Source organism: Lampetra planeri, chromosome 36 (assembly GCF_965212315.1).
Source record: "Lampetra planeri chromosome 36, kcLamPlan1.2.h2, whole genome shotgun sequence".
Lineage (NCBI taxonomy): Eukaryota > Metazoa > Chordata > Hyperoartia > Petromyzontiformes > Petromyzontidae > Lampetra > Lampetra planeri.
In genome coordinates, this window is record NC_136142.1 from 6,015,954 (window position 1) to 6,136,250 (window position 120,297).

At 50.8% G+C, this 120,297-nt stretch overlaps 4 protein-coding genes across 4 annotated transcripts; 2 read left to right on the forward strand and 2 right to left on the reverse strand.

The window, feature by feature from the left end:
• The first annotated feature begins 2,184 nt into the window (after window positions 1-2,184).
• Window positions 2,185-31,170, forward strand: CDC42 (cell division cycle 42). The gene is made up of 6 exons (XM_078611454.1): window positions 2,185-2,366; window positions 22,371-22,527; window positions 24,611-24,683; window positions 26,913-27,022; window positions 27,748-27,945; window positions 28,406-31,170. Exons 2-6 carry the CDS (start codon window positions 22,423-22,425, stop codon window positions 28,493-28,495), a joined length of 576 nt encoding a protein of 191 aa, XP_078467580.1. The 5' UTR covers window positions 2,185-2,366; window positions 22,371-22,422; the 3' UTR covers window positions 28,496-31,170.
• Window positions 31,171-33,695: 2,525 nt separating this feature from the next.
• NIP7 (nucleolar pre-rRNA processing protein NIP7) lies at window positions 33,696-42,383 on the reverse strand. The gene is made up of 6 exons (XM_078611452.1): window positions 41,882-42,383; window positions 41,319-41,405; window positions 39,717-39,855; window positions 38,051-38,191; window positions 36,028-36,164; window positions 33,696-34,361 (listed from the first exon to the last, which is right to left on the reverse strand). Exons 1-5 carry the CDS (start codon window positions 41,935-41,937, stop codon window positions 36,045-36,047), a joined length of 543 nt encoding a protein of 180 aa, XP_078467578.1. The 5' UTR covers window positions 41,938-42,383; the 3' UTR covers window positions 33,696-34,361; window positions 36,028-36,044.
• Window positions 42,384-42,824: 441 nt separating this feature from the next.
• TMCO4 (transmembrane and coiled-coil domains 4) lies at window positions 42,825-73,913 on the forward strand. The gene is made up of 14 exons (XM_078611453.1): window positions 42,825-43,000; window positions 47,160-47,328; window positions 50,903-51,089; window positions 51,931-51,958; window positions 52,631-52,763; window positions 56,442-56,539; window positions 60,688-60,831; window positions 62,410-62,529; window positions 64,865-65,029; window positions 66,103-66,239; window positions 66,413-66,497; window positions 68,404-68,521; window positions 68,968-69,085; window positions 69,553-73,913. Exons 1-14 carry the CDS (start codon window positions 42,961-42,963, stop codon window positions 70,564-70,566), a joined length of 2,556 nt encoding a protein of 851 aa, XP_078467579.1. The 5' UTR covers window positions 42,825-42,960; the 3' UTR covers window positions 70,567-73,913.
• Window positions 73,914-115,880: 41,967 nt separating this feature from the next.
• On the reverse strand, window positions 115,881-120,093 carry SLC66A1 (solute carrier family 66 member 1). The gene is made up of 5 exons (XM_078611455.1): window positions 119,979-120,093; window positions 118,662-118,804; window positions 118,003-118,086; window positions 117,000-117,185; window positions 115,881-116,092 (listed from the first exon to the last, which is right to left on the reverse strand). Exons 1-5 carry the CDS (start codon window positions 120,034-120,036, stop codon window positions 116,015-116,017), a joined length of 549 nt encoding a protein of 182 aa, XP_078467581.1. The 5' UTR covers window positions 120,037-120,093; the 3' UTR covers window positions 115,881-116,014.
• Window positions 120,094-120,297: the final 204 nt, after the last annotated feature.

Sequence of the window (120,297 nt, forward strand, 5' to 3'; positions counted from 1 at the left end):
ACCCAGCCCCACCCCTCCCACCCCCACCCAGCCCCACCCAGCCCCACCCCTCCCACCCCTACCCAGCCCCACCCTCCCCATCCTCCCCACCCAGCCCCTCCCCACCCTCCCCACCCAGCCCCACCCCTCCCACCGCCCACCCAGCCCAACACTCCCCACCCAGCCCCTCCCCACCCAGCCCCTCCCCACCCACCACTCTCCACCCAGCCCCACCCCTCCCATTTTTGGATGCACGACGGACGGACGGACACAATAATCCCCTGTGGGCTGGTGTAACCAGGAGGTTCCTACCAGTACAAGGATGCGTGTGTGTGTGTGGGGGGGGTCACCCGCGCTGTGCATTGATTCATTCCCTCTGTAGGACGGGCTGGTACCAGCTTACGTTTGGCAGAAATATGGTTTTTGGCTTCAGGAGGGGGTTCGTGAGGTTTTGCTGTTCCTCCTCCGTTGACGGAGCGCAGACCACAGTGGTTGACTACGTGGGTCCATATTTTGGGTTGCAATGCCACAATGACACTTCAATGGCTTGCCTTTTTTGTTTCATTCATGGAAGGAGATGCGAACATTTGGCCTGTCGATGCTCTGATGGTGACACTGGCGTCGTCGAGGAATGTTAACCCCCGGAGGTACGATATGTGGGTCTCGAATGAGGTACTGTACCGTGAAAACTGTTTATAAAAGTTTCAGTGAATATTTGCATTTGTCAGTCCCCTGTTAATTCTGCTTGCAAGGGTTTTAAACTTGCCAAAATAGCTTCCGGCTCAGACTTGCCTCGTTCGTGCAGACTTCCCTTTTGCAACCATCAGCGAGGGGTGAAAACTCAACATGTCAATGACAGGGGGTGAGTCTACTCGGATGGTTGACTACGCACAATTTGAATGTTTTACCTACGTGACTATACCGAAAAAACCTAAGAATATGAATCCTTGCAGTCACGAAAGCTTCAAATCTAGAATTACGCACAACGTGATATTAATTGTATCTGACTTGGAGAGTTGAAGGACTAAGATGAACCCCAGACCGTGGTTTTGAACTTGCAACTATCAAGCTTGAGAGTTTGTTGGCTTGACGCACTGTGCCATATAGATAAATTAAGGGGCGTTTACATTCAAGTGTATCATTATGACTTCAATCTTCTTGGGTTTGGGCAGGGCATGTCGCGAGACGGGATAATGGACGAATGGTCAAGAGTGGCAGCCAATGAATATATTGGGGCTGAGAGGACATCTGCCTGGTGGTGGTGATTACATCAGCTCGTTTGCAGGTGCTCACTGGATTGTTACATTGCAGAGCCGTGATAGCTTGGGAAGACTTTCATACAGCGGTGTGGATTGACATGGGCCCATGATGGTGATTGTGACTCCACTGTCCACCCACGTGAAGCCAACAAATCATGGATGGAATTGTATAAACACATTCCTGCGGAGGGAGCTGGTAGGAACGTTGGGTTGCTCGGTCAATGGCCAGGGTCAACGGCGGCGTGGTGTATTCCGCAAATATGCCCGACTGTGAGGGCGGGCACAAGCCGGCGTGAGTAGGTTAAACGTTGAGTTTTATAAGGGCACCCACGGGGTGACCAGCCCCTCCCCACCCAGCCCCACCCCTCCCACCCCCACCCAGCCCCACCCTCCCCACCCCTCCCACCTCGCACCTGTCCTGGCACAGGCGCTGTGGTTATGTCACCGTCACTTAGTGGCGAATGGCGGGTATTGGTACTATACACTACACTATATACTACAGTACTATACACTATACTATTATACACTACACTATACACTACATATTGGGCTCCATGGAGGCCGCGTCGTTAAGCAATTCGTCGTTAACAAGGGTGCTCGTTAAGAGGGGTTCTACTATACACTACATTATACACTACACTATACACTACACTATACACTACATTATACACTGCACATTGGGCTCCATGGAGGCGCGTCGTTAAGCGATTCGTCCTTAACAGGGGTGCTCGTTAAAAGGGGTTCTACCGTAAAAATAAAAAAAATCTACGTCGAGTACAAGTTTAGTTTCAATTAAATGCAAAAATTAAACTTCCATGACGTCACGCACGCGGTGTAGGCGGTGGGGTGCGGCTACCAGACCTGCCCCCCCCTTCCGCAGCCCCTCCCCCCTTACCCCCACCTCGTGGATGACATCATCAGCGAGTGACGTCACGTCCGCCCCTGCATAGCCGCTCGCCTTGGCCAGGAAACCCCGCGCGCTGACAACGCCCTGCCCCTCCACTCGTCGGTGAGCGGCCATCCGCCATCGGGGTAACAATTTAAATCGTTTACATCAACGACAACGACCACCCCACGACGACTTGTGCGTGCCGTAGACAAAGGTGAAGACGAAGTGAAGCAGTCGAGGTGAGCGTCGGAGTTTGTGTTGTTGTTCGTACCCGTTTAATTGTTGTCGTGAAAAGCGGTCGGGGGGACGTTTTATGTGGACAGCCTGCACTAGGCCTCGGCTGTGTGGTGGTGGTGGTGTTGGGCGATTTCTATTTTTTTAGCGTCGAGTTTGTTTCGTTGAAGTGTAAAGACAACTTCACTGGGTGTTGAACGTTTAGTTTGCGTTGGGGGTGTTTAGCTTTGTGTGTGTGAGGAGATCGTTGTTGTAAGACTGCGATACGAGAGAAGAGCTGTTGAGGAGGTTTTATGCTTCAGGAATTAAGACCGGAAATGTTTCGGCGCCGGGGAGACATTTGGGTTTGGAAAGCCGCGTCGTGTTAAAACGTAAGGATATAAAAATAGGTTCTATGTATATTCAAGTTGTTTTTTAACCCACCACCCCCCACACCATAATACCTCCGTATCAACGCGTCATGAGTTTGGGTACAATATCGAATTTACGTTCAACCGCACCTCGTCGTTGACATGGGAGTTGCCCTTTCCTATAACCAACAAACCCAGCAGCGTTTGTTTTAACCAAGCTTGACCACAGCTGATGAGACACTAAACGTCGAAACCTGCCCAAAGTGTATTTGCTTGAACAAACGATGGATAATATTGGGCTGGAAAACCAATAGGCTGATAGACTAAAACACATTTTTGTTAAATGTGGAGATCCATAACGCAGATCGACCTAAATAAGCTTCATTCCCCGCATAGAGTCGGTCCGATTTAGATTCGTTTCACTGATTTTGTACCTATACAGTTGATATTTTTTGTCGATCTACTGCTGGATGAGGGCCGACCCCAACCCCATGTTGGTCACTGGGGTTGTTTGAATCGTACATAACCACAACCGGTCAATGTTGTTTGGTTGTAGGTGGAACAGGATCGGATCGAATATCAATCTCTCCACTTGTGTTTGCCGTGGGCAAGAGTCAAACTTGGGTCACCAGGTGTATATAGGACAATCGGCTTACCAGGCGTCACCGCTTTACCCCCCCAAACATGACAACCGTTTCACAAGAAGTTGAAGGCGGTGGGGGTGAATGGAAACCCGAGAGGTACAGTACTTTATGTTGATGTACTGTCCTCTACTGCCAAACACGTAGTCCCGCAGCGGCAAGAACGATCGTCGTTCATTGTCTAAGCCGTGTCCAGGCTCACAACCAGCTGAGCTTCCAAAATCTGATGAGATTAGGCCAAAAGGGAGCACCGATTTATCTTTAACCAAACCATTTTAAAATCAGATTTGAATTCGTACTTTATAAATTAGTTAATCATATTGGCTAAGTTTAGCTGATTTAAAACCGATTTTATACTTTCCCACTCGGCGTTGAATGAACACAGGTTAAGATCAACCGATTTTTCATTTGCCTAAACAAAGATTTAAACTAGAAAATCTCTCGAGATTAAACACCTGATTAGCCAGTGGCCAGAATTTTACGAAAACCAGGTTTATGAATTCCCCAATAAACGGTTTAAATTACAACCAACCTCAAGGAGGTAGTTTAAAAAAAACCGGTCAAACTTATCTCGTTAAACAGCTGTTCATTTGATTGAATACCTTGATAATTTTCAGTGAAAGAGCCAAAAATATCCAGTCTCCAGCACTGTAAAAGATGTAACCACACAGTTGCCTTAGTCCAATTGCACAGCCCGTGGCCCGTGTTGTTCAAGATGAGTTTGAAGCCTCACCAATGAGAGGTTATCACGCTCAACAGTCGTCACTTTGCCATCACTAATTTAATTATACCATCAATGTAGTTACCTCAAAAGATTGCAATATATATTTTCCCCCCCACTAATCTTTGACCTCGTTTTGGACCGGCATACACACACACAGTTTATATTACAATAATAATGACCTCTGTTTATTTTTTTAAAATCCTCACCGAGGAGGGTTCTGCATCATTAATATGTTTGAATAATTGCGGTTATTGGCATCTTAGCTGTGTGGGAGGAAACCGGAGCACTCGGGAGCGCACCCCAGGGCATGTGAAGTGATTGCGCTAATAGGTCTGCACAGATGGATTCCATCCTCTCCCTTTACTGTCATTTTCTGGGCTCACCTTGCAGCCCCAGTGGGTTTGGGAGTGTCACAATTGTGGGATCCAACCAACCCTCGCCTCCAAGGTCCGGATCATAGAGGCGTGTGCCACCACGCCCGGCTTGGCAATAATACGAGGTGTTTGCTCTTTTTGTTGGCGTCAGTTGCGTTTATTAACACTGTACCTCGAATGGCAAGCGTTTTAAAGTGTAAATACCGTCGTAGGTTAAAGCAAATAAGAGGTTTACCATTTCACAATTTTTATTGTCAAGTCCTTTGTCACTTGTAGAGTATCACGCTCTTTGTCAATTGACTGCTCGATGGTGGCCCCTCTACAGCGTGTCGTCACGGGAATTCTTTGACCACATGTCACCAAGCTGGTCATTGCGGGTTGGGTGAAAGACGAGTTTACATATCACTTTCCACTGATGAGCATTAATGGCCAATATTGACCGGATTGTCTGAATCGAGCCTAGGTCTTCTCGTACGTTGCGCAGTGCACTAACCATTGCTAAACTGCTCTACCCGTCGTGTACAACATCGCATGAACAAAAATGTGGAAAATCTAAACGCAGTCACACAGAAATTGTACGGTTTATTAGGTGTGGCAGGGCAAAGAGTAAATGTGGTATATAAAGGTTACATAAGACGTGTTTAAAGTTTTTATTACAAACCGGTTTTGTCGAGGTCTTTTCCAGTTCAGACCAAGAAGACTGTTAGAGTATAATGAGATGTTTACTGAGATAACTGGACAGAATAATGGCTTGTCAGAGGAGATGAAAGGGAAGGCAGTAGAGTCGATATCGTTTCTTTAAAAATCCTTTGTAGAGTACACTGCAACACTTCTCCCAACAACTAGAACGAAAATAATTAGCTTTTCCTCACTGAAAAGGTCACTTCGTAGTTTCACTCATTCTTGTGGAGCAGTTTGATCACATTATTGCCGTTCGTTTTCATTAAATTGCGGAGTAATGGATTCTTTGGAATGGGGGTGGTGCATTGGTTCACACTGCTTTGGACATGACTTCCTTAAGTTAGGTCCCTGGCCATATCTGTTCTACAAAGAGGAAGCATCGAAATGCTGGCGTGGTATAGTGGCATCCACGACGTTAACCAAAATGGCATCTTGATGAGCCAACGCAGAGAAGAGAGCGGAGCACATGACACAACATGAGAGCATCGCTGGGCCAGGTTTGGCCCCAGACCCAGCTCAAGTTGCCATTGTTGCAGTTTTGAAGCAGGATTTCACTGTGGCTGTGCTTCCCTTTTGGTAATAATGCTTCTGCTGAATCTGATGCGGTGGACGTTTGTGCTTGCGTTGTGTTCATGGCACCTTGTGGGTGACATTTGGTGTTTGTGAATGTCTTTATTATAGACGGTTGGCCTCGCCTTGGTAAATTGACTTTTACAGACGGACGTAGAGAATGCAGTTTCACTTATCACGCGTTGCCTTTTTATGATAATTTACATTTGTAGCGCACTTAACATGTTCTCGCAGATAATGGTTCGGAGGAGTGAGGAATCGCAGACAAGCGGGAAGGCAGCCAGGCGGTTAGCACGCGTCGTCAATTGCCCAGTCTGTGGCCCTCCATGTATTAATATTTTTTCAGCCAATTCGTTTTTATGCATCTGGGAGGAAACTGGAGCATCCATTGAAAACCCACGTTCGAAAGGGGCACTCATGGAGATTGGTCTGTATTCTGCACTACATGATTCCTGTCTAGCCAGGGTATAGCGCATCGATGCCTGCTGGGGTCGGTGTATTACATTATTTGTGTGGTCCACCACCCTTCGCCTCCACAGTGCTTGATTAGAGGCATGCGTCACCAACGCTCGACTTTCTGTTAGCAACATTGTAGTTCGTCAGAAGGAGCTTCGTTATTTTGGAGTGGGAAGTGATTGATTTAGACTTACAATTGTGGCCATGGTCGATGAGGAGCATAGTATTGGCTGTTAAGAAAATGAGTTGGGCTTTGGAAGAAGGAACGTGATGGCTGGTGGTGGTCGGTGGAGGGGGGCCGGTAAAGGAGAAAAAAACATGCCTGAGATTTTTCGATTTAAAGCTTTCGTGATTCTGCAGGGATTCATCTTCTTGGTTCTTTCGGTAAAGTCACGTAGAAGGGAAATAATAAAATAATAAAAATAAAACATTATAAAAGAATTCTCACGACGTTTCGGCCACAACGCAAGCAGCCGTCCTCAGGTGAAGAACAGGTCTGTCGGAAAGACAGCATTCAGACTGTCTTTCCGACAGACCTTCACCTGAGGACGGCTGCTTGCGTTGTGGCCGAAACGTCGTGAGAATTGTATTGTATTATGTTTTATTCTTATTATTTTATTATTTCCCTTCTACGTGACTTTACCGAAAGAACCAATAAGATGAACATGCCTGAGAGTTCATCCTTTGTGAAGATGGAGCAAGAAGTCGATTCGTGCCCAGGAGCCAGATGTATTGTTGTTTTGCAGGAATGTGAGAGTTTGCGTTGCCTTGGAGTGAGGGGGGAGCTTCATCGGGCAGTAGATTAGTCGAAGCTGATCGTGGCGATATTAACTATCGCGAATGTTCATAATCAACGTTTTTGGGTTTAGATCGCGTTATTTATAAATGTGTCGTAACCCTCCACCACCCGACACGGCCAATCATTTAAAAATGTTGTGGTTTCACGCTTCAACACACCGGTGGGCTAAAGCAGTGAACTATTTGTCTTTTGTCAACGTGACACTTTATTACTGATTGGCCGTGTGGGGTGTGGAGGGTTACGACGCATTTATAAATAACGCGATCTAAACCCAAAAACGTTGATTATGAATAATATTGGTCGCGAAAGCCTACGTGTTAAACTATCACGAATGTGTTGCATTCTATTTTTGGCGAGAATGTTATCACTTTATGATTAATGTTACGTAATTCTTTTACAAATTCAAAGTAGTTCCTCGAAGTGATTTTGCTTCATTTATGTTCAATTGTTTGTTTAATCTTGAATGTGAGTTTTTTTAAAAAGCTTTCTGTTTGTATATTTGTATTCCCATATGTTCTGCAGGTTTCCTTCCCTGTTTATTTCCTCCGGGTCTCCATATGCTCTAGTCTGACCTAAAAGGAGATTTAATAAAAAAAATTTGGATGAAAGGAACTTTTTTTTATCAGTGTATATTACCTACTTGACATGTGGTGCAGAAACATGGACATTGACAAATATAAAAAATGGAATAAAACCTGAAAAGTAAACGGAGACATGGAGAGTTGTACACTTGGAATTGCACTCAGACACACATAAGGAGGAACGTGCAAGTTTATAGCTATCACATCATCTGTTAAGAAAGAAGTACGTGGGTTGTGCAGAGCACTTCGCGAATAAGGTGGTCGAGACCAGTGATGGAGTGCTAGCCAAAGGAGCGAACGCGTCCAAAGGGACATCCACCGCAGAGATGGAGGGATGAGATCTCCACCCCATGTGTAGCTGCGTTGATCGTTGCATCACAGGATCTTGAGGATTGGAAATGGCTGGGTGAGGCTTTCTTCATCCTGAATGTTGAATCATCATTGGTAGATGGACAACGATTGGAAACATAGATAATCAGACAAATGTCTCCTTCACATTTCTGTGCGTCCAAATAAATTATGCTCTCTCAGAGGGTCACAGGGCCCTCTGGAAGAGCATAATTTTACTCGCATCAATTCAAATGCAAGCACTTTTGGCAGGTCACTCGAACCCGTGAAATACAGTGCAATGCGAATCCAAAAACAACATTTTACACACGATTCAGTGCAATGTATCATGAGCTCAAACAACCTCGTATTTCGATTTAAAGCTTTCGTGACTGCAGGGATTCATCTTCTTGGTTCTTTCGGTAAAGTCACGTAGAATGGGAATAATAAAATAATAAAAATAAAACATAATAAAATAATTCTCACGACGTTTCGGCCACAACGCAAGCAGCCGTCCTCAGGTGAAGAACAGGTCTGTCGAGAAGACAATCTGAATGACAGACCTGTTCTTCACCTGAGGACGGCTGCTTGCGTTGTGGCCAAAACGTCGTGAGAATTATTTTATTATGTTTTATTTTTATTTATTATTTCCATTCTACGTGACTTTACCGAAAGAACCAAGAAGAAACATCGTCTTTGTCATTGTTACATTCCTAGTGCAAAGGCACAGCTTTGTGCAGCAGTCGGCAGCCACCTTCCTTTTTGTTATGCGAGTCGTGTCTTGGTTTGTTCTATTTTTAACATGGACCTGTCGTGATGTTCTGATGAATGTGTTAGAAAAAGTTCATTTCTTGTTATTGTTTCAATCCAGTAGTGAAGAGGCGTTTTTTATGGATTACTCAGCTTATTTTGTAACGGGTATAAGGGTGGAGGGGTGGCAAAGTTGTTTTCGCACTGCGCAATTAGTCCGCCATCAACCTTAAATGTATGTTCATGGCTACCTTCACTGGCGAGTAATAGCCGAAATGATCCTGGGTCGTCATCCCTCGCGTAATCCTGCGTTGACCAGTATGGTCAAGAAACTGCAATGACTGACATGGCGTGGGTGAGTGTCCAGCAGTGGATTGGAAAGGGCTGTAATTGTATTTTTTTAACGAGGGCTCTGAAGTGGATAAGACGTGGCACGTTACGTTGGCCACAGACCCTCAGTTGAGCTTCCTGTCAAAGGAAGTGCGGTTGTTCCCTTGCTCTCACCATGAAACCAGCAGGAAGCCCTCACCCATCTCACTTCCACTTCCTAAGGAAGCGATGTTGCATGCACCGTGTGACGGTGTCAAAGAGAGGCATTGGGCAGCCTACCATGGCTGGGCAGGAGGCCAAAAAGGACGTTGAACAATCTCTTCCATTTGTTTTTTAGTTGTACTTGGTGTTCTGCTGGAGCTCTCTTGAGTTCCTGAACAAGTATAACCCGTAAAAACAAAAGTTTTTCACTATAAATCCTTTATATGCGTGGCGGCTAGAGTCCTCTCGTCCTCTGGCTTGAGATGGCTGCCACCTATGGGTCAGATGATTGCATGGCAGCATTAAGCAATTGGTAATTAAATATAATATTTTTGTCCTATAAAGTGTAAAATTTAGGAATTTTTTTTTCACGAACATTAATTGTCACGCACAACGAGTCTGTGTGGAAAATGCCAGCTCGATTGGATCACGGGAAGTGGGTTAAAAAACGACCGAAAGATTTGCACGGTCCAAAGCAAGCAAGCGAACTTAATATAAAGGATTTAAAAAGCTCCTGGCAGCGTGAAGCATAACGTCGGGCATTGAGCTGAACAACATGCGGCAGAACCCGTAATGCACCCGTGAGATATGCAGCACAACTGAGCCTCTGTCCTCGCTGAATACATCTTCGGCACTTCCTGCGTCTGTGTGGCAGCGTAATTGATTCTAAGCCATGTTGACCGAGTATCAATAATGTTTGCAGACAATGACCAGTAATGTAAAGATGGACTGGGTAATGTGCCAGCTATCAATGCACGCAACCCTTTGCCGTGCTGTTTACAAGATCGTATGTAAGTGCGGAAACTGTGTTCGCTTTTGAAAAGACTGGTGTTTTATAAAACATTGTTGAGAAGTCGTATGAAGGACTATGGTGAGTTCCATTAGACGTTGTTACATCCGTTCTTTAGCTGGTGAAGATGCATATTTTAATACTTTGTAACCGTCATCCTCTTTGACATCAGTCCTCTTATCTATGGGGGCTAAGAAACTCTGCAATGTTGTTCCATCAATGGACTTGCAGATACAATTATTCAGAAACACAACTTGAATTGTACCTACTACAAAGACTGCTGACCATGCATCTGCACTCTGGCGTTGCTCTCTATTGTATACCTTGCCAAAACTAAAAGTGTAGCATTTATATGATGCACCTTGCCAAAAAAAACCGAAATGCACGTCACTGCTTAAGCCTTGATGACGGCCACCGATGATGAAACCAAGTATAAGTGTTTGAAGTTGATGATCAGTCTAGTTATTAATTACCACACACAATTTGGGTTTTCGCTTGATTTTGAGAGTTCCACCTGTGACCATTAAATATTTAAAATTGTCAATCGTGCGACGAACACTTTTTTATAGCAGGGCACATGGGAAAGTGCAAGCACCTATTGTGCGGATAAAACGTCGCTTGAAGGGATCTTGCGAGCAGTTTTGTAAAATCTCTATGGGCTGTGCTCTGACATCTGTGCGTGAGCTCGTGACTCAGAATAACATTGGGAGGAGATACAATTAAAGTCAGATTACATTCCATGTTTTAATCCAATCATTTGGAGGTCACAGCTCTGCTTCCCGCAGGTCGATATCGATCGACAAGACAGCAGTGATTCCACAACTTCTTAGAATCAGGGAGAGTTGCATTTCACCATAGACCCATTAAGCACTGTGCTTACCGCACTGCTGAGCAATAACCACATTAAGCATAAGGCTTCTTCAGTACCGACGTTTTGTTACCCAAACTTGGAGAACTGCTGACCGTATCTCTCTTGGACTTTGCTTCAGCAGGGACACTAAACTTTAGACCTCAATGAGAAGCAATTACTGTGAGGGAAACTCACCTTTAGGCCCCAGTTTGCAGTAAGCATATTAGGTTTCTTTCATCCATTGATGAAAATAGTGTTTTGTGTCCATGCTTGGTGGTTTCCTTAACGAGTTTTCTGTTTGATTAGTTCATGGAAACCCTGCAGCCAGTAGAAACTCTACACTACCTACAGTTGCAATCAAAAATGATTGTAAATTCTGGAATCAAATTTTGCCCCCCCCCCAGCTTAAAATTTTAATCATTAATTGGTAAGGTGAATTTTCACATTGTCTTTTGTTAAACCTTGGTACCAGAATTAGCCAAAGCTGCATTGCGATCACATCTTCTAACTGACAAACCTCCTACTTACAAACTTGTATCATTCACAAGTACATGGCAAATACACTCGTGATACGATACGACTTGAATTGACACGGCATTGAAATGTGACCGCATCTAAAGATACTGTACGGTAACAGTGGGGGGGGGGGGGGTATTTGCTTTGTAACAAGCAGTCAATTGTAAGGAAAGGAAAAACTTAAACTCTTGAGTCCAGACCTAGGCAGGGAGTCGATAGCTCTGATATCAAGGGAAGGGAGTTCCAGACTAGGGGCAGCATCGGAGAATGGGCTACCTCCTCCTGAGCTAAGGATGACTGGGGGTTTTAACAAAAGGCCTTGGTTTCTGGTGCGGAGAGTTTGTGTAGAGAAGTAGAGCAATATGATGGTGCAGAGGTAGACGGCCGAATCCCTGGTGGATCATGAAGATGTTGAGTGTGATCCTTAATTTTATTTGGAATTGGATTAGGATCCAGTGGAGGGATTGGGGTGATGTGGTCTCCGTTAAAGGTGAGAATTCTGGAATGTTGGTTCTTCTGACAAACCTGCCCTTCATTCTGATGTTTCATGATCACAGGCAAGCCCAGTCCCATGGTACAGGTTCATCTATAATCTGATGATCTTACCTGCGATATCATAACAGTTGAGCATTTCCCATTCCTAGCTCTTCTCTGTTATAGTTGTATGACAGTATACATCTCGTTTTACAATCTGTGCCAACTGCAAACATATACCATGGAGTAAAAAAAAAAGCACCTTAGTCTTTGAATGTCAACAATGTTTGGTATGCTTACAGTGGATGAGCAAAATAGGATGATTCGTATAAGCAGGGAGTAGAGTAAACCCGCTTCAGAATTGGACCGGTGGCTTATCACTATAAGCAGGTTGAGGTAAATGGAATGGATGTGTACATTTACAACCCTTTTTATCTATCCATTGTTAGATTAGGGCCTACCAGCACCGTGTGGGTTCTGAGGGATATCTGACCACGCCTCCCCCACTGCTCCATCCGGGGTTGGTGAAGGTGGGGAGCATAGTACAGTGTCACAATGGATTTTGTTGCACTGACCTCTTATACGCACAGCGCAGGCCCTGCAGCATGCGCAGGAGTGATTGCCCATCTGAGCACCGCCTATGCACCCACCCCGCTGTAGCTTCCGCCATTCGACTTGTCGGACGCTTTTAATTTGATTTGGTCCTAGATGGAGGAAATGTAACATGCTTTCAAAAAGAGGAACAGCAGGAGATCTCTGTTTATTGAGCAGAATTGGCATGAAGCGTCATGCGAAGAATATGGGGTCATAGCCAGGTATGGGATAGCAACAGCACAAAGCATTTCGAGAAGGAGGAAGTCGTTGAGGTATGGCAAAGCTGGTTTGGTCAGCTATTGAGCGGGAGCGATGCAACCATTTGGAGAAAAGTATTTGTCGCATAAAAGGCAGACATTCTTAGAATGTGGAGGAAGACGCAGCCCGAGCAGAGGACGATTCCGCTGAAGAATGAGGCAGCAGGAGTGCCGTGTCACTGTAGAGATGTTGAGAGAGGGAGTGATGTGGCTTTACCGAAAGACCCAGAGAATAATAATATAACAATCATTTACTTATTTATCCGCGAGAGCCGCACTTGAATTGTGACCTTTTTAGGAGATTCTTGCGTTGGGATTTTATTTTAAGATGTTTTCGGCTAATTCGTGAGGAGTGTTTATTCTACAAGTGGGAGGAAACTCCCCCCATACACGCGCGAGGGAGCAACACTCCATACAGATGGAGAAATAATGTGATTAGTCTCACTTGCTGTACTGCCTTCTCCTGCCAAATCAGGGTATGGCACCTCAACGCCTCCCTGGAAGGGAGTTTCACGACATTGGTGCCGTTCGCCAACTCACACCTCCACGGTGCTGGATTTCAGGTGCTCTGTAGGCACCACCACCCAGCTCTTTACAAGATGACGCTTCGTAAAGTAGGGGGATGAGTTGTTATTGGTGTTTTACCATTTCATAAGCAGTGGGGTCTGGGGGAGGGGGGGGGGCAGCAAGATCAGTGGTTAGCGCAATGTGCTATGAATCCTATGATCCGTGATTCCTGGCTGTTATCAGTTGTGAGTTTTATCTAAACCTGCTCCCCCTTCACCAAACCGACATTGACCAGTGTGGTAAAGTCTGGTCAAACAACTCCCCATCACATAGGGATGTACACGTACGTAAAATACACTCCCCATAAGATTGTAGAAAAAGAGTGTATAATCTCGGGTGATCATTTAATAGAGAATTTCAAGGAAGGAATTTAACGACATTTTTCAAATATTTGTTACCGCCGTGTTGTAAGCAAGTGTCATATTACATTTACAAGGGGGAGAGGGAGGAAACCAAACATAACTGTCGGGTGTAAAGTACATGCGTCTTGCAACCGAGGAGATGTAGACGTTGGATATATTCTGCTACCCCCTATAAAAAAAAGAATACAACGGCCCTTTTTACCGTGCGCGTGTATGGGGTGAGGGGGGGGAGCGTGAAAAAAAAAGTATTTTCGGCCGGAAATTTGAGAGCCGGCCCAGACGGATTACAATCTGTGTACAGTGCTCGGTTTGAACACCGCGACACAGCCATGTGTGTACGTGCGCGCGCCGTACGAGTGCGCGCTCATGGGTGACGCTCCACTTGGGGGCGGTTGCAAGCGCACAAGGGGTTCTTATCGGCACCTTTTACGATTTGGCGGTAGGTGTGAGGGTGGGGTGTGGAGCAGCGCTGGGTTTTCCCTGCCTGGTGGATGAAGTCGACTTTGGATTGGGGTGGGTGCGAGCCGCCCTGGGCATGGTGGAGAAGTGTAGGTTGTGTTTAGGAGGATTATCGTGTGATAGTTGCGTGTCAATTCAACACCCCTCCCCTCTCTCCTTGCTGGGCTTCCACGATTCGGATACGCGATTCTATTAAAGAGTAGTTTAAAATTTGTATGTTTTTACTGTCACATTGGTGGTGTTTCGACTCAACCTCAAATGAGTACCTTGTGCGGTGTGTAAACATCGGCACTAGGGAGACAAAGGCGGCCGGGCGTGGTGTTGCCCACCCACCCCCTCGTGTGCCGTGCCGGCCTTGATAGGTGCTCGCTAACAGCACTTGCCCCAACAGTCTGTTAAGGCTATATGGGGGATCTTTGTTTCTATCTTTGTCTTTTACCGTATTCGTTTCGCGTAATAATTTTCATGAAGCTGTTGTCTCACTCGATTCTGTGCATCGTTTGTGGTGTAATTAACGTAATAATTTATGTTAATTTGCTATTGGATTTCATAGTTAAGTGCTATTTAAATTGTATAAACAAAGAAATACTGTTCGCTGAGTTCTACAAGCATGAAATTTGATTCGTGGCAGAACAGGGCAATTAACAAATTCTAAGGCAGTTATTATTAGTCTAATTTAACTTGGCAAACTGGTTATTACACCCTATTTGGTTGAACTTTGACTTCAAACTCTTTTTCCCAATTATAATTGTTTGCTTGGATATGCTGGATGTCACGAGCTGTGTTTATATTATAGTGGCATTGACATAATTGGGTAATGATTTAGCATCCCATGCATGCCTTGGCAGTCTTTAGGTCAATACAAAAGCACAGAATACGAGCATACATGAATGTACATCACAGAAGCCTGTAATCGTGAACTGTGGAAGTGACTTCTGGGTGTTGCAGGTGTCAGAGCTGGAAATGTTGAGACTTGACCAGCGAGTCGACAGCACGAGTGGCTTGTGGAAGGGTGTTCAAGGCTATGGGGGGGGGGGGGGGGGGTAACGTTGGAGAACGAACGACTTGCCACAGAGCATAGGTTGACTGGGGGCTCCGATAGTAAAGTGGCATATTACAGGTATGCCCGCGTATTACTGGTGTAGGGTTGTTACGGGAGGGCTGTAGGTGCATGGGATCCAACGGGGAATAAACACAGTGGGCGGAGCTCCGGGAGTACACGGGGGTGGGGTGCCCGCAGCGACGTCCGCATCAGGCAGCCTGGGGGGTTGTGATCCTGACGGGGGGTATAAAGGGGGAGGACAGAGAGAGCTCGTGGCTCAGTCTGGGAACGAAGGAGGAAGAAGGAAGATCTTCTAGTTAGAAGCCCTGGACTCCCCTCGACGCCGCCCTTGTAAGGGCTGCGGAGGATCGAGCCAGAGGCGTGGTTCCGTGAACCAGGGTCAGTACCCTGGGACTCCGGAGACCGTAGCCCGACTCACCAGTGTCGGGCCAGTTAGCCTCCCCTAGCCCGTTAGTGGAGGACTTGGGAGTAGGTCAGGACTAGCTAGGGTGTATCCCCAGTTATCCGGGTGAGGGGGCCGCTACCCCCTCTAGTGCTGTCCTGTACCGACAAAGCTTGAATAAACATACGTGTGCCTCAACCTGGGTGTCCAGCGTAATTACCGGTACTTCATCTGGTGTCAGAAGAATTACGGACATGGAAACACGCCAGACAGCTCGAGCCAGAGTACCGGAGGAGGACACTGCTGAAGTCATTGAGCCCGAGACGGCTCACCAAGACATGGCGCAGCCGGGGGCCGACGCGTTCCTACCGGGGCATCGGCATGAGGAGGGGCCGCAGCCAGACGCGCTACGGCTGGCTCACGAGAGACTGGCGGAGCTACTGTACGCCGCTGCCGCCACGCTGGAAAACATCACGCGGCTGGGGGCTGGTGGTCCACCACGGGGCGAGGGGAGTCGTCGACCTGAGCGCCTTCCCGCCATTTCTGAAGACTCCAACTTTGAATTTCCCGCCATCGTTACGGCAGCTGCAGAGGGCGTGGCCGGGCTCAACCTTGGGTCCGACACCGCTCTCGCTGGGACAGCTGCATCATCACCAGCGGAGGGAGCGTCATCACATCGGCGACAGGCGATTCCATCTGCCATTCGCGCCGACGCACAGCCGAGTCCCGGGAATAAGAGCCTGCAGACTTCCAAGGCGATCGCTGCGCTGCAACAACGGCTGCCTCCGCTGAAAGAATTTGTTGGTGCAGAGGGCGACTGGGGCGGCTTCCAGCGACGCTTCATCGCCCACCAAGAAATGGCAAGGTGGTCCGACGATGAAGCCCTCTGCGCGCTGCCGGCGCTCCTCGACGCAGACGCGCTCGCCGCCCTCACATCGGCGCCGAAAGAGAAGCGGTCTACTCTGCCGAAGGCGCTACAACTGCTGGCCGGGGTCTATGGACCTTCAGCAGAATGCAGAGAGCAGTTCTACGAGCGCAAGCGGGGTGAAAAGGAGTCGCCCCTGGCATACAGGACGAGCCTCCTAGCGCTGGCTAAGACGGCTTTTCCCCGTATGGACGATGACGGCGTGGACGCGATGGTCACGGAGAAAATACTCCTCCTGGCAGACGACCTGGACATCGCTGTCGTCGCACAGGAGGACGCTGAGATGACCTCTCTTCAGGCGGCGCGCCTCCTTCACGCCAACCTTCTGTCCCTGCGGCGGAAAGCCAGCAGGGCATCGGCAGGGCGTGCGGTGGCTGCAGCCACCCTTCCGACGGAGGAGCTCTTCGCCGTCGACCATCGACGGCAACAGGCGCAAGAAGTACGGTCGGCCCGGGACGGGTCAAGCCGTTTCAACCGCCCATCGTCTCCACCGGGGCTCCCGCGGTGTTTCAACTGCGGCGTCCGGGGCCACGTCGCCTCGGGGTGCCGCTCTCCGCGACAGCGCGGGACGACGCCTCGACGGGACGCCGGCCCTCCTCTTCCCAAGCTCCAGCAACATGATCCGGCGAGTCGCGGCACCACACATGCTTGGCCAAAGCACCCACCCGTTGCACACTCTCGCACCACAACAAACGGGGGGCCGATGTCGCGTTGCAAGGGGCCAACGCGGATCACTGCGGGGACTCAAATCGAGCCCAAACAGTGGTCCGTGTTGGCCCATCGCGTGGTAGCCGCGTCGTCAGGGTCGTCGGCCGTGGTCGGACACATTGACGGGGTAGAAGTACGCATCTTGGTCGATACGGGGGCATCGGCGACAATCATTTCGGAATTAATTTACAATATTCTGCCCGTACAAAGCCGCCCTTTAATGCCGGTTAACGTCCCATTCTATGCCGCTAACGGGGGCTCTCTCGGCATCATGGGACAGATTCGAGCGCAAATTTCTATTGGGGACATCAAATTGTCGGGGCCGATTTTCGTTTCCTCCTCGCTGGCGGTTCCGTGCCTGCTGGGGACGGATTTCTTAGGCAAAATGCCCATTCGTATTTTGATCGACCAAGGATGCATTGAGCTTCCGTCGGGGCGGCGCATGGCGTTCCTGCCATCCCCTGCGGCGGCTCCGACGGCGTTCGCGACGGTACCGGCGTTCGTTGTTAAGACTGTTCGTGTGCCGCCGGGAGCTCAAATGCTAGTGCCTCTGAAACTTCGTAAGCCCTTCGCTAAGGGCATAGGGGATCAGGGTGTTTTGCTGGGACCGTCTAGGGCCGGGGTTAATGGACCTCATTTGATTCCGGCCCAGACCGTTGTAAGAGGGGACGGGGACCCTTTCATCGCGGTCCTCAATGTGGGATCGCAGACGGTGGTGGTTCCTCAAGGGACGGTGCTCGCGCATGCGACGCCGATGCCCTGCGAGGTACCTGTCGCGAACCACGTTGGCTCTGCTTCCCGGATGCTCCCACATTCGGACAGCGATGAAGGGTGGCTCGACGCGCTTTGTGCGGAATCGACGGACCTGACAAATTCAGAGCGCCAACAGCTTAGAAGGCTACTGAGGGAATTTTCCGACGTTTTCAGTCGTGATAAATATGATTTGGGTTGCACTCACCTGCTGCGTCACCATATTGACACGGGTGACAGCGCGCCAATTCGCCAAAATCCGTTTCGGTTAAGTCCCGCCGAAAAGGACCATGTCAAATCGGCTGTTGATGACATGTTAGCCGCCGACATCATTTCTCCCTCCACCAGCCCGTGGGGAGCGCCGATCGTCCTGGTTAAAAAGCAGGACGGCTCGTTGCGGTTTTGCGTGGATTTTCGGCGCCTTAATAAAATTTCGGTTGCCGACGCATACCCGCTCCCACGGATGGACGAATCGCTGGACGCTTTGGCGGGAGCGCGATTCTTCTCCACACTAGATTTACTTTCGGGATTCTGGCAGCTTCCTCTGGACGATGATTCTAAGCCTAAAACTGCTTTCCGTACACCGCACGGCCTGTTCCAATTCAACCGGTTGCCGATGGGCTTACACTCAGCGCCGGCAACTTTCCAGCGATTGATGGAATTGGTTTTGGCTGGATTGCAATGGGAATCGTGCCTGATTTATTTGGATGACGTTATTGTCTTTGGTAAAACTTTTGATGAACATCTCCAGAGGTTGCGGGCGGTTTTCCTAAAGATGCGGGCTGCTAATTTGAAATTTAAGCCCCAGAAATGCCATTTGTTACGCGAGTCGGTGCGTTATTTGGGGCACATCGTAGGGCGCTCGGGTATTGCTACCGATCCCGCCAAAACGCAGTGTGTCAGCTCCTGGCCGACTCCCACCTCGGTGGGAGAGGTCAGGAGTTTTATTGGCTTCGCATCATATTACCGACGCTTCGTCGCTAATTTTGCAACGATTGCCAAACCCCTACACGCGTTAACATCTAAAGGGGTTCGGTTCCACTGGGGTCAGGATGAGGAAGCTGCTTTCTGCTCCCTTCGGGACGCGCTGGTGAAGGCTCCTCCCTTGATTTACCCAGATTTTTCGAGGCCGTTTTTGCTCGACACCGACGCGAGCAACACGGGTATTGGAGGCGTGCTTTCCCAGGTGGTTGACGGCGTGGAACGGGTGGTCGCGTACGGCAGTCGGGTGTTGTCTCCAACGGAGCAAAGATATTGTGTCACCCGTAGGGAACTGTTGGCAATTGTCTATTTCATCCAACAGTATCGCCCATATCTGTACGGTCGGCATTTCACCGTCCGCACAGATCATGCGGCACTGCAGTACGCCCTGAAGGTTCAACAGCCATCGGGACAATTGTCCCGATGGCTGGAGGTCCTCCAGGATTTCAGTTTTGAAACCACTTATCGTAAGGGCGTTCGCCACACCAACGCTGACGCTCTGTCACGGATGCCAACCGCCTCCGAATGCGCATGCCTCCTGGGGTCGGGGCGTTGCAAGCCAGTAGGGGACATGATGGTTCCGGTCCTGGCGGCGGCCGCCGACGATGAAACGGTAGTCCCCATTGATATCGCCGAACAGGGGAGAGATTCCCTGCTTGGATTGCCCGTTGATGAATGGGGGCGCCTCCAGTTGGAGGATGCCTCCCTCCTCGCGTTGCGTCGTCGCGCCGGGGAGAGGGGGCGTTTGACGGGTCATGCCGACGCATGGGAAACCCATGCGGGCTTGCTTATGCATTGGGACGGGAAATCCCAGCGTCACCGGCTGGTGGTCCCTTCTGGCCTACGGGGTAAGGTGGTGTGGGCTGCTCATGAGCGCCTCCTCCACCTAGGTACCCAGAAAACACTCGCCTTGCTCCAGCTGAATTATTTTTGGCCGGGCATGACTAGGGATGTCGCTGATCTGTTGGCGGCATGCCCTCAGTGTGCGCAGCGCAAACCACCAGCACGGGAGTCGAACCCGCCCTTGCAGTCCATCCAGGTCTCCAGAATAAATGAACTGGTCGCACTGGACATTCTGGGGCCATTCCCCGCCACCCCCAGGGGAAATAAATATTTGCTTACTGGGGTCGAATATTTTACGCGCTGGCCTATGGCCTGGCCCCTGGCGAATCAGTCGGCAGCAGCCATCGTCGACGCCTTTGTCCAAGGTTATGTCATGGACAAAGGTGCCCCGGAGCGGTTGTTGACCGACCAGGGTAGAAATTTTTCCGGGAAACTCCTAAAACAAGTCTGTGATCTCCTAGGAACGGAAAAAATTCGAACCTCTCCTTATCACCCGCAAACGGACGGGATGGTCGAGCGTCTGCATCGCACCATCTCGTCTATGTTGTCGCAGCAAGTCTCGGACTCACAGACTGATTGGGACTTACAAATTCAAGGGGTTCTAGCGGCATACAGATTGGCTCCCCATGCTGCGACGGGATTTTCACCATTCTTTCTTATGTATGGCCGCGAACCCGACCCACCTGTTCCGGCACAGCTGCAGATCCCCGCGCCGCTGGGTAAAATTAAATTGGATGAACACGTTAAATTTAACCTGGACAAACTGACTGAGGCGCGGGATGCTGCGAGGCTAAATTCTGACAGGCGTCAAAAGGCGAACGAGCGCCTCAGGCTGGCTCGCGCGCACGTGCTGCAGTGGAAGCCGGGGGACAGGGCATGGCTGCACTGTCCCCAGGTACCGCTCGCGACCTCCTCTAAACTCGTGCGCCCGTGGCGGGGCCCCGTCGAGGTTGTCGAGGTTTTGAGGCCTCAGTGCGTTCGAATCAAATGGGGCAGGCGCCGGTGGTTTGTACACCCCTCTAGGCTAAAACCGTTTGTTGCGGTGCGAGGGCCCACTCCACACGCGCGGGGCCAAGCATGTGGGGGGTCGACCGACTCGGAGGGTCCGTCGCTGCTCTCGCCTGATGTGTTGCCGGCTGTCCCACCCACAGGTGCACCGGGAATGACGGGCTCATGCCCTACAACCCACACGGGTGATGCCGACGGTCGCGCCACTACAATCGCGACCTCATCTCGAAAGGGACAGCCGCCACCGGATGGTCCGCCGTCCGGGGTTGCCCCGTGTGACGGGCCTGCGGCAAGGACGCGCGCTAAGATGCGCAGACTCTTATAATATACAGAAAGAAGAAATTTTTTTTTTATTTCACGTGTCATGGTTACTGTATGCTGCGTCGGTGGTGCGCTCCTGCCACATTGTGTGTGTTGTGTTGTGTGTGTGGGCGGGGTGTGTGTGTTGTGGGTGCGTTGTGTGTCGTGGGTGTGCTGTGTGTGCTGGGGGAGTTCCTGGCTAGTTGTATATACGCGCTTTTACGGATTTCGTATTTATACGGGGGGGGGGGTGCGTCGGACATTCCCTTCGGGGGTGTGCTTGTTCTTCTTGTTGTTCTTGTTGTTGTTGTTCAATTTGCATTTTGTTGAAAAAAATGAGGCACACACGGGGTTGAGGGGTAAATGTTCCTTTATTGGAATTGTTGCAGCCGGGACGGCTGCGAGCTGTAATGGGGGGAGTGATGTAGGGTTGTTACGGGAGGGCTGTAGGTGCATGGGATCCAACGGGGAATAAACACAGTGGGCGGAGCTCCGGGAGTACACGGGGGTGGGGTGCCCGCAGCGACGTCCGCATCAGGCAGCCTGGGGGGTTGTGATCCTGACGGGGGGTATAAAGGGGGAGGACAGAGAGAGCTCGTGGCTCAGTCTGGGAACGAAGGAGGAAGAAGGAAGATCTTCTAGTTAGAAGCCCTGGACTCCCCTTGTAAGGGCTGCGGAGGATCGAGCCAGAGGCGTGGTTCCGTGAACCAGGGTCAGTACCCTGGGACTCCGGAGACCGTAGCCCGACTCACCAGTGTCGGGCCAGTTAGCCTCCCCTAGCCCGTTAGTGGAGGACTTGGGAGTAGGTCAGGACTAGCTAGGGTGTATCCCCAGTTATCCGGGTGAGGGGGCCGCTACCCCCTCTAGTGCTGTCCTGTACCGACAAAGCTTGAATAAACATACGTGTGCCTCAACCTGGGTGTCCAGCGTAATTACCGGTACTTCATCGGTAGGAAACTCCTGGTTACACCAGCCCACAGGGGATTATTGTGTCTGTCCGTCGTGCATCCAAAAATGGGAGGGGTGGGGCTAGGTGGGGAGGGGCTGGGTGGGGAGGTTTGGGCTGGGTGGGGAGGGGCTGGTCACCCCATGGTGCCCTTATAAAACTCAACGTTTAACCTACTCACGCCGGCTTGTGCCCACCCTCACAGTCGACCATATTTGCGGAATACACCACGCCGCCGTTGACCCTGGCCCTTGACCGAGCAACCCAACGTTCCTACCAGCTCCCTCCGCAGGAATGTGTTTACAGTGATGCCATCACCTGGATGCTCATTCATCATTGGTGGAGACTCGTGCAGCCCGTGTTTATTATTTGGCTTCTGTTGCTCGAGTTATTTACGTGCAAGAAAAGCATTGTTTTTAATGGGCTGTGTGTTGCTCTGTTGTTTTGTAGGCGCGTGCACAAGAAGTTCCGGCCGACGTCTCTGTGTTTGTAGCAAGCGAAGATGCAGACGATAAAGTGCGTGGTGGTGGGTGATGGAGCTGTGGGTAAAACCTGCCTGCTCATCTCCTACACCACCAATAAGTTCCCTTCGGAGTACGTGCCAACGGTGAGTGTGCAATGACTTGGCGACCGCTTATCCCCAGCGTCTGGAGTCCATTGTAGAGGTGGCCGAATATCTGTCGGCAGCAGGGAGTTGATTAGAAATACACATGGGTGGTAATAGAGCACATTTAATGCGTAGAAAACATGATTCTGTGGATCTGGATTGGGGTAAGGGTGATGGGAAGAGCAGATAAAACAGGGGCACTGATGAGGCATTTAAATTTTTTTTGTGATGTGCACACTTGTTAATTCGTCAGACTTCAGTGACGTCACTGGAGTAGAAGATGGAGGTTTGCCTCGGGTGTCGTATGTAAGTTGAGAGTGCGCTCATCATTGACGATCCAAGCCCTTTTGAGAGAGCCTGTGGTTCAAGGGAAGTCTTCTCCTGCAACGCGGTCGTAGTCTCATTCCTGAAGAACACCGCATTATGGAAAAATCGCGTTTTAATAAATTCTAATGCAGGGTAAAGCGCAGTCCGTGATATCACGTGAGATGCGCACGCAGGCCACACAGACTGAGGCGCGTGGGTATCATTTAGAAGCATCCAGAAGCATACCGCCTTGTGTAGCGCTACGCCTAGGTAGCCATACAACCGCTTATTGCTACTCGCGCGACATAGTTCTGTTCACTCGATTGCGTTGTATCCAATTCACATTATAAAAATGTGTTACCTCATATATTCATGGCATTCTATCCAATTAGCGTTTTGAAAACATATGTTATAGGAGAACATCCTGTATACACGATTATTTCCTTGGTCACATCTTCCCATCATCAGGTGTCGGTCTATTACAACGGTGATTAGTGATAATGGTTTTTACAATTTGCGGGTAAAAATGAAACATTTAACTTGGGCCCAACATGTTTCTTTTTAGTTATGAAGTCCTGGAATATTTTAATGTTTATTCTGCTAATGGCGGTGCACTTTAGTAATTCCCCAAATAAATGTACCCGGTAGTGGAAACACCACCGTGTTGACTCGCTGCAAACTCCTGCGGAAAGTCCAGTACCAAACACGATCGCATCCGTTCTTCTCCGTATAATAATGCACTTGGTTCTATAAGAATGCATGCACACCAGTGGCATGCTTGGCAAAAATATTTAAGAAGGCAAATAAGCAAACCAATTCTAGGCACGTAACATCGGCAGATGTAAAAATTACCTGGATTATTAGCTTGCCTTAGAATGTCTGCTATGTAAAACATGTATAGACGATTGATTTTAACGGAGAAACGAGAGGATAAATGTGTGGCCTAGGAAATAAATGTGGACGTGAAAGGCGCTTGGAATTTCGTGAAAGAGTCGGGTAAAATAACTTGTCTATTTTCATGAGACGATATTGTGGGGTGTAATCGGTAAGAGAAGGTTGCGATGGGTAAGACACTTACACAGGATGGAGGAGGAGGGGGGAGGGCACGGTACTGAGACGGGCATTGGGGTGGCACCCCAGAGGGGAAGACCTACAAGGCGACGGTGGTGATGACAATGTAACAGAGGACCTTGAAGTTTGGCTGTCGACCTTATAGCAACGCGAGGATAAAAAAAAAAAAGGAATTAAGAAATGGCACGGGGTTAATGGTGTCAAAAATATCAGTCCTGCTGACCTCTTTACCACGATTGGCTTGTGCACCCTTAGGGATCAGTCCTCAAGGTTGGGCTACTTGTCAGATTATCATTCATAGAGGGCACGGCTGGGTACGTACGGTGCGAAAAAAGTTCAACGTACAACATACCTTCGTACATGCTCTGAAATGTGAGCAGCAAGTAGGCGTGCCACCGAGTAAGCCGGTATGCATGTTAGCGTATGTGGAGGTGTTTTATCCTTTCATCTCCACAGTTTTTAGCTGTACACACTTAGCACCAGGTACCACTTATTTAAAGCCAAGTCCTAGGATATCATTCGCCTATGATACGATGTCAGCTGTGGCCGGGAATCAAACGAAGGGAGGCAAAGTCAGCCGGGCATGGTGCTGACCATACAAACTCGTCGTGTGCCGTGCCGGCCTGAATCTGAATCGGTGCTTGCTGATGACGCTTGGCGCAACAGTCTTGAGGCAACATGAGGCTCGTTTGTTTTTGTTTTGTAGGTGTTTGATAATTATGCGGTGACGGTGATGATCGGTGGAGAGCCTTACACACTGGGCCTTTTCGACACGGCGGGTAAGAATGTGGCAGTTGTAACATCTTGATGTTCTGTTTTTATCCCTATTAAACTATTTAGTTTTTTTTACATTGATACCGGTAAAACTTGTGCTGAAAGGCACGAGCTTTTGTTTTAAGTAGGGGTGTAACGATTCGGCAACAAATCAATTCTGATGCAAATATTACTTGCGTCGAATCTGTGGAGAATCATTGAATGGAGTTTACAGAACTCTACAAAGGAGTAAAAAGGATTGGAGAGAAAATAATGTGGTAAAAAGAAGACAAAATAATTGAAGTGTGACTCTGACCCATGACAATTCATAGAATTGCTGGGGAAGGGGGTGGCACTGTTGTTACATTGCTAGTTTTATGAGAAAGTAAAGTTGAGAGAGAGAATTGTCTCTATCCCACATCTTTAAACTGTCCGACACGAACGTCCACATTGGTCGAACTGCCCACGGTTGACATAAACTCGCATTAACACGTCGGCTTTCGCGACCATTATCAACCATAATAGAGGTTTTTTTGGGTTAGATCACGTAAATATAAACGTGTCGTTAAACCCGCCACCACCCGACAGCCAATTAGTAAGGTTTGTCATGTAAACAGAACGTGGCCAATTTGTCACTAGTACAGCACACCAAGGTGTGTTGGAGAGCAAATCCACAACATTTACAATCCGATTACGATGTTTCACCAATAATTATAACTAGCTTCATCAGGCAACAGCCAGATTCGGCTGTCGCCAGATGTGTGATATGTGTAGGGGGCAGTGCAGGCACGTTCCTAGCTGGTTCTCTGTGTAGCGTTTGAGTGTTGTCCACTTGAATTTTTTCCATGGGGATCCCCCAGCCGTTTCCAGTTTCATGCCACTCAGGAAATGTTCCCTGAAATGTAATTTGCTGTTTTGAAAGTAGATTTTAACACTGAACAAGATTCTTCTGCATTTAAGGGTTTTGGAGTATTTGGCTGCCATAAATTTAGACAAGCCACTGTCGTTGAGCTATCAATTGTGGCGAAGTTACTTCTGATAAAGCTCTATAGCTTGGTGGGCCTTACCTGGTAAAATATACATAGTTTATAGTTTAGTTCTATAACATTGATTCTTATGCTCACGATATATGCATGGAATTGTGCGTGCGGGAATCGGTTAGTAACGGTTTATGCAAATGATGCTCAAATAAATTAAGTTAAATGTGTATATGAAACTCAATCTGATGGGGAAAAGAGAAACGATGCAAATTCAATCGTAAGAGACGAAGAATAATCTATGCCCAGATTAAAGCGCAACACCAAAACATAACTTATTAAATCTCTGGAAGGATGGCTTGTTTTCATTGTCTGTACAAAATCGACTTTTTTTAGAAGGCAACAAGTGAAAATAGAGTACATTTAAAAAGTAACCCATGAACTTGTCAAATGGTAAATTCATATCGTAGAATTTTTAAAGATGTGACTTCTTCAAAATTGAATGAAAATATCTAGTAACCTCTGCGGTTGCCAACATTAGCAGCTTTGGAAACAGTGACGTTTGCCAGCGAAGCGATCCATCTGCGTGATAAGTCATGTGACAGATTACATCGCATTCCAGCTCGGTTGTCTCCAGTTCTGTCAAATGCTCTGCCAATAACGCAATAATCTAGTGCAGCATCAACACAAGCTTTTGCAAGGAATGAATCCCCCGAATTTGTAAATATGCAGCACAAATGAAATGGCCTGCCATTTTTAAAAAAATCTCAACAATGAGTATTATTGATATCGTCCATCTGACACGCTCATAATCCTGTGAAACAGAGCCTCATAGCTCATCAGATTCCTCCAGCATAAATAAAGATTTGGATTCTGGTTTCTCTGATGTACAGTTCTCCGATGTTGTCGGGTCGTACCGCGTGTTGTTGTATGTGCATTGAACTTGTTTCGCACCATACTTGGCTAACCGTGCTAATGGAAGGTGCGTAGCCAACCGTGCTAATTGTTCGGCACAACGTCCGACGTTCTGCTCCACGTGCTGGGCGTTTCTTCAGGAACTTCGCTAAATACGTCGCCAAACGTTGCAGTGCTTTGCGAAGTATGCTTAAGTGCCGCTGCAATCAATGATGACTCGTTACCGTATCGTGGTGACAGTCTCTTGATGGTGCCGGGGGTCACAGAAAGCAGTCTTAGTCTTTTGATAACAACGACGATGATGATGCCATTGCAATCCACGTGTGCTTACGCGAAGAGGTGATTGCCTGGGTGTGTGTGCAGGTCAGGAGGATTACGATCGGCTGCGCCCCCTCAGTTACCCGCAGACGGACGTCTTCCTTGTTTGCTTCTCCGTCGTGTCTCCATCCTCCTTTGAGAACGTCAAGGAGAAGGTGAGGCCATCCTCGGTAACGTGGCCCGTGGCTTTACGGCCACTGGGTGTTTGTGGTGTTGGGTTGAGACCGAGGTGGCCACGTATTGGGTCACGGACTGTGACCCCCCCCCCCCCCCTGTATCGTCACTGCTAGCCGGGTATCCTTGCTGCTTGAACATTTGTGCTACATTATTCAGTGGTGAGTAATAGTCAAACAAACCCCCATGACTGGCATGGCATGGGAAAGGCCTTCATCCAGCAGTACTTGACAGTGGGCTGTATATTATTATTATTATGCAGTCACAACCCTTATCCACAATTGACATAAATTACGGGTGAATTACGAAGAAAATGGGCAATAATGCCGCAATAAAACTTCTCAAATGCCACCGACAACACGAATGTCGCTGGTTTGAAAACGCTGGTCTAAATCGCTTGTCCTTTTGGTTGAAAAGCGGTTAGATTACAAATAAAATAGGCAGAATGCTGCCATAGAACGTATCAAATGCTGCGTACAGCACTAATTCCACTGGTGTGAAAACGCTGGTCCAAATCGCTTGTCCTTTGGTTGAAAAGCAGATAGATTACAAAGAAAATAGGCAGAATGCTGCCATAGAACGTATCAAATTGCTGCGTACAGCGCTAATTCCACTGGTGTGAAAACGCTGGTCCAAATCGCTTGCCGTTCTTTTTGGTTGAAAAGTGCCGTTTCAAAGCTGTGCCCCTTCGCTGCCCATTCCACAGTGGGTGCCCGAGATCACGCACCACTGCCCCAAGACGCCATTCCTGCTGGTGGGCACGCAGATCGACCTTCGCGACGACCCCAGCACCATCGACAAGCTGGCCAAGAACAAGCAGAAGCCCATCACGTGCGAGGCGGCCGAGAAGCTGGCGCGCGACCTCAAGGCCGTCAAATACGTCGAGTGCTCCGCGCTCACCCAGGTGCCGCCCCCCCCTCCCGCCATCTGTCACGCTCGCACACAGCTGCGGCAGATCACGGGGGCTGCCTTAGCCAATCGAACGCCACATCATCCGTAGCACGCGCGGTCCGTTTGCAGTGTATTCGCTTGCAGTGCATCCGATTGTTTAATACGAGGGACACTTAGAAAAGTCATCCGCACAAGCGGAAAGGAACGACGGAGCTTGGCATGTGTACAGGCTGTGGCAAGTCATGACGATGCTTTTGTTTGTTTCAATGCTTCCCCTGGGGGAGCACATACGTGGGAGGTCTACCGAGCACCAAGCCCCATTAGTAGTCGTCAGGACACGGTGGATTTTAATTCCGAACCATTGCTGGGGCTGTGCAGGGGGGCGGTGGTTTCATGGCGTTGGCTCGTGCTAAGTATCCCCTTTTCCTCTTCCCTTGCGTGTGACCCCCCCTCCCCCCCATTACCGCCAACAGAAAGGACTGAAGAATGTATTTGATGAAGCCATCTTGGCAGCGCTGGAACCGCCCGAGCCGAAGAAGAGGAGAAAGTGCCTTCTGCTCTAAGAGCTGCTAGGGCAGCAGCAGCAGCAGCGGCAGCAGTAGTGATGATGGTTATAATTAAATTCGAATAATCATATACCAGTGGTGCTGCCACCTAGACCATAGCCCATCCTATGGGCCTGGATGTCTCTCTGCAACCCACAAAACCTTTTACTCCCCCCCCTGTACCCCCACCCCTCCCTTAACCCGACAAACCTCGTCATCGTCAAAATCCTTCCCATCTTTTGAGCTCCTTTTCCTCCTCATCCTTTAAACTCAATTTCCCCCCACCGGCCCGGCTCTCCCCCCCCCCCCCGCCTACCTTTCCCACCCACCGTGTTTTTTTTGTCTGTCCAGCACAAGCAGTTTAACGCGGTATGTTATTTTGTACTACTCCTCCACCACCTCCTTCCCGTGGAGGCATTTAAAGTGTGTGTCGTAACAAAATAAGCGCCAACACACGAGTGTAATTGTATGAACGATGATTATGTAACTCCAACCCCCTTTGTTGTTTTAAAAAATGTTTTTTTTTTGTCCGTCTAACAACCTATTTTTTGTTTCTTGAAAAATAATTTGAAACGATACTGAACGCATCCCGACAATATTAAACCTGTGGATATTTGACAAGCGTGTGTACTGGCGCCTGTCGCAAATCGTACAAAAGGAATGAGACTCGCACGATTCAGCCATTTACAAATGACTCGGCGATAAACCCCATGGAAATATTCCTCGTCATGCATATGCACATATGTAAATTGCCCCAATGTTTACATACGTATGTATAGCAATGAACGGAATTGGAGACGTTTAGCCGCAATGTCAAGCGGCAATTACAAGCATCGTGGCATTCCTCCCCAAACGCGTTTTGTAGCAAACGTCAATTGTCGCGCAAAATGTGAGACGCTGCTTGTGGCGGTGAGAGTGGTGTTCAGCGGGGGGGAGGGGGGGGGTCCAGCCTCTGCTATAAGTGTACCAAGTTGTAGCGTGCGTCGTCACAAACGCGTCACCGCGTCCTGCAACCCCGCGGAGGTGGGGCAGGGTGATGGGTTGCCGTTGCAGCTCACGGGAGACGCGTTTTAAACCCGCTTGCCAGCCTGAGATCGCTGTTGGAATGTTTTTAACGGAGCAAGGAAAGCGCGCGTTTAAGTTGGTTAGAGAAATTAAATGCATATTAAAAACAAAAAAAACCTGTAAAAGTTTAGCGTGTAGGTGAAAGTTTTTTTTTAAGTGAAAATTGATACGAAGTCAAAAATAAATAACAGAACATGGTAATTTCTATTTGTAGTGAGTAGTGTGACTACATCCTGTACATAGGTAATAAGCCAGGGCTTTATTTCTTGCTGAATAATTTGTGGGTCGCTGGTAGACTGGGGAGTAGGTGGCACGTGACAAGTCCGTACAGCCATAGCCAGAAATGTACTGGATGTGGTGTGCCGGGTGCGGAAATATTTTCTGGGTTGACCCAGACAATCCCGGCAATAATGAAGCCCTGGGTAGAGCAGTTTGGCCATGCTGGGTGACCATACATAGCACATTCTTAAGGGGGTGTTCACCCGTAGGTAGTTTTGAACCGAGAATTGTCGACCGGCGCCGTACAATTTAAATATTCCCTGACCCAAGTGTCACTCGTTGGGAGTGATGCTATAAAAGAAAAAAAGCAAAGGTGACAGACTGAAGCGTCCGGCAGGGTAGTGTTTGGGTGAGCAGCGTGTGTGTGTGCGCGCGCAACGCTTTGCAGCTTGAAGTTCCTCAACCACTGAGCTGCTCCTCCTAAGCCTTGAGAATGGGTGCCTGTACGATGGTTTAATCTCGCTCGGAAGTTGCTCTGGCTTTTTAACTTTTCCACTGCTAACTTTCTTTTTCATAACAAACGTGCAAAAGAATATACAGGGTCAGTGGAGCCCATTTGAGAGCAAAGCGGTTTGCGTACAAAACCACAGCTTTCATGCAACAAATTATTCAAATATAAATATCACGTAAAAAAAGTAAAATGATAAAACATTAAAAAATTCTAAGTGAAAAATATAACGAATGAGAGTGGGTATCGTAATCGATATGAGCTAACGTTTAAATTTGCCTTGTGGCTACTGTAACTTCTAAATAAAGAACCAACATTAGCGACACTTAACAGCAGATTTATTTCCTAGCCTACGAACATGATTAATAGCGCAGCGATGCGTTTTTTGGGTTGTACCGCATGCTGTTGGGTATGATGTTCAACGTTTCGCTCCATTATTCTGGAAGCTTGGGCAACGTGATTCTCAGTTCCTGAAGAAGCACCCAACGTGGTGCGAAACGTCGCATCACTCAACAATACGTGGACGGTAAAACCCAAAAACGGAGCCATACAACTGCAACCACGCATCAATTGTGTGTATCGTTTATCTTCTCAGTACATTAATGATAGACGAGTTATTTTAATTCTTCTGCAATGTTTAATGTTGACCCCGGTGTGTTTTTTTTCGTCAAGGCCATTTGGAACACGACGCGATCATTTAAACGGAGCGCGCGGATTGGGTCTCGTGCAACGACGGCGCTCGACCATTGTAACCCTGAAGTTGACCTAGCAAGCAAAACAAATATTATAATTTAAAACGTCGACGTCTTGCGCATTTAGTCACTCCTAACAATATACACCCCCCCCCTCCCCAAAACGTGGACGACTCCTTTTCGCATTAAACGGCGCGACGTCACTTGAAGCCTATATTGTGGAATGTTATTTACCAGTTTAATATCGTGTTATACTGGTAGGAACCTCCTGGTTACACCAGCCCACAGGGTATTGTCCATCTGTCCGTCGTGCATCCAAAAATGGGAGGGGTGGGGCTGGGTGGGGAGGGGAGGGGCTGGTGTGGGGAGGGTGGGGAGGGGCTGGTCACCCCGTGGTGCCCTTATAAAACTCAACGTTTAACCTACTCACGCCGGCTTGTGCCTGCCCTCAGTCGGGCATATTTGCGGAATCCACCACGCCGCCGTTGACCCTGGCCATTGACCGAGCAACCCGACGTTCCTACCAGCTCCCTACGCAGGAATGTGTTACCAGTTATTCCCCCAGCATGGCCTCATCGAGTTTTGAGACGTTCTTGCCGGGGTGCTGCATTGTGGGGGATATTTGGTAAATTCTCAATGAGCTTGGTTTCATAGACGAGGTAACTGGGAGAAGCTAAATCCACCACCGGCCACCGGACAGGAGGGGGTGACATTCAACACTGCCATTGCCTGGCCACAAACATCTGGCAAGCGCTGGTGGTCCCTTATCAAAGTGCAAACCAGGCTGAAAAAACAACAACAATGCTGCTCCACCACTTGTCAAACTCAATGTTGGGGTTTTTTTTTTGTTCCCGATTGGCTGGGTTAACAAATCTTCCTGTAGCCATAAAAAAGCAGCACTCTGCTCTTCTCACAGACCCATTTGTCTAACCGTCGTTAGCGGATTTCGTTACGAGCAACGATTGTCCAACGTTTGACAATTAACGTGACAGAACCTGTCGTGTCATGCATTCTACTTTCTAAAGGGTGTCACTTTTCAGACGTCATTCAACAATCTTTTTTTTTAACTTGCATGCTTGGAATGCCATTGAGGGGCCGAAGGAGGAACATGTTGGCACATTTCTATTTAAAGCTTTCGTGACTGCAGGGATTCATCTTCTTGGTTCTTTTGGTAAAGTCACGTAGAAGGGAAATAATACAAATAAAACATAATCAAATAATTCTCACGTTTCGGCCACAACGCAAGCAGCCGTCCGCAGGTGAAGAACAGGTCTGTTGGAAAGACAGTGAATGAGCATCACCAGGCTTGGCAGCGTATATTTAAGCCCAGCTTAAATATACGCTGCCAAACCTGTTCACCTGACGGCTGCTTTTATTTTATTGTTTTATTATTTCCCTTCTACGTGACTTTACCGAAAGAACCAAGATGTTGGCACATCTCCCCTTGTCACCACCACCATCAGCCAAGGTCCCCCAGATTCAATTCCTTTTCCTCGTCATCCTTCCTGTCCCCTTGGCAACGTGACGCTGCTGCCCATGGGAGGCAGGTTCAACCTCGACCCTAACACCCATATGCTTGGCGTTTACGTGTTCTCAGTCTCGATTTAAAGCGTTCGTGACTGCAGGGATTCATCTTCTTGGTTCTTTTGGTAAAGTCACGTAGAAGGGAAGTAATAAAACATAAAATAATTCTCACGTTTCGGCCGCAATGCAAGCAGCCGTCCTCAGGTGAAGACCAGGTCTGTCGGGGAGACCGACAGACCTGGTCTGCTTGTTTTATTATGTTTTATTTTTATTATTTTATTACTTCCCTTCTACGTGACTTTACCAAAAGAACCAATGTGTTCTCCGTCGTCATGTGGACTTTTCTGGGTCCTCCGGTTTTTCCTTCCACGTTGATAAACATTTTAGATTATTTGGCTGCTACACATTTCCACAAGCCACTTGATTGAGCTATCATGTGGCCAGGTCGCTTCTGAAGAGCTATCAAGCTCAGTTGGCCTTACATTGTTATAAAAGAGTAGGTTTTTATAAATTGTATTAACGAACCACGGTTATAAAGGGACCCCTTAAAACACTTAACCTGTTTTAGAGCAATGGAAAGTCCCCTGGTTAACTTATTTGATTAGACGTTATTTTCAGGTTGTGCAACTCAGCAAAACTGCAAAGGCAGATGTGCAGCCTCGTTACAATCCCCATTCACTAGGGGTGGTATGATAACATCACTTCACCAAAATAATCAGCCAATAGCATGAACGGATGTGCGTAAGCGCTGGAAGGTGTGCTGGTAGGCTCCCAAGTATGGGGTCTACCAACCGTATGCACAATATAAGTGCACAATCAGGACATCTATCCTAAGCCTCAAACCGCTTTTTTAAATCCTTTATATTAATTCGCTTGCTTGCTTACGACCGTGCAAATCTTTCGGTCGTTTTTAACCCACTTCCTGTGATCCAATCGAGCTGACATTTTCCACACAGACTCGTTGTGCGTGACAATTAATGTTAGTGAAAAAATGTTTCCAAAATTTTACACTTTTTAGGACAAAAATATATTTAATTACCAATTGCTTAATGGTGCAATGCAAGCATCTGACCCATAGGTGGCAGCCATCTCAAGCCAGAGGACGAGAGGACTCTAGCTGCCACGCATATAAAGGATTTATAGTGAAAAACTTTGTTTTTACGGGTTATACTTGTACATCATCAGGCAGGCAAGGCAAGCAACCGCCGTGTTCACGTGTCCAGGGCCTCGACTTTATTAAACACTGTACAGTGGGGGAGAGCTATTTCACGGAAAATGAAGTTTTGCTTTGGTGAATTAAGGTCAAAAGTATGCTGTAGATCAGTGTAGTTGAGTTGCTTCAATTTAGCAACCCTATGGAAATGCAAATATACCAGCTGTTCTCCCCACAGTGGGCATTTCCGAATCCAAAGAATGTATTTATACTGGAGGAATCCGTAGAGCTATAAAGCTCTTTCACAGATGTCCAGTAGATTAAAATGTGCACCAGTCGGCAATCCTCACTGGGACTTGGCACTCTGTATTCGTGATCGGAGGCATTTGTAGAAGTGTTGCATTAGCATTTAATGAAATGGTAATATACACAAATGTAAGTATAGCAGAAACGGTTAAAAAAGGAAAATGGAAAAAAATATATATACGCATTTGCCTATTGCAGATTGTGACCTTCCCTTAACGCTTGAGGAATGCTCTTCCTCCCTCGGGAGTGAATCTTTTAATCCCCCAGTATATATATGGTGGCAGTGCAGATTCGTCAGCAATCTGGATTTTTTTTTTACTTAAGTCGCCAACGTTTTTTTAATATTTATCGTGCGTGCGTTTGTAAAACAATTGCGTTCCACCGAGTTGTAGGAATCTCCTCCACATTCGAGTTATTCTGAAACACAGGCAAGGCATTCATCAGAAATGTTTGCATACAAAACTCTCCATCAGATCATGATAGACCCGTTACCTTGGTAAGCAGCCCTGTGTTATGTGCAGGCGTGTCATGAATGCGACAGCTGTACATCTGCACTTCGATAATGACCGTGGTAAAAACCAGATGAGGTTAGTATAATTAGCAGGTGCAGTGGTGGGTGGCGCAGTTGTGAGCACACTACACTGAATCTGGTGACATGGGTTTGATTCCTGGCTAACAACAGTGGTGACTGATATGAACCATCATGGCCCTCCTCTCCCTTCAACCTATCCTGGGTGGACAGCCAGCCCATCGTAAGCATTGCGAGATGAAATCCTCATGCAGGTCAAGGGGCTTATTTCGTTTTGCCAAGTGATACTCGCATATATCAAGGTTCTGCAATCTCCCTTATTTTTATAAAATGAAATCTCTGAAATGTTTAACAGTAATTCCTATGAATTAAAGATGATCCCCCCCCATGAGCCGACTAAGTGGCACAGCAGTCGGTGCTGGGCCAGCACTTGAGGTCTAAGTCGAGGTTATAGCCGCTCGTGATAAAACCACTTTCTCTTCTACAGCAAGTTGATGGTCACCACTGACCAGGCTTAACCCATGGAATTAACGCAAACCACAATCGCGAGTGGTGTGTAAATGATACATTACTTCAGATATCAATGCTGAAGGCTCACGGTGCACGCATTGATTCACTTTATTGTTTTAAACGTATTCCTTTTAAGAACCTAAATATTTACACCGGAGGAATCTGATGAACGACAAAAGCTATTTTTAAATCCTTCATATTAAGTTCGCTTGCTTGCACGCTTACGACCGTGCAAATCTTTCGGTCGTTTTTTAACCCACTTCCCGTGATCCAATCGAGCTGACATTTTGCACACAGACTCGTTGTGCATGACAATTTATTTTCGTGAAAACTTTTTTCCAAAATTTGACACTTTTTAGGAATTATTTTTTTATATTTAATTACCAATTGCTTAATGGTGGCAGGCAATCATCTGACCCATAGGTGGCAGCCATCTCAAGCCAGAGGACGAGAGGACTCTAGCCGCCACGCATATAAAGGATTTATAGTGAAAAACTTTGTTTTTACGGGTTATACTTGTTCATTCTGCTGAATAGTACACGGGACAAGTATACAGTACTCCTGTGAAGACCTTATTGCTTTGCATGTAATGGGTTCAGATCATCAAAATCTATCTGAATCACGACCCCTCGAGTCAAAATAATTTCATGTGAGGAATGAATCTTTCCAAGCAGTAATCACGCCACAACAGTGGCTTTTCCTGTGCCAGAATCATCGATTCGAATCTCGACATTTAATAACAATTCTGGAACATCGGCCAACCCTTATGCCCCGACAACCGATAGTCCATTTTTCGATTTAAAGCTTTCGTGACTGCAGAGGTTCATCTTCTTGGTTCTTTCGGTAAAGTCACGTAGAATGTCTACTCGACAGAACTGCTCTCCACCTGAGGACAGCTGCTTGCGTTGTGGCCGAAACGTCGTGAGAATTATTAAATGTTTTATTTATATTTTATTATTTCCATTCTACGTGACTTTACCGAAAGAACCAAGAAGATGAACCGATAGTCCCTCCCTTAACCCTCTTCGGGTCACGCTCGCTCACCTGGTTTGTTGGCACGCTCACGTGAGCGTATCCTCACAGCGGATGTACTCCCCAATGTCGGCCTGCTGGAACACCGTCACGGACATTGGGTCGCAGCGGCGGCACTCCTGCGTCGACTTGGCGGCGACGCCAAAACCCTGCAAGGTGGTGGTGTGCGACACAGGGACAGCGGCGATAACTACGCTAGCATCGCGTTCAGCATCTCTACTTAACAATTTTTATGATCAACCTTTTCCATAAGTTTTTTTTGGATTAAGTCGTGTAAATGTGTCACTAAATTCACCACCACCTGACACGGCCAATTAGTAATATTTGTCACAGCCAATTAGGTTTGTGACAAACGCTACGAATTGGCTGCATCAGGTGGTGGCGGGTTTAACCGTATATTTATGCCATTAAATCCAAAAAAATCTCGTGGATAATATCGTTCGCGAAAGCCTACATGTAAACTTTTTATTCTACCAGGTAAAGCCCACTGAGCTATTGGCTCAGATGTGGCCTCTGGGCGTCGTCGCTGCCCTGACTTGCGTTCAACAGGTCAAATAAATCGTGCAGCGTTGTGGGATGCTGTGGACATGAATGACGTAATGTAAAAATGTAAGCTTATTATTATTAAAAGCGACCTGGCCACAAATGATAGCTCAACGAAGTGGAAATGTATAGCAGCCAAATAATAGAAATGCGTGATGTTGATTCTAAAATGTGGAGGGAGAAATAAACCGGGAGAACCCGGAGAAAAAGCCACATGCTCACAAGAAGAACATGCAAACTCCAAATATTACAGGTGTCCGGATCGGGATCAAACCCACGATATTCTGCACTCGGCGAGGAAAATAACATCACGCGACAAGGATGGTCTTTACCCCAGTCACTGCCATGGCACACAGCATGTGTCTAATATCAGCACTCTCCATAATAGCACTCGTCACCACCTCCACCATCATGGCCCACACCACATCTCCCCTGCGATCACACTCGCCATACCAGCACCACTGCCGATAACTACTCCTTACACACAGCAAGCCATCACACATACCATCTCCTGAATATAAAGACTTGTGCATTGTAGGAACACCCTGGGTTTTCTAATAAATTGGACATAAGTTTACAATTAATTTAGTTTAACCGAGTGAGAACTCAAGAGACGAGGAGTAATTTGCAAGTGACCTGGGGCATTTAGTCTGCCAGTAGGGGGCAATGCTTGCTATGCATAATCCCCGTAGTTATTTGTGGGTAATTTTACAAATTTTTGGACCCAGATGCCAGCACACAATGGTCTACTCTTGCAAATAACAGTCTTTAAACTTTTAAAAATCAAATCCCGCATATGGTTAAAACACCGCAGTAATATCCAGCGTGGCCCACTGGATTCGAACCGTGAATCTCTGCAACAAAGGGTGAACGCGCCATGCATTCCAACAGGCCAAATAAATCGACTTCCGTTCAATCGGTCAACAGATTCAAACATCTTTTCACGTGGAGATGCAGCAGGATGCAAGTAAAGTTTTATATTTATTTTTACACGCAAGTTTATTTTCCCCACAATTGTATTCCAATTGTGCTATTGACACGACGTAACGAGTAGTAAGGATCCGTTCCGAACTCTTCAAATGGCCCGTTGAAGAAGACATTACACAACTACTTCTGAGATCCCTTAAATCGCGCACGCACACAAAGACAAAGATCCCCCATATAGCATTAACAGACTGTAGGGGCAAGTGCTGTTAGCGAGCACCTATGAAGGCCAGAACAGTACACGAGGGGGTGGGTGGCCAGCACCACGCCCGACTACCTTTGTCTCCCTAGTGGTGATGTTTACACACCGCACCAAGTACTAATTTCAGGCTGAGTCGACCTAGGGGAGGCCCAGGACCGGTTCAGATAATCGTCACTGGTGTTGGCTGTGGAATCGAACCCGGGTCGCCAGGTTCATAGCGCAGCGCGCTAACCGCTACACTACCGCTCCCCACACGCGCACACACACAACCAATGGGACCTCTTCAACATCCGTGGCGAAGCTCACCAGGGGCACGTCGGCCATGGAGTAGACGACGACGCCCTGGTACTGCGGTGTGTTCTCCGTGATGCGGCCGAGCCCCGACTTGAGGACGTGGTTTCCGTAGAGGAACGACTGCTCCGAGCCGGGCTTCACCCACACTTTGTACTGCGACACGTGACAAACGCAATTACCTCGCCGACCTCATCAGGGAATTTGAAACCGTCATCACGCGAACTGCTGTTCGTCCTCAAAGCAGCAGCAGCGGCTTTTGCCTGGCCGTTGAACAAAAACGGTAGTTACACCGCATCGTGCGCTTTTGGATGCGCTTCTACGGCTGTCTGGAACGCTCTTCCTTCCCATATTAGGAAGCCACTGGAGCTATGCACTTTAAAATCAAATTGAAAACGAATTTCTTAAAAAGTTTTGTGTTTAGTTTTTTGTCCTACCTCCGATTAGCACGGTTGGCTACTATGGCGCAAAATAAATTCACAGAACAGCGAGTGTTCGCGAGCTGATAGCCACGATTCGCAGCTGACATGTCTGAAAGTGACCGCTTAACCAGGCAAGTGCAAATCTGTGCCAATAAGACGATCACGTTCGAGAGGTTAACATAACCACTCATTGTGTGACCCAACCGGTAACAGTCGTGCGATGTCACGGGCTTGGCGTTATTTGCCGCTCAATAAAGATTCCGATTCTCACCCGGCACCTGTAAATGAGACGTCACCCCAATATTCCGATCCCTCTACAGCCTGCCAATGCAATCCCAGATAAAATGTCAATATCCTCCATGGCCTCGTTCCTGCCTACCTCTCATCTCACTCTTAACTCCCCTCCATGCACTCTGCTCCAGCAACCAAGGCTTTCTCCTCTGATGCCTCCATAAACTGGAACTCCATTCCCTCAGCCATCCGTGCTGTTGACACTGTTTCTGTTCAAGCTTAGACATTCATGTCCCTCCATAGTCTGGAGCTCCCGTCCCCCAGCCTTCCGTGCTGTTGGTTTCCTGTCCCTGGGCACCACGGTGGCGAGATGTTAACTACCTTGCCTGGTATCCAGGAGATTGTGGGTTTGATCCCGACCACGATGGCTGCATATTTTGAGTTCGCATGTTCTCCCTGTGGCTTTGTGGATATTTCTCCGGGTCCTCCTGTTTTTCCCTCCACATTTAGAAACGTCTGTTTAAGAGTATTTGGCTGCTATAAATTTCCACATGGTAAGCCACTTTTGCAAAGCTATCATTTGTGGCCAGGTCACTTCTGAAAACGAGCTATATGGGTCAGTGGGCCTTAACTGAGAAACCAAAAAAATAGTTTATAGTTTTTTAATTTATTTAAGGTTGAGTCGACCTAGGCAAGGCCCAGGATGGTAGTAAAAATAACATAATCTTGGACTAATCAACGGAACATTGAATCCGAATTGTTACCATTTGTTAGCTCTCTGAGACAGCGAGAGAGAGAGAGACTCCACAACACCGTCCGAGTAGAGAGGTTCCCTTTAACTCGCATCGACGTGAGCCTTACTGAGAGGATCGCTAATCGTGGCCAAGCAGCTGCTTGAGTGTTACTTCAAGTCCAAGCTCAGGGGGGACCTTCCTTTTCCTCTGCCTCCGACCGACTGCCTCCAAAACGAATACGCCCATCGTGTCCGCACGGCCTCTTAAGTTTGCGCGAGTGCGTGCTCGTCACACCTTGGCGTACGGCGCGAGGAAATCGAGCGCAGTCACGTGCAGGCGGAACTTGCGCGTCTTGGAGAACTTCCCCATGCACGTTCCTACGCACACGAGGTGCTCGCGCGCCACGCTCGTCGCCATCCGCAGCAGCTTGTCACTGAAGATTTTCGCGAAACGCAGGAAAACGGACAAGCAGCACACGCGCGGTAATTAGCGACGCACTTGGAGCAGTGCTTTCATTTCTGCTGCTACTCTGACCCAGAGGTCGCAAACAGGTTTTGATTCCTTACCCGCACCCGGCCGCACCAGGGTCGCAAACGGGTACCCGTACCCTACCCAATACCCGGCTACCCGTACCTGGCCGGGTATGGGTAGCCGGGTATCGGGTAGGGTACGGGTATCGGGTACCCATTTGCGACCTCTGCTCTGGCCACACCAAGTTGCGGGGTAAATTGACGACCGAGGGAAACTGCAGAAAAGGTGAATGGCAATTCAAGCAATGTTGGAGTTTAACTGCAGAATATATATATTTTAAAATCACGTGGTCACGTTTATTGTTTATTTGGTCTTTATTCTGGAATAGGTCCCATGGTGCTCGTGACTCTTTCCTACGCGATGAAGCAACATTTTTTAACAAGATAATTGTTTTTTACCCTTCTATCTGGCAACAAAACTGACACCTTTTTTTACAAGGAGTCATGTTTGCATAGACCACAATACCTGCAGTCATAATGCAAACAAAAAACATAACTGATAATGTATGCACTGTCCTTGAAGTTGATTGGTGCACACCCGAGACAGCTTTCCTTAGAGCCTGGTCTCAACATGGGTTGGACCAGATCACGCCAAAAGGCGCATTATTTAACAAGCCTGTCTGACGAACCCCTGAATGTGGAAACCTGTCCAGATATTTTAAACTTACACATACTCCATAAAACACACTGGTCGAGAAGGCGCAGAAGTCGAATTACTTCTCCCCCCCTGCTTCGTGCGGAAACAGACCAAGGTATAATATTTACATCATTACAGTTGGGTCAAGAGTTCACACTCAATACTCGTAAACCATCATCTCGTCTCGTGTCTTGAGTTGGATTACGGCTAACATCAATGGAAAGTCACATCCGAGCCGGTCCCACCCCCTTCACCAGGCCGTACTGAACAGCGTTAAGCGTGTAGGCCTTCAAAGCTCATTTATAAAGTCTATTAATTATTTATACGGTTAATGTCCGAAAAGATACCACTCCGATGAGCACGGTTGGCTACGTACGGTGCGAAAGAAGTTCAACAACAACATCCGCCATTCGTCACAAAGTGGCGGTGACGTCGCGGCTCCTGTGCCAGGCTAGGTGCACCGAGGCCATGAAAAGTGTCGAAGGCTCTCCCGACAGCTCACGGGGCCAGACCCAGGTGCCACGCGTTGACCGACTGCGATGACTGGCAGATAGCACCAGCTGTGCGCTCTACTGTGCCGACTAGTTTAATTTTATCCGCCCGGCGTTGTTGTGAGCGTCGCTCCTCCACCCTCCGTTGCTGTTGGGAGCGCGACTGCCTCTAAACTCCTAATTTTGCCTCTAAACTACCCAGCAGCGAAGTTCAACATTACAGTATACACATGCATACCTCATGTAGTACACGCGCTCCCTCTGCAAGCGAAAGCAGTACGACCCATCCGGTCTGTCCAGAAGCATCTTCACATTGTCCCCGACACTGGCGACGAGACGAGGCAACGACACGCGGCCGAGTTAAACACCGGACCCAAAACCCAGCCAGAAACATTCCCTTTAAAAAATACACTTGCTAATCTGGCGTTAATAAAAGCACCTCAACTGTAAAGTTGGAGTTTTGCGTTAAAACGATCGATTATTTAGTCGTCATGCAACGTACAGTGGTGCGGAGACTATATTCGGAAATTATTTCGACGGTAAATTGTGGCCTACGTAGCGAGCATACCGGCCTCTGCTCAATGTTAGCCAGGCGTGGGTTCAATTACGTAATTCGTAATGAAACGTTATCAGAAATGTAATTATGATATACTCTCTAACAACAAATCTGTTACAACTGTAACTACATTTGACCCCACGTCTCGCTGTTAGGCCGCAGCTAGCCCTAGGCGACGTCGCTTTAGCCTGAGCGATACACAAAACGCCGCCGTCCACCCCCCCCCCCCCCACAGCGCTCCTCACTATTTGGATAACTTCTCGAACAGAGACTTCGTCTCTTCCTCCGTCAGTGGACGCATGTTTCCTCGGACTCTGCGACGAAATCTCCACTCGGCGGCTCCAACAGAGATCAGCAGCGAGCGAGAAGCGGTCACCAGCAGCAGCAGCGGTAGCAGAAGAAGTCGAGGCCGGGTAAGTGCTCGACCACGTGTCGGTGGACCCACGAGGCTCGCGCGCGCGCGTTGATGACGCAATCACCGCTCGCCGACGCAGTCACCGCTCGCCGATGACGTCACGAGGGCATCGGCAACAGAGCTGCGCCCTCATCCTTCCCCCCTCCCCCAAAAAAAATAAGAAATAAACCGATTGACGCAGTTTGGCGTCGAGAACCCGGCAGCGTCATTCGGGAACAAAATTATAATTGGCGAGCGTCGTTTGCGGAGATTAAAAGTTGCAAAAGTGGACAAGCGGGCAACGCCTCCGTAAATAGCTGGTCCCTTCCAGATGACAAAAAAATACGCTTCCGGTTAACCGCGGGGCCTTCTGGGAGTGAATTACGGGAAAATGATGTCACCGGGCGTGGGGGGGCAAGACGTCATCGCTCACAACGGCGCCGTGACGTCACCGCGCTGGTATCGAGAAACCGCGCCGGCCCACCGCGTCGACGTCATCTCCGGCCCGCGCGCGCCAACGTCATCGCCGGTCCGCGCGCGCGCCGACGTCATCTCCGGCTCGCGCGCGATGGCGTCATCGACGACCAGCGCGCGATGACGTCATCGATGGCTGCTAGCGATGGCATCATCGACGGCCCCCGCGCGATGACGTCTCCGCAGAATTCCGACGCCGTGCGCGATGACGTCACGAGGCGCGCACGTGCAGGGGGGAGGGTGGGGGGTGGGGGCCCGGTGTGGGGGGATAGAAAAAAGTTAGCGGCCGATCGCGGGGAGCGCTCATTTACAGCGAGAGGCGACAGAGGGAGACAGGGGAGAGAGTGGGGAGAGACAGGGGGTAGGGAGAGACAGGGAGTAGGGAGAGAGAGGGGGAGAGAGTCGGGGGAAACTTTATCGTGGGACTTATATCTGTCTCCCTCCACGCTTTGGGCGATGATGGACGGAGATGGACAAGACGCGGAGAAGCGAGAAGGTGCGTGCCTCTTCCCATACCCGACACGAACCCCTAACACTCAACTCAACCCCTATCCCCTTCACTACCTCTACCCCTCTCAACTCAACCCCCATCCCTACACCACCCCTAACACCTCAACCCCCATCCCTACACCACCCCTAACACCTCAACCCCATCCCCTATAGCCTATACCACCCCTAACACCTCAACCCCCATCCCCTACACCACCCCTAACACCTTAACCCCCATCCCTAACACCTCAACCCCATCCCCTATACCACCCCTAACACCTCAACCCCATCCCCTACACCACCCCTAACACCTCAACCCCCATCCCTAACACCTCAACCCCATCCCCTATACCACCCCTAACACCTCAACCCCCATCCCCTACACCACCCCTAACACCTCAACCCCCATCCCTAACACCTCAACCCCATCCCCTATACCACCCCTAACACCTCAACCCCATCCCCTACACCACCCCTAACACCTCAACCCGTACACCAACCTCTACCCCTAACACCTCAACCCCTACACCAACCTCTACCCCTAACACCTCAACCCCTACACCAACCTCTACCGCTAACTTTCAAACACCGACTTCGCTCTGACCCAACGCCAACGTGAATCCGCGCACCGCCCTCGACTCTAACCCCAGCGTGAACCCTACTCAAGCCTTGCAGCTGGATACTGCGCACGGTGACCTTTGCCCTCACGGTGACCTTTGCCCTCACGGTGACCTTTGCCCTCACTGTGACCTTTGCCCTCACGGTGACCTTTGCCCTCACGGTCACCTTTGCCCTCACGGTCACCTCTGGCCTCACGGTCACCTTTGGCCTCACGGTGACCTTTGCCCTCACCTTTCGCGGCAAACGCTTTTTGCGTTCCGCAGGGGTTCTGTCTGGAAAGTATTCGCTCACTCGGGCACACCACATCGAGTATTATAGACATTCTCACTCAGGCTCAATGGCTCATGGTTGCATGCTTTCGTCTAGAGTCTAGACCGTCAGTCATGAGAGAACTATGAACCCTCACCTACCCTGACTATCCCTTATCATGTCCCTCGCTCGTACCCCACCCCTTCCCTTACTCTATCCCTACCCTATCTCTACCCCATCCCTATTCCTTATCCTATCCCTATTCCTTATCCCATCCCTCGCTCTTAGCCCACCCATTGCCATATCCCTACCCTTACTCTGTCTACCCTATCCCTACCCTATCCCTACCCTGTTCCTTATCCTGTCTCTAACCCTTACCTGTAGCTCCAACCCTTGCCCTACCCCTACCCTATTCCTTATCCTGTCTCTAACCCTTACCTGTAGCTCCAACCCTTGCCCTACCCCTACCTTATTCCTTATCCTGTCTCTAACCCTTACCTGTAGCTCTAACCCTTGCCCTACCCCTACCCTATTCCTTATCCTGTCTCTAACCCTTACCTGTAGCTCCAACCCTTGCCCTACCCCTACCCTATTCCTTATCCTGTCTCTAACCCTTACCTGTAGCTCTAAACCTTTCCCTATCCCTACCCTATTCCTTATCCTGTCTCTAACCCTTACCTGTAGCTCTAAACCTTGCCCTATCCCTACCCTATTCCTTATCCTGTCTCTAACCCTTACCTGTAGCTCCAACCCTTGCCCTACCCCTACCCTATTCCTTATCCTGTCTCTAACCCTTACCTGTAGCTCCAACCCTTGCCCTATCCCTACCCTATTCCTTATCCTGTCTCTAACCCTTACCTGTAGCTCCAACCCTTGCCCTATCCCTACCCTATTCCTTATCCTGTCTCTAACCCTTACCTGTAGCTCCAACCCTTGCCCTACCCCTACCCTATTCCTTATCCTGTCTCTAACCCTTACCTGTAGCTCTAAACCTTGCCCTATCCCTACCCTATTCCTTATCCTATCTCTAACCCTTACCTGTAGCTCCAACCCTTGCCCTATCCCTACCCTATTCCTTATCCTGTCTCTAACCCTTACCTGTAGCTCTAACCCTTGCCCTATCTTTTACCCGATGCCGCACCTCCGATTAGCACGGTTGCATAAGAAGTTCAACATACAGTACTTGCCTCTGCACGTTACCACCAAGTGGGTGTGAAACTCACGTGTGACGCACGTATCATTCACCCCTGTGACTGCGAAGGTACATTCACCACCAGCCTTGTCATATCCACTGCTGGATGAAGGCGTCTGTAATCCGTCAGGTTTTTGTTGTTGTGATTTCACTCTTGCATTCGCAATGGAGAGCCAGTGCCGTCTGCTGTAATTGTCTCTGTGAACCTGCATTTGTCTGGCTTCTGAGGGTTCCAGTGGGACAGCCAGTGGGACAGCCTCTGAGACATCTTCTGAGACATCATCTGAGACATCATCTGAGACAACTTCTAAGACATCATTTGAGACATCATCTGAGACATCATCTGAGACAACTTCTGAGACATCATCTGAGACATCTTCTAAGACATCATCTGAGACATCATCTGAGACAACTTCTGAGACATCATCTGAGACATCTTCTGAGACATCTTCTGAGACATCATCTGAGACATCATCTGAGACAACTTCTGAGACATCATCTGAGACATCATCTGAGACATCTTTTGAGACATCATCTGAGACATCTTCTAAGACATCATCTGAGACATCATCTGAGACAACTTCTGAGACATCATCTGAGACATCATCTGAGACATCATCTGAGACAACTTCTGAGACATCATCTGAGACATCTTCTAAGACATCATCTGAGACATCTTCTGAGACAACTTCTGAGACAACTTCTGAGACAGCCAGCGAGACAGCCAGTGAGACATAATCTGAGACAACTTCTGAGACATCACCTGAGACATCATCTGAGACATCATCTGAGACAACTTCTGAGACAGCCAGCGAGACAGCCAGTGTGACATCATCTGAGACATCATCTGAGACAACTTCTGAGACAGCCAGCGAGACAGCCAGTGAGACATCATCTGAGACATCATCTGAGACATCATCTGAGACAACTTCTGAGACAGCCAGCGAGAGAGCCAGTGACACAGCCATTAAGACAGCCAGTGACACAGCCAGTGACACAGCCTCCGAGACTTGCATTGTCCATTGTCTCATTATCGGCGCAATGTGAGTGACTATCTCGGGGTAGCTGGGGTCACAGACACTTGCCCCGCAGTTGGAACGAGTGAGTTCAGATCCCGGACCACAGGGCCCACCAGGCTATCTGGCATATTTCAGCAGTGGATAGGCCGTTGTTGCACTCCTTGTATGAAAACACCTCCGATGGATGGTCTCGCCTCGTGTCTATGGAATGTGGAATTTCCTCCTTGCCTGTTTTTATAATTTTAAATACATGTTTAGCCCCCCTTTGTCAATCCACTGCTGGATGAAGCCCCCCCCCCCCCCACTACTTGTCGGTCACGGGACAGGGGCAGCTCAGGAATGGTTCAGATATCACTCGCCATGGCCCTGATTCAGGTTTAGGTCGACCGGGTGATTTGTATGTGTGTTACAATATATAGGTTGATGGTGTCGTGGTTAGCACATTGGACTTGTACTCCAGAGGTCATCAATTCATTCTCCCGGGACTGCCGGTAAAGCAACCGACACTTTTCTCAGATCCCAACGCCTCTTCCCAGCAGTAGTGACGGGAACACCACAGTGGACTGGCTGGCCGCACGTGGTGTGGTGCAGTGTGAGTACTCCCACGTCCTCCCCAGTCGTCTGGCCAGCGTGGAAGAGTAGGCCAAATACTTTCTGCATGGGGTGTCCCTAGCTGCCTCTAGTGCAGTGTTCTTCATTGCAAGGCCCGTCGGCCGTTGGCGGCCCCTGGTGGCCTTTAGTGCGGCCCCTGACGTGTGGCCCCCCCGACAACACACAATTGTGAAAACACCCCCCATCATCATCATCGTGCTGCTGTCAAACCCCCAATGGTGTCAAATGTGTGGTGGGCCTCATACACTGACGATGTCTTATCGGCGAAAGTGCCCTCCCCCTCCTCTGAAAATTAGTGAAGAACAACTGCCCTAGTAGAAGCCCGTTGCCAGCAGTGCCGTGAGCAATCAACCGCGGAGCCACACCTTTACCTTGTTCTACGCAGGTTGATGATTGTTGGCGGTGCATCCCAACTCGTTTTGCTCGAACCCCAACTTTGCCGTTGCCTCGTCCCCTCGCCGCGTGCGTCGCAGGCCGGGCGGCCGGAGTCCTGGGCGGGACGATCGCGGCGGCGCAGGCGCCAGTGGAGCTCGCAGAGCCTGCGGAGACGGTGGGGAAGACGCTGTCGGACACGGGGCGCTTCTCTTACGCAGCGCTCTGCGCCATCTCCCTCGCGTCGCTCTTGCCCACCGACAACCACAGGTGCGTGGCGAGGCGACGGTGGCGGCATCGTGGCTCAAACCCGTTGGCGCCGCCACCGCCACTACTACCACCACTACTATCACCACCACTACCACCACCGCTACTACCATCACCGCCACTACCACCACCGCCACTACTACCACCGCCACTACTACCACCGCCACTACTACCACCGCCACTACCACCACTACTACCACCGCCACTACTACCACCACTACTACCACCACTACTACCACTACCACCGCCACTACCACCGCCACCACCACCACCGCCACTACTACCACCGCCACTACTACCACCGCCACCACAACTTCCACCACCACCACTTCCACCACAACTTCCACCACCACTTCCACCACCTCCAATACAGTACCAATAGCCACCATTCGCCACGAAGTGACGGTGACGTCACCACAGCACCTGTGCCAGGCCAGGTGCACTTTGAGGCCACGTCGAGTGTCGAAGGCTCTGCTGGCAGGAGGTCACGGGACCGACTCGGGTGCCACAGGTTGACTGCCTGATATAATTGGCGGATGCATCAACTGTGTCAACTACCTCCACCACCACTACGACCACGACTACCACCACCTCGCTACCAACACTTCCAACCCTCCACCAGGTCCCGCAAATGCTGCACAGCTGTTGCACAGTAGGCAAGCAGCAGCCTCCACGATCTGCCTCGAGGGTGTTTTGCCATCTGCTCTTCGGTCACTGAACTTGCGTAAACCGCTGCAATGCCTGTCTCGGTAGCCGGCACCTCCGCCACCCAAACTTGAAAACTAATTTCTTGAGATGTGTGTTTAGTTCATTGTCCTTCCCCCGCACCTCCGACTTGCACGGTTGGCTGCGTACGGTGTGAACGAAGTTCAGCATACATACGTACATACCCTGCACACACGTCCTATCCAGCGCGATGATATCGGCTCGTGCGCGGGAGATAGGTGTGTCGTTACGTTGCAGGTCCACGGTATGGGGAAGGCCTTCATTGAGCAGTGGATTGATTGTTCGTGGCTGCTGATGATGATGATGATGACGACGATGAGGAGTATACTGACAGAGTGGGCATGACTTAAACATGAAAATAAGGCAGTGGGAAGGGCTTTGTCATTCAGTTTTTGTTGTTTCCAGTCGCTTTCACTGGGGGAGAAGTTAATATGCACACGAGTTTAAAGTTTAAACTTCTGTGAACTCAGTCACTGCGAGGAATGCATAGGTTATCAAGTGTCACGCCAAGGTGGAATTATTCCAGTGAGATCCGGTTTGTTGAGTCCCTCCGTGCCACTGTTTACTCAAGCTTGCCGCCAACTCTATCCACAGAAACCTAATGCAGATAGATTATCGGGCGCAATTATTGGCATGGTGGTTGCCTGCGGATGGGACATGAAGCAGCTGTTCCTCTTCTGGACCCCGACGCTAATGCCACGATTACCCAGTGTCCCACGCCGCTGTTGTGATGTCGCTGTCACTACTGGAGGCGTTTAAGTGTAAGCCGGCCGGGTGGCTCGGCTTTGGAGTGAGTGGCACACAATCGGACAGTTGCAAGTTCACATCTCGCTTGGTGGTTGACTCAGCCCATCAGCGCTGCAGGGTTGATAAAATGCAGGGCACTTTGTGAGAAAGTCAATAGTGGTGGTGCTATGGATAGACTCACCCCGACGTAGAAATGTTGGATTTCCATCACTTGGCAACAGTAGCTAAACTAAAAGTAAACTATTTTTTATTATACCAGCTAAGGCCCACTGGCAGTGGGGGGGGGGGGGGGGGGTTGGGGGGCACGTGCCCCCCCAATGATCCGATCAAAATCCCTCATTTCGATCGGATCATTGGGGTTTATCTTCATATATATAAAAGGCAAAGTTGTGATTATGTGTGTCTGTTCAAAATGTTTAGCGTACTTCCCGACATGCAACAAACTTGAAATTTGCCATGTGGGTAATTTCCAGACTGTACACCATGCAAAAATTATAAAAATACACTTTTGTTTTTTTTTGGGGGGGGGGGGGAAGCTCAATAATTCATATATTTTTTGCACGGCAAGTGAGCTGTGACGTCAAATCTGTCACGTGACCCGCGCATGTGGAAGCGTAACGCATTGTAGTGTCGTGGTTAGCGCGCTGCACTATGAACCCGGCGACCCCAGTTCCATTCCCACTCACGACCAACACTGGTGACGATTATTTGAACCGGTCCTGGGCCTCCCCTACGTCGACTCAGCCTCAAAAAAGTAACTGGTGTGTTGTGTGTGAACATCGCCACTGGGGAGACAAAGGTGGCCGGGCGTGGTGAATCCAAGTCCCGGGCGAAGCCGGGTAGTAAAGCTAGTTAGTAATATATCGGCATTTTGCGACCCTCACTGCCACTGTGTAGCATATTATCATGTGCCAGGGACTCTATGAGATGATAGGATAATAGTCTGAGTCCATAATTGGCAAAAAGTAACGGCAAAGCAGTTATAAGTGACTCACAGAATTGTGTACAGTTGCGTATACAGTACACGACTTCCCTGAAGGCATTCACCTTCAGCGAGCGCGATGCCGATCACACACGGTTCAAATTCGACCCTCGATCGATGGCTGTGCCATCGCTGCACACGCGTCGAATAAAAAGCAAGGGACAAGTCCTTACTTACTAACAACTCCTTACTCACTAACATCTCCTTACTTACTAACAACTCCTATCATTTTTCATTGCTGGAGGGGTTGCCCCCCCTACCTGAAAATCCTGGCTCCACCATTGCCCACTGAGATATATATAGCTCTGTTTTTAGAATTGACCTGGTCACAAATAATAGCCTGATGAAGTGGTTGATCGCGTGGAAATTTACAGCAGCCAAATGTTCTCCGCGCATGATTCTAAATGCGGAGGAAAAGACCGGAGGACCCAGAGAAAAATCCACGCGACCACGGGGAGAGATGCAAACTCCAAATATACAGCAGGCATCAGGGTCAGGCTCGAAACCGCGACCTTCTGTATACCAGGCGAGGAAATTAACATCTCGCCACCGTGGCGCCCATTATACTGGTCTCTTAAGAGTTCATACTCTTTGTTCTTTCGGTAAAGTCACGTAGGAAAAAAATGAAATTAAAATTAATAAAAATAAAATAATAAAAATCACGACGTTTCGGAGGCAACACAAGTCTCCGTCATCAGGTGGGACCGTCTCAGCCAGATTTGCTGCATCAAGTGAGGCAGGGATTCAAAATGCAAGTTCTTAAATACCAGTTAAGGGCGGAGGAGAGGGGGGGAGGAGCTTATCAGAATGTAGTAGCCAATGAATGGAACGTATCGGGAGGGGGGGGGCGGGGCTAAAAGAGGGCACGGGTACTCGTGGGCGTGGGCGTGGACGTGTTTGTGCGCAAGTCACTGTGGATGCACATGATAGAAAAGAAACGAAAATGCCCATGTTTATACCAGTGTTGGCTGACAATAAAGAGAGTACTGTTAAACGCTAGGGATGTTAACACTCGGTAAAGTAAAATAGTGCCTGTCAGATAAGATGGTCCAAAAATGTGTTGTTAAATCACCAACACCATCGGGTTAAGCACAATTGACCACGGAACGTGTCGTCCTGCAGCGAGTTCCGTAAGCGGTTCACGACGTCGCTCACCGAGTGGCTGGGCCTGCCCGCGACGGTGCTGCCCATCATGGAGGCGTTCGCCGAGGGCACGGGCGGCGAGGGCTCCGACTCGTTCGTCGATCTGATCGCTCGGGAGCTGGGACCGCGGTCGGAGAAGAGCGACGGGTTCATGCTGCTCGTTCAGGTGCGCGCGCCACGCACATGTGCCGAGCCGTCTCTCGCTCGCGCCGTGGAGACGTTGTTACGAGGGCGGCTTCGCGATTGCGGATGCACGTTCACTCTAAAAGAGATGCGGACGACTTACTCGGACGTTGCCACGACCCACAGGGCACAGGGCAGCCCTCGTCCTCCAGCAGTGGACGGAAAAAACCGGGCTCTGCATTACCGTAGTCGTACGTGTGCCTCTGTGTGTACATCGCTTGCGGTGCATCTGATCGCGACAGATCGTGTGTTTGCATGAATGTTCATTGAACTTCTTTCGCACCGTACGTATATATGTTTGAGCGGTTGAGCCTTCAGAGTAATTAGATGGGTAACCACCATGGATAAACAGGTGTTATAGGCTCTCGAGATACGTTGTAGGCAATAGAGGAAAGTGCAGCGGAATGTATAGTTGTAACAGTACCGAGTTGCTCCTGTGCCTATGCTCCAACCTGTTTACCAACCAAAGCACTGGCCGGCCTGGTGAGATGTAGTGAAGCCACCTGCATGACTCGCACGGACTGGGGGAAGGCCTTCATCCGGCAGTGCATTTTTACAACGGACTGTGCCTGCTTATGTACGTTTCAGGCGATGAGCAAATGAGATTTTGTCGTGTCGTTTTGCGAGCAAGCCCTAATAACCGATACCGGAGCTGTGCCGGACAGCAATGCATGCTCGCTTCCCCTCTGCTCTGCCGCGCACAATGAAAGAATATCAATTGTAGAGTGTAAATGTTTTTGACCGATTACAATACAGAATAAAATGTTGTCAGAATCGAATGCGATTAACAACGTCCATTGATTATCTCTGTCCATCTCTTGCAGGACCTTGTCATGTTTGCGCTGAAGGACGGTAGGTGCAACGTGATGTCATCGGGCTTGATCATCATCAACCTTATCGCTCACTCACACCGTCTTTTCTCAGATGTTAAAGCAAAAGAAATGTTTTTGGGCGAATATTAAACTCTGGCGGGGGGAGTGGCAGGGAAATATTTTGCACGCTGCACTATAAACCTAGCGAGCCTGAGTGCGATTCCCAGTTGGCTCATATCAGTCCTGGGCCTCCCCTAGCTCGACTCAGCCTCAACTGAGTACCTGGTGCGGTGTGTTAAAACATTGCCATTGGGAAGACAAAGGCAGCCGGGCGTGGTGCTGCCCACCCATCCTTCCCGTGTGCCGTGCCGGGCTTCATAGCTGCTATCCTAATTTTGGAGCTTTCGTGACTGCACAGAAACGACCTCTCTCTTTGTGCCGATGTGTTCTCTCTCCGTGTGTCCTTGTGATGTCTGTCTGCTTGTATGTCTGTCTATAGTTGTCTAGTTCGATTTTTGTTGCTATTTCTTTTATGCCTGATGATGATTGCTTGTGTTGCAATCGAAACGTCGTAATATGCTATTATTTAATTTATTATTTTATCTTTAGACATGACTTAACCGAAAGAACCAAAGAAAGAATTCATAGCTGCTCCCTCACAGCACTTGCCCCGACAGTCTGGGAAGGTTACATGGAGGATATTTGTGCGCAGGCTGTTATGACGCCCGGGCCCACGTCTTGGTGCGTCACATCGCCTGGCTACTCCGTGTCCAGCCCGAGGATCTGGAGGACTTTGAGGACACTGTCGTCTCAAGCCTCAACTCCACGCCAAACGAGGAGACGCCGTGAGTGACCGCCCGTGCGTGCGCCCGCCAGCCCCCCCACCCCCTCGTCTCTTAGTGGCAGGAGTGGGGAAGCTACCCTACAGCCCACGGGCTTTTATTTCACACAACTCACGGGCAGCTACGTGGGTACAGCCACCACGCGAAAACTTCCCGCAAACGATATTCTATCTACACCATTGGAACCTCATTTGCCAGTAAAAAATATGATAATTGTTTTTTTTACCCTTCTATCTGGCAACCAAACTGACACCTTTTTTTACAAGGAGTCATGTTGTAAAAAAAAAGGTGTCAGTTTTGTTGCCAGATAGAAGGGTAAAAAACCAATTATCATATTTTTTACTGGCAAATGAGGTTCCAATGGTGTAAATGCTTGCCCCGAGCTCTCATACTCTGATGGTGCATTTTCTTTGAGTTGTGCACCTTTTGGCGTCATCTGGTCCAACCCATGTGAGACTAGGCTCTAAGGAAAGCTGTCTCGGGTGTGGACCAATCAACTTCAAGGACAGTGCATACATTATCAGAGTTATGTTTTTTGTTTGCATTATGACTGCAGGTATTGTGGTCTATGCAAACATGACTCCTTTTAAAAAAATGGTGTCAGTTTTGTTGCCAGATAGAAGGGTAAAAAAACAATTATGATATTCTATCTCTCGCCACAAGCATCTTTAGCCGCACCGATCGGGTATTGGGAGGGGAATTAGCTGCACTCACTTTTGTCTGTGGCAATGCGTGGCTCTGCCAGAGGGAAGTGAGAGCTCTACTCGGCCCGCATGAAGGGAAACAAAATTTCCACCCCTTCCTCTGCCCAGCCCGCGATATCGTTCGGCTGCAAAGACAGCTGCTTGCCATCCTGACACTTTGTCATTGGTGAAAACAGCTCACAAGTCAACTAGCAAATAATTTTTTTCGTCCAATCGTTTAATTCGAGGTGCAAGTAACCATTCACCCGCAGGCGATAGCGATTCGGTCCGAGGATCCATTCTTTTTTGTTAACCTCGTGGTTAATGTAACGGCCACTCATGGCTGCCGGTGGTGGGGTGGGGGTCACGGCAACTCATCACATGCAGTGTATCGTCGTCACCATCAGCGATGGTCTCGCCACTGCTGGATGAGGGCCTCCCTAAGCCATCGCCGTCTCTCACGGTCCCGCGATAGAGTTGGCGGCAAGCTTGAGTAAACAGTGGCACGGAGGGACTCAACAAACCGGATCTCACTGGAATAATTCCACCTTGGCGGTGACACTTGATAACCTACGCATTCCTCGCAGTGACTGAGTTCACAGAAGTTTAAACTTTAAACTCGTGTGCATGTTAACTTCTCCCCAAGTGAAAGCGATTGGAAACAAGAATCTGTCTAGTGTCTGCACATGGGCACATTTCATAGCTCTCATCTCTGCAGCGAACGTCATCTAGGCTGCGTTCCCTTTTTTGGCTGCCACTCCCATCGGTGTGACCACCGTCCATTGTCCCTCCATGTGACGTGCAAGCGATGTAACAATCCATCTGGCACCTGCCCACCGGCTGACTTGATGGCTCAATCTCCGCGGTGGACGTCACACTATACACACACACACGAATCCGGCAACATCGATTTTTAAGACGAGCGTTTCGACACGACGTGGCTCTTGAGCGTAGCATAACACTTACCAATCGATGATACCGGCGCAACCGCCACACCCACTGCATTGTATCATCCATCCCTATCGTCATTCCATCCTTTGCCTTTCTCGATTCGGCTTGCACCGTCACGTTCCTCGCACGTGGTTCTGGGAGGGCCACCGAAAGGCCCGTATCTCTCCCTGCGCGCGATAAGGCTTCTTCGTTGAGAATGTTGTTTCTCTCCTCTGCCGTGCCGCACGGACCTTGCGCTGGAGTTCCCACAACGTAAGTACACTGACCCCTTGCTCCTGAACGCTTTGGACCCTTCGCCGTTGATCCATGTCCCTAGGGCTTTACTTGGACGTACGTACGTTGAACTTCTTTCGCGCCGTACGTAGCCAACTGGCGCCAATCGAATGTTGCCACGGGTTGGCTTACGACGTTTCCTAAGCAATTGGGACGTCTTGTTTAGGGGTAAATTGTGGAAGTGACCAGGTTGCTCGGAGGTCGGAGCGCTGAGCCGGCACCGACGAGATCCTGGGTCAGAATCCCGGCAGCTGCTCGTGGTTCTCGTGCGTATTGCACCGATGGTCTCGCATGAAACACATTTGCTTCTCGACTTCATTCGGCTACTTTTCAGGTCTGAGAATTAACTGTCGGGTCGACGTGTCACGTGCCGAAGATTTTCTCCGGTATGCAAGAGCAGGTGGGAAAGCGTTGCCCCCTCTGCTGTGCGAAACAGAAGTCACTCGAACAGGATCCCATGGGGAGCTCTGTGATATCCGCTTGCGTGGGCTGTTCTCCAATGTGAAGGGTCGCGCTGCTGCGCGAGAGATCCGAATGGATTCTTCACCTCTTGCCGCTACGACGCCGATAGCTCGGCGTGGATAAAATTGAGGATTAATTTGGGCAATGAAATAAAGAAGCAGAAATTCCGTTAGATTAACACCTCTGCAGCCACCCCCCCCGCACAGCTGCGGCAGATCACAGGGGCTGCGGCTGGCCAATCGAACATCGCATCATCCATAGCACGCGCGGTCCGTTTGCAGTGTATTCGCTTGCAGTGCATCCGATTGTTTAATGCGAGGGACACTTAGAAAAGTCATGCGCACAAGCGGGAAGGAACGACGGAGCTAGGCATGTGTACAGGCTGTGGCAAGTCATGGCAAATGTCTGTTATCAAGTCCTGCAAAGGATTACGATTATTCTCGGGGCTTGATTTCTCATGGAATATTTTCTGGGGAGGGCTCCTAACCAGAGGTCGCAAACGGGTTTTGATTCCTTACCCGTACCCGGCCGCACCAGGGTCGCAAATGGGTACTCATACCCGTACCCGGCCGGGTACGGGTACCCGTTCCCTACCCGTAGCCTACCCGAAATGAGTGACAAACTGTTACTCACCAGTGACTCACGGCCTACCCGTACCCGTACCCGTACCCGGCCGCACCAGGGTCGCAAACGGGTACCCGTACCCATACCTGGCCGGGTACGGGTAGCCGGGTATCGGGTAGGGTACGGGTATCGGGTACCCGGTTGCGACCTCTGCTCCTAACCCCCTCCCCCCCAGAACCCCCCCCTCCTCTTGAAATGCCGTGTCGAGGAGAAGCGGGCGGCGTAGCTCGTTCAGGGCATCGCACTCCGTCTCACGAGGCCCCGGCTTGTCTAGGCTGCCTCCGGAGTGTGTGGCTTTCGGGAATGCGTAGAAAATCTGGACTACTACCTCGCCTGGTGTATAGAATATTGTGGGTTCGATCCCGAACCTGATGCCCTGCTGGAAATTTGGAGTTTGCATGTTCTCCCCGTGACCGCGTGGCATTTTCTCCGGGTCCTCCGGTTTTCCCCTCCGCATTCAGAAACGTGCGTTCAAAGTGTTTGGCTGCTTTAAATGTTCACGTGATAAGCCACTTCGTTGAGCTTTCATTAGTGGCCACGTCACTTCTGAAAAAGAGCCATACAGCTCAAGTGGGCCTTACCTGGTAAAATAAAAAAAAAATTGCAAATATGAAACGGGGTACGTATGTAAACTTTTTTGTGGGTGCACTTTTGAAAATTGACAATGGGCGACGTGCGACTTGTGCAGGGCAGAGCTGGAGGCTCGGAAGAAAGCCGAGAGGAAGAGGAAGATCAAGAGGTACCTCCTCATCGGGCTCGCGACCACGGTGGGAGGGACCCTGCTGGGTACGCACGCCGCGCGACCTCCGTCTACCGCCGCGCCGGTCGTTCGCCGTCGCCTCGCTCGCTGACGACGACGACGACGTCGATTCGGTCGTTTCGGTCGAGCCGCCCTCCCTTACGCGGGAACCGTTCACACGCGGCAAGCGACGACTCGCACCTCGTCTAACAAACTTTGAAAGGGCACAACCCCCCCTCCCAATGGCAGCTGTCCCCGTGCGGCACAAGGAGACTCGGAACCCGGCCTGCAGTCGGGAATCGCTCTGCTGCTGCTGCTGCGTGGGTGATTTTGGGCCGTTAAATACCTCGCCTATTTTGCAGGTCGTGGATTTGATCCCGACCCTGACGCCTACTGTATATTGGGAGTTGACATGTTCTCACCTGTGGTCGCGTGGATTTTTCTCCGGGTCCTCTGGTTTTTCCCTCCACATTAGAATCAACAACATGTGTATTTGGTTGCTATAAATTTCCACATAAGACACTTCGTTGAGCTATCATTTGTGGCCAGGTCGCTGCTGCAAAAGAGCTATATGGCTTATTTATCCTTACCTGGTAAAATAAACAAAAATTGTTTAGTTTTAAATACAGATAACGACTCTGATTGCCTTCTTGGCAAAGCCAAAGCGTTGTTCCGATGCCTGGGAGCTGCACAGTGCCAAAATCCCAATCACCTCAGGAAAGGAGCCTTGACCTCGGAGCATTTACAAGTGAAGGTGATCCAAAGGCGATCTCAGGGACCTCATGGGAGAATAAACGTCGACCAGTTCCTGCACATCCCGGCATCGTTTTTGTTCATTGTCAAGTCGACGGGCGCCCATATTGTAGGGGTAGTGCACACGCCACAGTATTAACCAGGGTGGCCCGGTGGATTCGAGCCGCGGACCTCTGCGACGAGCGGCGAAGGAGCCGCTCCCAGGAAATGCGCCGCCAGTGTTGAACCACGCAGAAATTCATCTTCTTGGTTCTTTCGGTAAAGTCACGTAGAAGGGAAATAATAAAATAATAAAAATACAATTATTCTCACGACGTTTTGGCCACAACGCAAGCAGCCGTCCTCAGGTGAAGACCAGGTCTGTCGGGGAGACAGCGTCTGAATGGCTGCTTGCGTTGTGGCCGAAAAGTCGTGAGAATTATTTTATTATGTTTTATTTTTATTATTTTATTATTTCCCTTCTACGTGACTTTACCGAAAGAACCAAGAAGATGAATCCCTGCAGTCGCGAAAGTTTTAAATCGAAACACGCCAGTGTTGAACCACGCAGGTATTGTTGTTGAAAGGTTCCTCCTGAAGTATGTGTGGTGCGTTCTTCAGACCCTCCGGTTTGCTGCCCCATGCAAAGCGAAACGCTCGATCACGACTTTGCCTTGCCTTCCAAGTGGGGCTCGGGAAGGGGGGAACCTTGCAGATTCGTGTTATACCTGGTGTGCATCGAGCATCTGTGGAGGTTCAAGTAATATGGACGCCTGTTCCGCAGGCTGGAGAGAGAGGGAGAGGGGGAGGATTGAATCTCGTCTAATGACGAGGTCTCGTATGTACGTGTATGTATACGTACATATGTTGAACTTCTTTCGGGCCTCACGTAGCCAACCGTGCTAATGGGAGGTGCGGGGGAAAGGACAATAAACTGAACACAAAACGCAGTTCTTAGACTCACGCAGATTCATTAAATGTCGCCCTTTCGGGGATAAAATTCAAATCGGGCGAATCGGCCGATTCAATGCGTCGTCACGATTCTGTTCCAGAGTGAACTGCCTTTCTTGTCTGGTGTTTACTGTCCCGTTTGTGTTGCGAGTCTTGTTTGTCTGGGTTTTTGCAAATTTTCACTCGTTGTGCCATGCCTCGTGCGTATCGCCCACCGCAGGAATATGAGCACATAATTTGCCTCCATTACGCAACCTAAACTTAGACGGATCATGCAGTGCACGAATCGTGAGTGTCAGATTCTATTTTAATGCGTCGATAAAGCCATTGCTGCCTCGCTACACGCATGAGCACGTCGTTTGCATTTAAATTCTATCGCTAATAATGTTTTGTCGCGCGCACGATTGGAACGCGCGTAACTGCGCGCGCCACAGTAGGTTTTCATCATCGCCGCGCGCCACTTCCTCAGTCGGTCAGCCACTTCTGTGGTGGAAAGTAGGTACAGGCGCAGCACCTGCAATCGCTTTGTCACCCCACAGCTGGCAGAGAGGGACCTCCACTAGAGGGAGCTATAGAGAGCCCCTCTCGAGGGTATTTTTTTGGCCTACTCTTCCACATTGTCCAGGCGTCTTGGTAAAGACGGGAGTATGCCCACACTTTACCCCACCTCACGCGAATTGCTGATCAGCTGACCGTGGAGTTTCTGTTTATGTTGCTGGGTGGAAGGTGGTGGTGGTGATTTTTTATTTTTTTTTAAACTTGCCCTCGCCGTTTCGACCACCGCGCTGGCCGATGGGACAAGGTGACCTCTGCACCGCAAGCCCACGGCGCGCTGAACGTTCACACCGCGGCTGCCGCTACCCTTGGTGGATAGTCTTGGCGACGAAAACTTTCCCCAGAGTGGCTTCCAGATCTTGATAAAGTCACAGCATCGTCGTCGTCACAACCACAGTTATCGTGGCTCTTGTTAGAACAGGTGATGCACGCGCCCCCTCTCTGCTTTCATAACTCAATAACCCACAATAGAGGGTTTTTCTGGGTTAGATCGCGTAAATATAAATGTGTCGTTAAACCCGCCACCACCCGACACGGCCAACTAGTAAGGGTTGTCACGTAAATAGAACGTGGCCAATTCGTCACTAGTACAGCACTAGTGTATAGTGTAGTGTAGTATACTAGGACAGCACTAGTGTATAATGTAGTGTATAGTAGTGTATTGTGTATAGTAGTGTAGTGTATAGTAGTATAGTGTAGTGTATAGTGTAGTGTATAGTAGTATATTGTATGGTGTAGTGTATAGTAGTGTAGTATATAGTGTAGTATACTAGTACAGTACACCGGTGTGTTGGAGAGCCAAGCCACAACTTTTACAATCTGCGTTTCCCCAGGAATTTCAACTGGCATCATGAGGCGGACAGCCAGATTTCATTAACCCAACTAACCTGCCGTACAGTTGCCCACACACAGAGTAGAAATAATGAACGCACGATTGTGACCACGCGATCGGTCATCCCATCATGCCTTGCATGCCACGTTGCATCTCGCTACTAGTGTCGATCATTGGGGCTCGCCAACAGCACTTGCCCCAACAGTTTGCTAAAGGCTATATGGGGGATCTTTGTTTTGTGCATCTGCTATAGTACGGTAGTTGGCGCCCTACGCTACAAACCCGGCCGCCCGTGTTTGATTCCCACACACGGTCAAAAACCGTGACAAATATCTTCTAGGTCGACTCAGCCTTAAATGAGTACCCGGTGCTGCGATATGAAAACATCAGCACTGGGAGAAACAGGCGGCGGGGCATGGTCCTGGCCACACCATCCCCTCGTGGCGGCCTTCATAGGTGCTCACTCGCAGCACTTTCCCCAGCAAGTCTGTTGAGGCTTTTTCGATTTAAAGCTTTCGTGACTGCAGGGATTCATCTTCTTGGTTCTTTCGGTAAAGACACGTAGAAGGAAAATAATAAAATAATAAAAATAAAACATAATAAAATAATTCTCACGACGTTTCGGCTACGACGCAAGCAGCCGTCCTCAGGTGAAGAATGAAACAGCACCAATCTTGGAGCGTATATTTAAGCTGAGTTGGAGGTGGAGGCTATACGGAGATATTTGTCTTGTGTGTGTGTACGTGTGTGTGTGTACGCGTGTGTGTGTGTACGTGCGTGTGTGCGTATGTGTGTGTGTGGGGAGCGATAGTGTAGCGGTTAGCGCGCTGCGCTATGAACCCGGCGACCCGAGTTCGATTCCCGCTCACGGCCAACACCAGTGACGATTATCTGAACCGGTCCCGGGCCTCCCCTAGGTCGACTCAGCCTAAAATGAGTACCTAGTGCGATGTGTAAACATCGCCGCTAGGGAGACAAAGGCGGCCGGGCGTGGTGTTGGCCACCCACCCCCTCGTGTGCCGTGCCGGCCTTTATAGGTGCTCGCTAACAGCACTTGCCCCTACAGTCTGTTAAGGCTATACGGGGAATCTTTATCTTTGTCTTTGTGTGTACGCGCTCCTGCAGGAGTGACGGGGGGACTGGCGGCCCCGTTCGTGGCCGCAGGTGCTGGCGCGGTCATCGGCGGCGCCGGCGCCGCTGTTCTCGGCTCCACCGCCGGCATCGCCGTCATGACCTCGCTGTTCGGCGCGGCCGGCGCTGGCCTCACCGGTGACTCGCGCACTCGCTGGACTATCTTACTCGCTGGACTATCCTACTCGCTGGACTATCTTACTCGCTGGACTATCTTACTCGCTGGACTATCTTACTCGCTGGACTATCTTACTCGCTGGACTATCTTACTCGCTGGACTATCTTACTCGCTGGACTATCTTACTCGCTGGACTATCTTACTCGCTGGACTATCTTACTTGCTGGACTATCTTACTCGCTGGACTATCTCACTCACTAGCTCGCTCGCTCACTAGCTCGCTCGCTCACGCGCTCACTAGCTCGCTCGCTCACGCGCTCACTAGCTCGCTCGCTCACGCGCTCACTAGCTCGCTCGCTCACGCGCTCACTAGCTCGCTCGCTCACGCGCTCACTAGCTCGCTCGCTCACGCGCTCACTAGCTCGCTCGCTCACGCGCTCACTAGCTCGCTCACGCGCTCACTAGCTCGCTCGCTCACGCGCTCACTAGCTCGCTCGCTCACGCGCTCACTAGCTCGCTCGCTCACGCGCTCACTAGCTCGCTCGCTCACGCGCTCACTAGCTCGCTCGCTCACGCGCTCACTAGCTCGCTCGCTCACGCGCTCACTAGCTCGCTCGCTTGTACAGCGGTGAGCGCACTGCACTACGAAGCTGGCGACCGGAGATCGATTCCTGCTCACGGCCAACATCGGCGACGATTATTTGAACCGGTTATGGGCCTCCCCTAGGTCGACTCGGCCTCAAATGAGTACCTGGTGTATAAACATTGCCACTAGGGAGACAAAGGCGGCCCAGCGTGGTCCTGGCACCCACCCCCTCCTGTGCCGTGCCGGTCTAAATAGGTTCTCGCTAACAGTACTTGCCCCAACAGTCTGTTCAGGCTATATGGTGGGGGGGGGGGTCTTTGTCTTTGTTATGTTTGTTTAGCGCCTTGTGATCTCCGTGTGAAAGGAGGCAGCATTAGTCCTGCTATGGCTTTGAGTGATTGTGCACTTTTAATTAATCTAGATTGAAAACTCGTTCCCTTCTAACTGCTTTTTCTGTTTAGTCTGTTGTCCCCCCCCCGCCGCACCTCCCATTAGCACGGTCGGCTACGTACGGTGCGACATACGTTCAACACACATACACACGTAGAAGTTTCGATTTAAAGCTTTCGTGACTGCAGGAATTCATCTTCTTGGTTCTTTCGGTAAAGTCACGTAGAAGGAAAATAATAAAATAATAAAAATAAAACATAATAAAATAATTCTCACAACGTTTCGGCCACAACGCAAGCAGACGTCTTCAGGTGGAGAACAGGTCTGTCGAGAAGGCAGAGTCTGTAATGAGACTCTGCCTTCTCGACAGACTGAATGAGACTCTGCCTTCTCGACAGACCTGTTCTCCACCTGAAGACGGCTGCTTGCGTTGTGGCCGAAACGTCGTGAGAATGATTTTATTATGTTTTATTTTTATTATTTTCCTTCTACGTGACTTTACCGAAAGAACCAAGAAGATACGTAGAAGTGTAAATGAATATTGTTATAATGTTATACAAGTGCGCGTGGCTTGCAGCAGGAGAAATCGAGAGACAACTCTGTTTTTCCGCTGTTGCTCCAGGGTACAAGATGAAGAAGCGCGTGGGGCAGGTGGAGGAGTTTGAGTTCGTGACCCTCACCGAGGGGCGCAAGCTGGACGTCACCATCGCCATCACGGGCTGGCTCTCCTCCGGCAAATACGGTAACGCGCACTCACGCGCGCACGGCAGCGCGGGGACACGCGCGCATCTCTGCCACGGGATAAGTGGTAACGCTGCGGTGCTTGCCAGCAGCGTTTGCCCCCTCCCCTCCCCCCTCAGAGGGTCTGTCCTTATTGCAAAACACCTGGCGGGCAGTGTCGTGTAAGCGGCTTCTCTTACGAACAATAACTCGGGTACAACAGGTGCGTGCGTATGTGTGCCCCCTATACAAAATTGGCACCCACCTGTCTGCATTATCGTTATGTAACCGAGGTGTGTCTGTCTGCCGTCGTGTGCGGCAAGGGCTCGCTTTTGAGAAGTCGAGTGGCGTTATGTAAGGCACGTGGCCATCGTGGAAGCGTGGGCCAAGAACACTGTCTGGAGGGGCTCCGTAAAACTCCCCCCTAGAGGCTGCAGAGGGCTCCCTCTGCAGCAGGAACAGGTTCACCAACATTTGGCTGATTGGCAATACGCGCGTGGTGGGGTGAAGTGTGGGTACTCCCACAGCCTCTTAAGATGTCTGGCCAGCGTGGAAGAGAGGGCCTCTCCAGTGCTCCCTCTAGTGGAGGCCCTTCTGCCAGCAGTGGTATGAGCAAGCAATTGCAGGGCTGCACCTTTGTCATTTGATGCAAAGCATTACACATGTGGAGTGGGGCTGGTGTACAGCCACCTTGCAGTGTCGAAGGTACATTTTTTAAAATGATGATTCGTAATCATGGCGAAACTGTCAATTTTCCCGATCAGTACTGATAAGGCAGTAGTGCTCTGGCATTGTGGGTTTCCTGCTGGCTCTCGAGTTCCTCCCACATGAAGCCAAATACTCCTGCATGGAATGAATGATGAATGTACACGTGAACTTACAAGACAAAGGCAAAGATCCCCCGTATAGCCTTAACAGACTGTAGGGGCAAGTGCTGTTAGCAAGCACCTATGAAGGCCGGAACGGTACACGAACGAGCGGGTGGGTGGCCAGCACCACGCCCGACCGCCTTTGTCTCCCCAGTGGCGATGTTTACACACCGCACCAGGTACTCATTTAAGGCTGAGTCGACCTAGGGGAGGCCCAGGACCGGTTCAGATAATCGTCACTGGTGTTAGCCGTGAGCGGGAATCGAACCCGGGTCGCCAGGTTCATAGCGCAGCGCGCTAACCGCTACACTACCGCTCCCCACACACCGCACCAGATACAGATTTAAGGCTGGCTCGACCTAGGAGAGGCCCAGGACCAGTTCAATTATTCGCCACTCTCATTGGCACTGAGCAGTAGTCCAACTCGCGTCGCCGGGTTTGAGGCGCAGCGTGCTAACCACTACGCTACTGCACCCCATACACACACGTTAACAAAACCACCCCACGTGGCCCTTTAACAGGCTGCCAGAGCAAGCACTGTACTGTCAGCAAGCACCTACGAATGGTGACACGGCACACGAGAGGAGGTGGTTAGCTAGCACCACACCCGGCCGCCTTTCTCTCCAGTGCTGATGCTTACATAAGGCACCACGTACTCATTTGAGGCTAAGTCGACCTAGGGGAGGCCCAGGATCGGTTCAGATATTCATCACCGATGTCGGCCGTGGATCGAACGCAGGTTGCCGTGTTCGGAGCGCAGCACGCTAACCGCCGCACCACCGCTTCCCAAACAGATATACATACAAAGACAAAGATCCCCCGTACAGCCTTAACAGACTATTAGGGCAAGTGCAGTGAGTGAGCACCTGTTGAGGCGGATGCTGGTGCTGGTGTTTTCTCACCGCACCACCGCGTGGCTGCGTCAAGTGCCCTGTGAATGGACGAAACTGCAGGGGGCGTCAGAGCACGCGTTGTATTGACGTGGCGAATGTGAATTCAAACCCCTGTTTTCCTGTGTCTCCCTGTGTCTCCCTGTCTCCCTGTCTCCCTGTGTCTCCTTGTCCCCCTGTCTCCCTGTCCCCCTGTGTCTCCCTGTCTCCCTCTGTCCCCCTGTCTCCCTTTATCCCCCTGTCTCCCCGTCTCCCTGTGTCTTCATGTGTCTCCCTGTGTCTCCCTGTGTCTCCCTGTGTCCCCCTGTGTCTCCCTGTGTCTTCCTCTGTCTCCCTGTGTCTCCCTGTCTCCCTCTGTCCCCCTGTCTCCCTCTGTCTCCCTGTCTCCCTCTGTCCCCCTGTCTCCCTGTCTCCCTGTCTCCCTGTCTCCCTCTGTCCCCCTGTCTCCCTCTGTCCCCCTGTCTCCCTCTGTCTCCCTGTCTCCCTGTCTCTCTCTGTCTCCCTGTCTCCCTGTCTCCCTCTGTCCCCCTGTCTCCCTCTGTCTCCCTGTCTCCCTCTGTCTCCCTGTCTTCCTCTGTATCCCTGTCCCCTCTCCTAGGGAGCTTTGAGACCCCCTGGCGGTCCCTGCACCACAGCCGTGAGCAGTACTGCCTCGTGTGGGAGTCCCAGTACCTGCGAGCGCTGGGCCGTGCCATCGACTCCATCATCAACGGGCTGCTCAGCATGGCGGCGCAGGAGGCCCTCAAGCTCACCGTGCTGTCCGGTGAGACCCACTCTGACCGCAGCGGGTAGCCTCGGGACAAGCGCTGTTAGCGAGTGGCACCTGTGAAAGCCGCCAATGGCGTGGCGTACGAGCGGGTGAGTGGGCAGCACGACGCCCGGCCGTCTTTGTCTCCCCAGTGCCGATGTTTACACAAGGCACCAGGTACTGATTTGAGGCCGAGTCGACCTAGGGGAGGCCCAGGATCGGTTTAGATAATCGTCACTGTTGTTGGCGGTGAACGGGAATCGAATTAGGGTCGCCGGGATCATTACACAGTGCGCTAACTGCTACAACACCGTGCTCCCCAAGCAGCGCTTGCACTCTTACACGCGTAGACCTGGACGGACGGGACGGACCCTTTGCCGGCAATCCACCGCTGGGCAAATCGAATCAAACGTTCGTACGTTCAAATTAATGACGTCCATTTTTGGAACCGAGAGGAAGAGGTTGGACGTCCAGAATAACCACCCCTCCTCTCCTCCCCCTTAACTTGTATTTAAGAACTTGCATCTTGGAATCCCTGCCTCACTTGATAGAGCAAATCTGGCTGTGACGGTCCCACCTGATGACGGAGACTTGTGTTGCCTCCGAAACGTCGTGATTTTATTATTATTTTATTTTTATTAATTTTTATTTCATTTTTGTTACCTACGTGACTTTACCAAAAAAACTAAGAGTATGAATCCTTGCAGTCACGAAAGCTTCAAATCTAGAATTAATAACCACCCTGTTCGAGACCCAAACATCGCACCTCCTGACGTTTTGACATTTCCCCCCCCTCCTCCTCGTCAAAGCCACCGGTGGTGTCACCATCAACTGCGTCAGAACATCAGCAGCTGGCCGTTGCGGCACCACAACTCCTTCACAAATGCAAGATTGACGACACGAGCCGTATTCTTGCGATAGTGGCCATGCAATTCAAACACGCACGCACAATACCTGCCACCCACCCCCTCGTGTGCTTTGCCGGCCTTCCCAGGTGCTACTCGCTAACAGCACTTGCCCCACAACTCTCCGTTGAGGCCACACCAGGGGGGATCTTAGTCTGCGTGTGGCCGTGCGCGCGTGACCAGGCATCCTGGCCGCACTCGCGTGGCCGTCGTCGCTCCTCCTCGCCGCCAACATCATCGACAACCCGTGGGACGTGTGCCTGAACCGCGCCGCCGAGACGGGCAAGCAGCTGGCGCGCGTGCTGCTCTCGCGCCAACAGGTGAGCGGGGGAGAGGGGCGGGTGGGCGAAACATCGGACGCCGTACCAGAAGGCACGCGACACAACGCGAGCGCGCGTCGTCGGTTGCCGTAGTTCCTCCGTCTGCCGCGACGATCGTCGCGCGGCGGGCGCCCGAGGCTCACCCGTGTGCCGTCCGCTTGTTGCCGCCACAGGGCAAGCGGCCCGTGACTCTCATCGGCTTCAGCCTGGGGGCGCGCGTCATCTTCTACTGCCTCGAGGAGATGGCCAAGGAGAAGGGTACGGAGTCTGCGACATCTTCCTCCACACCTCCCCCCCCCCCCGTTCCTCTGCTCCTTACCGTACCTCCCCTGTACCCCCGTCGTGTCATTCGTTCTCCGACACCTGGAGCACGCCGCTGCCATCTACGTCATTCAATTCTGTGTCACCATTTTGTCAGCTACGGTATGTCCAGCGCCTCCAGGTACTCGTTCAAAGCGTCGTTGAACTTCTTTCACACCGTACGTAGCCAGCCGTGCTAATTGGAGATTAGATTATTATTATTAGCGAGGCTCAGGGAGCCAGACGAAGGCTCCCTCTCGTGGGTTCTGCCCATTCTCTTCTCTTCCCCTGTCCCTCCACTCCTTGCCATCCCTTCCCTAATAGACCTTGTCCTTAAACATCTACATCATTCCGTTCTGTCATTGTTTTGTAAGCTACGTCAAGCGCCCTGAGTGAAGGCGCTCTATAAATGTGTGTATGTTGAACTTCTTTCATACGTAGCAAATCGTGCTATTCGGAGATTAGATTTGTATTATTATCACTGAGGCTCAGAGAGCCAGAGTGAGGTACCTCGTGTATTCTTAGGGATAGTCGTGATTGCCCAAGGCTCAGGGAGGCAGTCTAAGGCAGCTTTTCCATCGCCACGCTTGTTAAAATTTTACGAATAAGGTCGAGTAATTATTAAGCTGTTCGAGAGAATGAGGTTATATTAGTTCGACCTTGTTATGTACTGTGATAGGTTTTTACCCTTTCAACTGGTACAAAAACTGACACCTTTATACACGGCATCATGTTTGCAATAACCACAACACAAGCAGTCAAAATGCAAACAAAAAGAAATAACTCTGATGATGATAATGTATGCACTGTCCTTGAAGTTGATTGGTCCACACCCGAGACAGCTTTTCTTAGAGCCTAGTCTCCATTGGTGTTGGACCAGATGACGCCAAAAGGCGTACAACTCAAAAACAGCGCACTATCAGAGTATTGAGAGCTCGGGGTAAGCATTTACACTATGAGACCTCCTTTTGTACCAGTTGGAAGGGTAAAAACCTATCACTGTATTTTACCACTGGTAAAGGAGGTCTCATAGTGTTGTTATGTACTGTTTGTGTATGGGCAGAGGCAGATGTTTGGCTGTGGCAAATGGCATCTGTAGCTGACCTGGGCCTCTATAAGTCAACTTATTAGAGACCTGGGCCCCTATAAATCAACTTATTAGAGACCTGGGCCTCTATAAGTCAAATGGATATGAGGCTAGTTGGGGAGCTCAGAGTCGCACACTTCACTAAAATCCTGGAGTCCCAGATTCAATTCCCCGCTCATAATGCAACACCCCAGTAAAACGGGTCGCTTGCTGGTGTTGCTGCAAGGTCAAAGTCTGCACGCGGGAGACCGAGACGACCTGTCTTGTGCGAATGGCGCCAGCCACACCACTCCTCCCTGTTTAGAGGCTGGGTCGCCAACGGCGCTAGCCGCAGTCAAATATCCGGGCTAATTTGCGTTCTTGCGGCACGAGGTTTTGGACGCAAGTATCATCCCGTGCGCGTGTCGGGAGCGGTAGTGCAGCGGTTCGCGCGCTGCGCTACAAACCCGGCCACCCGAGTTCGATTCCCGTGCACGACCAACACCCGTGACGATTATTTGAATCAATCCTGGTCGTCCCCTAGGTCGACTCGGCCTTAAATGAGTACCCGGTGCGATGTGTAAAACGTCGCCACTGGGTAGACAAAGGCGGCCGGGCGTGGTGCTGGCCACCCACCCCCTCGTGTGCGGTTTGCGGCTTTCATAGGTGCTCGCTAACAGCTCTTGCCTCAAGAGTCTATTAAGGCTACACGAAGGGGTGTCTGTGTGTGTGTGTGCAACACGCGCGTGTGCTCGTCCGCACGTGCTACCCTCCCGTTGCCGTGGCGACGGTCGCCAGGCTGCGAGGGCATCGTTGAGGACGCGGTGCTGCTGGGAGCACCGGTGCAGAGCTCGGCAAAGCGGTGGGATCCCATCGCCCGTGTCGTCTCGGGCCGCATCACCAACGGATACTGCAGGCACGCTCACTGCGTCGGCACCGCTTCACTGGGGGAGGGGGGGTGGTGGGGGGCATCCTCGCAGTGTCACGCGGCGACGCGTCGTTGGCGTTGCTGTGACTATCTCGGAATCACCATTGGAACCTCATTTGCCAGTAAAAAATATGATAATTGTTTTTTTTTACCCTTCTATCTGGCAACAAAACTGACACCTTTTTACAAGGAGTCATATTTGCATAGACCACAATACCTGCAGCCATAATGCAAACAAAAAAAATATTATCAGAGTTATGTTTTTTGTTTGCATTATGGCTGCAGGTATTGTGGTCTATGCAAACATGACTCCTTGTAAAAAGGTGTCAGTTTTGTTGCCAGATAGAAGGGTAAAAAAACAATTATTGTATCTCGGAATCCCGTGCGTGTGACCCTCTTAACCCCCCTTCCACCCCACCAACCGCGGCTCGCAGGGGCGACTGGCTGCTCAAGTTTCTCTACCGAAGCTCCTCGGTGCAGCTGAACGTCGCCGGCCTGCAGCCAGTGTGTACGGACAGTCGCCAGATCAACAACGTGGATCTCTCCGCAGTGGTACGCGATGTGGGGGAGGCGTGGGGGGGTAGCCGGTCACTTGTCCGCAGTTATCCTGCAACGCCGCCTTCCGAATCACTCTCCCTCCGACTAAGCGGACGGTGGTGGTGATGATTCTAGATTTGAAGCTTTCGTGACTGCAAGGATTCATACTCTTAGGTTTTTTCGGTAAAGTCACATAGGTAAAAAATAAAATAAAAATTAATAAAATGAAAATCACGACGTCACAGCACGATTGCTGTATTAAGCAATCGTGCTGTGACGGTTCCACCTGAAGACGGAAGCTTGTGTTGCCTCCGAAACGTCGTGATTTTTATTTTACTTTTATTAATTGTAATTTTTTTTTTTACCTACGTGACTTTACCGAAAAAACCTAAGAGTAGGTGGTGGTGATGGTCTGTGGGAAGGCACGTCACGTGGTCTGGTGTTAACCGGTAACGAACGACCTTTCCCCGCGCCCGTGACAGGTCAACGGCCACATGGACTACATGAAGGAGATGGAGACCGTCCTGCGAGCCGTGGGCATTCGCACCCGCGGCGAGGCCGTGGTGACGGCACAGTCGCTCGGCGGGTTGGTGGCATCTGGCTGCTCGGACCAGCCCCCCGCAGACGAGCCCCCCACAGACCAGCCCCCCACGGACCAGCCCCTCACAGACCAGCTCCCCACGGACCAGCCCCTCACAGACGAGCCACCCACTAACCAGCCCCCCACTGACCAGCCCCCCACTGACCAGCCCCCCACTGACCAGCCCCCCACGGACCAGCCCCCCGCAGACCAGCCCCCCACTAACCAGCCCCCCACTGACCTGCCCCCCACTGACCAGCCCCCCACTAACCAGCCCCCCGCAGTTGAGGCCTCCTCGGACGCCCCACCGCCTTCTTCGCTCGACAGTGACGAGAGGGAACCTCGAGCGACGCTCGCGACCGACGGCCGCGACGCCGATCGCGAGGACACCGGCGGCTGCTCAGCAGCGGCTTGGGCGGCGGCGGCCGAGGATCGCGGAGCGGCGAGCAACGGAGGGCCGCCGCCTGCGGGACGGCCGCCGGACGAGCAAGCCGTGCGCGTCGCAGAGACGGACGCCGACGAGACGGGGACAGGAACGACTGGAGCGGCGCTCGCGACCTCCGGCGGCGGTTGCGGGAGCGCGAGCGGCCGATGGTCAGGAGGCGACGACGGGGGCGAGGCAAGCGGCGGAGGGACGTCCTGGGGGGGGGCGCGTGCGACGGCGAGCGGGCAAGCGGAACGCGCCGGGAGGATGGGCCGGGGCAGCTCCTTGGACGCGCCGGACATCCTCGGCGCCTTCGACGCGACGCATTTCGGCGTCGGACGTCCCGTCGGCGTCGCTTCAGGGGGAAGGGCTCCGGAGACGACGCCGGTGGCGGCGGCGGCTGCGGTCGAAGTGACGGACTGCGGCTCCGGTGAGCAGAGAGTGAAAATGGCTCGTGGCGGCACAGATGAGAACTTCAATAAATCCGACTGAGCACAGCCGGTGATGCCGCCGCTTCCGCTGCTGCTGTTGCCTGCGGCGTCTGAAGGTTGCAATTGGCAAGGTAAGCAGGGGTGAGCCTGTAGGAAGCCGTCGTGCGTGTGGGTGGCTGTGCGAGTGGAATTGACGTGCGTAGGCGTCGGATGAGTTCGAGTCGCGGGGAAACATGCTTTGTGGGCTCACCGTTTTTATTTTAGAGATTGTGGCGCGAGGGTTCGGTGTCGGGTAATGCTACTACTGGCATTTTAATGGCGCCACCCACGTGCCAAGTCGGTGCCACAGAGGTGGTGGGGGGGCGATATCAGAAACAACAAATCTGGTTTATAGCTTCAAGGTGTGTCTCTAAGAGCTTTAGTTTATCAAGGAAGAGTAATTTCTCTACCGATGTTGCATTTTTTTTCGCACCGTACGCAGCCAACCATGCTGTTTATTTACAGGTGCATGTAAATATTCCTGAAGCTCAGACTCAGAATTAGAATATTTATTTATACTGGAGGAATCCGATGAGCTATGCAGCTCTTTTTCACAGATGTCCGGTAGGAGCACGGCTCTCCGACAAACAATACAAAAACACGATAGTAGTGCCAAATTACCGGAGAGGCAAATAAATCGCTGAAACATTCCCATCCTGCCAGGCAAAGCTCACCGGGGCATTAACTTTCTTTCCAGAAGCGACCTGGCCACAATTGATAGCTCGACAAAGTGGCCTTAACACGTTCCTTCGGAGTGGGCAGGTAGGAACTTGGTCGGACAGCGCATTCGTGAGATCCGTGTCACGCGGCACATCACGTGGTGCTGAGCCCGCCGGAAGCGCTCTATGAAATACAAATCGAGGGCGTGGCTATGCACGACAGACAGACAAATAATCCCTGGTGGGCAGTGTGGAACTGTTGTTCCTACCTGTACCATCATGTGGGCATTTTCCAGAAGCGACCTGGCCACAATTGATAGCTCGACAAAGTGGCCTTCTTATCATGTGGGCATTTATATCGGCGAAATAGTCGAAATAACCTCAACGCACGAGCCCCTTTGCGTCCGACGCGACCTCCATCGCCGGGCTCTGAATTAATCTCGGGGGCCAGGGGCAGCTGGCAGCTGGCGCTGAGGGCGAGAGCGCCGTGCCTACGAGCTTGTGGTGGTGGTCGTTTTGGGGTATTCTTGCACTTTGTAATTTGAGGGGCTTAAAAAAAAGATTCCTTCACCCCCCCCCCCCCATAATTGTGGACTCTGAATGAGGTGGGGGGGGGGGTTATCTTCGTCCTTTGCTTCTCTTACGTCCGTCTTGAATGGTCTGCACTTTTGTCTTATTAAAAGGAACTAAATAACGTTTTTGTTTTACTAGGTATATAGATTTTTTTTTCAGAAGCAACCTGGCCACAAATGATAGCTCAACGGAACGCATGATTCTAAATGCGGGGAGAGAGGCACATGCAAACTCCAAATATACAGGCGTCACAGTCGGGATCGAGCCCACGACTTTCTGTATACCAGGCGAGGTAGTTAACATCTCGCCACCGTGGCGCTCGTTAAATAACTGGCTTCTAAAAAAATTGGGTTTCTCCCCAAGTTATAATAATAACAATTAATTGCGTTCATCAAGCGCCTTCTGCAAGTTACTCAGGGTACTGTTGTTCTTAGCAATAAATAAGTCGAATATAAACACTGGACAGGGCGTTCATAGCCGGCGCGGTAGGGAGCAGCGTAACACTGGGCAAGGTGGGAAATCAATAAAATAATACAAATATTAAACAATAAAAGAAAAAATTATTGCTGTGGTTTTCCCACCTGATGACGATTGCTTGTGTTGCAATCGAAACGTCGTGATTTATTTTATTTTCTACCTACGTGACTTTACCGAAAGAACCAAAGAGTATGGATTCCTGCAGTCACGAAAGCTTCAAATCTAGACTGGGCAGGGTGTTCATAGCAGGGGCGCGGGGGGGGGGGCAGTGCAAGAGAAACCACGTTATAACGGTGTACGTTCTGCAAAAAAGTGTTCGCTAATAGCGAAAAACACCGCGTTGTGTGAGCACGCGATAAGCGAACACTTGCCGTGCGTGCAAAGCCAACAAATTGTTATTTTGTTACGTGTGCAGTCGTTCTCTCGCTCACAATACTTGAGAACGCCGTTTAGTCGGAGGCGGCCACCACGGGTTTCCTCCCTTCGTGCTGTTATTTTGGGGTTGCTTTTCAGTCCGTAATTTTTTTGTGTCACCTTTCAAGCAGTCGGTTCGAGCACTTAAAACTGTCCCGAGTCATTTTATGTCCAAATTTTCAGCTTTGTCCGCGTTTGCGCGTCGAAAGGCGGCCGGGTGTGGTTGCTAGCCACACCCCACACCTCCTTGTGCGCCGTGCCGGACTGGGCTCCGTGGGTACTTGCCGACGCAGCACTTGCAACGACAGCCTGTAATGTTATATGGAGGATCTTTGTTGTGTTCACGGGAATTAGTGTTTTTTTTATCGGTTTTTAGGCATGTAGTGATGCGACAATTTGGTTGTTATTTCACTCGCGCCGCGCGCAAAAACAGTTGTGTGCACAACGACTGATTACTCGCGATTTATGAAAATATTATGCTTATGCCACGTTCAGTCTAACTAAGCGAGAGGAAAAAAAACCGTACGGATGTCACAGAACACAAAGGAGATCATAACATTTGGACGAAGTGTCTTCTCTCGCTTGCGCCGCACAACTCTCCGGCGTGTTTCCTGGTCGTTTCCCGCGTGTTGTCTGGCACCGATGTCTGACGTTTTGCTCCTCGTGCCAAAGAAAAGCGCCCAGCAGGTGGAGCGGAACGTCCGTGCCAAACGTCGCGCGGGTAACGACGGACCCCCAGAAAACAGCCGAGAGATTTCTTAACCGATGATCGAACCCGAATCGCAACCCACATTCGTGACAAGGGGGGCGATAATCGTGAGATGCCGTTTGGTTTACAACGACCCTAGCCATCTGGGTTAATTCTCTTGCCATAAAAATTACCAATGGCAGTTCTCATTTGAAGTTCACGTGGACGATCTTCCTGGTTGACTCAGCCTTATGCCATGTGTCACCAGCACAGGAGGGGAGACAAAGACTACGACTGGGTGCCAATAACCACAGCTTTTGTGTGCCGTGCTTGCCTCGATAGGCGCTCGCCAACAGCAACCTTGGAAATGAGAAATCGGGAGTTGAAGTGGGACTCTGTTAGCCCCCTTTCTTCGTCACTCGGCGAAATGTTCAAACGGCGTTATTTTTCCTGTTGCAATCAATGCACTATTCAATATTATTGTCGAATGTAGTTTTTTTTTAAATATATATATTGTGAAACTGAAGCTGTAACAGTTGAAATAAATCGTGGCTGTAATTGTTCGTTTCTTGGGGTGTTTTTGTTCAAGTGAGATTGTTAAGAGAGTGTTTAAGGCCTTTGCCACCACCATCATCATCATCACTATCAACTCTTCATCTCCATTCTCCTGCCTGGGCGCCAGTTGGCGCTGCAGTGGTGACGCTCGTGCCTTGCGGCAAGAACGAAACGGCTGGGTTCGATGCCGTGGCTCGGTAGTTTCTGTGTTGGTCCCCGCTGTTGTTGCACGGGTTTCTTCCGGGCTCCTACACACGCAACCGGTATCGAGTTGCTGCCCCCAAGTGGGACGTCGCACGGCAGCGGAAACATTGCCGCAGACTGCGAAAACTTGGCAGGACCCTCCCCGAATACGAATCTTGGCGAGGCTTTCCTGGGTAAACAAGCGCAATGATAATAAATAAATACAAGATAAATGATCTCGGCAGCAGTTCTGTAATATCCGCTTCCGTGGGCCGCTCTTGCGAATTGGCCCTTCGCAGCACGACGCCGACAGCGCGATTGGAATGACACCCGCATGGATACGAATATATGGGTTCTGTGAAAAGTTTAGAAAAAAATATATAAGTTGGATGGAAAGGTTAAAAAACAATGAGAGAGACAGAGAAAGTTCCTGCGCCAGGTGGACTCATTCTGGATGAGGAAGAACATCTGGATTGGACACGTGACGGTAGTGAGAAGGAATGAGCTGTGAGGAGGTGGTTGGACACGTGGTGATAGAGGGAATGAACCGTGAGGAGGTGATCGAGGTAAGATTATTTGGAAACGGCGAGGGGAAGTGAAGGCCGATCCTGGGCAACGAAGAGAGGCAGCGGCGGCGGAGGAGGAGAGCCAATGGAGAGGAGACTCCGTGACTGGAATCTCAGCGCGGAGGAGCACGCGGCACGTGAACGCAACACCAAGAAGGGAGAGTGCGTCCCTCTCTGTGTGCACCGGGTTGGCACGTGAGATATTTCATTTTACTTTTTCTGTGATTTCTTTTTTTTTTCCCCAGCCCCATTTTTCCAAAGTTCACGTCCCAAAAACGATTTTCTCTCTCTCGCTCTGTCTCTCTCTCGCTGTCTCTCTTGCTCTGTCTCTCTCTCTCACTGTCTCTCTTTCTCGTTCTCTCTCTCTCTTTTTTTTTACGATCAGTGGAAACAAGAAGATGCTCGGTGTAGTCGGCACTTTGCTTCGTTCATCATTTCGTATTTTTTTTTACTTTGCTTTATGTAACCCCACTCTCTCGCTCTCTCTCGCGCTCTCTCTCGTTCTGCACGCAGCCCTTCTCGCAGTCCAACGGCCTCCGACGGGTAGCTCATAACTGCCATGCAGAGCTCCCCGTCATCTGCCACCGAGCACACGGCCTCCTCCATCGCCCACTGCTCCTTGAAGGTCTCGCTGTCTCTCTCGCTCTGTCTCTCGCTCTGTCTGTCTCGCTCTCTCGCTCTCTCGCTGTCTCTGTCTCTCTCTCGCTGTCTCTCTCTCTCTCGCTGTCTCTCTCTCGCTGTCTCTCTCTCTCGCTGTCTCTCTCTCTCGCTCTGTCTGTCTCTGTCTCTCTCTCTCTCGCTGTCTCTCTCCATAGGGAGCGGCAGCTCCGCGCGATAGGTCCCGACCGAGGCTGCCCGCGCATGCGCTGCAGATGGAGAACATCTCCGATGAGCGCGTTTGGCTACGTACGGTGCGAAAGAAGTTCAACGTACACACATCCCCCCCCCCCCCTACACATTATAAAGTATATACACAACTCCGCGGCCTGGGTGCGTCCACCCCCGTGGGGGTTTTTTTTTTATCTCGAGTCATCTTCGTGCCCAGTTTTTATCCCTTCTCTTTTTGTGTTTGTACAAAACCTCTCCTCCTACCCTCTCCACCCCCACCCCACTGTCCACTCCGCCTGTCTCCACAGAGCGCACACGCCTGATATTAGATGCAGATGTGAATGGTGTGCGGGAATCTATGAGCGTGCGTGCTTCTCTTGTTGACGCACGTGTGTGTGTGTGGGGGGTGTGCGAAGTGGCGCTGACCACACGCCCCCACGTGTGCCGTGCCGACCTTCATAGGTGTTGCTGCTCGCTAACAGCACTTGCCCCAGAAGTCTGTTGAGGCTACACGGGGGATCTTTGTGCAACATTGGTGGGGAGCAGCGGCGCAGTTTTTAGAGCAATGCGCTATGAACCGGTTCAGATAATTGGTGACAATTATCTGAACCGGTTCTGGGGCTCCCCTAGGTTTGACTCAACATTAAATGAGTACCTGGTGCGTTGTGTAGTCAACATCGCCACTGGGGAGACAAAGGCGGCCGGGCGTGGTGCTGGCCACCCACCCCGCTCGTGTGCCGTGTTTGTCCAGCCGTCATAGGTGCTACTCGCCAAGAGCGCTTGCTCGAGGCTACATGGGGGGTGAGGGGGGGTCTTTGTCTTTGTGCGAGCGTCAACTAAAGTGTGCGCGCGTACAAAAAATATTCAGAAGAAGAATAAAAAACAGCCGCGATGTTGAAAACCAAAAAAAAGTTTTACTCTTTTGACCAAAAAAACTTTGGCCAAAAGTCTCCCGCAGAGATCACAACATTGGTTAGAGAGTCATGGAGACGCTCGCAAAATATCAGCCCGCTTCGTGTGATCTCGGCCCGAGAGCAAGCCACGATTATTTTTTTTATTCCTTTCTTTCTTAAAAACGAAGAACTAAACCGTGATGGGTTCGTTTGCCCCCCCCCCCCCCATTGTTTTGGTTGTGACTTCGGCCAAATGAATAAAAATAAATAAATACGAGCGGCAGTGGCAGAAAAATATCTGGGGGGTGCGGAGGCGGGGGGGGCCGTTTCGTAACGAAGTTGCTTAACGTGTCACGATTTGGGGGTTTCTCTCTCACCCAGCCGGTGACACGGCAGTCAAGTTGTGAACTTTTAAAAACTTATATTAACAATACAAAAAACTAAAATAAAAAATAAAACAATACAATTTCCAATTTTCTTGCTGTGTTTTTCACACTTGATGATGATTGCTTGTGTTGCAGTCGAAACGTGATAATTGTATTGTTTTAAATATTTTTATTACTTTATTGTTTCCCTTCTCCGCGACTTCACTAACTATTTTGTTTATGTTGTTTTACCAGGTAAGGACCCACTGAGATCTATAGCTCTTTTCCCAGAAGCCACCTGTTCGTGTCACGGGTGGCACAGTCGGGTTCTTTACAATCGGGTTTAATTGTCTTTTTATATTAAACCCGATCATCTGAGATTGGGAGAAATCCGGTTTAATTGCTTCTAATTGCAGAACCGCACTTCGCCAACTTCTCAACGATGGGCTTCATCCATTCCAAGCTAAGGAACTCACTGGCGCCCACGATTGTGGAGGAGAAGCTCGTGTTCATCAAGACCAACCTGCCCGCCGCATTCTACGACTACCCCGTGCCCGACGGTGCCCCGAGTACGATAGCAGCACCGACGAGGAAGCAGCCTAAGCCTTGGATCAGAGTTTCGTATTCATTACACCAGGTTTTAATTCCCCGAAATCGGGTTTAATTGTATTAAAGATAAAACCCGATGCCTGCCTCTGGAAAAATCGGGGTTTTTCCCACCCATGGTTCGTGTGCCAGTGGCAGAGGTAGCAAACGGGTTTTGATTCCGTACCCGTACCCGGCCGCACCAGGGTCGCAAATGGGTACCCGTACACGGTCGGGTACGGGTACCCGTACCCGTACCCTACCCGAAATGAGTGACAAACGGTTACTCACCAGTGACTCACGGCCTACCCGTACCCGGCCGCACCAGGGTCGCAAACGGGTACCCGTACCCGGCCGGGTACGGGTAGCCGGGTATCGGGTAGGGTACGGGTATCGGGTACCCGGTTGCGACCTCTGGCCAGTGGTCAAGCGTCTGTGCCACGATCCTGGTGACTGAGTTCAAATCCCGCTCACCAACATCGGTGATGAATACCTACATTGGTCCTGGGTCTCCCTTGGGGTCAAACCCGAATCGAATTAGATGTTTGCACATCTTAACACCGGAAATGCTAAAAAGCCAAGGGTCTCATAGACGGTCGTCGTTCATACTCGTGGGTGTCCACCGATGCATCGATTCATCGAGCTTCTCTCCACGCTTGAGAAAATGCGAACGAAGCTGAAATTCCATCGTTGCCACCTGTCCCTTGGGTGGTTCTTTTTCTTCCCTTCCCCTCTCCGGGGTAGTCTCTCGTCAAGAACGCGTTCCTGTCCCCTTGACATCTTGATACAGCTATCGTGCTGTGACGGTTCCACCTGAAGACCCGAAGCTTGTGTTGCCTCCGAAACGTCGTGATGTTTATTTTATTTTTGATTTTACATTTATAAATTATTATTTTTCGTTTTTTACCTACGTGACTTTGCCGACAAAACCCAAGAATATCTACAAAGAGCGCTGGAAGCATCGGGGAGCAGTGAATACGGCCCAGCGGTTAGCGCATTTTTGCCCACCCACCCCCCCACCCACCTCTCCACCCACCACCGCCCCCATTTTTTCTGCAGAGATTTACGGTTCGAATTCAGCAAGCGCTCTTGAGATAAGACTGCGACGTTAAAGAACCCCCCGTGATGTAATTCGCAAGAGTTAGGCCTCGATGTAAAGCTTTCGTGACTGCAGGGATTCATCTTCTTGGTTATTTCGGTAAAGTCACGTAGAATGGAAATAATAAAATAATAAAAATAAAACAATAAAATAATGGCCGAAACGTCGTGAGAATTATTTTATTATGTTTTATTTTTATTACTTTTTTATTTTGTGACTTTACCGAAAGAACCAAAAAGAAGGGTCAGGCCATTGCGTGCTAGCGCCGGGATTTTCACATTTGAAAAATGACTCGCACGCCACTCAATTGGAATCGACACAGCAACCATCACCGCCCCCCCCACCCCACCCCCGTCTCCCAATACACCCATTCGCCACTGCGAAAACCTGGCAGGACCCTCCTGACAAAAAATAATAAGACTCCTGGGTAAACAAGCATAATAATTCAAGAATGCAATATTTTACTCTATCAATTACACTAATCAACAAACAAACTTTTTTTTTTGGCCTGGACTTTTGCAGCTGTTTTAGACTAATTTCAGGGTGCTGATTCCAAATCTGATCTCAGATTTGCTCTATCACATCTCATTTTTATGCTATCGGCATACCCCCTCTTGCCAACAAGGGTTTTTGCCACCAAGTACGAAGTCATGTTTTGCAGAGGGGTCAAATACTTGTTTCCCTCATTAAAATGCAAATCAATTTATAACATTTTTGACATGCGTTTTTCTGGATTTTTTTATTGTTGTTATTCTGTCTCTCACTGTTCAAATAAACCTACCATTAAAATTATAGACTGATCATTTCTTTGTCAGTGGGCAAACGTACAAAATCAACAGGGGATCAAAAACTTTTTTCACTCACTATATATGTTTTTCATCATTTTTTTCTGTTTTCATTTTTGGTACTGCAAGAAAATTTGAAAAAAAGTAGATTTCACACCTGATGATGATTGCTTGTGTAGCAGTCGAAACGTCGTGAGGATTTTTATTATTTTATATTTTGATTATTTCATTATTTCCCTTCTACGTGACTTCACCGAAAGAACCAAGAATATGAATCTCTGCAGTCACGAAAGCTTTAAATCAAAACTTAATTAGAGATTTTTCGATTTAAAGCTTTCGTGACTGCAGGGATTCATCTTCTTGGCGTTTCGGCTACAATGTAGCCGAAACGTCGTGAGAATTATTTTATTGTTTTATTTTTATAATTTTACTATTTCCCTTCTACGTGACTTTACCGAAAGAACCAAGAAGATTAATGAGAGATGTTTAAAAATCCAAGCGGATTATTCCTCACCGACCATCCATCCCGCGTGCGGCGTTGTTGCGATTGGGGGGGGGGGGCGACATTTAAGTGGGGTCGGAGCGTGGATGGCTGGAATTCTTGTGGTCGGCTAAATGCCGACCACAAGAGTTCGAGTGCCACCTCTCACCACAACCGCCTCCGCCAACCGTCGCAATCTCCCCGAACCACCCCCCTCCGCCCCCCAATTCCACCGTCTCTCGGTCTCTTGGCTGTCGTGCGTAACAGTGGAATGAACACGACTCGTACGTATTGATTCCAGATTTGAAGCTTTCGTGACTGCAAGGATTCATATTCTTCGGTTTTTTCGGTAAAGTCACGTAGGTAAAAAAATGTAATCAATAAAAGTAAAATAAAAATAACGACGTTTCGGAGGCAACACAAGCTTCAGTCTTCAGGTGGAACCGTCACAGCACGATAGCTGTATCAAGTGAGAGAAATACCAAGAAAACTGTATTTGTATATATACTGGTTGAGGGTGGGAGGAGCCAAGGTAGGCCCTGGATATTATTTTTGTGAGGTTTGGTGCGGCTGAAGCACGCTGTTAGGAATGAGCCTTTGTTGTGCGGTCTCTTGGCTGTCGTCCGTAACAGGGGAATGAACACGACTCGTACGCCTTCTGAACATCGGGGTGGGTGGGGGGGCAAAGCAATAGCGGACCGGGAAAGCGAATGGTTTGAAAATGATTCCTACTCAGACGCTCTGTCAACACCCAGCAAACATGCAAACGTTGGGGCCAACGTTGAATCGACGTTGAACCAACGTTGGTTGACGTTGGGCCAAGATTGCTTGACGTTTTTGCCAACGTTAGCCCAACGTTGCCCGTGTAGCCGGTCCGCCCTGTCCCTCTGCTGTAAATAGATGACAATAAAGGCAAAACAATAATATTTTGTACAAATATAAAGTTCGGAGACGATGAGTTAGTGAGATCACGTGGGCTACATCTGTTGTTTAACACGCAAGTCGCTCTTGCAAGCAACCACAGCCACGCGGTCACGCCGCAGCATTCGACGTTTTGCCATCGGGGGCGTCTCCAGGCGATGTCGCGCCGTCTCTCCGTGAGGACAAATCCCTTGACTTGAAGCTTTCGTGACTTCAGGAATTCTTATTCTTTGTGTCTTTCGGTAAAGTCACGTAGATCGGTTCAAAGATAGGTTGTTGTTCTTTTCTTTGAACCTATCTACGTGACTTTACCGAAAGACCCCAAAGAATAAGACAAATCCCCTGGAATATTTTTTATTATTATTTTTCAATCTACGTGGCTTTACATAAAGACCCAAAGAATACAAAAACCCTTTGTTATGGATACAACTACTACTGTTAGAAATAATGTTCACGATAATATAACCCCACCGAGTCTCAACATTATTCATAGCACTGGGATGTTTGGCCAAATCTATGAAGCCAGAATGGTCTGGTTTCAGAGAAACACCCACCAACATATCCAAGGAGTTCAAACCCTCAACTCTCCACCAAGATTCAACAATCCCATTGCCTTATTTGCTGTACCACCATCTCCCGCGCGTAGCACACACGCCTCTACAACACCTTCGGTCTCCAGTCGGGGTTGCCACCTCTTGAGGTACACATACCGGGACGTATCACAGGGAAGGAACATCGCTCACGACGTGGGTAAGAGGGGAGAACTTACCTTACTGTATATGTATTTTTATTTAAAGCTTTCGTGACTGCAGGGATTCATATTATTGGTTCTTTCGGTAAGGTCACGTAGAAGGGAAACAATAAAATAAAATAAAAATATAACAATATAATTCTCAAGACGTTTCGATTGCAACACAAGCAAACATCATCAGGTGTAAAAACACAACAATACATTTTTATTTTGTTTAATACTTGTATTATTTTATTGTTTCCCTTCTACGTGACCTTACCGAAAGAACCAAGAATATTGAACCCACGACCTCCTGCATACCAGGCGAGGGAGTTAACATCTCCTAGCCACCGTGGCGCCCTTGAGTGGTGAGTTGTTATCATCACTACACTACTGACAAACACAACCTGGACGTTTAAATGTCCTGGGAAGACTCACAGATTGGCCAGGGCATCAGCGGCTGACTCGACAAGAGGACACAACCGTAAGAAACCCCGTGGCAGGTGGCACACCTGGATTCTCATTGGGTGGCGGTGAAGATGACACTGGGGGAAGAGGAGGGTGGTTGAGTGAAGATCGAGATAAAGTGTCGGAAGAGTTTTGAAGGTAAACAACTGTGGACGGCGAAGAATTACGAGATGAGCTTGAGAGGGAGGAGAGACATTGAGAGGACGGCGGGGGCGGTGGGGGAGGGACAGAGAGAGAGCGAGCGAGCAAGCGAGAGCTGCTCTTGGGATGTGGAGAGATGTTGCGCGTGTTTTCAATAAACTTTGTGTGTGTGTGTGGGGGGGGGGGTCTCTCTCTTTTAGGGAAGGGGTGGGGGGCGATTTTACAGTTTTGTAACCTCAAGGTGAAATCTGCGGCTCGGGAATCTGTGTTGTTGTTACGGGGGTTTATTGGCGAGGACGTAAATAAATAAATAAACATTTACACCGCTTCAAAGGGTTGGAGAGAGAGAGTAAGGAGACTGCTAGACGAACATGCCCCAGGCATTTTGTTGCAATCAACCCGTTTCAGCTTGGAACGTTCCTGCGTTGTGCGGTTAAACTCCCACATAGTACGTTGTGTGCTTCGAGTGGAGATTTTAAGCATTTTCATTTTTTGACTTTTGAGTATAAACGTTTCAGCCCCCGCGTCAATGATCCACTGTTGTATGGAAGCTTCCTAATGTCGTGTCGGTCAGATCCAAATATGTTCAACCTGTCTTTGCAATTCGATAAATCCACAACCCAACAGTCCTTTGTTATGCAGTCTATTCTCAGTCTTAAGCCTCACCTTACCATATTAATAAAAAGTGTGCCGTTCCTGGCCCTTCCCCCCTCAACCATTATATATACGGGGTGGTATTTCTTGTGATCTCTCATTTACTTGATACAGCTGTCGTGGCTGTGACGGTTCCACCTGAAGACGGAGGCTTGTGTTGCTTCCGAAACGTCGTGATTTTTTTTATTTTGTTTTATTTTACTTTTATTAATTTACATTTTTTACTTACTTGACTTACCGAAAAAAACCTAAGAATATGAATCCTTGCAGTCACGAAAGCTTCAAATCTAGAACCCAACATTTTCTCCCCGTTAAATGTTTGGATCTGTTAGGCCTCTGCAAGTTTCCTTTCGGCAGATGTTTAATCATCTGGATGTTCGCGAACTCGATTCTACGTCTCACTATCGAATTTCGCGTCTCAATCGAATCCCCCATATCGTAAAGAGAGGAGGGGTTCCTTGCCTGAACATATCTGGCAGTTCACCGTTCATTGCTTCAAGCGAGCCTGACTCTGCTGATGAGCCATCGTAGGTCGAAGCCAGTCCTTGCCTGAACATATCTGGCAGTTCACCGTTCATTGCTTCAAGCCACCCTTACTCTGCTGATGACACACCGTACGCGGACACCCAATCCAGAGTTTGCTTGTGGTTGAATCAAAGCTCAAAAGGCCTCGTGCTGCCAATGGGTGGTTGTGTAAAAAAAAAAACGTAAAATTCATCTTCTTGGTTCTTTCGGTAAAGTCACGTAGAAGAGAAATAATAAAATAATAAAAATACAACATAATAAAATAATTCTCACGACGTTTCGGCCACAACGCAAGCAGCCGTCCTCTTCACCTGAGGACGGCTGATGACGGCTGCTTGCGTTGTGGTCGAAACGTCGTGAGAATTATTTTATCATGTTTTATTTTTATTATTTTATTATTTCCTTTCTACGTGACTTTACCGAAAGAACCAAGAAGATGAATCCCTGCAGTCACGAAAGCTTTAAATCGAAAACGTAAATTTTTTCATGTCAAGTGACGAATATTGTGAGACGTATCGTCTGCCTAATTCATGTCTTTGTATATATATCTTTTAAAAGGAACTGTGCTTCTTGGCACGAGTGTGACACTGAAGCCAAGAGAAGGCGAGGCTGGAGCCAGCCACCAGTTACACCGGACATTTGTGCTGTGCAGCTCATCGGATTCCTCCAGCATCAACACTCGCATTTTGAAAGTTCGTATGTAGATCGTAAGAGCCGAGTCAAAATGTATTGCACGCGACATGAGCTCGGTGTGAACACGAAGACGTTCTATGCAACGAGGAAGCCAGCCCTGACCAAATTCTATGATTAACATCCCAGGGAGACAGTGAGAGAGAGAGAGAGAGTGGGAGACAGAGAAGATGATTGATGGATTTTGTTTGGCCAGGTGACATGGGGCTGTTGGAGCAAGCAAGGAAGCTGGGCGAACGTGAGGGGTGGGTGGCTGCCTGACACCGATTCGCGATCCTCTCGGCAAGACTCACGTCGATGCGAGTTAAAGGGAACGATGTTGTGGAGGCTCTCTCTCTCTTTCTCTCTCTTTGTCCCGTCCCGGTCCTGGGCCTCGCCTAGGTCGACTCAACCTTAAATCAATTATAAAATTATTTTTCCCCCCCAGTTAAGGCCCACTGGGGTATACAGCTCTATTCTGAGAAGCGCTCTGGCTATCGCAAGCGATAGCTCAACGAAATGGTTTACCACGTGGAAGTCTATAGCAGCCACACGATGTTGATCCTAAATGTGGAGGGAAAAAACGGAGGACCTGGAGAAAAATGCACGCAACCACGAGAAGAGAGACACCGCAAACTACAAATATACAGCAGCAGGCGTCAGGGTCTGGATCGAACCCACGCCCTTCTGTATACCAGACGAGGTAGTTGACATCTCCTAGCCACAGTGGCACCATGTGAGTGCCTGGTGCGATGTGTTTAAAGCATCAACATTGAAGAGACAAAAGGCGGCCGGGCGTGGTGCTGGCCACCAATCCCCCTCGTGTGCCGTGCCGGCCTTCAGAGGTGCTCGCTAACAACAGCACTTGACCCAACAGTTGTTTTCAGGTTATACGGGGGATCTTTGTCTTTACACCTGTGTCTGTGTCAATGTATCCCTGTATCGGTGTATCTGTGTGGCGTGTGTGTGAGCAAGTGAGTGCTTGTCTGTATGTGGGGAACGGTGGCGCAGTGGTTAAGCGCACTGCACGATTAACCCACCCACCCGAGTTCGATTCCTGAACACGACCGATAACGGTGGCGAATATGTGAACCGGCCTCCCCAAGATCGACTCAAACTGCAATGAGCACCAGCAAACATCATCAGCACTGGGGAGACAAAGGCGGGCGGGAGGGCGTGGTGCTAGCGACACCGTGACGACCTTAATAGGTGCTCGCTAACAGCACTTGCCCCAACGGTCTGTGAAAGGCTACCGGGGGATCTTTGTCTTTACATGTGTTTATGCCAAGAGGCACGTGCCAGATTTACCAAAATCCAGATGTTAGCACATGGCGTGCGGACACAGACACACGTGCACATGATCACACAGACACACGCACAGAGACACGTGTATGCGGTTACACAGACACGCACTGGCACAGTTATATACACAGATGGACAGACACGCTCATCGTCACGAAGACAAAGACAGTGAGCGCGATTTAACAACAAAAAAGACGTGAAGACAAAGATCACCCGTATAGCCTTTAACATTTAGGGCAAGTGCTGTGAGCAAGCACCTATAAAGGCCGGTACGGTACACGAGGGGGTGGGTTGCCAGCACCACGCCCGACCGCCTTTGTCTCCCAAGTAGCCATGTTCACACACCGCACTAGGTACTTATTTGAGGCTGAGTGGACCTAGGGGAGGCCGAAGGCCGGTTCAGACAATTGTCACTGGTGTTGGCCGTGAACAGGAATCGAACTCTGGTTCGTAGTGCAGAGCGTCATCTGCTACGACCCCCCCCCCACACACACTTTCCACTTAGCAGTCCAATCATCTGCCCCCCCCCCCCACACACACACCGCCCCCCACTCCAAAACCTTGACCCAAATCTCCATCCTCTACCCCCCCCCCCGACCCTCTCATCCCCACGTTCCTCCCACGTGGTGCCGTGCCACCCGCGTCACCACGGTGGCGAGATGTCGACCACCTCGCCTGGTGTGCAAGGAGCACGTGGCGTTCGATCCCCGACCCTGACGCTTGCTGCTGTATATTTGAAGTTTGCTTCTCTGGCTCTCTCTCTCTCTATCTCCGTGGTCGCGTGGATTTCCCCCCGGGTCCTCCGGCTTTTCCCTCCACATGTAGACTCGACATCACGCGTTTAGAGTGTTTGGCTGCTTTAAACCTCGAAATGACAGGCCACTTCGTCGAGCTCTCGTTTGTGACACAGGTCTCTTCTGAACAAGAGCTATATAGCTCAGTGGGGCCTTCCCTGGTAAAATTAACACATTCCTGCGGAGGGAGCTGGTAGGAACGTTGGGTTGCTCGGTCAATGGCCAGGGTCAACGGCGGCGTGGTGTATTCCGCAAATATGCCCGACTGTGAGGGCGGGCACAAGCCGGCGTGAGTAGGTTAAACGTTGAGTTTTATAAGGGCACCACGGAGTGACCAGCCCCTCCCCACCCAGCCCCACCCCTCCCACCCAGCCCCACCCTCCCCACCCAGCCCCTCTCCACCCAGCCCCACCCCTCCCATTTTTGGATGCACGACGGACGGACACAATAATCCCCTGTGGGCTGGTGTAACCAGGAGGTTCCTACCAGTAAAAAAATCGTAGAGTTTCAGTGGGCTCAGTGATCCTACGTTAAACAGGTAGCCCATCGTATATACGGTAACCCGGCGGCATTTGTTTTTTTGCACAGCTGATGAGACCCAGAATATCTAAACCGGGCACATAATGCGCCACCATCAAGATGAACCGTGTGTTGCTGGATAATATTGGTCTGAAAAGTCAATAGGCCGATGGACTAACACACATTTTTAAATCCTTTATATTAAGTTCGCTTGCTTGCTTGCTTGCGTGATTGCTTGCTTGCGTGCGTGCTTGCTTGCTTGCTTGCGTGCTTGCTTGCTTGCGTGCTTGCTTGCGTGCTTGCTTGCTTACGACCGTGCAAATCTTTCGGTCGTTTTTTAACCCACTTCCCGTGATCCAATCGAGCTGACATTTTCCACACAGACTCGTTGTGCGAGACAATTAATGTTCGTGAAAAAAAATTCCCAAAATTTTACACTTTTTAGGCAAAAAAAAAATGATTTTACATATATTGAAAAATAACTCATTCATGGCTTTGGCTGAACGTCACAGTGTAAGAGCCCAGAGCGTAACCCCTCCACAGGCCGTGGTGGAGTAGCGCAGTTGGTAGTGCCCTCGCTTCCCATGCCAAAGGTCGAGGGATCGATCCCCGTGTCCTCCACAGGCGAATCCTTTATATTAAGTTCGCTGCCACGCATATAAAGGATTTATAGTGAAAAACTTTGTTTTTACGGGTTATACTTATTATTCAATCCGCTTACGTGCGACTTTACCCATAATGCTCACGGGAGAGTTTCATGAGTTTGTAAACAACTACAATATTGAGACAGCGGGCGAGGTGGTCAACGTCTCCAAGCCAGCGTGGCACCCATCTCACTACATCCTCTCCTTGTCTCATCTGCGTCTCTATTCTGTCAACACCTCGAGTCTCCCGTCTCGAACTCCTCCTTCTTGACATCTCACTGGGAGTTTGTCAAGCAGGGTGTGCTCAAAAACAAGTTCTGCCTTGGATCCCCACCATCACCACCCCCCACCACCACCACCCCACAACACCACCACCACCACCCCCCACCACCCCCACCAAAGACAAAGATCCCCGTATAGCCTTAACAGACTGTTGGGGCAAGTGCTGTTTAGCGAGCACCTATGGAGGCCGAAACGGCACACGAGGGGGTGGGTGGCCATCACCACGCCCGGCCGCCTTTGTCTCCCGAGTGGCGATGTTTACACACCGCACCAGGTACTCATTTGAGGCCAAGTCGACCTGGGGGAGGCCCAGGACCGGTTCAGATCATTTTCACTGGGTGTTGGCCGTGAGCGGGAATCGAACCCTGGTCGTCGGGTTCATAGCGCAGCGCGCTAACCGCTACACCACCGCTCCCCACACCCCCCCCCCCACCACCCCCCCACCACTCCCCCCCACCACCCCCGTCTGGGCTAACAGCGGCACCACCACTGAGAGAGAATAAGGGGTCAATGGACGGAAGAGCTGCGTTTGGCCGGGCTATTGTGTCCCACATACACTGTGTATGGATGAGTGGTTTTCTTCTATTTTGGCAGTAAATTTTGATTTAAGAATTGTTTTCTTTTGTTTGCTTTGTTATTGTTCGCCGGAGTTCGCTGAGAAACTGTTGGACAAATTGGCCGCGGACAAATTGGGAGCCGGATTTGTTGGTGCTGGCGGCGGTGATCGCGGATTGCCCAGAGAGAGCGGGTGGGGGGGGGGGTGCGGCTGGGTGAAGACTGATCCGAGGTGAAGTGTGGAGGGGCTTGTGTTTGTGCGCGGTAGAGTGTGAAGGGCGCCCAGTGAGTGTGCGTGAGTGTGCGTGAGTGTGTTTTATAATTTGTGAGTGAGTGTGTGAGTGTGTGTGTGAGTGAGTGTGCGTGAGTGTGTTTTATAATGTGTGAGTGAGTGTGTGAGTGTGTGTGTGAGTGTGTGTGTGAGTGAGTGTGCGTGAGTGTGTTTTATAATGTGTGAGTGAGTGTGTGAGTGTGTGTGTGAGTGTGTGTGTGAGTGAGTGTGCGTGAGTGTGTTTTATCATGTGTGAGTGAGTGTGTGAGTGAGTGTGTGAGTGAGTGTGTGTGTGAGTGAGTATGTGAGTTAGTGTGTGAGTGAGTGAGTGTGTGAGTGTGTGAGTGTGTGAATGAGTGAGTGTGTGTGAGTGAGTGTATATGTGAGTGAGTGTGTGTGTGAGTGAGTGCGTGTGTGAGTGAGTGTGTGTGTGAGTGAGTGTGTGAGTGAGTGTGTGTGTGAGTGAGTGTGTGTGTGAGTGAGTGAGTGTGTGAGTGAGTGAGTGTGTGTGTGAGTGAGTGAGTGTGTGTGTGAGTGAGTGTGTGTGAGTGAGTGAGTGCGTGTGTGAGTGAGTGTGTGTGTGAGTGCGTGTGTGAGTGAGTGTGTGTGAGTGAGTGAGTGTGTGTGAGTGAGTGAGTGCGTGTGTGAGTGTGTGTGTGAGTGCGTGTCCGGCAATAGTGCAGCGATTAGCGCGCTGCGCTATGAACCCGGCGACACGAGTTCGATTCCCGCTTATGGTGAACACCAGTGACGATTATCTGAACCGGTCCCGGGCCTTCCCTAGCCTCAAACGAGTACCTGGTGCGGTGTGTAAACATTGCAACTATAGGGAGACAAAGGCGGTCGGGCGTGGTGCTGGCCACCCACCCCCTCGTGTACCGTTCCGGTCTTCATAGGTGCTCGCTAACAGCACTTGCCCCTACAGTCTGTTAAGGCTATACGGGGGATCTTTGTCCGGCAAAAACCGGCTCCAGTTTAACAGCAGAGGTCTCACTCCAAATCAGTCGAGCGGCAATATCTTTTCATCGGTTGCGTAACGCTGTGTGGAAGCTACCTGGTCTGTCGCTCCGCACGAAGCTTCAGGTCTTCTCGGCCACGGTCATTCCTTCTCTTCTCTACGCTTGCGAAACATGGACCCCCCCTAATGGAACATCTTTGCCGGTTAGAAACATGTAGGCTGGCCTGCCTACGATCCATCCTGGGTTTAACCAGGGTGGATTGTGTGAGGAGCTCACAAGTCCTTGAAAGATCTGGACAAAGTCCCATCGGTGAGCTCCTCCGGCAGGCAAGGCTGCGTTGGCTGGGTCATGTAGCCCGCATGCCCAGCCACCGCATGCCTAAACAGCTTTTGTTCGGCCGTGTCTCTGCGTCTCCCTCCGTGTCTCTGCGTCTCCCTCCGTGTCTCTGCATCTCCCTCCGTGTCTCTGCATCTCCTCCGTGTCTCTGCATCTCCCTCCCCGTGTCTCAGCATCTCCCTCCGTGTCTCTGCGTCTCCCTCCCCGTGTCTCTGCATCTCCCTCCGTGTCTCTGCATCTCCCTCCCCGTGTCTCTGCGTCTCCCTCCGTGTCTCTGCATCTCCCTCCCCGTGTCTCTGCATCTCCCTCCCCGTGTCTCTGCATCTCCCTCCCCGTGTCTCTGCATCTCCCTCCCCCGTGTCTCAGCATCTCCCTCCGTGTCTCTGCGTCTCCCTCCCCGTGTCTCAGCATCTCCCTCCGTGTCTCTGCGTCTCCCTCCCCGTGTCTCTGCATCTCCTCCGTGTCTCTGCATCTCCTCCGTGTCTCTGCATCTCCCTCCGTGTCTCTGCGTCTCCCTCCTCGTGTCTCTGCATCTCCCTCCCCGTGTCTCTGCATCTCCCTCCCCGTGTCTCTGCATCTCCTCCGTGTCTCTGCATCTCCTCCGTGTCTCTGCATCTCCCTCCGTGTCTCTGCGTCTCCCTCCCCGTGTCTCTGCATCTCCCTCCCCGTGTCTCTGCATCTCCCTCCCCGTGTCTCTGCATCTCCTCCGTGTCTCTGCATCTCCTCCGTGTCTCTGCATCTCCCTCCGTGTCTCTGCGTCTCCCTCCTCGTGTCTCTGCATCTCCCTCCCCGTGTCTCTGCATCTCCTCCGTGTCTCTGCATCTCCCTCCGTGTCTCTGCGTCTCCCTCCCCGTGTCTCTGCATCTCCTCCGTGTCTCTGCATCTCCTCCGTGTCTCTGCATCTCCCTCCGTGTCTCTGCGTCTCCCTCCTCGTGTCTCTGCATCTCCCTCCCCGTGTCTCTGCATCTCCCTCCCCGTGTCTCTGCATCTCCCTCCCCGTGTCTCAGCATCTCCCTCCGTGTCTCTGCGTCTCCCTCCCCGTGTCTCTGCATCTCCTCCGTGTCTCTGCATCTCCTCCGTGTCTCTGCGTCTCCCTCCGTGTCTCTGCGTCTCCCTCCTCGTGTCTCTGCATCTCCCTCCGTGTCTCTGCATCTCCCTCCGTGTCTCTGCATCTCCTCCGTGTCTCTGCGTCTCCCTCCGTGTCTCTGCGTCTCCCTCCTCGTGTCTCTGCATCTCCCTCCGTGTCTCTGCATCTCCCTCCGTGTCTCTGCATCTCCTCCGTGTCTCTGCGTCTCCCTCCTCGTGTCTCTGCATCTCCTCCGTGTCTCTGCGTCTCCCTCCGTGTCTCTGCATCTCCCTCCGTGTCTCTGCATCTCCCTCCCCGTGTCTCTGCATCTCCCTCCGTGTCTCTGCATCTCCCTCCGTGTCTCTGCATCTCCTCCGTGTCTCTGCGTCTCCCTCCGTGTCTCTGCGTCTCCCTCCTCGTGTCTCTGCATCTCCCTCCGTGTCTCTGCATCTCCCTCCGTGTCTCTGCGTCTCCCTCCCCGTGTCTCTGCATCTCCCTCCGTGTCTCTGCGTCTCCCTCCCCGTGTCTCTGCATCTCCCTCCGTGTCTCTGCATCTCCCTCCGTGTCTCTGCATCTCCCTCCGTGTCTCTGCGTCTCCCTCCCCGTGTCTCTGCATCTCCCTCCGTGTCTCTGCATCTCCCTCCGTGTCTCTGCGTCTCCCTCCCCGTGTCTCTGCATCTCCCTCCGTGTCTCTGCGTCTCCCTCCCCGTGTCTCTGCATCTCCCTCCCCGTGTCTCAGCATCTCCCTCCGTGTCTCTGCGTCTCCCTCCCCGTGTCTCTGCATCTCCCTCCCCGTGTCTCTGCATCTCCCTCCCCGTGTCTCTGCATCTCTCCCCGTGTCTCTGCATCTCCCTCCCCGTGTCTCTGCATCTCCCTCCGTGTCTCTGCATCTCCCTCCGTGTCTCTGCCTCTCCCTCCCCGTGTCTCTGCATCTCCATCCGTGTCTCTGCATCTCCCTCCCCGTGTCTCTGCATCTCCCTCCGTGTCTCTGCATCTCCTCCGTGTCTCTGCATCTCCTCCGTGTCTCTGCATCTCCCTCCGTGTCTCTGCGTCTCCCTCCCCGTGTCTCTGCATCTCCTCCGTGTCTCTGCATCTCCTCCGTGTCTCTGCGTCTCCCTCCCCGTGTCTCTGCATCTCCCTCCCCGTGTCTCTGCATCTCCTCCGTGTCTCTGCATCTCCCTCCGTGTCTCTGCATCTCCCTCCCCGTGTCTCTGCATCTCCTCCGTGTCTCTGCATCTCCTCCGTGTCTCTGCGTCTCCCTCCCCGTGTCTCTGCATCTCCCTCCCCGTGTCTCTGCATCTCCCTCCCCGTGTCTCTGCATCTCCTCCGTGTCTCTGCATCTCCTCCGTGTCTCTGCATCTCCCTCCGTGTCTCTGCGTCTCCCTCCCCGTGTCTCTGCATCTCCTCCGTGTCTCTGCATCTCCTCCGTGTCTTTGCATCTCCCTCCCCGTGTCTCTGCATCTCCCTCCGTGTCTCTGCATCTCCCTCCCCGTGTCTCTGCATCTCCTCCGTGTCTCTGCGTCTCCCTCCTCGTGTCTCTGCATCTCCCTCCCCGTGTCTCTGCATCTCCCTCCCCGTGTCTCTGCATCTCCCTCCCCGTGTCTCAGCATCTCCCTCCGTGTCTCTGCGTCTCCCTCCCCGTGTCTCTGCATCTCCTCCGTGTCTCTGCATCTCCTCCGTGTCTCTGCGTCTCCCTCCGTGTCTCTGCGTCTCCCTCCCCGTGTCTCTGCATCTCCCTCCGTGTCTCTGCATCTCCCTCCGTGTCTCTGCATCTCCTCCGTGTCTCTGCGTCTCCCTCCTCGTGTCTCTGCATCTCCCTCCGTGTCTCTGCATCTCCCTCCGTGTCTCTGCATCTCCTCCGTGTCTCTGCGTCTCCCTCCTCGTGTCTCTGCATCTCCCTCCGTGTCTCTGCATCTCCCTCCGTGTCTCTGCATCTCCTCCGTGTCTCTGCGTCTCCCTCCGTGTCTCTGCGTCTCCCTCCTCGTGTCTCTGCATCTCCCTCCGTGTCTCTGCATCTCCCTCCGTGTCTCTGCGTCTCCCTCCCCGTGTCTCTGCATCTCCCTCCGTGTCTCTGCGTCTCCCTCCCCGTGTCTCTGCATCTCCCTCCGTGTCTCTGCATCTCCCTCCGTGTCTCTGCGTCTCCCTCCCCGTGTCTCTGCATCTCCCTCCGTGTCTCTGCATCTCCCTCCGTGTCTCTGCATCTCCCTCCGTGTCTCTGCGTCTCCCTCCCCGTGTCTCTGCATCTCCCTCCGTGTCTCTGCATCTCCCTCCGTGTCTCTGCGTCTCCCTCCCCGTGTCTCTGCATCTCCCTCCGTGTCTCTGCGTCTCCCTCCCCGTGTCTCAGCATCTCCCTCCGTGTCTCTGCGTCTCCCTCCCCGTGTCTCTGCATCTCCCTCCCCGTGTCTCTGCATCTCCCTCCCCGTGTCTCTGCATCTCTCCCCGTGTCTCTGCATCTCCCTCCCCGTGTCTCTGCATCTCCCTCCGTGTCTCTGCATCTCCCTCCGTGTCTCTGCCTCTCCCTCCCCGTGTCTCTGCATCTCCATCCGTGTCTCTGCATCTCCCTCCCCGTGTCTCTGCATCTCCCTCCGTGTCTCTGCATCTCCCTCCGTGTCTCTGCATCTCCCTCCCCGTGTTTCTGCATCTCTCCCCGTGTCTCTGCATCTCCCTCCGTGTCTCTGCATCTCCCTCCGTGTCTCTGCATCTCCTCCGTGTCTCTGCATCTCCCTCCGTGTCTCTGCATCTCCCTCCCCGTGTCTCTGCATCTCCCTCCGTGTCTCTGCCTCTCCCTCCCCGTGTCTCTGCATCTCCCTCCCCGTGTCTCTGCATCTCCCTCCGTGTCTCTGCGTCTCCCTCCCCGTGTCTCTGCATCTCCCTCCGTGTCTCTGCCTCTCCCTCCCCGTGTCTCTGCATCTCCCTCCCCGTGCCTGTGGGAGGGGCCGTCACAGCTGAATTTCAGATGAGTCTCACTCATAGGGAGACTCACCACCCATAACCAACTCCTCCTCCCTCCTACAGCTCCTCCGCGTTATGAGTTACATAAGGCGAGGAGCTGGCGTTTTCCTCCATATACCCAGCCGCTCTGTGCCTGCCCGAGTCTCAGAGCCGTGTGTGTGTGTGCGCGCGTGCCAAATCAATAGAAATATCACGACAAACATCTGAGGACATCTCAAGAAATACATCTCAACACATTTCAGCTACGAACAACTCCGGGGGTAACCATCAGCCCATCAAAAATGTAAGTTTGCACACGCCGCGTACAAAGATAAAGATTCCCACCCCCCCCCCCCCCCCGTGTAGCCTTAGCAGGCTGTTGGGGCAAGTGTTGTTGTTAGCGAGCACCTATTAAGGCCGGCAAGGCATGCGAGGGGGTGTGGCGGTGCGGGGTGACGAAACACTACGCTCGGCCACCTTTGTCTCCCCAGTGCCGATGATTTCAATACACTCCGCACCAGCTACTTGTTTAAGGCCGAGTAGACCTAAGGGCGGCCCAGGAGGGGTTCAGATAAAATCGCCGTTGACCGTGAGCGGGAATCGAACTCGGGTCACCGATGAGAGAGAGAGAGCTGGATAATTGATCTCAGGATCGATGTTTTGTGAATAAAAAAAGTAATCTTAAAAAACACTTTTTTTTAAACTCGCTGTTATGTAATGTACACTAATCGTAATTGCAGAACTCCACGACTCCAGGAATTGGCCCCGAAGCTTGCCATAACGTTAAGGGCCGTGGTGATTTAAAGCCAACGTCAGTTGAGCGTGGACAATTAGACCGAAGCCGAAACATAACATATACAAAAGAATGTTAAAAAAATAGTTTTCTTATTTTTGTTTGATAGAATATAGTATTGTCATGAGTATGACATAAGTATACCAAGTTTGCAGTCGATACCACATTGGGAAGTGGGTTAAAATTGAGTTACAAGATTTGAGAATACGACAACAACAACAACAGCAGACAGAGTGAGTTAAATAAAAGCGTGTAATAATAAAAAGTTTGTTCCAGATTATTCGCTAAATAACCGGGAGATATTGGCCGGGGGGGGGGACACATACAACTTGGGAACGCGTGAGAATGTTTTATTTTATTTTCATTCAGTACTAGAGCCAGCAGAAGTGTATTTGCCGAGTGAAACCCGTAGAGCTAACAAGCTCTTTAATCAAGGCGGCGACTCGGCCGGCAGACAACATCACCTCCGATTAGCACCGTGGGCCACGTACGGTGCGAAAGAAGTTCGACATACGTACACACATCAAAGCGTTTCACAATTACAGCATGAAAACAAAAACGCGCAATAATAGCAATTCTCGTGTCAAATTACATTCACACTGAAACTTTAGTGAGTTTAATGCGGTAACACCCCCCCGATTTACGTTTGCCACTTTTACGTCGTTCCGCAAATACGTCGTGACCTCGCCAATGCCACGATTGCGATTTGCGCCAACTCAACCCCACGCACACGTCACGTCGCTGACGCATCTTCGTCGTCACATCCTTTCTCGGTATCCGTTGCCGCTCAGCCTTCGTCTCCATCACCCACCCACCACCACCCACCCACCACCCACTCATCCACCACCCACCCACCACCACCCCACCACCACCACCCACTACCACCCACTACCATCCACCCACCCACCACCACCCACTACCACACACCCACCACCCACCACCACCCACCACCACCCACACACTCACCCACCACCACCCACCACCACCCACTACCATCCACCCACCACCACCCACTCACCCACCACCACCCACCACCACCCACTACCACCCACCCACCACCCACCACCACCCACTCACCCACCACCACCCACCACCACCCACCCACTCACCACCACCCACTACCACCCACCCACTACCACCACCCACCACCACCCACACCCACCCACCATCCACCCACCCACCCACTACCACCACCCACTCACCCACCACCACCCACCACCACCCACTCACCCACCACCACCACCCACTCACCACCACCCACCCACCCACCCACCACCACCACCCACCACCACCCACCCACTACCACCCACCACCACCCACCACCACCCACTCACCCACCAGCACCCACCCACCACCACCACACACCCACCCACCACCACCACCCACCACCCACTCACCCACCACCACCACCCACTCAGTTCTAAAACGAGGAAAGAGATGGCAGAATTTTAAAACAAAATTTAGACATTTAACTCATTTCTTTAGAACTGCTTTTTTGTACTTTGCTTGCTGCCCTTCCTCCGCACCTCCGATTAGCGCGGTTGGCTACGTACGCTGCGAATTAAGTTCAACACACGTACGCACAACATGCATACAACATGCATACATACAACGTACGGTACATAAAGCATGGAGATGTCCAGAGACGAAACTTTGGTGGTGGTTCCAAACACTTTGGGCGCAGCCACTTAAATCGGCGCCACGGTGGCGAGGAGATGTTAACTACCTCGCCTGGTACACAGGAGGTCGTGGGCTCGATCCCGACCCTGACGATGCCTGCTGCTGTATATTTGGAGTTTGCGTGTCTCTCTCTCATCATCATCACGGTGGCCAGGAGATGTTAACTACCTCGCCTGGTCTACAGGAGGTCGTGGGTTCGATCCCGACCCTGACGCCTGCTGCTGTATATTTGGAGTTTGCGTGTCTCTCTCATCATCATCATGGTGGCTAGGAGATGTTAACTACCTCGCCTGGTGTACAGGAGGTCGTGTGTTCGATCCTGACCTTGACGCCTGCTGCTGTATATTTGGAGCCGTGTCTCTCTCTCTCATCATCATCACCACCACCACGGTGGCTATGAGACGTTAACTACCCCGCCTGTTTTCCCCCAGGTGGCCGTCTCGCTTCGTCCCACGGCCTTTCATCTCCCCACCCGCGCTGCTCGTCTCCCTCCTCTCCATCGCCGTCGCGCCCTTTGGCGGCGGCGTCGGCGTCGTGCGAGCGGCGAGCGCCTCCTCGAGGGGCGCGCGGGAGGCGCGCCCCGGGGACACCGTGGGGGGGAGGCGGCCCCCGTCAGCAAGCTCGCCCTCTTCCCCGACCGGCCCGCGTGGTGCGAGACGCGCAACATCACACAGATCGTCAGCCACGCCGGCTGCGCCAGCCGCGAGATCGACAATCGGTGAGGGAGGCGGGGGGGGTGGTGGGGGGGGGATGGAGAGAGGGAGAGGGGGGGGGGATGGAGAGGGGGGGGAGATGGAGAGGGGGGGGATGGAGAGAGGGCGGGGGAGATGGAGAGGGGGAGGGATGGAGAGAGGGCGGGGGAGACTGGAGAGGGGGGGGCTGTGGTGGCCGTTGTTGTTGTTGTTGTTTTGCTGCCTTGCCCGAGCTTGCATGTAGTGTTGACAAATCGCAGGATTGGATGTACACTCTTTGCCATTTGCACTGATACGTCTACTTTGTATTCGTGTCTATTTTTAGTGAACTTGGTTACCTCCCCTGTACTTTGCACTCCTATCGGTGTTTGCTGTTGCAACTTTCTGCCCCACACTTGCAAAGAAGAGCTTCATAGCTCATCGGATTCCCCCAGTACAAATACATATTCTGATTCTGAGCCGTCCTCTGTCTTGCAGAGCGAGCGAGCGAGCGCCATCCGGCTGTTGGCACGTTCCAAGTTGAAATGATGATGATGATGATCAGAATAAGAAACTTTATTTATCCTGGAGAAAATCCGACGAGCTATGAAGCTCTTGTTCACAGACGTCCAGTGGGGCCGGTCGGAAAGTTACAACAACACACAACAACAACAAAACACAATAGGAGTGCAAGAGCGTAGGACGGGTACGTAAATCACTAAAAGTAAATCCGTAAAAAAGAATATGAGTTTAAATTGCATACGCACACCCAATTCCCAAGCTTGGGCAAGGCAGCAAAACACAGTCCCAGACCACAGCAAGACAACAAAATTGCACGTTAAAATAATGACGCGTTTTTACTGACCGTCCGTCTCTCTCTCTCTCTCGATGAAACGGACGCGACCCGCTGTTTCTGCAGCGGCATCTTTGAGATCGCATCGAGACTCCGCATGAAGAACCCGCACTTGCCGCGTCTTCTGCTTAATTCTATCCAATTATCATTCTTGACTCCTCCGTCGAAAGCAAAGCGACGATGACAAAACAGAACACTATGAGACATCTCCTTTACCAGTGGCAAAATATAGTAGTAGGTTTTTACCCTTTCAACTGGTACAAAAACTTCAAGGGCAGTGCATATCAGTATCATCATCAGAGTTGTTTCTTTTTGTTTGCATTTGACTGCTTGTGTTGTGGTTATTGCAAACATGATGCCTTGTATAAAGGTGTCAGTTTTTGTACCCAGTTGAAAGGGTAAAAACCTCATCTTCTTGGTTCTTTCGGTAAAGTCCCTGCAGTCACGAAAGCTTTAAATCGAAAAAGGGTAAAAACTCTACTACGACAAAACAGACGTCGCATCACGTGGCTCGTAGCGGTGGTGGACGTACGCTCGGCCGACGGGCTCCGAACCCGGGGGCTCGGTGCGGTCACGGTATATTCTTAGGTTTTTTTCGGTAAAGTCACGTAGGTAAAAAAATTAAATTAATAAAAGTAAAATAAAAATAAAATAAAAATCACGGACGTTTCGGAGGCAACACAAGCTTCCGCTGCTGCTCTTGTCAATCTCTGTGCGACCACGCGCCAGTTGAACACGTCGTGGGCTTTCCATTGTCTCGACGCGCGCGACCGTCAAGTTGTTTTGCTCTTCCCCGATCCCGGGGCTCGGTGCGGCCGCGGCTCCTTGCAATCCGCTGCTGCTCCCAGCTGCTGTCTCTAATCTCTACGGAATTGCCTCGGCGCGGGCGGCCGTGCCCCTGTGTCTGCTGTCAACCACCTCCCCTGCTCCCCTCCCCTCCCCTGCTCCCCCCGCCCTGCTCCCCCCCTCCCCTGCGCCCCTGCTCCCCCCCTCCCCTGCTCCCCCCCCCTCCCCTGCTCCCCCCTCACCCGCTTCCCCCCCTCCCCCGCTCCCCCCCCCTGCTCCCCCCCCCCTCCCCCGCTCCCCCCCCCCCCCTCCCCCGCTCCACCCCCTCTCCCGCTCCCCCCCCTCCCCCGCCCCTCCCCCCCCCTCCCCCGCCCCCCCTGCTCCCCCCCCCTCCCCCGCTCCCCCGCTCCCCCCTGCTCCCCCCCCCCTCCCCCGCTCCCCCCCCCCCTCCCCCGCTCCCACCCCCCTCCCCCGCTCCCCCCCCTCCCCCGCCCCTCCCCCCCTCCCCGCTCCCCCCCCTCCCCCCCGCTCCCACCCCCTCCCCCGCTCCCCCCCTCCCCGCCCCTCCCCCCCTCCCCCCCCTCCCCCGCTCCCCGCTCCCCCCCCCTCCCCCGCTCCCCCCCGCTTCCCCCCCCCTCCCCCGCCCCTCCCCCGCTCCCCCCCCCCTCCCCCGCTCCCCCCCTCCCCCGCTCCCCCCCCTCCCCCGCTCCCCCCCTCCCCCGCTCCCCCCCCTGCTCCCCCCCCCCTGCTCCCCCCCCCCTGTCGCGCAGGTGTGCCTGGGCCAGTGCTACAGCTACAGCGTGCCCGACACGCTGCCGCAGACCTCCGAGTCGCTGCTGCACTGCGACTCGTGCACCCCGTCCGACACCACGTGGGACGTGGTGAGTGGCGGCTCCACAAACAACTCACAACTCCCCCCACCCCCACCCACCCGCTGCACGAGTGCAGGCTTTTGCCAAACGTGAAACAATAAAGGGGTGTTTACTCTTTATGGCAATACAACAGAAGGTGTTAAGATGTTCAGACAGCAAGTAGAAAGTCCGTCAGTTTGACACGTAGTTGTAGGCTTTCACAACCAATGTCGTCCGTAATGTAAGGGGTTTTTTTGGTTAGATCGCGTAAATTTGTAAATGTGTCATTAAATACCACAACATTACAAAATCCACACCATTACAACAAAATCCACAACATTACAACATTACAATGTTGTAATGTTGTGTATTTGCTCTCCTACACACTGGTGCGCTATACTTGTGACAAATTGCCACGTTCTGTTTACGTGACAAACCTTACTAGTTGGCTGTGTCGGGTGGTGGCGGGTTTAACGACACACTTATATATTGACGCGATCCCAAAACAACCGATATCATGGATCAAATAGAAACCTTTTGCAAGGAATCAAGCCTGCATTAAACACACACAGTACGCGGCGAAAGTGCAAACAATATTATGTTTTCATACTCTGACACTGCCAAAAAGGTCCCATCTTCCCAAACACTTGCGCTCGTGCCCAGGCCCCAGAGGTCGCAACCGGGTACCCGATACCCGTACCCTACCCGATACCCGTACCCTACCCGATACCCGGCTACCCGTACCCGGCCGGGTACGGGTACCCGTTTGCGACCCTGGTGCGGCCGGGTACGGGTAAGTAATCAAAACCCGTTTGCGACCTCTGCCCCCCCCCCCAGGTGACGCTGCAGTGCGGCGACGACTACAGCGACGGCGGCGACGCGGACGACGACGGCGCGGAGGGGTCACCCGAGGTCACGAAGCTCGTGGAGAAAATCCTGCGCTGTGAGTGCCAGGCGTGCGGAGCCCAGCAGCACCTGCTGCTCGCGGCCACCGCAGGCGGCGGGGGCGAGGCCCACGGGGCCGACCCGCTCCTCGCCTCCATGGCCGGATCGGCGGCTCAGCCGGAGCCGGAGGAGGAGGAGGAATCGGCGGCGGCGGCGGCGGTCGCCGGCCCCCGTCGCGGTTTGTCGCACGACCCGGAGCCGGGCGCGGCTCACGGCGACGACTCGGAAGCCGGGCCGAGGCAGCCGGCTCGGGAGGGCGAGCGGTCCGAGCCGCCGGCTTTTCCCGCGGAGGCGGAACGACGGCACCGGGCGGCCGCGTCCGTGGGCGGCGCAGGCGGAGCGGGGGACTCCTCCGGGAGGGAGTGGGAGCATCCGCACAACAAGCGGCACGGGCAGCACCACGCGCGCGGCCACCACCGGCACGGTGGCGGTGGCGGTGCCGCGGAAAACCCCGATCGGCTGGCGGCCGGATTGTGGGGTGGGGAGAATTACCGCGGAGGTTTGTAAAAAAAAAATTTCAAATAAATTAAGCAGCATTGGCAAGAACCGGGGCTTAATTTCACTTGGGTCTGTTTGGGTTTGCCGACCCGGAAAACTAAATATTTCCAACGTCCCAAACACCACATCCAGTATACCGATGGCTACGTGGCCACGGCTGGGGTCGTTACTCACGTGGGGACCACCTACTCCAGTCGAGCAGCGACCAGAAATCACAGTTCACACCCCCGGCACATCACTGAGAAGCAGACACCGCCTGCTGTTATGGCGAAAACACGCGCAACATCTCCCCACATCCCAAGAGCAGCTCTCGCTTGCTCGCTCTCTCTCTCTCTGTCCCTCCCCCACCGCCCCCGCCGTCCTCTCAATGTCTCTCCTCCCTCTCAAGCTCATCTCGTAATTCTTCGCCGTCCACAGTTGTTTTCCTTCAAAACTCTTCCGACACTTTATCTCGATCTTCACTCAACCACCCTCCTCTCCCCCAGTGTCATCTTCACCGCCACCCAATGAGAATCCAGGTGTGCCACCTGCCACGGGTTTTCTTACGGTTGTGTCCTCTTGTCGAGTCAGCCGCTGATGCCCTGGCCAATCTGTGAGTCTTCCCAGGAAATTTAAACGTCCAGGTTGTGTTTGTCAGTAGTGTAGTGATGATAACAACTCACCACTCAAGGGCGCCACGGTAGCTAGGAGATGTTAACTCCCTCGCCTGGTATGCAGGAGGTCGTGGGCTCGATCGCGACCCTGACGCCTGCTGTATATTTGGAGTTTGCGTGTTCTCTCTCCCCGTAGTCGTATGGATTTTTCTCCGGGCCCCCCTGTTTACCTCCACATTTAGAATTAAAAGCACCTCTTTTAGAGTTTCTGGCTGCTTTACATTTCCACATGATGACAAGCCACTTCGTTGAGCTATCATCTGTGGCAGCGAGGTCGCTTCTGATAAACAGTTACACGGGGTCAGTGGGCCTTGCCTGGTAGAACAAGTCTTTAGTTGAAGCTAGAGTTGGGTGGAATGGGCTGTTTCATGAAGCGTCGATTCGGCGATCAGTTTGCGATAACGACCGCCAAAAATCAATTATCCGTGTGAGAGTGGCTCATTTGCAATTGCAAATTATTTGCAGACGATAATGTGTCTAATTTTTTTTGGGGGGGGGGGGGGGTGGGAGCAGTGGCGCAGTGGTTAGCACACTGAACCCGGAGCTCTTGAGTTTGATTCGCAGCCCCACGGCTAATGTCAGCGGTGAGTGGGTATCCGCAATGGTCCGATGCCCTCCGCTGACCTTCCCTGATCTCCCCCCGCCCCCGCCAACCCCGTTCCACTAACTCACACTGACCAGCATGGTCAAGTATGGTCATAGGGAGGCTTTCATCCATCAGTGGATCTTAAAGTAAATGTCCATCTGTACAGGGAGAGAGTGTTTCTCACGCTGCCACGCTCGTGGCTTTTCGGTTTACTCCCACGCGGAATAAACAACTCCCCATTGATTGGCCTGAAAACATCTTAAACATAAAACACCCACATGTAGCAGCCAGGACCCTTATGGCGACAACAAAATAATCTTTGGACTCAATGTGGCTTTGCTGGATAAGTAAGTAAGTATTCTAGTGACGTGTACTGACCAGACCCAAGTCCAATGGGACCACTGACGTGCCCCTCAATGATCCGATCGAAATCCCTCATTTCGATCGGATCATTGGGGTTTATTAGTAATACATCGGAATTTTGCGACCCCCACTGCCACTGTGTAGCATATTATTACGTGCCAGGGACTCTATGAGATGATAGGGCAATAGTCTGAGTCCATAATTGGCAATAAGGGCAAAGCAGTTATAAGTGACTCACAGAATTGTGCGCAGTTGCGTGTACCAGCACACGACTTCCCTGAAGGCATTCACCTTCAGCGAGCGCGATGCCGATCACACAACGCGGTTCGATTTCGACCCTCGATCGATGGCTGCGCCATCGCCGCACACGCGTCGAATAAAAAGCAAGAGAGACGTCCTTACTCACTAACAACTTCTCGATAATTTTTCAATGCTGGAGGGGTTGCCCCCCCCTACCTGAAAATCCTGACTCCGCCATTGAATAGGACGAGGTTTTACCGCACGTATATGTGTGTGTGCGTACATGTGTGTGTGCGTACATGTGACCTGTGACCCCGATTTTCCCGCGTGACAGTGGCGAGAACTTTGCTCAAGAGTTGTAGATTTGTGTTGATAACACGCGGATGCATATTGATCGGCTTGTGCACTTACGGTTTTAGAGATATAAAGTGTTTTTTTTTACGTGTTAACTATTTTTGTTTCTGTTCACGAACTCTTGATATCTCTGTGATCAGAGAAATTAAGAATGCGTGGAGGGAATTAGAGTGAGATGAGAGGGGAGAGGTAGGAGAGTGCGTGGAGGGAATTAGAGTGAGATGAGAGGGGAGAGGCAGGAGAGTGCGTGGAGGGGAGTAGAGTGAGATGAGAGGGGAGGGGTAGGAGAGTGCGTGGAGGGGAGTAGAGTGAGATGAGAGGGGAGAGGCAGGAGAGTGCGTGGAGGGAATTAGAGTGAGATGAGAGGGGAGAGGCAGGAGAGTGCGTGGAGGGGAGTAGAGTGAGATGAGAGGGGAGAGGCAGGAGAGTGCGTGGAGGGGAGTAGAGTGAGATGAGAGGGGAGAGGCAGGAGAGTGCGTGGAGGGGAGTAGAGTGAGATGAGAGGGGAGAGGCAGGAGAGTGCGTGGAGGGGAGTAGAGTGAGATGAGAGGGGAGAGGCAGGAGAGTGCGTGGAGGGGAGTAGAGTGAGATGAGAGGGGAGGGGTAGGAGAGTGCGTGGAGGGAATTAGAGTGAGATGAGAGGGGAGAGGCAGGAGAGTGCGTGGAGGGGAGTAGAGTGAGATGAGAGGGGAGAGGCAGGAGAGTGCGTGGAGGGGAGTAGAGTGAGATGAGAGGGGAGGGGTAGGAGAGTGCGTGGAGGGGAGTAGAGTGAGATGAGAGGGGAGAGGCAGGAGAGTGCGTGGAGGGGAGTAGAGTGAGATGAGAAAGGAGAGGTAGGAGAGTGCGTGGAGGGGAGTAGAGTGAGATGAGAGGGGAGAGGTAGGAGAGTGAGTGGAGGAGAGTAGAGAGATGAGAGGTGAGAGGCAGGAGAGTGAGTGGAGGAGAGTGGAGTGAGATGAGAGGGGAGAGGTAGGAGAGTGTACGCAATTGCAGTCCCAACTTCTCATATATCTGTGTGGATTCACGCCGTATATGCAACCCCCTCTGGTAAAGATATTAAACTGATCTTTTACCCGCTGATTGATGTACTCATGTGGCGGGCTACGTTGCGAGTAGCAGAGGAGCCGTGCAACGCAATTGAATCAATTGTTGTACCGTACGTCTATGCTCCCACGCCGTCACCAACCGGTACTGTGCGGCGAGGCATGATCAGATATACGGGACCCGCATGGCGTGAGGGGGGGGGGGCTCATCCAACAGTGGATTGACAGAGGCTAGGGCTCAGAGGTCGCAAACGGGTTTTGATTCCTTACCCGTACCCGTACCCAGCCGCACCAGGGTCGCAAACGGCCTCCCGTACCCGTACCTGGCCGGGTAGCCGGGTATCGGGTAGGGTACGGGTATCGGGTACCCGGTTGCGACCTCTGCTAGGGCTTAACGTGTCGACTTGTTACTGATCAATGGGAGAAGTGCTTACGGCAGTGTTGTATGGACTGTGTTGAACTTCTTTCGCACCGTACACAGCCAACCGTGCCGCATCATACCGGCACGTTTTCGTGTCGCCACTTTCGCGTGAAAAAGACTGTGCCGTTGATTCTGACGGAGGTGACAGGGCAACATCGCTATTGTGGAAAATAAAATGTGTGAGTGTTTGAACAAAAACAGACGAATCCTCCTCGCGAACAGGATCAACATCTCCTTGGTTCTTTCGGTAAAGTCACGTAGAAGGGAAGTAATAAAAGAATAAAAATAAAACATAATAAAATAATTCTCACGACGTTTCGGCCACAACGCAAGTAGCCGTCCTCAGGTGAAAACCATGGTCTGTCGAGGCGACAGCGTCTGAATGAAACAGCACACGTGCTTGGAGCATATATATAAGCTGGGTTGGAAGGGGGGAAGAAAGGGGGAGCCTTTACAAAAGAATATGCATATCAAGAAGAGTTTAGCATATTTATGGGAAATGCAGGTATGTGATTAGGATGTGATTAGGATCAACATGTCACGCACAGTGCCGTCTGCATCGTGTCGTCCACAAAACGAGCTGTTCCCAACACCAACACACACACTCCCAGTTCTTGGTGGTTTCAAGTTTCAAGTTTCATGTATTAGGTAGAGCCCTGTGAGCCATTCGGCTCTTGAATCGGGTGCAACCGCAACAAACAAAAAAACTAAAAACATGAACAAGAAAACATATTAAAGTGAATATGTGACTAAGGGCAAACAGAAAATCCAAGAAAAGACAGCAAAATATTGCAGAAAAAGCACCGTACACCAACACAGTGTGCAAAAATCCCAGTGGGATGCAAGTCAAACAACAACAACCACAAGACAACGGTAAAGTCACGTAGAAGGGAAATAATAAAATAATAAAAATAAAGCAATTAAATTCTCACGACGTTTCGATGGCAACACGAGCAATCATCATCAGGTGTGAAAACCACGGCCACTTTTTTCAAAAAAATTCTTGCTGTGGGTTTCACACCTGATGACGATTGCTTGTGTTGCAATCGAAACGTCGTGAGAATTTGATTGTTTTATTTTTATTATTTTATTATTTCCCTTCTACGTGACTTTACCGAAAGAACCAAGAATATGAATCCCTGCAGTCACGAAAGCTTTAAAACGAAATTTACACTCCCAGTTGTTCTTCACTAATTTCCATAGCGGCGGCCGCGGCGGGGTGAAGGGCCTCACTTTCGCAGATCAGACATCGCCAGTGTGAGTGGCCGCCACGCATTTGACACCATTGGGGCTTTGACAGCAGCACGCTGATGATGATGATGGGGGTGGTGTTGTCACTCGTTGTGTATTGTCGGGGGGGCCCACGTCAGGGGGCCGCACTAGAGGCCACCGGAGGCCCGCCAGTGGCCCGCTGGGCCTTGCCATGAAGAACGCTGACGCAGGGCATCCCGACATGCTGTGCATGCCACGATGGACATCACCATCCACTCGCACACAGACCCGCGATGGCCATCGGGCTGGGACAGGGCCCGAGATGGGGGCTGTTCATTGTTTTAACTGAACAATTTTATTTTAAACATAATTTGGAGCTTTCGTGACTGCAGGGATTCATCTTCTTGGTTCTTTCGGTAAAGTCGCCACGTAGAAGGGAAGTAATAAAATAATAAAAATTAAACATAATAAAATAATTCTCACGACGTTTCGGCCACAACGCAAGCACCTGAGGACGGCTGCTTGCGTTGTGGCCGAAACGTCGTGAAAATTATTTTATTATGTTTTATTTTTATTATTTTATTGCTTCCCTTCTACGTGAGTTTACCGAAAGAACCAAGAAGCATTTTATTTTAGTTTACGAGTTAAGGCCCACTGAGATATATAGGTCGTTTTTAAAAGCGAGCTGGCCACAAATGGTAGCTCAACGAAGTGGCTTATCACGTGCAAATCCATAGCAGCAGCAACATGCTGTAAACGCAGGTTGCTGCTAAGTGTGGAGGTAAAAACCGGAGGACCCGGAGAAAAATCCAAGCGACCACGGGGAGAGAGACAAGCAAACTCCAAATATATAACAGCAGCCGTCAGGATGGGGATCGAACCCACGACCTCCTGCGTACCAGGCGAGATCTTTCAAGTTCAAGTTCATTTATTAGGTATAGCCCTGTGAACCATTCGGCTCTTGAATCGGGTGCAACCGCAACAAACAAAAAACAAAAACATGAACAAAAAACATCTTAAAGTGAATATGTGACTAAGTGCAAACAGAAAATCCAAGAAAAGACAGCAAAATATTGCAGAAAAAACACCGTACACCAACGCTGTGTGCAAAAATCCCAGTGGGATGCAAGTCAAACAACAACAACAACAACCACAAGACAACTTAGATTAAGGCCATCAGTCTAACTCTGTACTACAACAAACAAACATGACTAAACCAATACACTTTTCGAAATCACCAAAATAAAGCCATGGAAGCAATGAAAAAGCAACTGCGAGCCACCGTGGCGCCCATTTCTTCGGCAACACAAGGTAGCCAAGACGGCATCTGGGCAGTACACCGGTTTTTCCTCCGCATGACTCATCAGCACCGTGTAGCCATCATTCTTCCTAGCGCTTGCTGTTGGTGTCCTGGAATTGCGGGATATTTTTGTTGTTGTCGCAGCTAGAGGTGAAACATGAAAGTTGAGACCAGGTGAGTGGTGAGTGATGGGTTTTGGGTGACCGCACAAATACATGTGTAGAGGATGTTCGAGACATCCACGCACACAAACGCCACACAACCACGGGGTTAAGGGTTAAGGGTCACGGGAGTGCTGCCGTGTACGACGCGCAATACGATTATTATTGAGTGGAGGACCCTTTGATCGGATTGGGCCCAGAAGGATTGTCAAAGAGGAGAAACCCCTGGGAATGTGAAACAGGGCGGGAGACGCGCTACACAAGGGAGAGAAGTTGGAGGGGTTGGAGGTTAATTTTCGACGATTAGTGGAAGTACGGTGTGAGTTGCCGTGGAAATAAAAATCCTGCTTAACCATCTCAAGTCTCCTCTACACTTGTAATAATATTAACTACAACAGCAATCGAATAACCGGGGCCAGATGTACATTGAATGAGGGCCCACGGCTGCCGGTTTAAAAGTGCGCAACGAAGCGTGGAGAGAGAGAGAAAAAAGAGAGAGAGGGAGAGAGACTTTAGACTTTTAAACAACTTTTATTTCCGCCAGCAGCAAAAGCACTGGAGGCGATTTCAATATGAAATACAGTCACCAGCAAAGGGAGAGAGCGAGGGAAGAAAGGGGGGGGGGCACATAAAGCAAAGCATTGAAAAAATAAACGAAATGGGTGGAGAGGGAGCGGCTGGGTGGGGAGGGGAAGGTTGGAAGGGGCTGGGTGGGGAGGGGAGGGTGGGGAGGGGCTGGGTGGGGAGAGTGGGGAGGGGCTGGGTGGGGCTGGGTGGGGGTGGGAGGGGTGGGGCTGGTGGGGAGGGGCTGGTCACCCCGTGGTGCCCTTATAAAACTCAACGTTTAACCTACTCACGCCGGCTTGTGCTCGCCCTCACAGTCGGGCATATTTGCGGAATACACCACGCCGCCGTTGACCCTGGCCATTAACCGAGCAACCCAACGTTCCTACCAGCTCCCTCCGCAGGAATGTGTTACGCGATCTAACCCAGAAAAACCTGCACCCTGGAGATTGGTTGCGAAAGGCTACTACCTGGGTGAAAAAAAGAGTTAATGATATTATTGGGCACCAGCAAGTTGACATTTTAGTGATATTTACCATAGAAAATACAGTACATTTATTTAGTTCAACTATGATTTCAATGATTGCTGTGGGGCCCGATTTAAAAAGCTTGGAGTTTTCTGACGGTACCCCCCACCCCATTACTCGCTGCGTGGACGTTTCACTTCTTTCGCACCGTACGTGGCCAGCCGTGCTCGTCGGAGGTGCGTGAAGTTTAGAGATCGGCCTCTGAACATCGGAGGGGCCGCCACAATCAGCAACGTTGAGAACCAACCCACCACTTACACCATAGGAACCTCATCTGCCAGTATATATTATCAGAGTTATGTTTTTTGTTTGCATTATGGCTGTAGGTATTGTGGTCTATGCAAACATGACGCCTTGTAAAAAAAAAAGGTGTCAGTTTTGTTGCCAGATAGAAGGGTAAAAAACAATTATCATATTTTTTTCCAATGGTGTAAATGCTTACCCCGAGCTCTCATACTCTGATGGTGCATTGTCTTTGAGTTGTGCGCCTTTTGGCGTCATCTGGTCCAACACATGTGAGACTAGACTCTAAGGAAAGCTGTCTCGGGTGTGGACCAATCAACTTCAAGGACAGTGCATATATTATCAGAGTTATGTTTTTTGTTTGCATTATGGCTGCAGGTATTGTGGTCTATGCAAACATGACTCCTTGTAAAAAAAGTGTCAGTTTTGTTGCCAGAGAGAAGGGTAAAAAACCAATTATCAACCAAACACTGCCGATAGACAGAGCCCATCGAGGAAGATGAGAAGCACACGTGAAGGTCGCTCTGAAGGACCACATGCCTCGGGTCACGTGGTAGATGCCGCCACCTCGTGGCAATCCGTGAGAATTAAATCTGGTTGGGAAGATCGCGTGAATGTGTGTTGTTAAACCCGCCACCACCCAACTACTACTGCGGCACACGGTGTGCTGGAGAGTAAATACACAACATTTGCAATTTGGGTACGACGTTCCGCTGGTAATTCGATCGCCGCTCAGGGCCAACAACCGGTGACGATTATATGAACCGGTCCTGGGCGTCCCCTAGGTCGACTCATCCTCAAATGAGGACCTGGTGCGGTGCGTAAAATCATCGCCACTGAGGAGACAAAGGCGGTCGGGCGTGGTGATGGCCACCCACACCCTCGTGTGCCGTGCCGGCCGTCATAGGTGCTAACAGCACTTGCCCCAACAGTCTGTTAAGGCTATACAGGGTATCTTTGTCTTTGTATGCTGAACTTCTTTCGCACCGTACGTAGCCAACTGTGCGAATCGGAGGTGCGGAGGGAAGGGCAACAAACCAAACACCTTAAAGAAATTCTAAAGAACTGCGTTTTAAATCTAGATTATTTAAAAGTGCATATAGCTCCAGTGGTATTCCTATCGAAAGAGCCGCAGTAGCGCATATGATCCTTGACGACAGATGAAGTTTTTTTTATTGGCGAGGATAAGTGTGTTTTCTCCCTGCAACTATCTCACGCCAGCAAGCAAGCTCTCAACAACTTGTAATAAACATGCACCTTTTTAAATCCTTTATATTAAGTTCGCTTGCTTGCTTGCGTGCTTGCTTGCGTGCTTGCTTGCTTACGACCGTGCAAATCTTTTGGTCGTTTTTTAACCCACTTCCCGTGATCCAATCGAGCTGACATTTTCCACACAGACTCGTTGTGCGAGACAATTAATGTTCGTGAAAAAAAATTCCCAACATTTTACACTTTTTAGGCAAAAAAAAATTATTTTACATATATTCAAATAGAACGCACAGTGTAAGAGCCCAGAGCGTAACCCCTCCACAGCAGTGGCGGCTCCTGCAAAATCTCTCAGGGGGGGCAAATGTCTGGATGATTGATAAGGATAAGGTCCACCCATGCAATGGATAAATTAACAGCTTAAGCATGTAAAGGCAACTTCACTTCTTTAATATTAATGAAAAATAAAGTGACTCTTACAATACATCTTGTTTGTTTCTATACTCACTATTAAAACAAACCACTCAAGTTTATTTTATTAAAGATTCCACTAGGTGGCGACAAATTATATTATTGGATGAAACGTGCTTACGTATGATGACGTAAGCACGTATGATGACGTAAGCACGTTAGGGCGAGCCCTCCCGGAAGCCATAGAGAATGCATTGCAGCGCCCCCGTTCGAAAAAACCCATCTTTGAATGTAAGTCTATGGGACCACTCGGGGCGATTCTCAGCTGGAGGGAAATCGCCCAAAAAGAGGCGGTACTCCACAGAACGTAGCATGACGCTGATTGGACTATATCCAGAGGCACAGTGACGGTTAGCGTGACTCTGTGGTTGAATGACATTGGTGGTGCGTCGCCCAATCGCCCTAATGAAGAAACCGCCCCTGCTCCACAGGCCGTGGCGGAGTAGCGCAGTTGGTAGTGTCCTTGCTTCAAATGCCAAAGGTCGCGGGATCGATCCCCGCGTCCTCCACAGGCGAATATATTTTTAAATCCTTTATATTAAGTTCGCTGCCACGCATATAAAGGATTTATAGTGAAAAACTTCGTTTTTACGGGTTATACTTATTTTAAATCCTTTATATTAAGTTCACTTGCTTGCTTGCTTGCACGCTTACGACCGTGCAAATCTTTCGGTCGTTTTTAACCCACTTCCCGTGATCCAATCGAGCTGACATTTTGCACACAGACTCGTTGTGCGTGACAATTTATTTTCGTGAAAAAAAATTTCCTAAATTTTCCACTTTTTAGGAAAACATTTTTTTTTCATATTTAATTTAAAATATCAATGTGATAAAAATGAAACTCTTACTCAAGAAACACCGAAATGAATAATAAAATAAAACCGATGCCACGCATATAAAGGATTTATAGTGAAAATCTTTGTTTTTACGGGTTAATTTTTTATTGGTCATTTTTGTTGTTGTTGCCGATCCGCATTTGTAGCAGCGACCAGATGGCACGGCGCGCATTTACTCTCTCGCTCCGTCTTTGGACGCGCGGCTGACAACCGGCAAGGTGCGCGCAGACATCCAGGGAGATCGTCGCGGGTGATGGGGGGTGGTCACCGATAAGTGGATTTGACGAACAAGACGATGGGTCGTGCCACGGTGGCTAGGAGATGTTAACTACCTCGCCTGGTATGCAGGAGATCGTGGATTCGATCCCGACCCCTGGTCGATATTTGGAGTTTGCGTGTCTCTCTCTCTCATCATCATCACGGTGGCTAGATGTTAACTCCATCGCCTGGTATGCAGGAGATCGTGGATTCGATCCCGACCCCTGCTCGATATTTGGAGTTTGCGCGTCTCTCTCTCTCATCATCATCACGGTGGCGAGATGTTAACTACCTCGCCTGGTATGCAGGAGATCGTGGATTCGATCTCGACCCTGACACCTGCTGCTGTATATTTGGAGTTTGCATGTCTCTCTCCCCGTGGTCGCATGTTTTTTTTATCCGGGTCCTCCGGTTTTTCTCTCCACTTAGAATCAACATCACGCGTTGAGAGTATTTGGCTGCAATAAATGTCCAACGTGATAAGCCCCTTCTCGTTGAGCCATCAATCAGTCCTGGGCAGGTGGCTTCCGAAAAAGAGCTACGTAGTTCAGTGGAGCCTTACCTGGTAAAATACAAAAACATCTGCTGAGTTAAATTTCGATTTAAAGCTTTCGTTACTGCAGGGATTCATCTTCTTGGTTCTTTCGGTAAAGGCAGGTAGAATAGAAAAAATCTATTTTTTTATTATTTTATTTTGTTTTATTTTTATTATTTTATTATTTCCTTTCTACGTGACTTTACCGAAAGAACCAAAAACATCTGCAGAGTTTCCTATTGTTAAGTTTAGTGCCGGCGGAGTTGCGACCGCCGACGATGAAAGCTTCGTGTCGGTGCCACGGCTGCCCGTGGCGCTCCACCCGGTTCGCACCGCGGTGACGTCGTCGGGACGCCGATCGTCCCGGGCGTTTCGCTTCCGCCTGGACGACGCAACTCGAGGAAAAAACGACGCAGGAGGATTTACGGAAAGAGTTTTACTGGTAGGAACCTCCTGGTTACAGCAGCCCACAGGGGATTATTGTGTCGGTCCGTCGTGCAGGGAGGGGCTGGGTGGGGAGGGAGGGGCTGGGTGGGGAGGGGGTGGGAAGGGGCTGGTCACCCCGTGGTGCCCTTATAAAACTCAACGTTTAACCTACTCACGCCGGCTTGTGCCCGCCCTCACAGTCGGCCATATTTACGGAATACACCACGCCGCCGTTGACTCTGGCCATTGACCGAGCAACCCAACGTTCCTACCAGCTCCCTCCGCAGGAGGAATGTGTTTAAATACATTCCCCTCCACCCCATTTAAAACCGCGACTTATCGCAAAACCCACACGCAGCACCAACAAGTTGGACCGCAACCCGCCCACCGTTGCTGGCTACTGAACGGTATCTATATGAAACGAACAAGCCAACCGTTTTGAAATGCGAGTGGCTTTACAAGTACAACTTTATACTTGTGTGTGTGTTTTTAAGGACAAGGATTGCGTGGCACCACACCTCAACCGCGTTCGCATTTGTGCTCCGGCAAGTCCGGTTAGCTGGTGGCACCCCCGGTGGCAACCATCCCTGCGCAGCACGAGGTTACCGCAGCCCACACCGACCCGGTGGGGCAGTTCACATCGGTACACCGAGCCGGTACAAGCCAACCCAGTAAACATGACAACGTTGGACCAGCGTTGGCCCAACGTTCCGCGTTTACTGGGCAAGCACCCTGGGGGGTTCCAATCCAGGTTCCTATCACGGTCGGGGTACATTCACCCACGACACACGAGGCTTCGGCAAGGTAAGGTAATTTACCATTTATACCGGGTAAAAGGGTTATGGTAAAGGTCGGCTCGTTGATTTTGACCTTTTACCTTGCTAAAGTGTAAAAGGTAAGGGTAGAGTGATTGTATTGTGGTAAGGTAAAAGGTAGGGTAAAGTTAGGCTCGTTGCTTTTACCTTTTACCTTACCGAGGCCTACGACACACACACACAAAACTAAAACAAATTTGGTTTTCACTGAATTTTGGCAAGAATTCCAGTTGGATCGGCACGCGACAAAATCATCTCTCCACAGCGCGGAGTCTCGTGGAGGAAAAAAAAGTGCTCAGCATCCTGAGTGCAGCAGAGATAAAAGAGGGTCGCTTGACAAAAGATCTCAGAAGCAGTTGAGTAATCTTCTTCCACAGGCCTTTCTCCCAACGCACTGGGCGGTGCGTCGTTGCGCCGTGAGACACCTCGATGGCACCGCGAGACACCTCGATGGCACCGCTTGGCCTGGCGACACCAACGCCGACGCGACGATCGTAATACATCTTCTTGGTTCTTTCGGTAAAGTCACGTAGAAGGGAAATCATAAAATAATAAAAATAAAACATTATAAAAAGACAGCGTCTTTCCGACAGACCTGTTCTTCACCTGAGGACGGCTGCTTGCGTTGTGGCCGAAACGTCTTGAGAATTGAATTCTATTATGTTTTATTTTTATTATTTTATTACTTCCCTTCTACGTGACTTTACCGAAAGAACCGAGAAGATGAATCCCTGCAGTCACGAAAGCTTCAAATCGAAAGATCGTAATACAATAAAAAAAAACACGCAAACGCATCTTCGCGAATATACCCAAGCTGTCATGCACTATATTGATACCGCCAACCCAGCAAGCACGCCAACGTTGGGCCAACGTTGGGCCAACGATGCAGCAACGACGCAATCGTCATTTGAACGGCCGTCCCCGTTGCGACCGGGCCCGGCGTCGCCGGTACGCGGGGGGGGGGGGGGGGGCCGGGGGGCACAGCCCGGTTTGGATTCCTACGGTTACCGCACCGATGCGGTCGGAGCCGACGCTGGCGTGCGGTTGGAATCTCTATCATGGTTGGAATCTATTGGCCGAACGAATGCGATGCACGTCAACTGGGCAGCGTGGTGTTTTGAACGTCGCCGGATGAAAGTCTCGCGCGGCACCGCTCTGCCACAGTTGCGTAGCCGTGGTTGGCATGGGCCCCGACGCCACGGTTGCGAGATGTTGACTACCTCGCCTGTGATACGGGAGGTCGTGGGTGCGATCCTAACCCCGACGTCTGTATATTTGGAGGTTGGCATGTTCTCCCCGTGGTCGCGTGGATTTGATCTCCGGGTCTTTCTCTCCACATTTAGAATCAACGTCATGCGTTTAGAGCATTTGGGCTGCTATAAATGTCCACGTTTGTGATAGCCAGGACCCTTCTGAGAAAGAGCCATATCGCTCAGTGGGCCTTACCTGCTAAAGCACAAGGCTTAAATCTTGACCGAAAGCTTTCGTGACTGCAGGAATGAATATTCTTTGGGTCTCTCGGTAAAGCCACGTAGATAGAAAAAAATAATCAAAACAATATCACGACGTTTCGATCGCAACACCACAAGCAATCGTCTTCACTTGAAGATACAAGGCTCAGTTTATAGCTTTAGTTTAAATGCACCATCCTCCCCATCCTCCCCACCCTCCCCACCCCCGGGCCGATTTCCTGCCCTCTTCGTGGCCGGGGTGCCTGGGCCCCTCCTGCCTGTGCCACCGGTCCTTGCCTGTGGACACCGGTGCAGTTGAACCGCCTGCGCACTCTAACACCTAAACACCACTACCTCATACTCTTAGTTCTTTCGGTAAAGTCACGTAAGTAAAAAATGAAATTAAAATTAATACAAAATAAAATAATAAAAATAATTTGTATTTTTTATTAATTTTACCGAAAGAACTAAGAGTATGAATCATTACAGTCACGAAAGCTTCAAATCTAGAACCACTACCTCACCGAACGGCACGTGCCCTCTTCTGTCGGAGCACATTTACATTCCAACTCCCAAGAGGTGCCCACTCCCGGTTTGCCATCCCACTAATCTGCAGCATCTTCTTGGTTCTTTCGGTAAAGTCACGTGGAATGGAAATAATAAAATAAAAAAAGGAAAACATAATAAAATATATTATTTTATTATTACTATATTATATTACTTTATCATGTTTTATTTTTATTATTTTATTACTTCCATTGTACGTGACTTTACCGAAAGAACCAAGAAGATGAATCCCTGCAGTCACGAAAGCTTTAAATCGAAATTTATTCTGCAGCTGCAATTTACGTCGGCGGTCTCGCGGTGAATGAAAGCTCCCCGCGAATCGGTGATTGCGCATTGCAACGCCGGGTACATGCGGAAAACTTTTATTCTGCGGTCGAACAATATGGTGGGGGGTAGCGGTGACGCCGTGGTGAGCACACCGCACGAAGAACCTGGCGACCCGAGAGTTCGATTCTTGGCGATGGCTGCTTATCGGCGGCGGGCAAAATCCGAACCGATTCCAGGTCACTGGCCCACCCCACCTTTCACCAACCCGCACACTCACAGTTGTGGTGAAGTATGGTAAAAACCACAATGACTGACTTTGTCTCGGATTGACTATAGGCTGTACGTTATATTTTTTTATAAAAAAATAATGCTTACAATTATGCCCTTTAAAATCATGCCAAATACTATAGATAAAACGTGTGCTTATATCCAGTAGACTGATCTAAAAAGTTACCCTTTGCTTCCCCCCCCCCATGCCACCAGTGTAAGGTAAGGGATACATTGCTTATAAGAGGATTGTGACTACAGGTGTGCTCATGTCATCTTGCGCCTACAGCGATTATGGGTGCTAGTCCTTGAAGAATCAGCCTTGCCACAATCCAGTCCAAATCCTAGTTGGGAGCCTATCATCCCTTCAGCGTCGATAAAACGAGTACCATTTTGTGGGGGAAGTCGACAGTGATTGTTCAATGGAAATACTCACCACCGTCATAGGAATGTGGAATTACCACCCCTGGCTCAGGGCTATAAAAACAGGGCATGCACACCGCCTTAATGCTCATTTCAGTAACAAATCACTGATTTTTGATAAATGTGACATATGATTAACATCAACAATCATATAAAATGTGTAAATATGATAAAAGCTTGCGAAGACAACACGGATAAGTTTAAGCACCGATGACAACCATTTCTTTTTCAGTTCTGTCTTCTCTCTTGTCATCCATTTTTTTCCCATCGCACCATGTGACGTGGCTCAGCCAATCAGCGGCTCCCGCTCGTCGTGTCGCGTGGCATGCTGTGGCTTGCTGTACTTGATGAACTGGATGGTTATCTGAGGGTCGAAGGTCAAGGATCAGAGTTCACAAGGTCATTGCGCCCATCAACCCTCCACCGGTGAGGGCTCAATGCATCTGTGGAACAATTATTATATTGATAGGGGAGTAGGGATAAGGCGGGGGGGGGGGGGTGGATAATGGGGAGAGAGGGAAGGTCGAGGGCAGGACGAGTGGTACTCATTTGTTTCAACGTACGGTCGCAATTATTACAGAGATAAAATGACGCTCGATTTCGCTAAATAATTATTAACGAAAATCAAGAGAGAGCATGATGGGCAGCGGGCTGGAGTACCGCTCACGGCTGTCAACACCACTCTGCCGCGTCGCAACAAATCGCTCATCCAGCAGTGGCCACCGCAGCTTCACCGCCCTGGCTTCATTGGACTGGGTTGCCAAAATGAACTTGAACCGGCGGACAGAATTACAGTTCTGGCATCAAAAGTACCGCAGAGAGCCTTCTGCGGAGATCGCGTCGCGTCTCCGCTCCGCGTGTATGTACGTATGTACGTATGTACGTATGTACGATGAACTTCTTTCGCACCATACTTAGCTAACCGTGCTAATCGGAGGTGCGAGGAAAGCACAACAAACTCAACACAAAAAGCAGTTCTACAGAAAGTGGCTTCCCACTAGCTATTGGAAGCAAGAGTGTCCCAGACGGACGCAGAAGCACATCTGAACGCGGTGTGACCGTCATCGCAGCCAAAAGCCGCCACCGCCGCCGCTGCAAGTACGACTGGAGTTCGCGCGACGGTTTACGCTCCTCGATGAGATCGGTGAGGTGAGATCGGTGAGGTAAGGGGGGTGAGGGCGGCGGCGGTGGGGGTGCCGGAAGAATCTCCCCCCATGACAAAAAAAGCACACGGCAACGGTTTTCCGCGCGCTCGATCGCAGCGAGGATACGCAAGTGTCGAGGCTGAGCGTGCCCAGGCTGCCCACGAGCCAGGGCAGGTGGCGCAGGAAGTAGCAGCCCTGCGTGTCGCCCTCGTCCGGGTTCTTGAGCAGCACGCTGAGCCCGTACGTCAGGTTGCCCAACACGGTCAGCGCGAACAGCATGTACGACACGCCCTGCGTGGAGTGCCGCTTGTACTGCACGCACGGGGGGTGTGGGGGTGGGGCGGTGGGGGGGGGGCAGTGGGGGGAACGGCATGGAGGGCGACGAACCGATCGCCGGGGATGAATTTTGCCGGGTGGTGGCGGTGGTGGTGGTTACGTAATCCAGCATGGCGGAGACAGCCAAAAAAACGAGGGTTGGCGGATCACGCGGATGTTGTGAAACGTGGCGTGCGTGGCGGCGTGCGTGGTGGCGTGTGTGTTAGCGACACGTGGTGGTGTGCGTGGTGGTGGTGTGCGTGGTGGTGTCACGTGATGGTGTGCGTGGTGGTGTGCGTGGTGGTGTCGCGTGGTGGTGTCACTTGGTGGCGTGCGTGGTGGCGTGCGTGGTAGCGACACGTGGTGGTGTGCGTGGTAGCGACACGTGGTGGTGTGCGTGGTGGTGGTGTGCGTGGTGGTGTGCGTGGTGGTGTCACGTGATGGTGTGCGTGGTGGTGTCACGTGGTGGCGTGCGTGGTAGCGACACGTGGTGGTGTGCGTGGTGGTGTGCGTGGTGGTGTCACGTGATGGTGTGCGTGGTGGTGTGCGTGGTGGTGTCACGTGGTGGCGTGCGTGGTGGTGTGCGTGGTAGCGACACGTGGTGGTGTGCGTGGTGGTGTCACGTGGTGATGTGCGTAGTGGTGTGCGTGGTGGTGTCACGTGGTGGTGTCGCGTGGCAGTGTGTGTGGTAGCGTCACGTGGTGATGTGCGTAGTGGTGTGCGTAGTGGTGTACGTGGTGGTGTCGCGTGGCAGCGTGTGTGGTAGCGTCACGTGGTGGCGTGCGCGGAACTCCGAAGCACACCGCTCGCTTACGTTTTTGTGGATCTGTGGCAGGCGAGATCCCAGGTAGAAGAGGCAGGAGATGGAACCCGACGCGTAGCCGATGGCGATCTCGGGCTGCTCACGCACACACACACACAAAGACGACGATTCACCCCCCACCGAGTAGGCTCGCACAGACGAGTAGCAGCACCTATGAAGGCCGACATGGCACACGTGGGGGGTGGGTGGCCAGCGCCACGCCCAGCCGCCTTTGTCTCGCCAGTGCCGATGTTTACATACCGCACCGGGTGCTCATTTAAGGCTACGTTCACGCACGCGCATCTGTGTGTGTGTAGTGTAGCGGTTAGCGCGCTGCGCCATGAACCTGGCGACCCGGGTTCGATTCCCCCTCACGGCCAACACCAGTGACGATTATCTGAACCGGTCCTGGGCCACCCCTAGGTCGACTCGGCCTCAAATGAGTACCTGGTGGGCTGTGTAAAGACATCGCCACTGGGGAGACAAAGGTGATCGGGAGTGGTGCTGGCCACCCACCCCCTCGTGTGCCGTTCCGGCCTTCATAGGTGCTCGCTAACAGCACTTGCCCCTACAGTCTGTTAAGGCTATACGGGGGATATTTGTGTTAACACGCATGTGCGTGCTGGCACATGCATGCATGTTGGCACGTGCGTTCGTGCGTGGGTACGTACGTCCACGTACGACTTTGACGACAGCAGGCTTCTCCCCAAGCGGCCCGTCGCCAGCGCCTGACTGGGCGAACGTCCGAGCAGACCGACCAATCCCGTGCCTCCCAGGACGCAGGCCACGCCCATCGCATTCACGCTCAGGGAAGCTGGCGGATGACATCGACAGGAAAAACACGCCCACGACATTAATCGGACAGCCAAAAACAAATAATATCCATCTGGGCTCTTGGGCGGCTTAAAGATATGTGGGCCCCCCCCCAATTCCAGTGCATGTGGTACTTACTACTCGGACATCTGTGAAAAGTATAACCCGTAAAAACAAAGTTTTTCACTATAAATCCTTTATATGCGTGGCGGCTAGAGTCCTCTCGTCCTCTGGCTTGAGATGGCTGCCACCTATGGGTCAGATGATTGCATTGCACCATTAAGCAATTAGTAATTAAATATAATATTTTTGTCCTAAAAAGTGTAAAATTTTGGAAAATATTTTTCACGAACATTAATTGTCACGCACAACGAGTCTGTGCAAAATGTCAGCTCGATTGGATCACGGGAAGTGGGTTAAAAAACGACCGAAAGATTTGCACGGTCCTAAGCAAGCAAGCGAACTTAATATAAAGGATTTATAAAGAGCTTTCAAGCTCATAGGATTCCTCCAGTATAAATATTCTGACTCAATGATGTTAGTTTTTATAACTAGCGTCGTCCGTTCGCGTAAATTGCACCTCGCAATCGCCGAGGAACCAACGAATGCCTGAGCTCTGCGGTCCTATGTTTATTGGAACGTATTTAGCCAATTTTATTCTTGTGCATGGCAAATACGTTCAATGAATGAGCGTTTAAACATGTTGGCGGAACCCGAAGGACCCGGAGACAACTCACGCACGCGATAGGGCAACTCTTCCCCCGAACGGAAAGGACATGACATGAGAGTCCGTACTTTACCGCCTTCTCCTGGCAATGTACGTTGAACTTCTTTTGCACCGTACGTAGCCAACCGTGCTAATCGGCAAGCCAGGGTCTGGTACCTCTCTGACGCCCACAGCAAGGGGGTTTCGCAACATTAGTGCGATCCACCAACACCCGTTTACTGTGGGTTAACATTAACTAGGGCGGCCACTCGGGTTATAACTGCGAACCTCTGCAACAAGCTGCAAAACGCATTACCGCTTGGGCATGTCGTCGCTTGGGATTGTTGCGCGTATGCTGCGGTTGCATCGTCGCGCGTATATGCTGCGGCTGGATCGTTCCGCGCGTGAACTCGGCTGCATCGTCGAGGGCGCCGTGGCTCCATCGCTGAGCCGCGTAGCGTTCACTTACTCAGGCCTTGGTTGCGTCGCTTGTAGTAGAGGTACTGGAGGATCATCACCATGTCCATGCAGACGTAGTAGATGGCGGTGTACTTCTGTTAAACACGCAGGGCACAACACCACGGGCTCGTCAGACTCGACCCACCGCTACGACAGAGGGCCTTCCCCACGCCTGCGTTGGCTTTAGTGGGGAGGGGGGGTAATTTGACCATACTTCGCAACGCTGGTCAGTGCGAGTTGGTGAAGGCGGGAGGGTGAGAGGCATGGTGTACGTCTGTAAACACAGTCCACGTTGGTCCGGACGTTGACCCAACGGTTCCAACCACACA

Bases quoted from the DNA above. Each gene is read 5' to 3' on its own strand.
- SLC66A1 (XM_078611455.1), bottom strand. From the start codon at position 120,036: ATGGACATGGTGATGATCCTCCAGTACCTCTACTACAAGCGACGCAAC. The intron at 118,805-119,978 runs GTAAGTGAACGC...GTCATCCGCCAG, and splicing joins GCGACGCAACCAAGGCCTGA to CTTCCCTGAGCGTGAATGCG. The intron at 118,087-118,661 runs GTACGTACCCAC...GTGCGTGAGCAG, and splicing joins CGTCAAAGTCGTACGTGGAC to CCCGAGATCGCCATCGGCTA.
- CDC42 (XM_078611454.1), top strand. From the start codon at position 22,423: ATGCAGACGATAAAGTGCGTGGTGGTGGGTGATGGAGCTGTGGGTAAA. The intron at 24,684-26,912 runs GTAAGAATGTGG...GTGTGTGTGCAG, and splicing joins GGGCCTTTTCGACACGGCGG to GTCAGGAGGATTACGATCGG. The intron at 27,946-28,405 runs GTGCCGCCCCCC...TACCGCCAACAG, and splicing joins AGTGCTCCGCGCTCACCCAG to AAAGGACTGAAGAATGTATT.
- NIP7 (XM_078611452.1), bottom strand. From the start codon at position 41,937: ATGCGTCCACTGACGGAGGAAGAGACGAAGTCTCTGTTCGAGAAGTTA. The intron at 41,406-41,881 runs GTGAGGAGCGCT...TCTCGTCGCCAG, and splicing joins TTCGAGAAGTTATCCAAATA to TGTCGGGGACAATGTGAAGA. The intron at 38,192-39,716 runs GTGTGACGAGCA...CACGTGTCGCAG, and splicing joins TCCTCGCGCCGTACGCCAAG to TACAAAGTGTGGGTGAAGCC.
- TMCO4 (XM_078611453.1), top strand. From the start codon at position 42,961: ATGATGGACGGAGATGGACAAGACGCGGAGAAGCGAGAAG. The intron at 43,001-47,159 runs GTGCGTGCCTCT...CGTGCGTCGCAG, and splicing joins AGACGCGGAGAAGCGAGAAG to GCCGGGCGGCCGGAGTCCTG. The intron at 66,240-66,412 runs GTGAGCGGGGGA...TTGCCGCCACAG, and splicing joins TGCTGCTCTCGCGCCAACAG to GGCAAGCGGCCCGTGACTCT.